Source organism: Lepisosteus platostomus, chromosome 13 (genome assembly GCF_059453375.1).
Source record: "Lepisosteus platostomus isolate fLepPlt1 chromosome 13, fLepPlt1.hap1, whole genome shotgun sequence".
NCBI lineage: Eukaryota > Metazoa > Chordata > Actinopteri > Semionotiformes > Lepisosteidae > Lepisosteus > Lepisosteus platostomus.
In genome coordinates this window covers 20,460,526-20,604,704 of record NC_142623.1, presented here as the reverse complement: position 1 = coordinate 20,604,704, position 144,179 = coordinate 20,460,526, and the positions used below count along the sequence as shown (strand labels likewise).

The following is a 144,179-nucleotide window of genomic DNA, read 5'->3' as shown; positions in this document are numbered from 1 at the left end:
ATTATTTTCAGAGAGCAATCACGCTGTGTTTATGTAGAAAAAGCGCTTAGGTTTATGAGCAATCTAATTACTTATTCATTTAAAACCCTATATAAAATAAAGTTTATTATTCATTTGCTGGACAGAGCGGTGAACATTATTATGGATAAGACAAAGATAACGATCCTGATCAGTTTAGAAATCTGTGTACGCTGTAAGGTTTTTACTTCTTAAACTTTTAAAATACACGTTTCGAATAGAAATAAATCATCTTCCTGGTACAGTAAGTACAGTATAGCAAACCAGCACGTCTTTTTTCTCCAATCAGAGGGGTTAGACGCTCGGTTAAAAGCAAAGGAGATTGTCTGTTATAGTGAACATAAAAACAAGAGTTCGCTGGCATTATATCCTAGAAGACACAGATCGGCGCCAGACCAGGAGAATGCCCGCAGCGTAAAAGAAAATGCCTGATGAACTAGGGATTGGACAGTTTCCAAGTGCTTGTACAATCGATGGAAATGTTCAAATAAATGTGCAAAAGAAATAAAATAATCATTTATTTCTTTATCATATTGGCTAGCTAATGTCCTCTCTTTGCTAGTTAGTGGCTGCGTTTCTGAGTTGGGTAGCAACGGGTGACTGTTCTCAGGCGAAGATGTAAACAGCTTAATTTTCGTGTTAAATAATTTTCCATACAGCAATCACATATTTGGGTACCGTTTCATAAAACTTTCATGCTTAAAATGTTTAGGGAGAAATGGAAGACTGATAATGGAATGGAATGGAATGAATGATAAGTGTCGCAGTTTAAATAATTTTCGTAGTTAGAAATTATGAAACGCTCTGTTAAAAGCAAGGGAGTTTTTATGTCCGTTGCAGTAAAAGAAAATGCCTGACAAAGTAGGGCTTGGACAGATTCCAAGTGCATTTTTGCAATTTATGTTGCATTGTCCATTGTGCTGCTGTAATACAGTTTAAAATAAGTCTAAACTGTATCAGCTTTATTTATGGGTTGCAATTTAGAAAAAGTCAAAAACCGCACTCAAAATGCAATATAGAGCTTTCTGGCAAGAGAAGACACCCAAATTAATAATGTAACATGCCACTGTTTGTGCATGAACAAAGTTATACTGCTATTTCCTTAGATACGTGATTAAAAAAAATAAATTTTTTGAATCCCCGGCTGAACACATTCCATAAGATTCAGCGCTTTTATTTATCGCCTTTAAAGGTGGCTTCTCAAAACGCTTTACAGGATAAAAACAACAATAACAGCAACAACAACAATATTGTATTTCATTGCACTTTGAAAACCAAGTAATAACTTAACTATATGTGCAAACGTTTTATGATATGTCGCTGTTGTGAATGTCTGTGGAGTGTATCTTATTTGCCTGTCTGTCCTGGCTCTCTCGCTCACCCTCCCCCCCTCTCTCCCTCAATTCAATTCAATTCAAGGTGCTTTATTAGCATGACAGATGGGTACAATTGGTGTTGGGTATTTACTTTGCTTTGAGATTCCACTTTTAAAGGTGATATATAAAATCAAGGCTTTAACTTGCTTTAACTCCGCAATGTATTTAAAAAATAAAAATGATTACAATCTAATCTTTCCACGTTTGATCCCAAGATCCCAAGAAAAATAAATCTAAATGAGGAGAAAGCTATACTGAAAGTTTATTAAGATACTTAGAAGACAAAGATATCAATTTATGTTGCATTTGTCTGATTGTGAATAAAAAAACACATATATTTAAACCCGCATTTGCGATTTAAATCAAAACGCGATTTAAATCAATATAAATGTTTATATTGTAACGCCTAGGTGACTATTCATTGTTATTAAAATGACTTTAATTCGATCATGTTGTGATATTTAGAAATATAAATTTGTTTGGTGCGAGTGAGGTTTTATTTAATCTCTGACCAAGGGAAACATTTCATTTTTTCAAAGAAATGTTTGTTAAAAAAGAAGTCATGGTTTCACAGTGGGATTTGATCACAGACCATGTGACATGGGAGTCAGGAACATAACCTACAGTGCCACCGGCAAGGTCACATGCAGAGTGCTGAAAAAGCACTACAGAAACATTATCAACAGACAATGTACAGCGTGTACTATTCTTGTGTTGCGGTACATGAATATAATTATATCGTTATTAATTTCTTTAGATACGCGATTCCATATTATATTCCCTTTTAATCAAATTCTAAAAGTATGCTTGTTGACTCCGGTATCACGTTAGTTAAGGACTTCGATGCTTAAAATGTTTAGGGAGAAATGGAATACTGGTGTGTATGTTTTCTTTAAAGTACCGAGACCAGCCATATACTGTATGTTTAAGTTCCAAAATTAATATCGTTTATGGGCTTCACACGCGTTACAGTATACTCCTATTCTTTTTATGCTCAGGTACTAAGATTTCCCTTCAGTGGTAAAATTCCATATAAATATTCAATACTACAACGGGCACAGTAAAGACGTTTACTGTAAATCTTTCTACGACCACGAGTGCCCCGTCGGTCAACCAATCACGTACCGCAGTACAGCGCGTCATCGTGCGTCACAATGCGCGACGCCGTAGCCAATTACCTCTGGTACGTGTGTGTACCATGCACTTTGAATGGCTGCATCTCTATTTTTGACACAAGGACAATAGAGATACATGGTCAGAAAGACAGGCACCACTATGTTTCAAAAACAGTACTAAAGACTACATCTTTTCATAGCTGTTCCAATCAGTAAAATATTTTATTTGATATAGCTCTCTTCACAAAACTTTGCCAAAGAGCAGATTCCCAAACAGAAGTCCCTGCAAATCCCTGATGCATCTGGTGTTCTAAATGAATTGTGTAATGTTCAATAACCAGCAATTCAGGATATTATCAACTAAATGTTAAATTATAATAACTATTTAAAATCAATAATCTGTGCAATTCATTTTTCAAACAACTACATAACTGCTGTGTCATGATCATGACACTCTTGGGTCTGTCCACCGCAAAGAATATTGGAATATGATTGGCCTGCACATTGTAGTTATTTTAAAAAATCAGTTCCTCTCTGTACGGTACTCTGATCTTAAAGCAGGGATTCCCAATCCTATACAATCCTATCCTATATACTGTAGGCTATAGGCAGGTGTTTCTACAGTTTGCAGTGCAAATGGGCTCTGACCTAAAAGTGCTCATTATTAGCATAATGGGAATAGTTTAACAGTTTCTCTGAGCTCTTCATGTATGGGTACTATAAGGATATTTGGATATTTTAGATTATATGTATGTTTTATGGAGTAACCAAAATATTATGTTGCAAGGTTCTACAGTATGTATACACGTGAGACAGAAGATGGTCAACGTGGGAATCAAGGGGTTGTTTTAAGATTAGAAATTGTTTTTTTTTTTGCTTAAAATATTACTAATACTTTATGTTCTCGGGATACAGATACTGGAGAAGGGGCTTGTGTACCGCAAAAAATGCATTTACAGTATCTATGTGTGACAGGGGATGAATCACTGCTTTGTAATAGCGAAAACCTGCAAAACTTATTGGCCCTTCAGTATCAACCTACGCCAAAGAGAGGCGCGATTGTTGCTGATATGAAGCTGTTAAAGATTGCTAGCCAGCAGAACATTTGTTCTAATCTGATAAATTTAATGTAACAGAGATGTTAGTAAATTAAATTTCGTCGTACCTTACGGGGTTAGGCATGTAACCGGGTCACTGGAACCTGTGTGGTGGCGCTACTTGCACACCGCACTCGCACCCTGCAGTGACCGATTATCATATCAAAGCGCGTTTCACTGCAAACATTTTATCCTCCCATTGTTAAGTATGGTTTTTGGTCTCAGCTACAAAACAAAGAATAGAATTAATGTTGATTCGTTTCAATCCAGAAATGCAAGAAACGCAATGATTTCAAATGTTATTGTATTATTCAAAAGAGGAAAAATAACGCACAAAAACGTATGAATTAATCGTACAATAAAAGAGGTCAATGTTGAATCTATAACAGACCGAAAAGATGAAGAAAGCAGGAAACATCTCTTATTTTCCCCTTTATCCTTCAGAAAATGACACATTCCATCTTTCAGAATGGGTCTTTCTATTCGTTTTTTTATCTCGTTGTAAAAATTCTGCATTGAAATATTTTGTTATTCATGAGTACAACATTATGAATGATAATATGCAGTTTGTTTTAAGGTCTTGCATGTATTTTTTCCATCGTGAAATACATACAGTATAAAGCTTATTATGTAGTAAATCATTTTTCACTTCCCTGACCTGAAAAATTCAGATAATAATATCTCAACTGAACGCACGATTTCATAATTTCGTTGATTACGAAAAAGTACCTACATACAAATAATTAAAATGTAACAGCCTGTGCTACATTCCCGAGTTGTTGTTTTTTTCCACCCTGATGGATGAGAACAGCCACCATTTTCTACAGTGCCCTTTCTCCTGTACTTTCCCGAGCCCAGCTGCTTTGATTTAGATTGTGGAATAATCTGAGAATTCAGAAAATTTTATTTAGCAATTCTACATACTTGACAAACTCATCCAATCGGTTACCAACTTCGCATCGTGAAAAGATGGAAATAAATGCATGTGGCGAAAAGTAAATTAATTAAACAATACAACTGTAGTAATTTAAATTTTGGCCTTTTCTGCTTCGGACAGCATTTTTGCTAGGGCTTTCTTGTATTTACCTTGGCTCCAATTTGGTTTCCACATTGCCCAGCTTGCAGATGAACTATTTCACGCATCTTGATCCCGGAGAGCAGATATTATAAATTCTGGCACTGATATCGTTAAATATTATTATTTTACGCGAACTGTAACACCTGCAGAAGGATGCCACTAGTCTCTTTAGCTCTCACGCCCAGCTCTCCCTGATATGCGCTCATATGTACTGAAATGTACTGGTCCTCTACTGCAGCATGACGTCATCCCCATGGCAACTACGAACCTTAAAGGGAACCGCTAGCCTACATGGAGGTTTAGTTCTTTATTAAAGAACTAAACCTCCCAATGGACTAAACCTCCCAATGGCAAGGGTTCTTTCCAGAGATCCTGTCCAAACAGGTGTTTTCAAATCTGGAAAATTCCTAAAAACTAGAAGAAAGTCAGAAATAAAAAAAAAACACCCCAAGTGTCCTCAAGTAAGTCTAGTTTGTCTACTTGCAAAGTTTCCTTGTTTGTAGACACTCATGTAGTTTTCTTATGCAACCTATCTAGATATTTAGACCCTTACAAGTGACTGAACACTTGGCTGTGTGGCAACTTCAAGTTCAATAGTGATATGTGAACGATGGCCACTATAACTGTTATGTAAGAAATGCAACTGCTTCTTTTTAAACTTTATATTGATTTGTTATAAAAAAAATGATCTTGGTCTGTAGAACTTCTTGGTTTTTATTTCCGAGCAGACTTACTGTAGGATTGTACTAAACCTATTATGTGGACCATATGTGATAGACACTGTCAATTTCTCCTTAAATGGGGAATGAAGGATTCCTTTTTCTACAAAAGTAGTGGGCCGCAGGCTGTGGGCTAAAACAAAATCTCTGCCATATGTATGCATTTCATTGGAGTATAGCAAAAATCCATTTTGTTACACCTGCTTGTTTAATCCCAGTGACAGCTAACGACACAGCTACAGTACCCAGTGACATCTGGGCTGAAAGGCTCCGATTGCTTCCTTAGTGAATGTTGTTATTGGTCAAGCTACACAGGATGTCAGTATCTAAGTCAACTTTTCTTGGGTATTATTACCCAGATCAGATTAGAAGAAAATAATATATTTTCATTAATTTCTAAAAGGTGTGCTCAATTCTGCTGATTGCTGAGTTTTTGTGGGACTGATCTTGAATCACCTGTTTTTTCTCATTTTTTTTAGCTCCTGTAGTTCTGGATCCCAACACAGCAGCCCCTCATCTGTTAATGTCTGAGGATCTAACCAGTGTCAGAGATGGTGGTGAGAGACAGCAGTTCCCTGGGAATCCAGAGAGATTTGATCACTATGCTTTTGTGCTTGGTTCTGGAGGATTCACTGCAGGGAGACACACATGGGACATACTGTAGATGTAAGAGACAAAACATCTTGGGTCTTGGGTATTGCTAAAGAGACAGTCAACAGGAAAGGACTAATTGTTCCAACACCAGGAGAAGGATTCTGTACAATAGGTCTGTGGGATGGGATTTACAGAGCTCTGACTTCACCAGGAACACAACTCACTCTGAAAAGGAAACCCCAGAAGATCAGAGTGCAGCTTGACTATGACAGAGGGGAGATGTCATTCTCTGACCCCAGTGACAAGACGCCCGTCTACACTTTTAAGAACACATTTCATGAAAAGGTTTTACCATTTTTCTGTCCTTGGGTAGGTGACCATATTCCTCTACAAATCTGCCCAGTAAAGATATCGGTAATAGTAGATAGTAGCATACTGTGAGGGTTAGGTTAATCTGTTTAATTTCTTTTTCTTATGGGCTAAAGGATTAACTGCCAATGAGAGGAATGGTTTGGAGTTGGCAGTGATCATCATGGTGCATGTTACACTTACATGTATGTTGTAACCTACTGTTTAAGATAGTTGGTTGGCTTCCCAAAAAGAGAAAAAGTGGCAAGATCATCTTGAATTTAAAGATTATTTATTAGTGTTAAGTCAGCCCTGCTCGTCTCTGTTTATATTTAATATGTGACAAGAAATTTTCAAACAATAAAAAGTCAAATGTTGCGAGAAACTCTGCAAAGAAACGATACACAGAAGCCGTACTGAAAAAGTAGGCCTAAATAATGTTTAAATGTGAAGACGGCACTGACAAACAGCGGTAATTTGCAGACATTGCCTTTGCAAAAACATTCTCATAGATTTCCTTTTTCTTTTACTTTTAACTTTGTTGTTTAAAGTAACATTCCTGACTTGTGTCTAAAATCAGCTGGAAAGGGATAGTGTTTGAATACCATTCACAACTGGCAAAAGATAAAAACATTTTTAAAATAATTTCTGCTCTGTACAATCATAGCTGCATACATACTTACAAGAATGATTAAACTATCTTTGGTACTGCTTTACTCCTTTTGTAAGTTTAGTGGTTTATCCTTCCTACAGATGCAGCCATTCAAAATGGGTGGGCGTGTCGCGGTATCACGCGGTTAATCGCGTCATTTGACGTCATGCCGGAAACTATCCGGCATCACCTTGTAAAACCGCCAGGGGGAGCTTAACCTCTCATGTACAGCATTTGAGCTTTTTAATTTTGAACTGTGTATTACAGCATGTTAATCATCAGTCATTAAAATGTTGGTATATTTTATGAAAGCAAGATTGCTCAGTTGGACAAAAGTACACAACCTACCTTTATCAGAAATATTTATGCATCAAAGCCTTTACCGAAGATATTACTAATAGTATTAATAATGAATGACTTTGGACAAGCTGTATACTCAAAGTATAATTTCTTTAGCACATTTGTACAAGCACTTGGAATCTGTCCAAGCCATACTTTGTCAGGCATTTTGTTTTACTTCAACGGGCATAAAAACTCCCTTGCTTTTAACAGGGCGTTTCATAATTTCTAACTACAAAAATGATTTAAAATGTGACACTTATCATTCAACTAGAGCTCAAAATATCACAAGGATCCGCAAGAGCACAGCAAAGACTGTATTAAAAGATACTTGTATGAGATACACGAGAATGCAGGCTTTTTTATCAACGCTTTCTTTTCCGTATACCAGATTTTATGGAACCACTTCAGAAGGGTGTCAGCCAGTCAGATTCCAGGAATCTGTACTTTAAAGGAAAAATACACACTCCATTCCATTTCCATTTCTCCCTAACGATTTTAAGCATCGAAGTATTTAACTAGCATGTGAAATAGCGTGTGAAAAACTGGTAGTTTTAAGCTTTTCTGCTAATATAATATGGAATCGCGTATCTAAAGAATTTAATAACAATATGATTATATTCGTGTACTGCGACAGGGCTGTGTAGGGCTGTTTCGCCTCACTCTTCATGCGACTTCCCTTGTAGCCTACTGGTCTCCGTGCCTGATTACCGCCTTACGGGTTGTGTGTTCAAATCCAGCTGGTGTTGGACTTTTCTTTTAACAAACATTTCTTCGAAAAAATAGAATAGCGATATTATGGACAATCAATTGACTTTTATATTTCAAAATATCACAACATGATCGATTCTAAGTCATTTTTGATAACAATGAATAGTCACCTTCTTCCCTTCTGACAATGGTCCCTGCTTCTGCTTCCTGCTTCTATTGTGTGTGTGTAATAGAGTACATTTTTATAGAGAAATGGAGGCTGGACAGTATGCGATACAATATAAACATTTATATTGATTTAAATCGCTAACGCGTATTTAATTATATGTGTTTTTTTAATCATAATCAGGCTAATGCAACATAAATTGATACAGTATCTTTATCTTCTAAGTATCTTAATAAACTTTCAGCATCGCTTTCTACCCATTTAGATTTATATTTCTTGGGATTTTGAGATCAAACGTGGAAGGATTAGATTGTAATCATTTTTATTTTTCAAATACGTTTTAGAAAAGTTGTAATCTATACCTTCCCAGACTGTACGCCTTCCTAAACCCCGCCTTTCACTAGTGTCCTGCTCTTCCCCGCGCACCCCAGCCGGGCGCTCTTCGGCCTCTGCCCGGGACGAATGTATATTTTGATATTTACACCCGGCGCGGCACCGAGGGAGCGTCTGCATTTATAACTTAGTTTTTAAAATTAGTCAAGCAATATGAAGCATCTCCTTTTAGTTTTAAGTCCCTTAAATACATTGAGCACAGCTTTCTCACCACTTAAGATTACTTTTTGATACCATCCTTACACAAAGCAGAAATTTTCCAATGACATACAGTACAAGTGGAAAGATTACAGATTTTAATCGTCTTTAATTTTGGTATGTTATACGTTTTAGGAACGTTTCATCTAAACAAACACCACAAAACTATTCTCGATTGTATTTCTGAATGTTATGTTACACCTACAGTAGTTCACTGCTTTAAATACATCGAATTAAGAAAGTTAGGTGTAGCACTTTAGATCTTTTTTTCTGAACCAGGGAAAATCTGATCATGTTTCTCTATAACAATAATAAAAAACTTTATTTTACATATCACCTTTAAAAGTGGCATCTCAAAGCAATACAGTAGATTGAAAAACAGTTAAAGGTTAAACATTAGAGGCTTGCCACACCCGGACTGTTAAACCAACGCATTAGCACGTCAAAGCCCATTGAGGACCCGGGCGCAATAGTTGTTTTGTCCCTTGATTTACTGATCTGCATTAATTATGGAAATCGAGTTCCTGCTGTAGCGGCGAGGCTTATTAATAAGGCAGAATTAAGTGTTTCTGAGCTTTCCCAAATTAGGCCTCATCTCTCTGTTCATCTCTGTGGTGCAGCCACAGAGAAACTATTCATGCAGGCTGATTTAAGGTTTCCTTTGATAAGGTTTCCCAGGACAGCTCCCAAAGGGGGATGCACTTAGCTAAGCCTGGCTATCGTGATCAATGGTCATCCATTGGCGCCTATCTGTCTAGGGAGTGCCAGATGGACATCTGGACTGCATTCCTAAGTGTCAGGAGTAAGTGACTCATATCTCACCCTGATCAACCAATCAGGGGCTGGTAGGGCCGAGTAACCCACGTGGGACTCTGATGCCCATGGAACTTTCAGCCAATGAATGAGCTGAAGTTCCTCCAGGTAAAAACAGGCAACACAGAATTCTGTGGACTTTTCTAAAGGGAATTCAAAGGAGAATTCCAGGGCAGGACGGCCCAGGAGCAGAATGCTCCCAAGGGCAGGACATTCTCGCAGCGCGCCTCCTGACCATCCTGAGACTCAGCCCGGACAACCACGGAACGGCCAGTGTGTCCGAGTGCCAGAACTTTCCTTTGTTCTAAGAGTCTAGAGCGGAGGTTGCCAGAGAGTAACCAGAGGATCCACCCGAGGTTAGCATCAGCAGCAGGCCTCGTGAACAGGTCGGAACTGTGGAAAGCTGAATCACTATTCAGAACTAGCTCTTCATCAGGAATGAACCGGTCCTCTTCCTGACTTGCTGGGACCCACAGTCATCTTTTCTCCTGTGCACAAACTTTGCTAGTTAAAGCCAACACTAACTAGTCAGTGAGCATCAGCAGCGCACCGTCGCAAGCCGCACAGCCTGGCACGGAGCCAGAGAGCGCGGATTGGACAGCAACAAGCCTGCAACTGTTTCTTTGTGCCCGCAGGAGATCTGAATCCCCAGAGATTGGATGAGTATTCAACTTCAATGCATTACAGCTCGAGAATTCAATTGTTATTCAACCAGTTGATATCAATTTAATTCCTAAGAGTTATGTACTTGTTTTAAAGTATCTAATGTAGAAGTTATAACCAAGTTCATTTACGAAACGGTCTTAATGAATGATATACTGAACGTATGTCCTCTTGATATGTGTAACACTTTGTAACTGACTGAATATGTACCTTTTGTATTCTGATAACCCTCTCGATAAGATCTGTTAGGTTTATATGCATATTCTATGTATTAATAAATGTATCCTCGTGTATTAGTACCTGTGTGTGTGCGTTGTTTGAGCTATATCGCATGGTTGGATTCTAAAGCCATCAAAAGAATCAACTTTGTGATTTACTGCTACAATTAATAATTGTCCCAGTAAATGCCCAAACCCTAAAGAACTGGTGCCTTCAGAGAGCACACTACATTACATTTTGGCTATGGCAACGTTACACTGCTCTTTGCAGACGACCTGGTCCCGCTGTCGCCCACAGAACAGAGGCTGCGCCAGAACCTGGCACTGCTGGAGCAGCACTGTCAGACCTGGGCACCGACAGTCAATCTGGACAAGACCAGAGTTATGGTTTTCCAGAAAAAAAGCCAGACCTCAGGGAAACAGGTACAAATTCACACTTAACAACACATTAACACCTAACAACGGGAGCAGGGACGAATTAGGCCAGTACCCACTATTGTTAAACATACAGAAAAGAATATTAAAGTATTGAAGTATTGGCTTTAGTATTAGCCATACAGAACATTAAAGTGCCCCTTTTCCATTCAGCGGGTGCCTGAGCCGCTGTGTCCTATCTTCTGACAGTCGCCGTTGTGAATGTCTGTAGAGTGTATCTTATTTTTAGTACTATATTTTTGCATTATATTCCCTATTAATCAAACTCTAAGAGTATGTATCGGCTTGTCCCATCCTCCCGCCCCTCTCTGTACAGCCTCCTGTCCAGCCAGCACATGTCCACAGACATTCACAACAGCGACATATCATAAAACGTTTGCACATATAGATAAATTATTAGTTGTTTTTCAGGAAGTTAAAAAAACACTTTAATTACTTATCCAGTCTCTCGAAATAAAGTTATTTTTCAAGCAATGCAACAAACGTCGGGCAATGTGTTTTTTTTAATCCAACATTGACAGCCACATCTTAAATCTTGTCAGTCAGCTCTTTTTTCTCTATTTGAATTGTGGCTTACACATCGCACGACATTAAAAGCTAGAAAGACAGGTTTCGATTCACATTAGCTGGCGAGCCTTGTTAACAAAAAAACAGACAATACCCAGGGAGGGGGAGGTCAAGCCAGAGAGAGAGTTTTTTACCCTCTGTCTAAAAACCCAAATAACCCGGAGCAGAGACTCCGGGGGGATCATTGCGTGGTACAGAGCGGAGCTCAGTCAATTCTTATGGAATGTGTTTCTTCTTTTTTTCAGCATGGAATAAACCTGTTACTTGATTCATATGGATGCCCGGTTCCGCCAGGGATTCAAAACATTTTTTATTTTTTTGTAATCGGGTATCAAAGGGAATAGGCAGTATAACCCTGTTCATGCACAAACTGTGGCATGTTACATTGATTTGGGTGTCTCCTCTTGCCAGAAAGCTCTAAATTGCATTTTGAGCGTGGTTTTTGACTTTTTTTAAATTGCATTTTGAGCACGGACAGCACATACAAGGGTTAATTGCACAATGAACTGCGCCAAGAAATTTAAAATAGTCTTCTTTAGGTGTGAGGGTAGGAGTGGACCGCAGCAGGCATAATCAGTAAACCAGGAAAACAAAGAACAGGACAGGTGAGACGTGTATCTAGAAAGCGAGTGATCAGAAAAAGTAAATGCTGGATGTCCCTCTCACTCTCTGCTGAATGAATAAAAGCATTTTATTAAAAACGTGTTTGCGTTTGTCTGGTATTTACTTTGGTCCCTTTTAACTGTTTTTCGATCTACTGTATTGCTTTGAGATGCCACTTTTAAAGGTGATATGTAAAATAAAGTTTTTTATTATTGTTATAGAGAAACATGATCAGATTTTCCCTGGTTCAGAAAAAAAGATCTAAAGTGCTACACCTAACTTTCTTAATTCGATGTATTGAAAGCAGTGAACTACTGTAGGTGTAACATAACATTCAGAAATACAATCGAGAATAGTTTTGTGGTGTTTGTTTAGATGAAACGTTCCTAAAACGTATAACGTAACAAAATTAAAGACGATTAAAATCTGTAATCTTTCCACTTGTACTGTATGTCATCGGAAAGTTTCTGCTTTGTGTAAGGATGGTATCAAAAAGTAATCTTAAGTGGTGAATAAGCTGTGCTCAATGTATTTAAGGGACTTAAAAGTAAAAGGAGATGCTTCATATTGCTTGACTAATTTTAAAAACTAAGTTATAAATGCAGACGCTCCCTCGGTGCCGCGCCGGGTGTAAATATCAAAATATACATTCGTCCCGGGCAGAGGCCGAAGAGCGCCCGGCTGGGGTGCGCGGGGAAGAGCAGGACACTAGTGAAAGGCGGGGTTTAGGAAGGCGTACAGTCTGGGCAGGTATAGATTACACTTTTCTAAAACGTATTTGAAAAATAAAAATGATTACAATCTAATCCTTCCACGTTTGATCCCAAAATCCCAAGAAATATAAATCTAAATGGGTAGAAAGCTATGCTGAAAGTTTATTAAGATACTTAGAAGATAAAGATACTGTATCAATTTATGTTGCATTAGCCTGATTATGATTAAAAAACACATATAATTAAACACGCGTTTGCGATTTAAATCAAAACACTAAATCAATATAAATGTTTATATTGTATCGCATACTGTCCAGCCTCCATTTCTCTATAAAAATTTACTCTATTACACACACATACACACACAATAGAAGCAGGAAACAGAAGCAGGGACCGTTGTCAGAAGGGAAGAAGGTGGCTATTCATTGTTATCAAAAATGACTTAGAATCGATCATGTTGTGATATTTTGAAATATAAAAGTCAATTGATTGTCCATAATATCGCTATTCTATTTTTTCGAAGAAAAGTCCAGCACCAGTTGGATTTGAACACACAACCCGTGAGCTGGTAATGGGGCACGCAGACCAGTAGGCTACAAGGGAAGTTGCATGAAGAGTGAGGCGAAACAGCCCTACACAGCCCTGTCGCAGTACACTAATATAATCATATCGTTATTAAATTCTTTAGATACGCAATTCCATATTATATTCCCTTTTAATCAAATTCTAAAAGTATGCTTGTTGACTCCGGTATCTCTTTAGTTAAAGACTTCGATGCTTAAAATGTTTAGGGAGAAATGGAATACTGGTGTGTATTTTTTCTTTAAAGTACCAAGACCAGCTATATACTGTATGTTTATGTTCCAAAATTAATATCGTTTATGGCCTTCACACGCGTTACAGTATGCTCCTATTCTTTTTATGCTCAGCTACTAAGATTTCCCTTCAGTGGTAAAATTCAATATCTACAACAGGCACAGTAAAGCCGTTTACTGTAAGTCTTTCTACAACAGACCAACGGACCACGAGTGCCCCTGTCAGTCAACCAATCACGTACCGCGGTACCCCGTGTCATCTTGCGATGCCGTAGCCAATTACCTCCGGTACGTGTCTGTACCGCGCACTTTGAATGGCTGCATCTGTATAAAAAGTCTTAGTTATGCTACTGTGACAATTAACTTTACAAATCCATTCTTTTGTTTTTAACCTGTCAAGAAACCAACCTGTACTATAGTTAGAACCTTGAGCAAGAAAATTGACTTGCCACTTTCTCAAATAGTCATGATTCTGGCCTCTTGCATAACTGGGTTTGAAAAAAAAATAGTTCCTCTAATATTCACAGGTTAACAGTAGTATGACTTTTCAGCTTTGAATTCACAATGTACAGGTAGATGTATATACAGTAATCTACCAGAAATAAATTAGAAGTTTAATTCTGAATTAATTTTTTGGGTGTCATTGATCATTCATGACTAATACATTTGAGTGACTAATTAGTAAAAATTAAATCCCCTCAATGGTGCGATTTCAGTGGACACAGGTCATGTTTAATGTCAAGCCTAGACAAAATCAGGTAAGAAAATGCAAGAAGGAACTAAGTTATCCTTCTCACCAAGAAAACAGCAAGTTCATGCTATTGATATGCTGAAAACTGAACTAAATCAGAGCTATATTCCATCCATCAATCCACCTTTTTCCAATTCAGAGTCTTAGGGGACCTGCAGCCTATGCTGGCAATCAATTGGTGTCGTTGGGGGTACACCCTGTATGGTATGCCAGTCCTTCGCAGGGTAGACAGACACAAACACAAACTCACGCTATTCGCCAAATGCCAAATCCCAATAGCCTACCAATATGTTTTGGACTGTGGAAAAAAAAAACAGCACAGGAGGAAACCACACAAAGAAGTGGAAAACATACAAAATTCACACAGGTCCCTTTGTAACCTACGCATGCTGGTGCAGCTACTTGAGCTTCTAGATCAATTGAGTTGAGCAATCAAAAGGTAATTGTCTCTCTAGAAACTACATAACTTTGCTTGTTTGGTGACACAAAATGGCTTCTTGATAACACGGCACGTCATAGCATTACATTGATCAAGTCCTGGAACCTCACTTGTTGTCCTTACAGTGGGCTCATCCTGATGTGAGAATAAGACATTAAATTGATCATGTTCTGGTACCTCACTTTGTTCCACTAACAGTAAGCTCATCCTGATGTGATGTGGTGTTAGGTAGGACAACTTGGACAACTTATGCTGCTCGTGTAACAATAGTTTAGTTGTGAGATAACTTGTGGACTCACTACATAGATACTCTGCTATATCATCAGTTCATTCATACAGTTCGTTCATCAGTTCATTCATACACGGAATATACCCCAAGCAACTTTGTATCTTTTTTGTGGAGCTTTTTTCCTTGACCAAGTATTATTAATGGTACCAGTTTCACAAATACTTGTCAAGCCTGTTTGGAGTAGTACTAGGGACTCAGGATCCCACACGAATGTTTGCTTTACAGTATTACCTGTAGACAGTATGCCTCTTTAAAGTTTAAAGAATTTATGTTTACGAATTATGTGTCCTTCTTAAATGAGTAAAATCAGCAGAATCGAAAGTGCTTTGCTTTCTACATGGTGAAAAATTTGAGCAATGCTGTTGGTTTGAGAAAGAGTAGCTATGAGTTATCTCACTTCAAGTAACCCAAAAATTTTCATGTAAATCCTGGTGGTTAATGTCTGAATCCTTAGTTAATCATGACATCTTACTTTCACAGCTTGAGATTGTTTGAAATTTCTGACATTGCACTTAAATGGTTCAAGTCTTACATATCTGATCACTGTCAGTTTGTCTCTCTTGGAAGTTTCAAATCTGAAATCAGATATGTTAAGTCTAGTGTTCCTCAGACTCCATACTGGGTCCCATCTTTTCTAGCTTTTACACATTCCCACTTGGTCTATTAAGATCACATGGTCTAAATGATCATTTCTATGCTCAAATCTACGTCCATACAAATCCTGACACTGAAGTGAATGTCTCTGCTCTCTAAATCCATCTCTGATATAAAAACATGGATGGCTCAACATTTCCTTCATTTAAACTGCAACAAGACTGATGTCATGCTTTTCAGCATCCACCATCAATTCTGTAAAGCTCAGGAGCTCTATCGCTAAGGATATCAGAAAGCCACCTTTCCTGAGAAATTTCTAATCTAGACTCAAACCCTTCTTTTTCAGAAGGGCTTTAATTTGACTGCTGTTGTGTTTGTCCCTTTGCTTTCCTTCTGTATTCAAAACAGATTAAAAAAATGTTTTTTTTTGTTTCTCTCTCTGTAAAGTACTTTGAGAAGCCTCTTTTAATGGCACTATATAAAATTGTTTCTTATTATTAGTTCAAACACTGGTGGAATTATTAAATTCCATTTTGCCTGGGAAAGCAAAACAGGAGGCAGATGATTAAAAAATTAAGTAAAAAGGCTCTTTGCTTTCAAATTGCATTATTAAACAGAAAAGTGGAACTGTAAAGAAAATCAATAATAGGATTAATGCAATGAAAGATTTGGAGAAAGTGTATTGTGAACAATTCACTATATCTGCAACATCCAATATCTATATCAGAATGATGATTGATCATGTCTTTTTTCTGAACTATAGTATGAGGAGACAAAGAGCTGGTATGTAATCTGTCATAGTAATCTGTACATTTGTCTCAGTTTGTCTTCTTCATCTTCTGAGTTTCTGTCCCATACCAGATAAAATCTCCTTCTGTGGCAATCTGAAGTTCTAGTCAGTCGGATAGTGATTAGGGAATGCAGTTTCTTTAGAACCAAGATCTTTTTTTCTTTAATTTAAAAGGATTAATATTCAGGAGATATTACTAGAATTTTGAGGCCAGGAGTAACACTGGTCGAATTCTAGGTTAAACACTCCATCTACACAGTAAAGACGTTTACAGTAAGTCTTTCTACGACAGACCAACGAACCACGAGTGCCCCTGTCGGTCAACCAATCACGTACCGCGGTACCTAGCATCATCTTGCGTCATGATACACGACACCGCAGCCAATTACCTGCGGTACGTGTCTGTACCGCGCACTTTGAATGGCTGCATCTGTACATCCTATGTTGTCGCTAACTGTAGTTGTAAAGCTGATCAACAATTTTGTCTGGTCTATCTCCTGTAAATCTCCTTAAATTGATTACTGTAATGCTCTACATGCAGGGTTATCTAAATCCACATCGAACAAAATTCAGTATGTCCAGAATTCATCTGACAGAATTTCAAACAAGGCTTGTGCAAGTGATCACTTTACTCCTATCCTTTGAGTACTTGCACTGGTTTCCTTTCAGATTTTGTGTAAACGTCACCTAAAAGGCTCTGCATGGCTTGGCACATCAATACCCATCTGAGTTACTGCCATCCTACTCCCCACCTCGCAACCTTCATTAATCGAATTCTGGTCTCCTGTCTATCCCCCAAGCCCATCTACACTCAATGGGTAACAGGGCCTTCTACGCCATATCACCCTGCAACTCACAACTGGCAACCCACTAAAGCTAAACAAGTGTGAGCCTGGTGAGTACCTGGATGGGAGACCTCCTGGGAAAAACTAAGGTTGCTGCTGGAAGAGGTGTTAGTGGGGCCAGCAGGAGGCACTCACCCTGCAGTCTGTATGGGTCCTTATGCCCCAGTATAGTGACGGGGACACTAAACCATCCCTCAAATGAGACGTAAAACTGAGGTCCTGACTCTCTGTGGTCATTAACAATTCCAGGCTGTTTCTCACAGAGAGTAGGGGCCCAGCATCCTGGCTGTCCTTTACCAATCATGGCCTCCTGATAATCCCCATCTATGAATTGGCTTCATAACTCTGTTCTCATCCCCACTAATAGCTGATGTGTGGTGAGCATTCTGGCGCAATATGGGTGCTGTCACATTATCCAGGTGGATGCTGCACATTGGTGGTGGAGGGGAGTCCCCATTACCTGTAAAGTGCTTTGAGTGGAGTGTCCAGAAAAGTGCTATATACTGTACATGTAAGCAGTTATTATTTTTTATTATTATTATTCTCCTACTATGCTCCTAAGCTCTGCAATTCTAACCCTAAGGATATCAGAGAATCACATTCCCGAGCACCTTCAAATTAAGACTTAAAACCTTCCTCAGAAAGGAATTAATTTAACTAGTTGTTTTCCCCTTTGCTTTCTTACTGTATTCCAAACCCTTATTATAATTGTGCAATTCTACTGTCTCCTCATTGTGTACCTTTTTCTTGTAAAGTGCTTTGAGAAGCCACTTTTAAAGGCTCAATATTGAATAAAGTTTATTAATTAAATACTTTTTATTATCCACTGGCAATTTATCATTTAGAACTGATGCTTATTTTTCCATTATACTTGACTCATATGAATTGCCCCATAATTGATTTTCAGTACTCACCCTGTTTTACCCTCAATGGCAGCCTTCAAGTGAACATGATTTTTTACTGTTTGAGCCACATGAGAAGCAAACACCTTGACAAACATAACTTTTCATTAATGTTGTAGAGCTATGACTAAATTTGCATTTGCTCCACATTAGGCTGCCCTGAACATGTTGACCTGCTGTATGGCCTGGTATAAGAGCTGATCCACCCTGTAGGGGTCAAAACTGACATGGGTGGGAATAATGTAATAGACTTTAACACAATAAATTTAATATGCACAAGCCTAGAGACTAAAGACTAGCAGAACTGTAGATTAACAAAATTGTCTCAATTGTCAATACTAACCACCTATCAAATGTGAATGTTAAACACCTTTAATATCTGTGTTTCATTTCCAAAGGGTTTTATTATAATAGCAAAAAAGAGCTGCCAAAAAGCACTTCTTAAGCAGCAAAATTAAGGCTTAATATATTGCCTTTAATCCTTTATCTTTCATTTCTTCCATCTTCTCCTGCCCCAGTCTCTCTGAAACTTCTGATATCTCCCTCTGTGCCACTCCCCCCACCATACAGTACCTTACCTGACCTGTGCAGTAACAGTGAGATAAGGAGGAATTCAAGCAGAATATTTAACTGGGGTCTTGATGTTTGTGATAGGAAGCTCTTTCATGGATTGAACAGCTAGTTGTGCTTTTGTGTGTCTTTCTCCTTAAAAGTCTGTTTTGTTTGCCTCTCAGAGATACTAAGACTAAGACTAAATAAAAAGGCTACAAACAAAAGGACTTTTAAACCACATCATCTGGTTGGATTTCAGAAGCAGAATATTCAGGAATTTCATATTTCATTGGTGAAAATTCAAGTTTGAGTTTGAATTTTGTATGCCAATAACTCGTGACTGATAAAGCTAATACAGGATCTACACATGCTATTGTCTTGGGAATACTGTGTCTGGTTGTGGCCTGTGTTATCCAGGCACGATGAGCTCAATTCCGAGCTTGCTTTTCCTTATTATCTTACAACTTTACATCTTAAAATGCTAAATGTACTTCCACCTTTGGGTTTGGCCAAACTCTAATAAGCATGCTACAGTATGTACTGTAAGACCTATTTATATTTCTAAATTTATGTTAACTATCTTGTAGAATTCTGTCTGGATACAGAAAAGTCTGTAGTTAATTTATCATGCCCTTAGCCTTACAAGTTTCTGCGATGTACTTTTAGCCCACTTTAAGGCATGGTGTATCTTTTCTGTCATTCAGACTAAATATAAGGTCATAACAGACTAAATTCATTTTTTGTGTGTTTGTGGCATTACTAGGCACCCGTTGATCCTGAAGACAGTGTCAAGGGAATTCTCCAGGTTATATCACCACTCAATGAAGGAGGCAGTGTTTTGTTTTGTTTTTTACTGGAAAGGGAATCAAAATCCCTGGTAAGGACCTTCATTAAGGATCAGAACCAAAACAGCAGACACCTCAGGTATACACTGTATTTCTGGTCCCCTCATCATCAGCACCACTTCCAAGCTGAAACTTTTAGACTTTCTCTTAGGATTCTATGATGAGACTGGAGAGGATCATGGTAATAAAATTAATCATGCACATTGCATTCTTTGTGTCTTTGTTTTCTATATTTTTTTCTTTCTGAAGCATCTTTCTGATTCACAGCCAAAGCTGTGTAAAGGAATAATAATTAAAGTGAGTAGAATGACTTTGATGTAATCAGGAAAATGAATAAACTACAATTTTATTTGCTCAAACATGCAGCTGGAATTTGTGGAGGTTTGCTTAAATTTCGAGCTATGGATTCTCTGCCCTGAATATTAACTGTAAGAGCACTTTTAACTGTACAGTTGCATGATGCAAGTGTGAAACTAAAATTAATACTGTCATTGTAATTTTTTTAATGCAATGTATGAATTCAGTTAGTCAAAAGACACAAACATTTCATAAAACAAAATGTCTTAAAGAAAGAAGGCAAGCACATTACAGTACAAAATATACTGTCAAAACCAGACAAAAAATTGACAACATGGGGAAGTCACCACTAGCTCTATAAGAATATTTAAAAAGTGCTAGAAAACACAGGCAGGAAACTCAGAAATAACATAATTATCCATCCTGCACACTATAGACCTGAAAAGTAGAACCATTTTAGAACCATTAAGGGACACTGAGGACAATGTACTTCCTTACAATGTTACCCAACATGTAATTATCCAAAAGGCAATCAAATCACCATGATTAAAACATTAAATGATGTAAAAGTATAAGGAAGATGTTGAATACTTTTGCATCATTGACTGAAATAATAACAGAAGAAATTGTTACAATTTCCATTAACTACAACAGTCAACACTGCAACATTGTGTATCACACAAGTGGATAAACAACAAAAAAATAAAATATTTGTATAATTCATGACATGCAGAATGATTCTAAATATTATAATACTCAAATTTAGTAAGTAGTTTTCTTTTGTAGTGTCTGGAGGATGTATTCACTTCCTCCCTCCATCCATTTTCCAACTGCTTCTGCTAGTTCAGGGCTGTGGAGGAGCCAGAGCCTATCCTAGCAAACAAAGGGTAACAGGCAGGAATGGGATCACAGTCCATCACAATGCACACACATTGATTGTATAAGTATTCATTCTCTTTACTACTATAAGCTTAAATTAGTTCAGCTGCACCAAATTATTTTGACAATGTCATGCTTGCCCTCTTTGACGTGCAGCAACCTGGACTGCCTGAAGATAATTGACATCCATGCCCACATTAGGTGATCTGAATATTTAAACTCTGATCTGACAAAGCTCAGGGCTATGTCAATGAGTTTTGTCTCTGAGTCCTTTGAGCACATATGTCATTAGCTTTGTTGTAATCCTGATCTCTACTTTGTTTCTAACAAAGAATCTCCCCTGTGCTTTTCATTCTTCTCTGCTTACTCAGCTTGGACCCTGTTTGCTTATCTACAAATTGGGCCTGGATGCTTCCCTCTTGCTTCGCTGCTATCTTCCTGAATTTCACTCTCACATTGATTTCACCCTGACTACTCTCAAGAAATCTCTTCTGTGCTTTAGCTTTGTGTTTCACTTTGGGCTTTGGGACCCTCGCCTGCTGCATCACAATCTCAGGCTGTGTTTATTTCCTGTTTTCCTTTTACAGCTCCACGTCTTTCTGTGTGCACAGCTGCTGCTTCCCTGAGTCACTATCTGGATATAGCACCATGCTGCCATGCATGGTCAGAACAGTTGTCTGTGCAGTTACCCTAAATGCGAGCTGCCTGAAAAATTCCACTGTGTGTGCAGTTTCCCTGTCCACATGCCATCTGCACGTTTTCCTGTCTCATCTTTCTCTCTCGCACCACATTTGTTCATTCAATATCTCAGATCCACTGCTACTTCTTGAGAAACACAAGGTCATATTTTTAAACAATTATACAGGTGTTTTTTCATAAATATCTTAATTCATTGGACAACTAAATAATTGATATCACTTAATATTTCCAAGTACCATTAAACAAAGCAGAAGAAATTACACTGGTGTTGTAGGTAGGTTAGGTCCCCTTTTTAGGCCATAAAGCCCATGGGGGAATGCGCCACCATTTTTCCTCAGTAATCCAACACAGGAAGTGAAAGTGATGTGGTCAGCAAGGAAAGCTGACTGAGTAGACATGGGAGTCATCTGGAAGGAATTAGAGCAAGCTACATGACTTGCCCCTACCTCGGAGTGAACCCAGGACCTTCTGGTTAGGAGCTAGATGCCCTTACCATCTGAGCTACCACAACTCCCATTGCTGTTGTACCTAGTCAAATTATTTATTTAAAGTAGGTGCAATTTTCTTACTCTTAAGACATTAGATAAGATCACTTCATTAGCCATATACAGTACAATTTCTTGCATTAGGAATTTGTCTTTTTGTATACCCCAACTTGCTCTCCATGAGACACACAGCCAGGGAGAGAGAAGCTTGGGGTCAGAGTGCAAGGTCAGCCATTTATATTGCAGCCCTAGAGCAGCTGGGGTTAAGGGCCTTGCTCAGGGGCCCAATGGAGCAGGACTTCTTTGCCAGTCACAGGACTTGAACCAGTAACCCTCCAACCACAGGCTCAGATCCTTAGCCTCAGAGCCACTGCTCCGCCCAGAAAAAGGCTAAACGATAAGAAGAATAAAGGTAAATTAAATCATGTGGTAGTGATATGTTTAATGTTGAACTACCTGCAACCCAAAGTAAATAGTACATTGAGAGGTTCCCATAAACATAAGATATAACCGTAATAAAGCTCACTATGAAGATAGGCTGTCCATTTAAAACCAGTGCAGTTAATTTATCGAAATATAAGTTTTTTGGTTTGCTAGTGCTTTCTGTGGTCTGATGTGTTTGTAAAAACTTTCCAGGGTCATAAATTCATCTTTTACACTGCTATTTTCTTTTCTGAAAGAGAAAGTGTCACAGGCTTATATTTATACCCCATTTAATATTAAATCCTCACACCTGAAGAAGGCTCCATGGCCAAAACATTGTTTTCTTTCTTCTCTTTTCAGCATGGAATAAACGTATTACTTGTTCCTTTGCAGCCTACGCATGCTGACGCAGCTACCCACCTGAACTACTTCAACCCATTTAATATTGTCTTACAGAATATGCAACATTTTTTAGAACAATCAAATCATATTAAACACATTTGGGAAAGTAGGAAAATGTATTTAATATTGTAATAAAGGGTTAAAATAATCCAATAAATATATTTTACTCATGGCTCTAGAAGAAGGTTTGATTGTCTTGTCTAACTTTCTTCCAAGAGTTTGCATGGAGAAGAAACAACTGAACAGATCTTACAGGAGGAATCCTTTCTCTTTTTGTAAGCAAAGAAGCACACTAGCTGTATGTAGTGCTTTAAATAAGATGGGTGGATCCCTCCAGCATTCATTTATTTAGAGAATAAGCCACCACTGTGACAGAAACTTCCACACACTGGCATTAAGACAATCCTGATATTTCCATATCACATGACTAAATACTTGTTGAGAGTACTATGCAGCTTTCTCACAAATCCAGTATTGTTTTGTACTACAAGTATCATCGTTCAGTTTAGAAGCTGTTATCTCCCCACAGTCTTGATTTCCTCGTAGGTCATTCGGTTGTTTGGGATTCCAAAAGCTAAGCAAGAAGAGACAATAAATGTGTTTTTAATACAATTATATTTCTCCATTGTGCACAAAACCCAATTTTTCTTCATGGACATTAATGAGAATTTCTAACTTTTAACCATTTAATTTATGCACGTGGTTGTTTTAATGTAACATGGGAACATCCATTGTGGATCCCGTGCAAACAAGGATATTACTTCCTAGTTATATGCTTTTCCTTGTGTCACTCTGGTATGATGGAATAATCATTCTCCTCAATACTCTAACAACATAGATAAGGGGCTCCAAATCCTGGAAGATCACACACCTGCTTATTTTTTCAAGCTCTTAGTTACACAATTTAACCCTTAATTGTCATAATAATAGGATTAATTTGGACACTGCCTTTTAACTACTACATTTTCATAAGTAAAGGCCCTGCCTTTATATTTTAATGACCTAAAAAAAAGCTAGCGATAAACTACAAATACAAAACCTAATGGGAATAATTGCTGTACCTCTGGTTCACTAAGCTCCCATCCAACCACTTCCATGCTTTTGCTTTCCCAAGATCGATTAACCCAATCCAGTGATGTGCTGAAACTTTGTCACGTAAATAAATCTGTAAACATAAATATTTCTGTGTTACATCCTGTCTCTGCTTGAAAGACAAAGCTACATTATTGTCTTAATTGCTCTCCCTACAGTACATTTAAGGGATGGATGAGTTGAACTAATAGCAAAATTATTTAACGGGTAAAACTTTTTCATGGTGAGATATCAATATACAATTAAAATAAGTTATTTCCGTCGAATACATACTGTGTTTGCATTGAACATGGTTTGAGAAGTTGTCAGGAGCTCAGCACCACAAGAGGAACATAGACATTTTTTTCAAAAAAGGTGAAAAATCCAAGATGGTTTTATACAGTTTTATTAACACTTATCATGTTCGAAGTACTATTATTGCAAAAGCTGTACTTTGCTTTTACCACGTCTTACCTTTGCAGTAAATAGTTAATATACAGATGCAGCCATTCAAAGTGCGCGGTACAGACACGTACCGCAGGTAATTGGCTGCGGTATCACGTATCATGACGCAAGATGACGTGGTACGTGATTGGTTGACCGACAGGGGCACTCGTGGTCCGTTGGTCTGTTGTAGAAAGACTTACTGTAAACGTCTTTACTGTGCCCGTTGTAGATATTGAATTTTACCACTGAAGGGAAATCTTAGTAGCTGAGCATAAAAAGAATAGGAGCATACTGTAACGCGTGTGAAGGCCATAAACGATATTAATTTTGGAACATAAACATACAGTATATAGCTGGTCTTGGTACTTTAAAGGAAAAAATACACACCAGTATTCCATTTCTCCCTAAACATTTTAAGCTTCGAAGTCTTTAACTAACGTGATACCGGAGTCAACAAGCATACTTTTAGAATTTGATTAATAGGGAATATAATATGGAATCGCGTATCTCAAGAATTTAATAACGGTATGATTATATTCGTGTACTGCGACAGGGCTGTGTAAGGCTGTTTCGCCTCCCTGTTCATGCGAGTTCCCCTGTAGCCTACTGGTCTAGTAGGTGTGTGACTAACAACACACAGGTTGTGTGTTTGAATCCAGCTGGTGCTGGACTTTTCTTTTAACAAACATTTCTTCGAAAAAATAGAATAGCGATATTATGGACAATCAATTGACTTTTATATTTCAAAATATCGCAACATGATCGATATTTGCGATATTTTGAATATATCTTCCCTTCTGACAGCGGTTCCTGCTTCTATTGTGTGTGTGTGTGCAACAGAGTAAATTTTTATAGAGAAATGGAGGCTGGACAGTATGCGTTACAATATAAACATTTATAATGATTTAAATCGTGTTCTGATTTAAATCGCAAACGCGTGTTTAATTATGTGTTTTTTAATCATAATCAGGCTAATGCATTTCTACATTTTCTGTATGAACCAGCTTAGAGGTTCATACAGAAAGACAGCTTGTGTTTAAATTGAGTGTAAGGTAATTTATGCTTCTAAAGTCATGGTCAGCATTTATTATTGTACTGTGCTGTAAACTTTTTCTGTGCCTAGTCACATTATTTTATAGCGTTTTTATTGCGTTATTAAATCCGGTGGCGCTGTGTGTTAGTTTCCTGACTCCCATGTCACATGGTCTGTGATTGAATCCCATGGAACTATGACTTTATTTTTTAACAAACATTTCTTTGAAAAAATTAAACGTTTCCCTTGGTCAGAGATTAAATAAAACCTCACTCGCACCAAACAAATTTATATTTCTAAATATCACGACATGATCGAATTTAAGTCTTTTTAATAACAATGAATAGTCACCTATGCGTTACAAAATATACATTTATATTGATTTGAATCGCGTTTTGATTTAAATCGTAAACGCGAGTTTAAATATATGTGTTTAAAGGCGATATACTGTATAAAAGCGCTGAGTCCTATGGAGTGTGTTCCGCCGGGGATTAGAACAAATTATTTTAAATAGGCTGATAAAGCTTAGACTACTGTAACTGTATTCTAGCCTGTATTACAACAGAACATTGGACAATGCAACGTAAATTGCAAAAATGCACTTGGAATCTGTCCAAGCCCTCCTACGAAAATTATTTAAACTGCGACACTGATCATTCATCTCTAAATAAACTTTATTTTATATAGCGTTTTAAGCGAATAGGTAATTAGATTGCTCATAAACCTAATCGCTTTTTCTACATAAACACAGCGTGATTGCTCTCTGAAAATGCTTTTCCTTTATATTTAGGCTCAGATTTCAACTATAGATCATATTATTATAAACTTTCTTGGAAAAATGTATTTTATGTAAACCATGTTTGCTATTAATTCATTTAGGGCTAAAATACGTTCATTGTCTTCCAATCGAGTCGAGTTGACATTGGAAGCTTGCCACACCCGGACATTTGTACAAGCACTTGGAATCTGTCCAAGCCATACTTTGTCAGGCATTTTGTTTTACTTCAACGGGCATAAAAACTTCCTTGCTTTTAACAGGGCGTTTCATAATTTCTAACTACGAAAATGATTTAAAATGCGACACTTATCATTCAACTAGAGCTCAAAATATCACAAGGATCCTCAAGAGCACAGCAAAGAGTGTATTAAAAGACACTTGTATTTATCAACGCTTTCTTTTCCGTATACCAGATTTTATGGAACCACTTCAGAAGGGTGTCAGCCAGTCAGATTCCAGGAATCGGTACTTTAAAGGAAAAATACACACCGGTATTCCATTTCTCCCTAACGATTTTAAGCATAGAAGTATTTAACTAGCATGTGAAATAGCGTGTGAAAAAGTGGTAGTTTTAAGCTTTTCTGCCAATATAATATGGAATCGCGTAGCTAAAGAATTTAATAACGGTATGATTATATTCATGATTTAAAATGCGACACCTATCATGAAAAGAAAAAAATACACACCAGTATTCCATTTCTCCCTAAACATTGTAAGCTTCGAAGTCTTTAACTAACGTGATACCGGAGTCAACAAGCATACTTTTAGAATTTGATTAAAAGGGAATATAATATGGAATCGCGTATCTCAAGAATTTAATAACGGTATGATTATATCCGTGTACTGCGGCAGGGCTGTGTAGGGATGTTTCGCCTGCCTGCTTATGTGAGCTGTCTTGTAGCCTACTGGTCTAGGTGCATGACTACCAACTGGCAGGTTGTGTGTTCGAATCCAGCTGGTGCTGGACCTTTCAGTTTTATTTATTTATTTTTTAATCGCGTAACATAAACATATTACCGTATGCAAACTGTACTGTATACAATATGTATATGTATATTTAATGTCTTAACTGTGCCCGTTTAAGTATTGAATATTCATATCTAATTTTACCACTGAAGGGAAATCTTAACATAAACATACAGTATATGGCCGGTCTCGGTACTTTAAAGAAAAAAATACACACCAGTATTCCATTTCTCCCTAAACATTGTAAGCTTCGAATGAAACCACTAAATAAAGACATAAATATAGAAATTTTAAGATTTGTTTTATTTAATGTTGGTAGCAGGATGAACTGTCAGAGTGTATATTTTGTCGCAAAGTTGCTACAAGATGTTAACAGTGAAAAAGGTATTTAGAAATGAGTTATTTCAAGATGAAAAAGAAAACATACACGAAACATGGTTTCATTACGACCAGAATCGGTCTTGAGATATTTTTAACTTGATTTACAGTATTTGAGAGGTATGTCTTAACACCGATACTACAGTGCTTAAGTACTGCTCACGTATATGTTTCTAGGTTTATATTATGCATTTCATACGGTCAAATTACTTTTGAGCAACTAATAAGAAGCGCTAAACGGTATGCGTTTTAGTTTCGTTTTGTGCTGGAACCCGTGGATTGATTAGAGATATCAAGTACATACAAGTCATTTTTTAAATGTTGTAGTTCGTCTTGAAAAAATGTTACGAGTACATCATCTATCAACAATTAGGTTCTGTTTCCATATTGCGGATTTTGGTTAGGTACAGTATTATCAAATCCAGTGGCGCTGTGTGTTACTTTACTGAGTCCCAATCTGTGATTGAAACCTGTAAAACCGGTTTAATTCGTCACAGCCAGCACTCTTCAGGTGTGAGGGTCTTCTGCTCAGAATGAAACGCTAAAATGTTTGTGTATATTCTAATTGTAGTGGGGGCAGGGTGTGTGGGAACAGGTTTGTTCTTCACACCTGAAACATTTTCTCTGAAAGGATTTTCTTCGCAGTTAACCGATCTTGTAACAGCATGTTACAGTTTACTATTATTAACCATATTAATTTTAAGTGCTTAATGTAAAATCTTGTAAAAATATATTTTCATTGTTCAAATATACATTAATATACATTAAGTCTGACTATCATATAATAAGTTAAATACAAAACTAAAGAAAAAATAGGGTTAAATATAATTCAAAATATTTTGCTAACAATGTTAACTGTTTATGAATAAAATGTATTAACTAAGGAGTAGGATGGCACAGTTGTTAGTATGTTTTTTGTTTTGTTTCTTTTTCATAAATACAACAGTAGTACCTGATGTCTCAGTGGCTTTCAAAATTAAATTATGTATGCAAACCTGTGAAATAGAAAGATAACTAAGATTTTAATACTAATTAAATGACCGCGGGCACTTCCCACCGCCTCTACATTCTCAGAGTAGAACAGACTAACCTTCTAATGAAAGACGGTCCACCCCCCACGGACAGGAAACGGTAAACAGTAACATGGTAAGAAGGAGCACGTACAAACGTTTTCGAAATAACCACATGTAAGACTCTGATCCTAAAAATGGGATTTCTATATGTCTTTATTTAGTGTTTACATTAGTGACAAAGGCTAAACTTTTAGCTTCAGTAACGTGTACATATCTCCCCTTTTTATAAAACGACTTGGTTGAAAACTGTTCCAGAGCCACTGTTGTTTCATCAGTGAAAAGTACATCATGAAATGCCTCTCCCTGTTCAATCCACTGCAAAAAAGAAAAGGAGCATAAAGCTTCTGATGGTCATAAACGATATTCATTTAGGAGCAGCATCAGAGGTATGTTTTTAACTGCACTGCATTGGAGAGAATACCATAGTGTGTTTTTTTTACTCCCTGGCGGAAACTGGCTTCCAGAAGAATCAGTATGGCTCAGAGATTAAATAAAACTTCACAGACATTAACGAAGAGCATAACGCGTGTACTGTATGCACTGCAAGTACAACCCAACTCTCTGCAGGAGTGCTGGCTGTGACGAATTGAACCGGTTTCACGGGTATTTTCAAAGTAGGAGGCGAGATTTCCAGCGAAAGACACCCCCCCCCCCAAAAAAAAAAACCCAGTAAATACAGTACTTACTAGTTAAAGGCTAGGCTCCCAACTACGGCGAAAGGAACCCTTCTTTCATTAGAAGACAATGAACATATTTTAGCCCTGAATGAATTAATAGCAAACATGGTTTACATAAAAGACATTTTTCCAAGAAAGTTTAGCCTTTGTCACTAATGAAACCACTAAATAAAGACATAAATAGAAAAATCTTAAGATTTTTAAAATACATGACTTTGCTAAAATTTATTTGAAATTAAAAAAATTACAACCGCCAGGGGAGAGAGAGAACAGGGGAGGGATGTTGGTTTTGCATAAGGGGCGGGGCTATGTTTGGGTATGTTTGGGAATGTGTAGTTACATGTTCTGGCTGTTTGTGAATTATCGTTGTTGAGTATGGAGTGTTGAGGTATTGATTTTGTGTAATGCTTTATGTTGAAAATTGAGGTGGATTTTGTTTATGATAAACAGGATAAACTGGGATGGGAGGAAGGTTTGGTTTTGCATAAGGGGCGGGATTATGATAATTGGAGGACTTTGCGAGTGTAAAATGGTTTGATTATTTGATTTTGTATTGTGGTTGTTATCTATGTTTTTGGTTGGTATTATGTTTATATGGTTGTTTTTGTTGGTTGGTTGTTATTATGGTTATTAATAATATGATCTATAGTTGAAATCTGAGCCTAAATAAAAAGAAAAAGCAAGTGATTAGGTTTATGAGCAATCTAATTACTTATTCGTTTAAAAAGCTATATAAAATAAAGTTTATTATTAATTTGCTGGACAGAGCGGTGAACATTATTATGCATAAGACAAAGATAACGATCCTGATCAGTTTAGAAATCTGTGTACGCTGTAAGGTTTTTACTTCTTAAACTTTTAAAATACACGTTTAGAATTGAAAGAAATCCTCTTCCTGGTATAGCAAACCAGCACGTCTTTTTTCTCCAATCAGAGGGGTGTCAGATGGTATCAGCCAATCACCATTCTGCGTTGGGTAGCAACGGGTGACTGTTCTCAGGCGGAAGATGTAAACAGCTTAATGTTCGTGTTAAATATTTTTTTTTAATTAAAATTCATTCTATACAGCAATCGCATATTTGGGTACCGTTTCATAAAACTTTCATGCTTAAAATGTTTAGGGAGAAATGGAAGACTGGTGTGTATTTTTTCTTTAAACTACCAAGACCAGCCATACACAGTACAGTTTACATACATACAGTAATGTTTTAAATTAATATCGTTTATGACCTTCAGATGCGTTATGCTCCTCTTCTTTTTATGCTCAGCTACTAAAATTTCCCTTTAGTGGTAAAATCCATATAAATATTCAAAACTAAGCGGATTAAAATGTGCACAGTAAAGACATTAAATGATTAAATCTTTGCACTACCAACCAATGCACCACGAGTGCCCCTGTCGGTCATTTTGGCCAGCCAATCACTTGCCCTGCGGTACCCTCCGGTGCCCCGCGGTGGCTTGTGGGTAGGGTACCGTACCGCGGGTTTTTACCGCGCATTTTGAATGGCTGCATCTGTATAAAGGAAAAGCATTTTCAGAGAGCAATCACGCTGTGTTTATGTAGAAAAAGCGATTAGGTTTATGAGCAATCTAATTACCTATTCGCTTAAAACGCTATATAAAATAAAGTTTATTTAGAGATGAATGATCAGTGTCGCAGTTTAAATAATTTTCGTAGGAGGGCTTGGACAGATTCCATGTGCATTTTTGCAATTTACGTTGCAATTTAGAGCTTTCTGGCAAGTGGAGACACCCAAATTATAATGTAACACGCCACTGTTTGTGCATGAACAAAGTTATACTGCAATTTTCCTTAGATACGCGATTAAAAAACAAATTTTTTTGGAATCCCCCGTGGAACACACTCCATAAGAATCAGCGCTTTTATACAGTATATCGCTTTTAAACACATATATTTAAACACGCGTTTACGATTTAAATCAAAACGCGATTCAAATCAATATAAATGTTTATTTTGTAACACATAGGTGACTATTCATTGTTATTAAAAAGACTTAAATTCGATCATGTTGTGATATTAAGAAATATAAATTTGTTTGGTGCAAGTGAGGTTTTATTTAATCTCTGACCAAGGGAAACGTTTCATTTTTTCAAAGAAATGTTTGTTAAAAAATAAAGTCATAGTTCCATGGGATTCAATCACAGACCATGTGACATGGGAGTCAGGAAACTAACACACAGCGCCACCGGATTTAATAACACAATAAAAACGCTATAAAATAATGTGACTAGGCACAGAAAAAGTTTACAGTACAGTACAATAATAAATGCTGACCATGACTTTAGAAGCATAAATTACCTTACACTCAATTTAAACACAAGCTGTCTTTCTGTATGAACCTCTAAGCTGGTTCATACAGAAAATGTAGAAATGCATTAGCCTGATTATGATTAAAAAACACATCATTAAACACGCGTTTGCGATTTAAATCAGAACACGATTTAAATCAATATAAATGTTTATATTGTAACGCATACTGTCTAGCCTCCATTTCTCTATAAAAATTTACTCTGTTGCACACACACACACAATAGAAGCAGGAACCGATGTCAGAAGGGAAGAAGGTGACTATTCATTGTTATCAAAAATGACTTAGAATCGATCATGTTGTGATGTTTTAAAATATAAAAGTCAATTGATTGTCCATAATATCGCTATTCTATTTTGTCGAAGAAATGTTTGTTAAAAGAAAGGTCCAGCACCAGCTGGATTCGAACACACAACCTGTGCATTGTTAGTCACACACCTAGACCAGTAGGCTACAGGGGAACTCACATGAACAGGGAGGCGAAACAGCCTTACACAGCCCTGTCGCAGTACACGAATATAATCATACCGTTATTAAATTCTTGAGATACGCGATTCCATATTATATTCCCTATTAATCAAATTCTAAAAGTATGCTTGTTGACTCCGGTATCACGTTAGTTAAAGACTTCGAAGCTTAAAATGTTTAGGGAGAAATGGAATACTGGTGTGTATTTTTTTCTTTAAAGTACCAAGACCAGCTATATACTGTATGTTTATGTTCCAAAATTAATATCGTTTATGGCCTTCACACGCGTTGCAGTATGCTCCTATTCTTTTTATGCTCAGCTACTAAGATTTCCCTTCAGTGGTAAAATTAGATATGAATATTCAATACTTAAACGGGCACAGTTAAGACATTAAATATACATATATATACTGTATACAGTACAGTTTGCATACGGTAATATGTTTATGTTCCTAAATCAATCTCTTTTATGAGCATGTGAAAGGCATGGTGAATCACTGTACTTTGCATGATTGGAAACAAATGCGTGATTGCGAAATGCTGTAGTGTTACTTTTACAAAGACGGTCAATGAAAAAAAGAATTTTGACCAGGGCAATACTTTGAGTTTACACTTACAGCTTGTCCAAGGTCATTCATTATTAATACTATTTGTAATATCTTCGTTAAAGACTGATGGCCACAGCTCAAACATGAGAGGTTGAGCTTTATTAGCTCCACCTTGCGGAAATTCCGGATACTATTATTTTGCTTGTCGTATTATAGGAGAATTTACGGTAACTAGCGGTATTTACCGGTAACTCGCGGTATTTACCAGAAGCTTGCGGTAGACTGCTTACAGCGTACCGGAAAATAATGCGGTATCGCCCACGCATTTTGAATGGCTGCATCTGTAGGCAGTTACGACCCTACGTGTCTAGGGGTAAAGGGGTGTAACATTTAGGATAATTCTTTTGGAAGCAGGGGAGTTTTGGTGAGGGACTAGGAAGCGTGATAACAAGGGTAAGGAACTAGAGTGGTGCCAACGGCTGGCTAGGACAGTGAGGGAAAGCTAACCTAACTACAAAAGAAAACCCGAAACACACGGTCTTCGGCATCTTCAACACCCTAGCTAACCTACACTGACTACCCAAAACCATACAAGACAAACAGCACTCACCCGTACTAAACTAGTGTACTAATACAAAATCAACTAAGTGTGTAAAGTGTAACCAACAACCTAAACTAAACTTATATACAAAAGTTCACACAAAAACACAAGTGAACCAGGAATACAAATAAGGAAAAACAAGAGTAATCAACAGGAGCAGGGTACAAAAGAACACAAAATTTGAACATGTAACACTGGGGCAAGGTAATGGCAAAACAAGGATGAACACACAAACAAACAAAAGTACAAAGAAACTAACGTAAAACCAACAAAACAACAAAGCCAAAGCTTTACGAAAATACACACACACAAAGCAAAACAAACCAACAAACGAAGCCGAAGCAATAACCAGAAGCGAAGCGAAGCGAAGCGATAACCAAAACCAAACGGGACCAAAGTCAATCGAAAGGCCTCTCCTTGCTGAAAACCTCCATGTTATATGCTGAATAAGATGTGTTCTGATTGGCTGAAAGCTAATTGATGATGACATCATATTGAAACAGTGGTGTGATGGTTGGCCAATGGGGAAGGGAGAACAATCAAGGGTCAGCAGTGTGGACATAACAGAAAAAACACACACAGAACACACACTGGGACGTAACAGGCATTTTCTCAATTAAAAAAAAAAGAAAATAATTTTTCATCATAGACCTAAGTGCAACATATACATAGTTCTAATGGTAGTGACGAAGGGCCAGTGTTCACTCTTGTCACATGACCTCTTGAGGTCTAAATGAAATCTCTTATTTGGCAACCTGTTGTATTTCTCATCCTAGAACAAGAAGTAATTTTCTTTGTACTTCTGGATGGTTTATATTGTTGTAAATAAGGTAAATTATTGTTACTTTTCTTATTGTTACTGTTCTTAGTTCTCAGTTTCTCTCTCCCCAATGTTCACGTACATAACTTATGATCTACAAACACTTTTAGACATCAGAACAAGATCCGCAAGACTATCACTTAGTCGGAAAGATCTGGACTGCATCAGTTCGCACAGACTTCTCCGACAAGGCCTGGAAGCCACGGTATCACCTGAACAAGGTCACCAAGCCAGGAAGTGTTGCAAGCAATGTGAACGAAAATGGAAACATGGTAAGCAGGCTGGGCTAGAAATTAGACTAAAGACCAAACATCCTTTACCAACCATTTTACTCGCCAATGTATGTTTTCTAGACAACAAACTTGGTGAACTGAGACTCTTTTTTATTTTCACTGATTGTTCATAGCGATGTCATTCATAGCGATGTCACTTTTTGATCCTTCTATGTCGGCTCTTCCTATCATTGTGAAGCAAAATTCACCAAGCGTTGAATTGTTTCCCACTAATAAGGAATGTGAGCTGGGATTAGACCATCGTGAGACAGGTTTGTTAAACCCTACTGATGATGTGTTGTTGCAATAGTTATCCTGCTCACAGTTAATGGCTAACAGACAGTATTACTTATTTGGATATACACCTAGAGGGGTTCTCTGTCGTCCGTATGGACAAGACTACAGAGTCTGGTAAAACGAGAGGTGGAGGAGTATGCATTTTTATCAACAATGCGTGGTGCAACAGTGATCTACCATCACGAAACACTGCTCACCCGATCTAATGATCAAATGTTGTCCTTTCTATCTGCCAAGGGAATTTACAACTGTTATTATCACCGCCGTCTACATCCCCCTGATCCTAATGGCAAAGAAGTGCTAGAGGTACTATGCACCGCAATAAACAAACAGGAATCTGCACATCCCGACGCAACCTTTATCGTCGGAGGTGACTTTAATCATACAAATCTCAACTCCGTTTTCCCAAAATACCATCAGCATGTCTCCTCCCCAACGAAAGAAGAAAACACTCTGGACCATGTTTACACTAAGATTCAGAATGCTTACAAGGCTGTACCCCTCCCCCACTTTGGAAACACACACCACATCACTCTGTTTCTCCTCCTGGAATACAGACAGTTTCACAGGCTAGTGAAACCAGTGGTCAGAACGGTGAAAGTGCGGCCTGAAGGAGCTGAATCAGTACTGACTGGGATGTGTTTAAAGAGGCAGTCACACAGGGATCACACACTGACATACAAGAATATGCATCGTCAGTCACTAACTACATCAGGAAATGTGCTGCTGATGTGACACTCACAAAAGAAATAAGAACCTTTCCTAATCAGAAAGCATGGATGAACAGTGAGGTTCGCATTCTAATCAAAGCAAGGGATGCAGTATTTAAATAGGGCAATAAATCAGAACTAAAGTCAGCCAGGATCAATCTAAAGAATGGTATTAAACATGCAAAAAACACACTCAAACAGGAATTAGAGGAACACTTCCGCACTAATGACCCATGGTGCATGTGGTAACGTATACAGACCCTCACAGACTACAAAAGGAAGAACATCTGTGCATCTGCCCATGATGCCTCCCTGCCTAACATGCTCAACAACTTTTATGCTCAGTTTGAAGCCAGCACCACAGAACCAGTCAACAGAGCTGCACCCTCCATAGCTGACCAGGTGCTCTCACTGTCTACAGACAAGGTGAGGAGATCTCTGCTAAAAGTGAACACACACAAGGCTGCAGGACCTGACGGCATACCCAGTCACGTCCTCAGAGCCTGCGCCAATCAAGTGACAGGTGTATTCACAGACATTTTCAACATGTCCCTGGACCAAGCTGTAGTCCCCACCTGCCTCAAGACAACCACCATCATCCCAATACCGAAGAAAACCAAAGTGACGTGCTTAATGACTACCGACCGGTGGCAGTAACCCCTGTTATCATGAAGTACTTCGAGAGGCTGGTCATGGGGCAAATCCAGACACACTGAACCCATACCAATTCGCCTACTGGCCCAACAGATCCACAGATGACACAATCTCCATTGCCATACACACTGTCCTGTCCCATGAGGATAAAAAGAACACTTACACAAGAGTACTATTCATCGACTTTAGCTCAGCTTTTAACACCATCATTCCAAAGAAACTAGTCAAGAAACTCAGTGCACTGGGTCTCAACACCACACTCTGGCAACTGGATTTGGGACTTTCTGACAAGCAGACCTCATGCTGTCAGGCTTGGAAACCACACCTCCAACACACTAACTCTGAACACTTGGGTGCCCCAGGGGTGTGTGCTTAGTCCATTACTCTACTCCCTCTACACCCACGACTGTAAGGCCAAACACAACACCAACCCCTATCATGGGCAGAGGCACTGAAAAGGAACTGTAAGAAATGAAAGCACTTTGAGTTTCTCTTTCTCGGGTGCAGGCAAGTTGTCTTTCCAAATTCCTTCCAGTACAATAATGACTGAATTGAGCCTTGACTGCATAATTTACAACACTAGTACTGGTAGAGCAGAGCACTTCAATTTTTAACGTTAAGGGCTTTTAAGTAGTTTAAAGCATGACAGCTTCACCCAGTTCCAAATCCAAATATAACTGTCCAAGATGATAACCTAGGGCAAGAGTCTTCAACTAGAGAGTAGGAGGGCCCTAGTGATTTCTGGTTTTCATTCCAGCCATAGGGGAATATCTGAGTTAAATCAATCAATTTCCTTAAACAGAAGCAGTAAACCGGCTTTAAAGGTCTTTGCTAACTGTTCATTTGAGACAGGGGTTTCCTTTCCTGGTCCTGGAGGGCCAGTATGTACAGGCTAATATTCTAGCTCAGTTTGGATATTCATGTTAAATTCTAATTTAACAGCTTCCCCCAATTTTTCATGTGTCACTGCTTTGAACAGACAAAAAAAAACCTGCAGGACCAGGATTGTCCACATTATCCTGATTTAAGAATGTCTAGAAAACCTTCTTGACTGTGCCTCTGCAGGATGTGGGTCCCTGATCTAGGGTTTATTTTCTACACAGATTCAGGTCTCCTTATTGACCATTTTTGTTCATATGAGATGTCTGAGTTCTATCCATCTCTTCTTCGGACTTAATCACAGCAAGACGAAAGCCCTTCTGGCTGCAGAATTCTTTAGCACCATTCCAGTTTTTCTGGTCTTCAGAAAAGTAGTAACATTTCCCCTTGAATCGGCTCCATCGGCAGACATTTCCTAAATGTAAAAGCTATATGGTGTCCTTACTTCATCTTTAATATTTCTGTTTTAGAAAGTCATATTTCAACATGGCAGATGGGATATAACAAGGCTCTAGTTTTATAATGATTTGAAATCATAGCCACTGGAGAACATATAGTATATATACTGTATGTAACACCTAAAATTTATAATTATGCAGTATGTAGCACTAGGCATTAGGTCTGAACCACTTTCACAGGCAGTCCCTTCCAAACATTTTATTCTCAGATCCCAAACTAACACCAGCCCACTGTGCCAACAAACTGGTCCATGAGTTTCAAGTCGTAAGAGAACTTTCCAAAGCTTTGTTATTTCTCTCTAAATGAAGAGATGGACCAGCCTGCATTCTCTTAAACATTTAAAAAAACTAAGCAAAACTTGTCAAAACCACTTATTGGTTATTCAGTGGCATATTACAATATATCTATAACTGAATGTAACTCAATTCTTAAAACTCTGTATAATCTACTCAGCCATGGACACTGACCTGTTTCAATTGAGGACTCTGTTTTCTGTGGTTTGAACAATCTGAAAATCTGAAACAATGAACAAAGAAATAATCAAAAGAAAAGAAAGAATTATCAAAAGTGACACTCTGGCCACATTCCATTGTATAATGGTATAAAGTGCAAATTTAATTTAATGCAAAGTTAAAGAATTTTAGTTAACTTAAGAATCATGGTTATCTGTTATAAAGAACAGCACAACACATTCCAACACACATATATATATATATTAGTTTAAATTGTACACCAAAGCACAATACAGGGGAAAAACCTCTTTAATAGGGCTGATGATACCTGCTTGAGTACTGTACATTAGCAACTAGAGTCAATGTGAATAATGATGTTATCATTAATCATCAATGATGCATCCATTATTGGATAGCTATTTTATATGGGTGAGGGTCGCAGCAACCAGAAGTCAATCCTCTTGATGAAAATGTAACTATTAATCATTGAGCTGGATTAATATATACTGTATATAAAAATTGTATAAAAAAACCTTAAATGCTAAAAAAGTAGTTATGAGTTGGTCTTAAGAATCTGGGCCGGTAATTACAAACTCATACCCCCTGAAAGTGTAGAAAATGTTTTTTTACAGAAACGGTTTACAACATTGGCAAGCAATGGCCTTTTCCACAGCTTTTTAAAATTGGATATGCTGGTTAGGAAAACTCATAACTTTCATGCCTGATGTTAAGGTACCTGAACTAGGTCCAGCTCAGCTCATTTTGTTTCTCATTTATTTATTTATAAATTAAGAGATTGACAAGTGTTCTTCATTTCAGAAACCACGGCAGAAACAGGCCACTGCTATGTATCATAGGATTGGTCTATTCTGTGTGCTGTTCTCTAATAACTAGATAAACTGTTGAAACATGTAAAGCACAATGCCTACCTGCTTTGAGCGTTGACTCTATTGTGTCCAGTCTGGAGAAAATGTGAGAAACTTAAAAATAAATAATAATGATTAAAAAAACAGTAAGAGCAACAAACAAGAATTCTGATAGTTGTGTAAGGGTTCGGTTTCCCATGGCCAAGGAGAAGCTGAAGAAGACTGAAGACTAGAGAATGAATAAATAATAATTGTCATCATTAACATTTATCTTGTTAAAGGAAGATTTTTGATTTGACAAATCAGTTAATACTATTATTCTTACATACAAATGTTGAGAACAAATCTGTATACAGTGTATATGACCATGTTAATTGCAGTCAAAATGAATTTAAACTAATAAAACTTTTCTGACGCCCTGAAATGCTAAGAGAATAAATACATTTAGCTTAAGGATCTGTGTACAGTATATTTTATTTTCCTGTGAAATTTTGGCCAGATCACATGTAATTGCATGGGTGATTGTAGGAAAGCTTGATGCAATGCTACAAGACAATGTGTTAATAGCTGATGAGTTGAAAAACATTCAAAACAACTCATTTGTCTACTTACGCTGCACGCATGCCAGAAAGATGACAAGAGCAAAGATGAGGAACCCAGTTGGCAGTAGAGTGTATAGGACCTTAAGACGTTTATTCTTTCTGTTAAAACGATCTTGTACAACAACCAAGAAGATTGATTCCAGAGTGACAGAGAAAAACAATTTGCTTCTATAATATGACATTTTAAACACACAGCAATCTCTTTATATGAACAGCATTTTGCACAAAAATATATACGAAGTACTAGTATCTGCAAGAACTTCGTTCCAGGCCATTAAGTGTGCTGTATTTGATTTGCAAAGCTTAAATATTTCATGTGATTACTGTGTAGGTTTATTCTCCTATTAATGGTGTTATGGTTTTCTAAGTTTATTTTTGATTATGCTTTTAAGCCTCAAAATTGCTTTGTGAAGACCATCTGTTAAGTTAAAATTAATTGTTAATTCATTTTAAAATTAATTCGTTAAGTGTACTTCAAGGTTATATTGTTATTATTTTCTTAGCAGACTCCCTTGTTCAGGATGACAACTTCATCTTGACTGAACAGCAAATTGCTGTGCCTTATTTAAAAATTGGAAGATAGGATACACAGATGCAATTGGTTTCTCTCCCCAGACATGGTTAACTTGTGGATCCTGCATAATTAAAAAAGAACTCCATAATTTATCTTCATAAATTCTCTGCTCCCAGTATAAGGTCTCTTCTTTAGTTCCATCTGTTTTCTGTACTAAGCAACAATACAACCACCATCTCTAATGCCTTTAGAAATAATGCCTTTTGCTGGATTTTCCTTTGTTTATTAAATGTCTTTCTTCTCATTGATAAACTCCCAAAATTGAAACCTTACTTATAAAATGTAGTGACATCGGCATTGTTTTCGTAAAACCTTGGTTAACACACATAAAAGTATTTCTCTTAAGAAAGCCTTAACTGGCTGGGAAATAGGCTCCTTCTCCTTTTTTCCTCTTTTCTCTGCATTAACATTACTTTTTTGTTTTTCTGTTTGAAGCTTCTCATAAATATGATCATTGTTGTCATCAGCATCTTGATCTGTAGGTGCATATGATAAGAAAACAAGCCTTGTTTATTACTCTACCCACACATCTGGAAGAAGTTAGTAAATATTAATAATGTGGCTAAAATACTGAGTTTTAAGACAATCTTCATCTAGTGTTTTTTAAAACATGTATTTAAAGCATATTAGCCTGTGAAACAAATTAAAGCAGCAGTTACAGACTGATGAGCATTTGTCAATTTAATTCTAGACTGAGTGTTTCTATTATACATATTTTTGACAAATTAAGAATTCTTTTGACAGCCATATGAGAGAAGCAGTTTATTAAATCATTTAAAGGTTAGGGTTAGGGTTAGGGTTAGGACAAGAAGGGTATGTTAAAAAAAAGACCAATGTGGCACCTATTCAGATGGAATTTTTTTTTGTTTTCATGAAATGTAAAATATATTTTTTGTCATGTGAAATGAAAATGAAATGCATTATAGTATACTTTCTTAACCATGAATTGTTGCTTAAATATATTTACAATATATTACAAAATGCATTTTACAAACCAAGGTATACACATTTTATTTATTTTTTTTATTTATTCAAAATATATTGTCATTTTTTTAAAATAAAAATACATACAGTATAAATAAATACATTTCAAAGCAAGAAATAAATACCAATAAATATAAATAAAACAAATTTTCTTTTGGCTCTTCTTTTGCATGTTGTAATATTGACACAGTATACTGTAATACAGTGGTACAGACTCTTATGAAATTAATTGTGTTTACCTAATTTTTTAAAACATTTGTGTAATTATGCACAACAATATTTGTAAGCAACATAATGTATAAATACAATATTTGCAATATGCTTATTAAACACTATATTCACAACCAAAACTTAGCATACTGCTGATTATGTAATGCAGTGTAAGACAAAGTAAATTAATTAAATATGCTCAGCATTTTGTTATGGAAATTATCTTAATTTAATTTAATTTTAAGTTATTTATAATATATTGTCCTTATGATGAAGACAGTCCAAACATAATATTTAAACAACTTTTATTAAAGTTACATTCTTTCAATGTTATTACATTTTCATCAGTAAAATGTCAACAACACTGCAATGAAGAATCACTTTTGGTTGAATCTTTGCTTTAATTTCTAAAAGACACAAAGCAAAAGATTATTACTGAACACAAACAGATGCCATTCAACTAATTGTGTGAATTGACTTAGTAATTTTGTGCACCTGAACTAATTTACGGAGTGAACATGCAATCAGTATACTTTAGTTTTTGATTTTTTACGTTTTTTGCTGAGATTTTTTCCCATAAAAGGGCTCAGTTGGAGTATTCTTTTTTTTATTTTAATACTGTAATGAAAAATACTTTAATAATATGTATATACCTGTATCATTTGTAATGTAACAAAAAAGAAAATCACTGGAAGAAGGCGAATATTTTAGCAAGCCATTTTATATTTATTTACTATTGGTAAAGCAAAATGTTCCTGAAACCAATGTACAAAGTACAGTTATATATATAAAGTCATATAAATGTCATATTTTTATACTTACGTAAGACAAGAGATGAATATACAAAAAAACTAAGAATCTTCCAGCTGCAGGACTGTGAAGTTTGTTTTGTGGGGCAGACCAAATTGAAGTTTAAACTTTTCTCCTAGGAACTTTGGAGGATTTTCTTAATAGTCTTCCTACAGTATATTATTGCTTCAACTGTTTACCTGAAATTATCAATGAATTTAAGGCAATATCCCACCAAATACCATTAATGTTTATGATTTGAAATAGAGGATTATTTTATGTTCTGTTACTTCCTTACCTCTGTATTGTTTCCTGGAAATTGCCTGGACGTTTCGAGACACTTCACAACCTGCCATTCTGTGTGAAGAGAACTCTGTACCTTATAACTTTCTGCAATTACCTCCCCTCAGGCTAAGGAACATATTTTCTCAGTGGTTTCTGAGTAGAATATTATACATTTTATACATCACAATATCACAATATCTCTCTTAAAATCATTTACACCCTCGATAAGGATGTGGTTTTGTACAAATTTGCAATTGGTTTCGTGACAGACTACTTTTGCATATGAAAAATGATGATTGTGTAAGACCTGTTTAACTAGGATACAGTACATTCTATGATTTTAATGGTTTATGTATGAGTTAATAGGACACCATCCCATCATTCATGGACAAGAGTGGGTCTAAATGCTGGACATCAGCAATATGCTCAAATCTCCTTTGCCCCATTGCTCTACAGTTATATTTCCCAATCCTGGTCCTGGGGACCACAAACCCTCTGGATTGTTCCACTTAAGCACATAATAAAATAACTTAATCGACCTAATAATAATCAAAATGAACACTTTTAAGAGTGAAAATTTTAATTCAGTTTTAACAATTTGAAAATGCAAACAAAAATCAGAAATTAAAATATGTTGATTACTTTGATTTTAATCAATAAGCAGTATACTGTATAACAACAACAAACCTAAATGAGTTTAGGTGCACAAAAGTACTTTGACAGGTCTCACAATAAGCTCAATTACATCTGTCTGTGTACAATAATAGTGCATGGAATGACCTCAGAATTAATACACCTGACTCAGGGTAGTCTTTCATAACAGCCCAGGTATATGAATTTGGGTAGCTGCTCTTATTTCGCCTGAGCATTTGATGTAAGTTTCTCTTCTGACTAAGCAGAAAGGGCTCCTGGATGGGTATGAATGAGGGACAGTTCTGGAAAAATGTACGTGTTAGGGAAAAATTGCCTGGGCATTAAAAGGAGGCTATAAAAGCACAGCAAGAACTAGTTTTACTCTGTACCAGCATTTCATCCATAATCAGGGTTTAAATGTTTCCTGATTGTTACAAGTGTGGTGTACAATTAAGAGCCAAGTCCCTTAAATAACAAATTGAAGAGGAAAACAAATTTGTCATTATGTTTATGTTGTAGGAATGGATTACATATAAAAACCCAAAAATAATAAATACAATCATAATGTCAGATGTGAAAGGAGCTTTTGTTGTTGATTGTAAGTGCTGTTGTCATGCTGACTGAGAGAATAAAGAAATCACTTTTCATAAGCACATAAGACAACTAATATTTTATGAGGATACTGGCAGTAGGATAGTGTCTGTAATCAGTGAGCACAGTGGGGCAAATCCAATGATGTGCGTCAACAGGCAATTATTAAGTCGAAATCCTCCTGAAGTGTAGTCAACCTGTAGTTTGGAAACAGTGGTATCTGTGTAGTCATGAGCGTACATTCCTTTGCACAGATTTGTACAGTATATTTGTCAGGTAGACAAATAACCAATGTGCAGCTGAAAAGGAGCTAGAAGAACAATAACCTGGAACTCTACAGGAAACATAATGACTAAATAGTCAATGAATAAATGTTGCTTTTTGTTACTGTCGATGCGTACTGTACATTTTTCTTCATCTGGTGGATAAGTCAAAATCTAGCATGACACATACAGTAGATATAAACTAAATGCAAACTGAATATCTGTTGAAGTCTTACTACTTGAAGTTGAATCTATGAAGAATAGTATATCTTTTCAAATGGAAGTTGTGTGAACCACTTTGAAATCTTCTTTTTTGTAATGATGACACTACACTTTATCAGTACAGTTACCAAAAAGTAAACTAATTCATGTAAACTTAACTTACACTAAAATAAGCCTATTTTCTGCAATTGACTGAACTGCAGTTTTGAAGTGCAAAATGTTCCAACTGTGATGTTTGAAGCAATAAGTAATATGATAGTAACCTCTTCAATAAAAAGTAATAATTTTATATATTTATTCTCATTTAATATCTCTGAAGGTACGCAATATTTTTTTCCATAATGTAATATTACTGGAATTTTACCTTTCTGAATTGAAATGTATCAGTCTAACAATTTTACTTTTTATTACTAGTATTAAAACCATGTTATATAATGTCATTAAGAGAGATTCATAACTGCATTTTCTTTGCCTACTTAGGCATTTTGTATTTTAACAGTTTTGACATAGATAAAGATTAAAATCATAACATCTCTGTAAGTTACACTAGTTTGAAGCAGATTTTTAATATTTTGCAAATAAAGTGTGAAAGATTGTATTACTGATTCCATGCAAACTTGCTTATTTCAGCTAAACCAGTTCTAAAACTATAAAACGCTGCATTTATGCGAGCCAGAATGCAAAAAAAGTACTACCCCTGTTGGTTAATTTCTGCTATTTTACATAGATTTATCTGGACCAATTTGCACAGGAGCAGATGCCATGGGATATCACCTACACAATTACAACCCATGGGAGAAAAGGCCACAACTTAAAATCATACAACTGTAAATAATATAAACATGTATTCTTTTGCACAAACCAGTGATCCTAATGTTTTAAATCAAAATGTGTTTTTATGATTACTTAAGGAAAACACATTTCTTATCTTCTCTTACAGTACATCACTTTTCATGTCTTTAATTTATTAAAATTGCAGTACTGCAATATAGATTTATACATCTGAACATACTCAAAAATAATTTAGCATTGTAGGATGGGTGCCAATTAGCCTGACTTGTCACAGTTTAGATTAAGCAAATTTTGAGTCATCCATGTTTTTATGTTGGAGATGCAATTAGAAAGAAAAGATACACCCACATCAGTGTTAAGTTGGTATGGATGTAGATTTGAGTATCATTATCATAGAAGTGATAGGTCAGGACATGTGATCTTAAAAGCTGACTAAGCGGAAACATGAAAATGCTGACAAGTAGGGGTCCCAGTTTCAAGCCCTGAGGAATATCAGACTTGATTAATCCAATTTCAGACCTAAATCTGCCAAGAGAGACAAAGTGACAGTGATCAGTGAAGTACTGAACCAAGAGCAGTGTCAGAAACTCCAAACACAGAGATGAGAAAGTTCAGTAAGATATCATAGTTAACAGTGTCGAAAGCAGCACTGAGATCACGAAGAATAAAAATAAAAAGAGAACCACAATCAGAAGCTACAGTATTAGATGATCATTAGTGATTTTAACCAGAGCAGTTTCTGTGCTGTGAAGTTGTCAGAAGCCAGACTGGAGGGGTTTTGTAAAGGTTTTTTGCAATGAGGTGGTTATTTAACTGAATTGTAACAGCACGTTCTAAATTTTTGCAAGAAAGGGTAAGTTGGAGATGGGGCAAAAATTGTTTAGATTGTGCAGAGACATGTTTGGCTTTTTTGACAAGGGGGTAATGGCAGCAGTTTTGACGACCTTTGGTACAATACCTATGCTCAAGGACTCATTTATTATACTGAGGACAATGGGACAGAAATAAATGAAACAGGATTGAAATAAAGTGGTGGGAATGGGATCTAATAGGCAGGTGGACATGTGGTGGATGTGAAGCAGAAAAAAAACAATAAGTAAGAATCGTTATGTGAAATAAGTACTTTAAATCCCTAACTTACTTGTGTAAAACACAATTAAGGGGTGATTAGAATCCAGTAATCAAATAATAGGGTAACAAAGGACAGAATTTAGGTACAGTAGCTCTGACTTGCATAATCAGAAAGAAAGAAACACAGTTTGGTCTACACCAAGCAATTAGTGGACATGTCATGCCCTGATCAAGAGACATTTCAGAGCACCTCAAAATAAGAGTACTCAATTCTAATCATTCTAGAGGAGTATACAAAACATCAATTCTAAACATCAATTCATCCACTATCATACAAACAGCCTATTAAAAATATTTAAGACAACGATGTCTTCAAGATAGATAGATAAGACTATTGATCCTGAAGAGAAATTGAGGTGTTACAGCAGCCCAGCACAAGACAAGTAAAAACAGACAACAGAATATTAAAATACGTACTGTAATACAAAATAAATATAAAATAAATACATAGTTAGATGTTTGCAAAATATGATCATAGTCACTTTAAATAAATAAAATATGTGCAAAATGTGCATAGGTATATACAGATTGAGTGTCCAAAAAGTACAACATGCTGTCCATAGACAAGCAGATGAAGGGCTAACAGTCCTAGCCTAGGGCAGTGTTATACACCCTGACAGCCGCCGGGAGGAAGGACCTGCGGAAACATTCCCTTGAACAACAGGACTGGTCACCCTTCCATGATCTCCGCTACAGCATCCCAAAAATCATCTAAGAATTTGATTACTGGAAGAATGTTCTGTGAACAAATGAGTCAAAAGTGAACTTCTTGCCAGAAGTAGAATTGTTTTCTGGTAAAATTTAAAAAGTGCCTTTTATTGAAAAGATGGTAATTGTGGTAGTGTTTGGCCTGCTGAAATTCTGTCAGTACTCCAATGATGGTGGTGATAAACATGAAAATTTGTTTATTTTTTTCTAAGTCCTAAAATAATCAGTAGAATAATGTTTCTGATATGTTCAGGTTGTCATAGTGTATTTTTGGAACCATTAGTCTTTGACATTTTGTAGGATTTTCCGCAGATTTGGGAAGTGCTCTGTTTTGTTGATTTGTAACTGTAAATATCATAAACCCAGTTCACTGCACTCATGTGTGAATATTCTCTGTCCCTCCCCTGCTGTTCGCAATTTTGTTTGCTCTTTTTTGCTTTTACTTCCATACTGGCTCTGTGGCTAAGGATCAGTGCCTGTGGCTAGAAGGTTGCTGGTTCAAATCCCACAGCTGGCAGAGGAATCCTACTCCGTTGGGCTCCTGAGCAAGGCCCTTAACCCCAACTGCTCCAGGGGTGCTGTACAATGGCAGACCCTGCGCTCTGACCCCAAGCTCTCTTCCTGTCTGTGTGTCTCATGGAGAGCAAGCTGGGGTATGCATTCATCACCTTGAATTGGAAATGTGTATAACTGTAAAAAACTGCGAAAGCTCCAAATAATTTATTCACATGAGCAGTGTTGCACGTTGTTATAGATACCTTGACTGGACAGATTCACAGAGGTGTAGGATCAAAGCCAGGAAAAAAGGGAAAACCCTTCTTATAAATGAGTTTTTAAAAGTGTTAATATGTATCTTGTCTTTGGGGTCAGAGAATGACATCCCCCCTGTCATAGTCCAGCTGCACTCTGATCTTCTGGGGTTTCCTCTTCAGAATGAGTTGTGTCTCTGGTGAGGTTAGAACTCTATAATCTCCATCACGTAGACCTATAAGCTAGACACCTCCTCCTGCGATTTCAGTGATTGATCCTTTTCTGTTGATGGATTCTTTGGCCACACCCAACCACCAGCAGGTGTTCTCTCCCACCTCAACATCCCAACAGTGTCTCCCTAAGGTGAATCATTCAGAGCCCAGAACATACATATAGGGATCAAACCTCTCTGAGTTGTCAGGAAGTTGCTTCATCCATTTACCACTATTTCTCACACTGGTCAGATCCTGGGATAAAAAGAGCCGGGCCTGTGCTGTGTTAGGGTCTAGAATGACAGGAACTTAAATAAAAAAAAAACAATTAAACAATTAAGTTTTCTTCTAATTCAGGGCCCTGGGGAAGGTGGTGCCTATCCCAGCAAACAACGACTGCAAGGCAGGATACACCCTGGACAGGATACCAGTCATCACACAGCACACACAGACACACAGACACAAAAACACTTACACCAATGCCAGTTTTCCCAGAAGGCAATTAACCTACCAATATCTCTTTTAACTGTGGGAGGACATCAAAGAGAATATATAAGTTACCCAAAACATGTTGCATTCACTTCCATGGATTAATGAGAAAAGATTCAGGCTTACCTAGGAATTGTATCAAATGCTTTCTTTAGGTATGAGATGAGTGAACATCAATCCAGTTTTATATTAACTTTTATAAACACTCATTGACTGCCAGTATATTTACTACAGGTGACTCATATTTCAGTGGCTATTTTCTTTTCTGAAATCCTGCCATTTTGGACTTTGCGCTTAAAATCTATCAAACATTGCCCTTTTTTAATCAACTACAGAGATCCAAGTGCACAGGAAGAAAGAAATGCAGAGTGACTGAAGAAACAGAACAAGGATGCTGGTGTACTGGGTGCAGTATCAGAGACACCCAATGTTTTTAATTTGGATGAATAGTATATAGGTAGTCAATGTAATAGAAATACAGCACTATTGCACCAAAGGCACTGACAGAGATACAGTGATAAAGCATGGGTCATAAACCACTGAGTACAGCAGTGCACTGAAGCAAACCTTGCCAGATCCAAAGGTGTACTATGTTATGGAATGACTGAACCTAAGGTTATGGGAACAGAAGGTTATAAGAAAAAGCACAGCACTAGAATGGTAAATGTCCAGGAGCTGAGGACACTAATGTGCAGAGCTATTGAGTTATTTAACTAGGTGTAATGGAAGATAACCACAGAGTGTAGGCACAGTAGTCTAGCACTATAAGGAAGGTCCAGAGTATGTGAACCAGTGTAAATGAGAACCTGTAGAAGCTGGAGCATAGAATCCACAGCAGCAGGTATATCTGATCCTGAAAGACAAACAAATACTGTCTAATCCAAAATAAGATAATTTAATATTTCATGTATATTCTTACAATAGAATATATCACTGATATAGAATAGCTGCATGAATCCTGGGTAAGTTGAAGTATTAGTTACTGTAGTTTAAGTTACATTGATGTTCTGTGGGTGCTAGGTCATATTTGAAGCTACTTGGGTCACAGAGGATCTTACTTGAGTAGAGTTGGGCTGGCCAAGGTAAGATCTGAACAAGTGGATCACACAAGTAGCTTGTTTGCCAGGTCCAATGCTGTATAAGTGCCCTGCTAAGAAACAGGAGTGTCTTGCTGGGCTGAGACAAATTGAGTGGAATGCTTTTGCACCTGGAGAGTAGGGCTTTGCCTGACAAGTAAATAGTGTACTTTCTTGCCCTAAAGAGGGAAGCCGGAATATAGACTGTAGAAGGACAGGTAGCTGAGGATCTGGAAGAGGAATGTAATGGCAAACTGGGTGTTACTGTGTCAAGGATGTTATGATTTGGCCTGGAGAAACATCCCTGGTCAAACCTGGCTTAGTGAGGAACTCTTCTGATCTCAATGTCTTTGGGCTAATTAAGATGGTAAGCAAAAGAGCAAGGAGGAAAGGGTCGTTCAGTCTAAATCCAGGCTCTTACTTCCATGTGAGTTGAGATGGGAGTTTTCACTAACACTGAGTCCTATGCATGTACTGAGGGGCATTACAGGTGCCGGAGAGGTGGGCTGCTTGGTACTTCATTTACCAGGATCAATAGGGTAGAATTATGCTGTCAAAGACTATTGGAAGTGTTTTTATGAACATATTGAAGGTTATTGAAGTGGTTTCAGTAAAAATACTGTAGCATTTGGACGTTACAGAATGAGTCTAATTGAATAGTGCCTGGTTGTGTCAGAGTGAATACTGATTAGTGAAGAGAAGAAATGGGTGACAAGGAGTTAATCAGGTTGATGATTCTAGTGCTTGGTGATTAATGAAGAGTAAAGAGCTAATGAGAAGATCTAAATCCTGGACAATGATGGACGTGAGGAGTCATGGGTTACAGCAGTTGTCGTACTCACATGTGGAGGTGTTAAATGTCTTGTGTGCATGTATTGAGAGTAGCAAAAAGATAATTGTAAAAAAGCTGGGAAGAAGCCTGATTAGTATTCTCGGGACACAAAATAATCAAGGCCCTGGAGGGGTCCAAATCCAACAGTAGAGCAGACTCGCTACAATTATCATACAGTATAACACAACTAGCAAGTAGCTCAGGCTAGAGGAGTTGCACCTGATTGACTACAGAATTCTCAATATTCTCTCTGTACTTTGAAAACCTCCCTCTTATGATCTTTGTCCCCCCCCCAGTACTCACAGTACTGAACAATTCCCAACATCTTCTTCCAGACTCTGTACTTTAGTGAGCCTGGGTGCTTGGCAACATCTGTCAGTGCTCCTGAAACCCCGTCTAGATCCTGTAGCTTACACAGAGTTCTGCAATAATATTCAGGAGTCAGTGCTGCACCTGGATTGTCTTAAAAACCTAATAAAAAGATAAACGGGCTTATGGCTACATACTGTACCTTCTCTTTTTGGTCTTGTACATCTGGAAAACAACATTATATGTAATTCATATTATTTTTGAAAAAGAAAAATGTATGTTTTGTTCACACAGCACAGATACACATAATATCTGTTACATATAAACATAGATGCATTTATTTTATTTAATGGAAATTGAAAATTTTCATACTGATAAAATCTAAAGCACACACAAGAGGAAACAGTATAATATGCTGTCATAGCTAATTTTCTGCCCTTTTAACATAGAAATTTGAATTTTGAACCTAACAATGATACAGTCATAAAAGTTGCATAAATATTAAATCCCATTATTAAATACTAAACATTTTGTATGTTTTCTGGGACTTGAGGAAGGACTCCTGGCTTTAATCAGATCTTTTTCATGTAGTTCTACAGTTTCTATTAATCTAAAGGAGATCGTTTTCAACCATCTATTTAGTGGTGAAATATGTGGGATACACTTTCACCTAAGGTACCATGCCTGAAGGCCTTCTTTCCTCCCATCATGTCAGCCCATTGCATTGGACAGCAGCATGCACTGCCCACTATTACCTCTTATACGAACTTTGGAATGGATCACCAATCAACAAGCATGTAGACATTCTAAAGTGATTTTGTACTTTCGTCACATACAGGCAGTGGTGATGCACGTGGGCTGTGCCTGGTATGTCACTATTTGGACGGGACTTGTCCCATCTGTCTGTCAGATCAACTATTTGGCTGCTGTAGAGCACAAGTGCACAAAGAAGCTCAGACTAAATACTGTGCCACTCATTATATCACATGTAACATCAAGATGATCCAATGATTGAATGGATGTTTGTCAGCTGAGGTCATCAAGACACTCTGTGAGGGTGCAGACAGACATCTGGAATTATTCTAAGAAGAATCAGCAAATGAACTTTACACTGCAACCACTGGGCTCACCACACAACCTACAGGATTATAGAAACTCAATGTTGTTGGCTTGACATGACCCTCTTTATTTTGCAGAGCATATCAGCTCTGGCTCCCAAATCAGCTTGGCTTTTGCCTTATTCTGGAGCCTGTGGCTTAGCTACTGTACCTTACACAACTGTATTGTAGAATACTATCAGAGGATTAATGGTACACAACAGAGTCCTGTTTTTTTATACTTATGCTCAAAATCAAGACCAGGACATCAGTTTGGTAATGTCTACATTTCTCATGTTTTTATGAAATTTACATTGACTATCAAGAACAATCTAATTTGTAAGAAACGTCAATATACTCTATATACTAAGAAAAACCCTTTCTGTCTGTATTAAGAAGACTATTTTTTTTCCTGCAGGAGAAAGACATTGTCAGCTGAAAACTGTTGTGATGATATCTCTCTTGTAAGGCTCACAATCCTCTCCATCATCATTTCACTTTTCTGCTCCTCTTCCTCTCTCAGCGCAGCTATCTTGGCTGCCTCTTCATCTCGTAGAAACTGGTGAAGTTTCTCAAACTCCTCCTGTATCTACTTTTCTGTTTCCTGGGCCTTTGTCTTGGAAATAAGATACCATATAGTATTTTAAATTCAGGGGTCAGGACCATTTCAAGATTCTGAAACTTAAAATATCAATTGAACAAAACACACCATTGCACTTCTAAAAACATATCCCTCATGTGATGTGAAATGATAATGTGATATGCCCATGTAAGTTACCACCCCCAAATTAAATTTCACTAGTTTGGTCAAATAAACGCCTTGGGGCAACCTTGTTGTGAAAAGCGCTATACAAAAATAAATTGAAATTCTTATTACAATGAGACAGGACAATGAATGTAAAGGGACAGTGTAGTTAATATTGAAGTGCTGAGGAAATAGTCAGGTATTCCTAAACCCTCACACTTGTGAAGAATACACCAAGGAGACATCTGCAAGGGAGAATATGTGGTGAAGGTAGGGGTGTAGAATAAGATGTGCGCAAATGGGGCTCAGCGGGCAGTATTCATATGCAAAATTAGTATTTGACCTTGTCCAGAACTTCTGTTTAACGATTCCATTTTGAATAGCTGATTAGGATTTTTTTCCAAAAGTTTTGTTTACCTTATTGTATTCATGTGTTTTTTCACGTTGATTTTAAGATATTTACAGTTTTTAGCATTGTTTTCAGTAGCTCCAGAGCAGTTTTGAGTTTCTCCTGAAATGAAATGGCAGTTAACACATTGCACTATACAGTCTTAAGTTTAATTACAACAGGCCACATGCAACACTATGTACAGGAAGAAAAGAAATCGGAATGAAAATTCACTTCACTAGATCACAGCAAGGATTTGTATTTTACTTACAGTAGGTGAAAGAGCTTTAAAAAACTTTGGGACCTGTATATTCTTTTTTGCAAATCAGACAAATTTCTTTAAAATTCATTATCAAAAGGCTGAGTAGATCATTGTTAATGGCAAAACAAAATTAAAATAAATACAATTTTAATCACAGGTAAAAATTAAATAGGTAAAAAAATTGTCATTAAATATTGGCGTTTTTCTTCAATTATGAAATTGTGCATTCATACCTTATATTTCTGTCCTACTTCCTCAACAGGGCGAAATATATGGTTTGCATGTTGTTCTGAAGTTTGACAAACACAAAGAGCCTTGTTATCATCCAAACATAAGAGCTTGAGTTTCTCACTGTGTAGACTGCAGAGCACTTCATTAACGGCTGGTGTCTGGCTTAAGAAGGACTCACAAAGATTCTTTAAGGACAAATTTGATGCTAGGCGGGCCTCTAGGCGTCTGTCTTCCAATGTAGAACCCTGAGCTTCCGCAGCACTGGGTTTAAATAATGAACAGAACAAGGGGCAGGTGAACGTAATAATGAAACTAAAATACAAAAGGGTTGGAGCGACCTTAGAGGAGGAATGAAGATCGTGACAGGAAACACCTCAGTTCCATAGGTAATAATAATAATAATTGCTTACACTTATATAGCGCTTTTCTGGACACTCCATTCAAAGCACTTAACAGGTAATGTGGACTCCCCTCCACCACCATCTATGTGCAGCATCCACTTAGATGATGCGATGGCAGCCATAGTGCGCCAGAACGCTCACCACGCTATCAGTGGGAAGGAGGTTACACTCCTACTCTGCCTTTGGTATAAATTCCAGGTTACTCTTCCCTTCCCAAGAATAAGCAGATGGATTTTTACTTTCTGTTTTTTTGTCTTCTATTGTAAACGTTGCGTTTTCTTACAAACTGTTTACCTCAACTTCTACATTTTTTTTCACTGTTTAGTGTTGAAAAAAAAATGTTTTGAGTTATTTATGTTGCTATTTTATTTTTGGGTATTCAGATTTTCTTTCACCGCCAGCACCCATGTCACCCTGCAACTTACAATTAGCAGACTACTGAAGCTGAGCAGGTATGAGCCTGGTCAGTACCTGGATGGGAGACCTCCTGGGAAAAACTAAGGTTGCTGCTGGAAGAGGTGTTAGTGAGGCCAGCAGGGGCTGCTCACCCTGCAGTCCATGTGGGTCCTAATGCCCCAGTATAGTGACGGGGACACTATACTGTAAACAAGCGCCGTCTTTCGGATGAGACGTAAAACCGAGGTCCTGACTCTCTCTGGTCATTAAAAATCCCGTGGTGTTTCTCGAAAAGAGTAGGGGTGTAACCCTGGCATCCTGGCCAAATTTCCTATGCTTCCTAATAATCCCCCTCTATGAATTGGTAACATTACTTTGTTCTCCTCCCCCCCACTCCGACGGCAGGTTGAGCGACGCGCCGGTTGGAGTATTCTCTGTCGCATTTAACGGCAACGTCAGCTCAAAGATTTGGTTCAAACCACCAAATGGTGACGGCGTGCCAACAAGCAGACCCTGCTGATGAAGGGATTAGTCCTAGGATGAGAGAGAGATTTTCTTTAACCATAAAAAAGCCAGCTGTATAACTTAGCACCCTTGAATTGTACCACTACTATGGTAGTGTTGAAAAAAATGGTTATTTTTGCTGTTGCTAAATCAACTAGGAAAATACCATCTGTCCCCTTCAATGTATTAATCCCAAGTCATCCTAGCTCCTGTAGCACCTCAATGTTAGTTACAGTGCCTTGCAAACATTTTCTGGCCCTTGCACAGTTTTCATTTTCTTGTTTAAAGCCTACAGTGAAGGTATTTTAAGAAACAAATAATCACAACAAATGCAAACAAACTGTGGAAAAACAAGGTAAGGTAAAACAAACGTTCATTGTGAGGTTGATGTTTTCTTCCTTCTCTAACATGTAGCTGCACTGAAGAGTTACCTTTGGAAAACCTGAATGACATTCAATATGGAGGAAGTATGCAAACTTTACACAAAAGGTACTGCAGGTTGAATTGGAAGGCAGGATCAAAATGCTGGGAATCAGAAGTGTCTTCCCTTACTGTTAAGCACAGTATACTTTTTAATTCTAAGAAAATTATATTTTATTAAACTTATTATTTTTTAACTTCAGTATTACAACAAAGACTCAAACAGCCTGCTCTATTTTAGAGTACATAGTGGCTTCATACTCTTTCTTATACACATCTACTTATAAACATCTACTGGGGTCTTAACACCATCTTAATACCCATTCTCTCTTAGTAAATATCAATAAAACTCCATTCAGGAGGATTTATATACCAGCTCTGTCACCCTCAACACATTGTTTTATAGTCCACTGTTATTGACACCTTCACAGGGCAAATTCTCAAAGGAACAGGTTCACTTCCTGGCCTGAAGACTGGGAACACTCTTTCAGCAAATGTGTCTGTAAAAGTGTAGATGGGAGTCCCATCACTGGGGTCAGAGAATGACACCTTTCCCCTTTCATAGTCCAGCTGCACTCTGATCTTCTGGGGCTTCCTGTTCAGTGTGAATCGTGTTCCTGATGAGGTCAGTGCAGTGTAATCACCTCCACAGAGTCGTAGAGCCCAAATTCCTTCCTCTGGACACAGACTGATTGATCCTTTTCTATTCATGGACTCTTTGACTAAACCTAAGATCCAAAACATTTTTCTTTCACCTCAACATCCCAGCAGTGTCTACCTGAGGTACTGTAAATCCCTCAGAGCCCAGCACACCGAAACGAGAATTAAATCTCTCTGGGTTGTCAGGAAGTTGCTGTCCTCCAGCTTTGTATGTCATACTGGTTAGATTGTTGGACACAGGAGTCACAGGAGCTGACAGGAAAATCAAATAACAGAAATCAACCCAGACCGACTCAAAGAAAAATATAATAAAGACAAGATATATTGTTACACTTTGTGAATTTTGGAATTTAACTGTAACTGAAACATTAAACGTTTTATTGAAATGAATAAATTGTGATTTTAGGAAAAATTAGTGAAGGAAGGAACCATACAAACAGAAGCACAAACAACATCTGAAAGGGTAACCTTATTTGAGCATAAAATCTAAAATAAAAATGTGGATTAAGATGAAACTGCTAATTTGAATTTTGAATTATCAAGTTTATTAGTGTGGCTGCTGCAATGAAGTGCAGGGAGCAATTTTAAACCCAGGGCTCCAACACTGTGAGGTAGCAATGCTAACCACTGTGCTACCATGTGGTCTTCCCAAACTGGTCATGGGAAATATGAACAAGTTCTTCCTTATTTTGTAAGTCAAGTTCTCATCTAGGGCCATGTCTCAAGCATGTGATACAAAGTAGGAGGAGGGAGACTACAGAGAGAAGAGCAGTTAGTATTCTATTAACTGTACTGCATAGGAGAATAATGGGATGTGGTTAGCGGCCTCATATCAATTTGACTTGATCTCAACAAAGAGAAAATAAATGAAATCATAGCAGAATAAAGACAAATCAATAAAGAGTAAGGAAACTTTACACAGACAGCCACAATCTCATTTTTCTACTTGATTTTTCTACTCGATTTTCATAACTCTCAATATACAGCACCTCCTCATGGCAGACCATCTTAAGATAAGGTTGCAATTACAACTAGCTTGCCAGTAGTGGAAACTGTATGGCCTCCAATCTTTGTAAATAGCCACAGAAGTTGGTAAATATATTCATTATTGTATGATTTATTCCTCAACTATGGTCATGAGGTTTGGGTACTAACCAAAAGAATGTGATTGTGGATACAAGCACCAGTAATTAGATTTCTCCATAGGGCTGCTTAATCTCCATGTGCCACGATCGTAAACCCCTCTGCTTAAGGACGCTCCAGCCCTTCCTAGTTTACTCTTGATCACCTGCACCTGCCTCCAGTTCCTGCCCCTGTCCTGTAAAAGCCAGACGTTCCTGCCAATCTGGGCTCAGCTTTGGAACATGGAAACCCGGAAGCCCGCCTATCAACGAGTCCAGGATGGGCTCGACGGCATAGGCTTCACAACGGTGTCCTGACCATCTGGGTCCGGGACTTGGAGCGCCTGACCCCCTAACCCCCTTTTCTTCCCCCGACCCTTCGCCAGATCCCGCTCCGGCTTTTTAACTTTGTTCGTCTGTGTCAGGATAGATCACCTTGCTTTGAACATTGGCTTTCTCTGGATACGCTCACGGACTCCTTTGGACTAGTTTACCTAGGACCACTCCCCCCCGAAGACCAGCACACCTTGGACACGGCCCCTGTTCTTCTTCCAGCCCCAATTCTAGTCTTTTTCCCCATGTTTTCTCACTCCTCTCCGGATTGTGCTGTCTGCATAGGGTCCTAAAAAATGCTTCGTGACACCATGACAGGGTGAGGAGCTTGGAAATCCAGGACTTTGGAGCAGAGTTGCTGCTCCTCAGGATGCAGAGGGTCCAGTAAAGGTGTTTCTGGCATCTGATAAGTATGCCTTCCTGTAGGTGTTCCAAGTAGGGCCCAATGGGAAGAGAACTCAGAACACAGAACACACTGGACAGATTATATCTCTTCAGTGGCCTGGGAGCACCTGAGAATTCCCCAGGAGGACCCGGAGACTGTTGCTGGGGAAAGTCTGATCGACTATCACCAGGAGTAAGCAATTAGAAAATGGATGGATATACAGATGCAGCCATTCAAAGTGCGCGGTACAGACACGTACCGGAGGTAATTGGCTACTGCGTCGTGCAATTTGACGCAAGATAACGCGGGGTACCGCGGTACGTGATTGGTTGACCGACAGGGGCACTCGTGGTCCGTTGGTCTGTCGTAGAAAGATTTACAGTAAACGTCTTTACTGTGCCCGTTGTAGTATTGAATATTCATATGGAATTTTACCACTGAAGGGAAATCTTAGTGCCTGAGCACAAAAAGAATAGAAGCATACTGCAACGCGTGTGAAGGCAATAAACGATATTAATTTTGGAACATAAACATACAGTATATGGCTGGTCTCGGTACTTTAAAGAAAACATACACGAAACATGGTTTCATTATGACCAGAATCGGTCTTAAGATATTTTTTACTTGATTTACAGTGTTTGAGAGGTATGTCTTGACACCGATACTACGTAAATACTGCTCACGTATATGTTTCTAGGTTTATATTATGCATTTCATACGACCATATCATTCAACCAGAGCTCGAAATATCACAAGGATCCTCTAGAGCACAGCAAAGACTGTATTAAAAGAATCGCGTATCTCAAGAAATTAATAAGATATAATTATATTCGTGTAATTCGTATAATTATATAATGCCAGTGAACTCTTGTTTTTATGTCCGCTATAACAGACAATCTCCTTTGCTTTTAACCGAGTGTTTAATAATTTCCTAAAATGAAAATGATTTACTTTATTTCACTCACGGGATCAATAAAAGTATCTATCATCTGTCTAAACTATGGGACAGAATTCTGGGGTCTCCCCATACCAGAGATTATGGTAGGGCTTCAGAATGGTGATTGGCCAACCAACAAAAACAACCATATAAACATAATACCAACCAAAAACATAGATAACGACCACAATACAAAATCAAATATATCAAACCATTATACTCTCACAAATTCCTCTGATTATCATAATCCCGCCCCTTATGCATAACCAAACCCTCCTCCCATCCCAGTTTATCCTCTTTATCATCCTCAAAATCTACCTCGATTTTCAACTTAAATCATTACTGCTTACTGGTTTTTGAGGGGGGGGGAGGTGTCTTTCGCTGAAAAACCTCGCCTGCTTCCACTACTCAACCCCCTCTCTGCCGGAGTGCTGGCTGTGACGAATTAAACCGGTTTCACAGGTATTCAAAGTAGGAAGTACAGTGTTAAGTGGTAGCTGGGCTACTCCCTCAATAGAATCGCTTTAACATGCTAATGCGTTGGTTTAACAGTCCGGGAGTGGCAAGCTTCCAATGTCAACTCGATTCGATTGGAAGACAATGAACGTATTTTAGCCCTAAATGAATTAATAGCAAACATGGTTTACATAAAATACATTTTTCCAAGAAAGTTTATAATAATACGATCTATAGTTGAAATCTGAGCCTAAATATAAAGGAAAAGCATTTTCAGAGAGCAATCACGCTGTGTTTATGTAGAAAAAGCGATTAGGTTTATGAGCAATCTAATTACCTATTCGCTTAAAACGCTATATAAAATAAAGTTTATTTAGAGATGAATGATCAGTGTCGCAGTTTAAATAATTTTCGTAGGAGGGCTTGGACAGATTCCAAGTGCATTTTTGCAATTTACGTTGCAATTTAGAGCTTTCTGGCAAGTGGAGACACCCAAATTATAATGTAACACGCCACTGTTTGTGCATGAACAAAGTTATACTGCAATTTTCCTTAGATACGCGATTAAAAAAAAATTTTTTTGGAATCCCCCGTGGAACACACTCCATAAGAATCAGCGCTTTTATACAGTATATCGCTTTTAAACACATATATTTAAACACGCGTTTACGATTTAAATCAAAACGCGATTCAAATCAATATAAATGTTTATTTTGTAACACATAGGTGACTATTCATTGTTATTAAAAAGACTTAAATTCGATCATGTTGTGATATTAAGAAATATAAATTTGTTTGGTGCGAGTGAGGTTTTATTTAATCTCTGACCAAGGGAAACGTTTCATTTTTTCAAAGAAATGTTTGTTAAAAAATAAAGTCATAGTTCCATGGGATTCAATCACATTTATACATTTTAGAAACGTTTCATCCATACAAACACCACAAAACTATTCTCGATTGTATTTCTGAATGGTATGTTACACTTAGTTCACTGTTTTAAATACATCTAATTAAGAAAGTTAGGTGTTAGCATAAACTATTAGCAATAATATTAAATTTAGCACTGTAATAATTGTTGCACTTTCCCCCGCATCTTGTAAAAATATATTTTCATTTTTCAAATATACATTAAATCTGACTATCATATAATAAGTTAAATACAAAACTAAAGAAAAAATAGGGTTAAATATAATTCAAAATATTTTGCTAACAATGTTAACTGTTTATAAATAATAAATTGTATTAACTAAAGAGTAGGATGGCACAGTTGTTAGTATGCTTTTTGTTTTGTTTTGTTTTTCATAAATACAACAGTAGTACCTGATGTCTCAGTGGCTTTCAAAATTAAATTATGCATGCAAACCTGTGAACTAGAAAGATAACTAAGATATCCATCCATTTATAATGGTGGCAAAGTGGTTAGCATTGCTATCTTGGAGCACTGGGGTCCTAGGTTCAATTCCTGCCATCCTGTGTGTGTGGGGTTTGCATGTTCTCTCTGGGTTACATGGTTTTTCTCCATATGTGTGATATGACTCCCTCTCGCACTCCAAAACATACTGGTAAGTTAATTGGTTTATGGGAAAACTGGCCCTGGTGTGTGTGTGTGTGTTTGTGTCTGTCTGTCCTGTGATGGACTGGCGCTATGTCCAGGGTGTATTCTGCCTTGTGTCCGTTGCTTACTGGTATAGGCTCCAAATCCTCTGTACTGGATAAAGAGATTAGAAATGGATGGAAGTAAAGGCACTGTGTGGATGGAACTATACACATTGTTAGAAACCCACTATGAAATGGCAGCATCTCACTGAGAATAAAATATTTTATAGTGCTGGCTTAAGGAAACAGCCTTTCCACCTCTCTTGCACATCAGTATCCATACCTAGTTATTTAAACAAATTGCCTCTAATTATAAACATCTTAATATGTTGGCTCTGTGGATCCGCATCAGCTATGTTTGCCCATTCCTTCAATTCATGTGCATCCAACACACAGTTCAACGCTAGCAACTACACAAAATCTAAAATACAATCCTCATTTCAGTATCTATGTAAACATACAGTCTGTTAACTTCATCATCTTCATCAAAGTATGCCTAACCCCATTAGGAAGTGTTCTTGTTATCAGTGTATTCCTCAGCTATCCCAAAATTATCTTCTTCTTACCAACATCTCTAGTCTTTTATCCTGCAATAACTCAGCCAACACTTAAATCTCCAAAAGCTGCTTGTGTTAATTTCTTGAAATCACAAATATCATGTGTAAATACTGGCCATGTAATACTCTGCATTGTGGAATAATAGTTTATTTTAAAGGGAACTAGAGAAACTAAGAACTAGAGAAATCAAGAAAGGCTTTTTTTTTCTAGAATTAATAAATGCACATCCTGTTCACTGGGGAAATTAAATCCACACTGAGCAATCTTCAATATGTTCAGAATATGACAGCGAGAATCCTATCAGGGATGCATTACACCTGTTTTCAAGTCCTTGCATTGGTTATCTATCAGGTTTCGAGTCAACTTCAAAATCCTCATCCTCATTCAGTACCTACAGTATATGGCTTATTATCTGTCTACTCCCCACCTTTGTCCGTCTGACTCTGGTCTTCTAGCTGTCCTCAAGAACATCTACATTCTGTGGGTGACAGGGTCTTCTCTAGCTGCACCCCAGAGCTCTCAATTTGTATTCCCAGTGATATCAGTCACGTACCCTGAGTGCATTTAAATCTAACCTCAGAACCTTTCTTTTCAGAAGACTTAGTGTCTGTATCTGCTTCATTTTCTAATTTTGGTAGCACCTCTAACTGCTTGTCTTTCTTATATGTATTTACTTTGTAATCTGTGGTCCTTTCATCTGTTTTTATATCTCCTGTATTGCTTTGAGATGCCACTTTTAAAGGTGATATATAAAATAAAGTTTTTTATTATTGTTATAGAGAAACATGATCAGTTTTCCCTGGTTCAGATAAAACGATCTAAAGCATACTAGTTTGTCACTCTTCTCATTCCCTTTGCTAAATAACTTTTCATACTAATCTGATCAATCTAACTGCCTGTTTTCTGTGCTTTCTCTATCCTGCTAGATTTGCAATTATTCTGAAAATTTTCTTCTTGAAATAACTCGTTTCTAAATACCTTTTTTCACTGTTAACATCTTGCAGCAACTCTGCGACAAAATATACACTTAGCACAGTTCATCCTGCTACCAACATTGAATAAAAAAAATCTTAAGATTTCTATATTTATGTCTTTATTTAGTGGTTTCATTAGTGACAAAGGCTAAACTTTCTTGGAAAAATGTATTTTATCTGTTGCGGAAAAAACTGACTTGCTTTAACAAAGTATGTTTACAAATCCCTTCACCTGGCAATCTACCTGAATGCACAACTATCTGAGAAGCCCTCCATGAAACCATGGTTGCTATTAATTCATTTAGGGCTCATTGACATAATTGCTTTTTTTATGCATGCTAATTTTCTGATTCCTCACTCTGTTTCATGTTTATAGATAAGACTTTATTGATCGCGAAGGGAAATTGATGTACATGTTCATGTACATGATGAACTTGTTTGCATGTTCTTTTGTAACATACACCTTTTTGTGATTTTTTTGTATATCTAAGCAAGTGTTCCTGCATCCCTCTTCTGCACTATAGTCATGGCTTTTTTTGTTTGTTTATTTCAAAGCAACACCTGCTCCATTTCTAAAACTTTTTGCCCATGTGCATTTTTGTGCACTTTAACGTCCTGAATTTTCATTTGCATTAATTTGTAGAATGAATTTGAGTTTTAGCCTTAAGTTTTCACTATCTTTTGTTTCTTGTCCTACAACTGTTATTATTGATCACCGAATTATTGTACTTGACATGACTTCACTCAGCCTTTCCTGGACGTCTATGACAGGCAGAGAGAGTGCTGTTTCTGGTGCGATCTTTTGCAGCTGACATTTCACTGTTTTAAACGAACAAGAAATTAGATTATAAATCAGTTATTCTATATAAACACAGCGTAATTGCCCTCCGAAAATCCTCTTTTTCTTGTTCGTTTTAGAGACCTTGATCGAAACTGATTTCTGATGTCAGAAAGGATTTATTTTCTCTGTATTTCCTACATTGCTTTGTCGAGATTTTAACTTTATATCTAGGCTCAGATTTCAACTATAAATCGTACAGTAATTAATAGCAGTAAATACTGATGTTTTGCGCCCTCTTACCACAAAAATATGTTGGGATTAACTTTATTTCGTACGCGTATCTACTCCGGTTCGGACACCGAACAGTTAAAGATTGCGGCAAATCAGACACCCAGAGAGGGGGGGGGGGCGTCTTCTCGCCTCCATAACTTAAATGCCAAATAGGAGTGGCTTAAGCGACATACACAGTCGTGTAACTGACAGTTTGAGGTAGCCTATCGTGGAAATTTCGCTTTGTTGCTGATAGGTTAAGCTTTCGAAACTCTGCCCCAAATTCATGTGACTGATTTTTCGCCCTGTTTCGTTGGTTAAACGCAATGATCACAAGCACCACCATGGTAACTGGGATGTGTAGTTTTTAATTCCGTTTGAATTATAACTGTACGTACTGTCTTCATATTTGACCAGGGCTTTAAAGAGAAGGCGCGCCAAAAAATTTCGGTGCCGTCGTCTCCGCTTTAAAGGTACCCCGTGCTGGAAGAATATGACCTCGGAACGTTTGCCCAGCGTAATGTTAAACCAACGCATTAGCATGTTAAAGCGATTCTTTTGAGGGAGTAGCCCAGCTACCACTTAACACTGTACTTCCTACTTTGAATACCTGTGAAACCGGTTTAATTCGTCACAGCCAGCACTCCGGGAGAGAGGGAGTTGAGTAGTGGAAGCAGGCGAGATTTCCAGCGAAAGACACCTCCCCCTCAAAAACCCAGTAAGCAGTAATGCTTTAAGTTGAAAATCGAGGTAGATTTTGAGGATGATAAAGAGGGTAAACTGGGATGGGAGGAGGGTTTGGTTTTGCATAAGGGGCAGAAGATTTCCCTTGTAAGGATGGTATCAAAAGCAATCTTAAGTGGTGAGAAAGCTGTGCTCAATGTATTTAAGGGACTTAAAAGTAAAAGGAGATGCTTCATATTGCTTGACTAATTTTAAAGTTATAAATGCAGACGCTCCCTCTGGTACGCCGGCTCTTACACAGTGCCTGTCGGCCGTAGGCGTTACAATATACATACCCAACACTGCTTGTACCCATCTGTCATGCAAATAAAACACCTTGAATTGAATTGAATTGAGGGGAGAGGGGGGGAATACTAAAGCCATACTGGCTCAATACCCTCAATGACGTGCTAATGCGTTGGTTTAACAGTCCGGGTGTGGCAAGCTTCCAATGTCAACTCGACTCGATTGGAAGACAATGAACGTACTTTAGCCCTAAATGAATTAATAGCAAACATGGTTTACATAAAATACATTTTTCCAAGAAAGTTTATAATAATACGATCTATAGTTGAAATCTGAGCCTACCGGAAATATAAAGGAAAAGCATTTTCAGAGAGCAATCACGCTGTGTTTATGTAGAAAAAGCGATTAGGTTTATGAGCAATCTAATTACCTATTCGCTTAAAACGCTATATAAAATAAAGTTTATTTAGAGATGAATGATCAGTGTCGCAGTTTAAATAATTTTCGTAGGAGGGCTTGGACAGATTCCAAGTGCATTTTTGCAATTTACGTTGCATTGTCCAATGTTCTGTTGTAATACAGGCTAGAATACAGTTACAGTAGTCTAAGCTTTATCAGCCTATTTAAAATAATTTGTTCGAATCTCCGGCGGAACACACTCCATAGGAATCAGCGCTTTTATACAGTATATCGCCTTTAAACACATATATTTAAACACGCGTTTACGATTTAAATCAAAACGCGATTCAAATCAATATAAATGTATATTTTGTAACGCATAGGTGACTATTCATTGTTATTACTATTAGTAATATCTTCGTTAAAGACTGATGGCCACAGCTCAAACATGAGAGGTTGAGCTTTATTAGCTCCACCTTGCGGAAATTCCGGAAACTATTATTTTGCTTGTCGTATTATAGGAGAATTTACGGTAACTAGCGGTATTTACCAGTAATTCGCAGTATTTACCGGTAGCTTGCGGTAGACTGCGTACAGCGTACCGGAAAATAATGCGGTATCGCCCGCGCATTTTGAATGGCTGCATCTGTATGACTTTATTTTTTAACAAACATTTCTTTGAAAAAATGAAACGTTTCCCTTGGTCAGAGATTAAATAAAACCTCACTCGCACCAAACAAATTTATATTTCTAAATGTCACAACATGATCGAATTTAAGTCTTTTTAATAACAATGAATAGTCACCTATGCGTAACAAAATAAACATTTCTATTGATTTAAATCGCGTTTTGATTTAAATCATAAACGCGTGTTTAAATATATGTGTTTAAAGGCGATATACTGTATAAAAGCGCTGATTCTTATGGAATGTGTTCCGCCGGGGATTCAAAAAATTTATTTTTTTAATCGCGTATCTAAGGAAATCTCAGTATAACTTTGTTCATGCACAAACAGTGGCATGTAACATTATTAATACTGCTATTCCCTTTGATACCCGACTAAAAAATAAAAAATGTTTTGAATCCCCGGCGGAACCGGGCATCCATATGAATCAAGTAACAGGTTTAGTCCATGCTGAAAAAAAGAAGAAAGAAAACACATTCCATAAGAATTGACTGAGCTCCGCTCTGTACCACGCAATGATCCTCCCGGAGTCTCTGCTCCGGGTTATTTGGGTTTTTAGACAGAGGGTAAAAAACTCTCTCTCTGGCTTTACCTCCCCCTCACTGGGTATTGTCTGTTTTTTTGTAAACAAGGCTCACCAGCTAATGTGAATCGAAACCTGTCTTTTTAGCTTTTAAAGTCGTGCGATGTGTAAGCCACAATTCAAATAGAGAAAAAAGAGCTGACTGACAAGATTTAAGATGTGGCTGTCAATGTTGGATTAAAAAAAAAACACATTGCCCGACGTTTTTTGCATTGCTTGAAAAATAACTTTATTTCGAGAGACTGGATAAGTAATTCAAGTGTTTTTTTTAACTTCCTGAAAAACAACTAATAATTTAACTATATGTGCAAACGTTTTATGATATGTCGCTGTTGTGAATGTCTGTGGACATGTGCTGGCTGGACAGAAGGCTCTACTGTACACAGAGAGGGGCGGGAGGAGGGGACAAGCTGATACATACTCTTAGAGTTTGATTAATAGGGAATATAATACAAAAATATAGTACTAAAAATATAGTATAAAAATAAGATCTCTCTAAGAACACTCTACAGACATTCACAACGGCGACTGTCAGAAGATAGGACACAGCGGCTCAGGCACCTGCTGAATGGAAAAGGGGCATCTGTATGGCTAATACTAAAGTCAATACTTCAATACTTTAATATTCTTTTCTGTATGTTTAACAATAGTGGGTACTGGCCTAATTCATCCCTACTCCCGTTGTTAGGTGTTAATGTGTTGTTAAGTGTGAATTTGTACCTGTTTCCATGAGGTCTGGCTTTTTTTCTGGAAAACCATAACTCTGGTCTTGTCCAGATTGACTGTCGGCGCCCAGGTCTGACAGTGCTGCTCCAGCAGTGCCAGGTTCTGGCGCAGCCTCTGTTCTGTGGGCGACAGCGGGACCAGGTCGTCTGCAAAGAGCAGGAACTCGATTTCCATAATTAATGCAGATCAGTAAATAAAGGGACAAAACAACTATTGTGCCCGGGTCCTCAATGGGCTTTGACGAGCTAATGCGTTGGTTTAACAGTCCGGGTGTGGCAAGCCTCTAATGTCTCCCGACTTCGGCAAAAGGCACCCGCCTTTCATTGGAAGACAATGAACATTCTAGCCGTACATGTGAATATAGCATAAATACACCAAAGGATTGGGTGAGCTCCCATCACAAAAAAACTGCGAACCTGCACTACAGCGACCACAGTACAGTATGGAGACCAAGACCTTTTACGGGAAGAGACGGGGTGCTTCTGCCGCCCCAGCTTCCAAAGAGCGAAGGGTAAGCAAATACAGCAGACTTCATCTGAAATACGCGATTACAGCGCATATTACAAGGTATTACTGCCGTTTTGAATTTTAAATTTAATCATAATTATTTCTTCGTAGCCTGTTCTTCAAGAAAACACCGCGCGGGCAAAACGATCTTCGAAATCTACCATCAGGACAGTAAAAAAGAAAGCGGTAAGACGGAAAAAAAGAAAAGTTTATTTTGACGTCTGTTCCGCGACTGATGAATACTACTGTGTGACTTTATTTCTTACATGAATTATGTTATTTTGCCACAGGCTGTGGGTCTCTGCTCTCAGCCACTGGCCAGGGTGCCAACATGTAGAAGCAGCACCTGTGTGGAGACTTTTCGGCAGCAGCGGGAGCAGTACGACGCATTACTGGGGAGGATTGGGAGGCTAGAGACACTCCTGAAAATGCAGAGGAAGGAGACAGTATGTTCCAGCAGTCAAACAGTTGAGCAGCTGTCTCCCGAAAAGTGCCTCTCCCCGCCGCGCAGGTTGCAATGCCTGGCGGAAGCTCTGCCCCCCGCAGAGCACACACCACCTCAGGACACTCCATCCCGGCCTCTCCGCTCACCACCGTGCAGGAATTTGTTGATGCTGTCCCCGCCGTCTATCTCCCCCCAGGAAGCACCGTTTAAAGAGCGAAATTCACAGACGCCAGTGGGACGAATAATCCTCCCAGATATCCAACTGTTACCCATCACTCAGGAGATGGAGGGGGGTTGTACTTGCAGTGCATCGGCATAGACGGGAAAGCAAGAGCCGACCGCTACGCCGCCCTCGTGTTTCGAAATCTTGTGACTTTTGAAATTTACTGGGGGTGGACCACGTCTGTAAATTTCGATGGGTCCAGAGGCAAAAGTGCCTTGCCTTGCAATCTCCGGGAAACCATTAGTAGCTTGGTGAATTGGAGATTCTCAACCCTTACTTCGTGCGACTGGAAAAAAATTCGTGATCAGATCAACGAAATGCTTCGTAGAAGGAGGCGCTCTTTTCCTCTAGTCTAACAGTCTGTCCACAAACAAAACATTCCTGTTAGACAAGAGGACTTGAAAAAAAACAATTACTTTTGTCAATGGAAACCGGTGTGTGTGTCTCTCACTCTCTGCTGAATGAATAAAAGCATTTTATTAAAAACGCGTTTGCGTTTGTCTGGTATTTACTTTGGTCCCTTTTAACTGTTTTTCCATCTACTGTATTGCTTTGAGATACCACTTGTAACTTGACCAGGGGAAGGGTCATTCATAACAGGTATTTTCGGAATTACCTACTTAAAATACTAGATATGGACCTTAGCAAAATGGCTGCCAAAAAGAATCAGCTGACCGGTAAATGGAAAGGGTCTACCCTGAGAAACAATGAGACACAGCTGAGCCGCATCAGGAATCGAAATATAAGTGCCCCGGAGGCAGTGAACAGGGCAGAAGCCGATAAGGTGAATGCGGTTTGGAGGAAAAGAGAGGAAAGAGGTGTATGTTAAAGATCGGGCTAAAGAATAACGGACTACTGAAAGGAGAACAGGTTTATGGTTTTTGGATTACGGACACTGGATAAGGATACATCGCGGATTGGCTTTATTACGGACTTTTGGAACTCGGATCGGATCAGGATTAAGGGAACGGATTACAGACTGTGTTTGGAAGATAGTTGAAGGAAGAAACGCCACGAAACTCAGTCAAGAAAAGTGTGGTGTGAGTACTACTTTCATTTACATAAACTTTCCCCCGGAGACACCACAAATGGTGGAGGATGCGGGCAGCTCCCGCTCGGGTTTGAGAATTGAAGAAAGTAAGTTTTTTTTTGTGTGTGTGGGTGTGGAAGTGGGTTTCGCTTTGTGTGTGTGAAAAAAAAAACAATGGAACAATTAATACAGCAATTGTCCCAGGCCACCCTCGCCTTTTCAGGCTTTAAAAGGACAGCAAGAAGCTATCCAGGCGCAGCAGGAGGCGAATCAAATTCAAAGCGAAACTAACGAACGAATTATAGAGGAGCAAAAATTAGTACGGGAAGAATTGCACCGAATGAGGGAAGAAATCCTGCAGGTTCCAGTAGCGGGGAGAGACACCATTCAGGCTGAACAAATTGCGCTACAAAAGATGACAGAGCTTGATGATGTGGAAGCGTATTTAACCACCTTTGAAAGAACTGCCTCTCGAAATGCATGGCCCAAGGAGCGATGGGCCAGGAGAGTAGCCCCTTATTTAATTGGAGAAGCTCAAAAGGCCTATTATGACTTAAAAGAAGAAGATGCAGAGAATTATGAGATTCTGAAAAGGGAGATTTTGGCAAGACAGGGGGTAACATTGGTAATACGAGCGGTCCGGTTTCACAATTGGAGATACCAAACGGACAAGCCCACGAGGTCTCAGATGTTTGACCTGGTACATCTGGCAAAGAAATGGCTCCAGCCAGAAGAATTAAACCCAGGACAGGTGGTAGAAAGAATGGTGTTGGATCACTTTGTGAGGAGTCTGCCTGTTCATCTGAAAAGGAAAGTGAGTGAGGGGGATCCCCAGACACTGGACCAGGCAATTGACTTAGTGGACAGACAGCATGCCACTGCGGCCGTGATGGGGGAAGAAAAAGGAGTTCAAAAGTTCAAAAGTTCAAAAGGAGGAGAGAAGAAGCCCCAAGAGTTCAGAAACTGAAATAAAGTATCGGTTACTACAGTACAGTAATTATCGGGGCCTGCCCCAATTTAAGAAATCCCTTCAAGAAAGGTCAAAACCGAGGCCACCGCAAGGGAGAGCAACCTGTCATTGTCATGAAGAGGGGCATGTAGCCAGCCACAGTCCTAGCTGGTGTGAACCCAGGCAAGAGGACACCAGAAAGAAAGCAAGGTGTGACTACCTCACGGCGAACATTCCGACCTGTGAGGAACCCCACGTTACTAAAATTAAGATAGGGGAAGGATCTGTTGAGGCCTTGCTAGACTCGGGAAGTATGGTGACCCTGGTGATCCCTACAGTGCTACCGGAAGAAACGGAAATCAGGGGCATGGAGGGGATCCCTATTACTTGCATTCACGGGGACACAAAGAGGTATCCCTCTGCAGAAATTAACATGACTACGGAAAGGGGAACATATAAACCAACAGTCGGGGTGGTGGACCAATTACCTTACCCGGTGGTTTTGGGAAGAGACTGTCCCTACTTCCTCCAAATTTGGAGTAATGGTCAGTCAGCTAGGCCAAGTCCCCTCCCGGGTACTGGAGACCCTGTCAACAATGCTGTAGACACCCCAGGAGAAGCGGACCCGCAGGAAGAAGGCCCCGAACTAGGAGATGAATTCCTGGGTATGGATATACCAGACTGGGAGACACCAGAACATCAAGGTAGGTTCGGGACGGCCCAGTTGGAAGATGGAAATTTGAAACATGCATGGGGACATGTGAAGAAAATCGAGGGGAGGCTGTGTAATACTAAGGGTGCCCTGAGTTACCTATATTTCATGGTGAAGAACAACCTCCTATATCAGGTGCAGAGGAGAGATCAAGAAGAAGTAGAACAACTTCTGATTCCACGGGCCTACCAGTCGAAACTCCTCAACTTGGCCCATAGCCACCTCCTGGGAGGACATCTGGGGGTGAAAAAGACAACCGAGAGACTGCTCGCTCGCTTCTTTTGGCCAGGTATATATAAAGCCATCGAGAAATATTGTCGGGAATGCCTGGAATGTCAGAAAACTGCCCCGCAACCTTATTATAGGAATCCTTTGATTCCTCTCCCAATTATTGAAACTCCATTTGAACGGATTGGGATGGATTTGGTGGGACCCCTGATCAGAGCCGCCAAAGGACATCAGTATATACTGGTAATAGTGGACTACGCCACGAGGTACCCTGAAGCCATTCCCTTGAGAGCCGCCACCGCCAAAAATATAGCTAGGGAGCTAGTACAGGTTTTTTCTAGGGTGGGAATCCCCAAGGAGATCTTAACAGATCAGGGAACTCCTTTTATGTCCAAAGTCATGCGAGACTTAAGTAAACTATTGGGAATTCATCAGATCAGAACCTCGGTATATCACCTACAAACGGATGGACTGGTGGAACATTTTAATAAGACCCTCAAAGGCATGCTGAGGAAGGCCATGCAGAAAGATGGTAAAAATTGGGATCAACTGCTCCCTTATCTAATGTTCAGGATTCGAGAAGTACCACAGGCCTCGACCGGGTTTTCTCCATTTGAGTTACTATATGCCTGGAGACCACGAGGCCTATTAGAAGGAGGCCCGGGGAAGACACCGGTGTATGTAAGGGGTTGTTTGCTGTAAGTCCAGAATTTGGTCTGGCAGGCGGTCTGCGGTATTGTGTACAGGCGTTCGAAGCTGGTGTATGCCTTAATTGCGCGTGGAGTTTTTGAATGGGTTTTGGACCTTTACCGCGAAGTTCAGGACTGGTGTGGGCCTTAATTGCGCCCGGAGTTCTAAAGGTCAGAACTGGTTTGGGCCTTAATTGCGCCCGGAGTTCTGAGGCTCAGGATCGGTGTGGGCCTTAATTGCGCCCAGGGTTCTGGAGCTGAGTGGTGCATTAAATGCACATATAATCCAGGATTGGTGTGGGCCTTAATTGCGCCCGGGGTCCTGAGATTAGCTACGCCTTGATCATGCACGGATTGGCGTGGCGTGGTTTTTTGTTTTAAAGGAAACAGAAGTAGAAGAGATATATGTACAGATGCAGCCATTCAAAATGGGTGAGGTATTTCGCGGCATACCGCGACACGCCCACCGGGGTATCACGCGGTTCACGTGTGTCACGTGACTAACTATCCGGCGTCGCCTTGTACAACCGCCAGGGGGAGCTTAACCTCTCATGTACAGCATTTGAGCCTTTAATTTTGACCTGTGTATTAATAATAATAATAATAATTGCTTACACTTATATAGCGCTTTTCTGGACACTCCACTCAAAGCGCCTTACAGGTAATGGGGTCTCCCCTCCACCACCACCAATGTGCAGCATCCACCTGGATGATGCGACGGCAGCCATAGTGCGCCAGAACGCTCACCACACATCAGCTATCAGTGGGGAGGAGAGCAGAGTAATGTAGCCAATTCATAGAGGGGGATTATTAGGAGGCCATGATGGGGTAAAGGCCAGGGGGGAAATTTGGCCAGGACACCGGGGTTACACCCCTACTCTTTTCGAGAAGCGCCCTGGGATTTTTAATGACCACAGAGAGTCAGGACCTCGGTTTTACGTCTCATCCGAAGGACGGCGCCTGTTTACAGTATAGTGTCCCCGTCATTATACTGGGGCATTAGGACCCACATGGACCGCAGGGTGAGCGCCCCCTGCTGGCCCCACTAACACCTCTTCCAGGTGCAACCTTAGTTTTTCCTAGGAGGTCTCCCATCCAGGTACTGACCAGGCTCACACCTGCTTAGCTTCAGTGGGTTGCCAGTTGTGAGTTGCAGGGTGATATGGCTGCTGGATCGTACATATTACAGCATGTTAATCATCAGTCATTAAAATGTTGGTATATTTTATGAAAGCAAGATTGCTCAGTTGGACAAAAGTACACAACCTACCTTTATCAGAAATATTTATGCATCAAAGCCTTTACTGAAGATATTACTAATAGTATTAATAATGGATGACTTTGGACAAGCTGTATACTCAAAGTATAATTTCTTTAGCACATTTGTACAAGCACTTGGAATCTGTCCAAGCCATACTTTGTCAAGCATTTTGTTTTACTTCAACGGGCATAAAAACTTCCTTGCTTTTAACAGGGCGTTTCATAATTTCTAACTACGAAAATGATTTAAAATGCGACACCTATCATGAAAAGAAAAAAATACACACCAGTATTCCATTTCTCCCTAAACATTGTAAGCTTCGAAGTCTTTAACTAACGTGATACCGGAGTCAACAAGCATACTTTTAGAATTTGATTAAAAGGGAATATAATATGGAATCGCGTATCTCAAGAATTTAATAATGGTATGATTATATCCGTGTACTGCGGCAGGGCTGTGTAGGGCTGTTTCGCCTGCCTGCTTATGCGAGCTGTCTTGTAGCCTACTGGTCTAGGTGCGTGACTACCAACTGGCAGGTTGTGTGTTCGAATCCAGCTGGTGCTGGACCTTTCAGTTTTATTTATTTATTTATTTTTTAATCGCGTAACATAAACATATTACCGTATGCAAACTGTACTGTATACAATATGTATATGTATATTTAATGTCTTAACTGTGCCCGTTTAAGTATTGAATATTCATATCTAATTTTACCACTGAAGGTAAATCTTAACATAAACATACAGTATATGGCTGGTCTCGGTACTTTAAAGAAAAAATACACACCAGTATTCCATTTCTCCCTAAACATTGTAAGCTTCGAATGAAACCACTAAATAAAGACATAAATATAGAAATCTTAAGATTTGTTTTATTTAATGTTGGTAGCAGGATGAACTGTCAGAGTGTATATTTTGTCGCAAAGTTGCTACAAGATGTTAACAGTGAAAAAGGTATTTAGAAATGAGTTATTTCAAGATGAAAAAGAAAACATACACGAAACATGGTTTCATTACGACCAGAATCGGTCTTGAGATATTTTTAACTTGATTTACAGTATTTGAGAGGTATGTCTTAACACCGATACTACAGTGCTTAAGTACTGCTCACATATATGTTTCTAGGTTTATATTATGCATTTCATACGGTCAAATTACTTTTGAGCAACTAATAAGAAGCGCGAAACGGTATGCGTTTTAGTTTCGTTTTGTGCTGGAACCCGTGGATTGATTAGAGATATCAAGTACATACAAGTCATTTTTTAAATGTTGTAGTTCGTCTTGAAAAAATGTTACGAGTACATCATCTATCAACAATTACACAGGCTCTGTTTCCATATTGCGGATTTTGGTTAGGTACAGTATTATCAAATCCAGTGGCGCTGTGTGTTACTTTACTGAGTCCCATGTCACATGGTCTGTGATTGAAACCTGTAAAACCGGTTTAATTCGTCACAGCCAGCACTCTTCAGGTGTGAGGGTCTTCTGCTCAGAATGAAACGCTAAAATGTTTGTGTATATTCTAATGGTAGTGGGGGCAGGGTGTGTGGGAACAGGTTTGGTTGAAATTGCATTGGAGATCTATGTTCTTCACACCTGAAACATTTTCTCTGAAAGGATTTTCTTCGCAGTTTAACCGATCTTGTTACAGCATGTTACAGTTTACTATTATTAACCATATTAATTTTAAGTGCTTAATGTAAAATCTTGTAAAAATATATTTTCATTGTTCAAATATACATTAATATACATTAAGTCTGACTATCATATAATAAGTTAAATACAAAACTAAAGAAAAAATAGGGTTAAATATAATTCAAAATATTTTGCTAACAATGTTAACTGTTTATGAATAATAAAATGTATTAACTAAGGAGTAGGATGGCACAGTTGTTAGTATGTTTTTTGTTTTGTTTCTTTTTCATAAATACAACAGTAGTACCTGATGTCTCAGTGGCTTTCAAAATTAAATTATGCATGCAAACCTGTGAACTAGAAAGATAACTAAGATTTTAATACTAATTAAATGACCGCGGGCACTTTCCACCCCCTCTACATTCTCAGAGTAGAACAGACTAACCTTCTAATGAAAGACGGTCCACCCCCCACGGACAGGAAAAGTGCCCACAGGCACTTAAACTTAATATGGTCAGTAACAGTAAACAGTAACATGGTAAGAAGGAGCACGTACAAACGTTTTCGAAATAACCACATGTAAGACTCTGATGCTTAAAATGTTTAGGGAGAAAGTGGAATACTGGTGTGTATTTTTTCTTTAAACTACCAATACCAGCCATATACAGTCTGTAATGTAGGGATTTCTATATGTCTTTATTTAGTGTTTACATTAGTGACAAAGGCTAAACCTTTAGCTTCAGTAACGTGTACATATCTCCCCTTTTTATTAAATGACTTGGTTGAAAACTGTTCCAGAGCCACTGTTGTTTCATCAGTGAAAAGTACATCATGAAATGCCTCTCCCTGTTCAATCCACTGGAAAAAAGAAAAGGAGCATAAAGCTTCTGATGGTCATAAACGATATTCATTTAGGAGCAGCATCAGAGGTATGTTTTTAACTGCACTGCATTGGAGAGAATACCATAGTGTGTTTTTTTTTTTACTCCCTGGCGGAAACTGGCTTCCAGAAGAATCAGTATGGCTCAGAGATTAAATAAAACTTCACAGACATTAACGAAGAGCATAACGCGTGTACTGTATACACTGCAAGTACAACCCAACTCTCTGCAGGAGTGCTGGCTGTGACGAATTGAACCGGTTTCACGGGTATTTTCAAAGTAGGAGGCGAGATTTCCAGCGAAAGACACCCCCCCTCAAAAACCCAGTAAATACAGTACTTACTAGTTAAAGGCTAGGCTCCCGACTACGGCGAAAGGAACCCTTCTTTCATTAGAAGACAATGAACATATTTTAGCCCTGAATGAATTAATAGCAAACATGGTTTACATAAAAGACATTTTTCCAAGAAAGTTTAGCCTTTGTCACTAATGAAACCACTAAAGACATAAATATAAAAATCTTAAGATTTTTAAAATACATGACTTTGCTTAAATTTATTTGAAAATAAAAACAATTACAACCGCCAGGGGAGAGAGAGAACAGGGGAGGGATGTTGGTTTTGCATAAGGGGCGGGGTTATGGAAATTAGGTATGTTTGGGAATGTGTAGTTACATGTTCTGGCTGTTTGTGAATTATCGTTATTGAGTATGGAGTGTTGAGGTATTGATTTTGTGTAATGCTTTATGTTGAAAATTGAGGTGGATTTTGTTTATGATAAACAGGATAAACTGGGATGGGAGGAAGGTTTGGTTTTGCATAAGGGGCGGGATTATGTTAATTGGAGGACTTTGCGAGAGTAAAATGGTTTGATTATTTGATTTTGTATTGTGGTTGTTATCTATGTTTTTGGTTGGTATTATGTTTATATGGTTGTTTTTGTTGGTTGGTTGTTATTATGGTTATTAATAATACGATCTATAGTTGAAATCTGAGCCTAAATAAAAAGAAAAAGCAAGTGATTAGGTTTATGAGCAATCTAATTACTTATTCGTTTAAAAAGCTACATAAAATAAAGTTTATTATTAATTTGCTGGACAGAGCGGTGAACATTATTATGCATAAGACAAAGATAACGATCCTGATCAGTTTAGAAATCTGTGTACGCTGTAAGGTTTTTACTTCTTAAACTTTTAAAATACACGTTTTGAATAGAAAGAAATCCTCTTCCTGGTACAGTATGTATAGCAAACCAGCACGTCTTTTTTCTCCAATCAGAGGGGTGTCAGATGGTGTCAGCCAATCACCATTCTGCGTTGGGTAGCAACGGGTGACTGTTCTCAGGCGGAAGATGTAAACAGCTTAATGTTCGTGTTAAATAATTTTTTTTAATTAAAATTCATTCTATACAGCAATCGCATATTTGGGTACCGTTTCATAAAACTTTCATGCTTAAAATGTTTAGGGAGAAATGGAAGACTGGTATGTATTTTTTCTTTAAACTACCAAGACCAGCCATACACAGTACAGTTTACATACATACAGTAATGTTTATGTTCCTAAATTAATATCGTTTATGACCTTCAGATGCGTTATGCTCCTCTTCTTTTTATGCTCAGCTACTAAAATTTCCCTTTAGTGGTAAAATCCATATAAATATTCAAAACTAAGCGGATTAAAATGTGCACAGTAAAGACATTAAATGATTAAATCTTTGCACTACCAACCAATGCACCACGAGTGCCCCTGTCGGTCATTTTGGCCAGCCAATCACTTGCCCCGCGGTACCCTCCGGTGCCCCGCGGTGGCTTGTGGGTAGGTTACTGTACCGCGGGTTTTTACCGCGCATTTTGAATGGCTGCATCTGTATGTATGTTTTTTTGGTGTTTTCCTTGTTTGTGAAATACATATACACACGCCCGACACTAACATAAACACACCTCATAATAAAAGAGCAAAGCATTAAGTAGCAGGATTTAAAGGACGTTGAGACCAGAGAATCGCCCTGCTTGAGCTCAGTGTGTAAGTCCACCCCGGGGCAAAAGCAGCGATGCTGGCGTTCTGGGGATGGTGAATTACTGATCAAGAAAGAGGGTTTTCAAGGTCTCGTTCCTTACCTGTGAACAGTGTGGTGTAAGTCCTCTCTAAAGTCTCTGAGAGGCATTTAGATCTGGAGGTAACAGACGCCCTTAGCTGAATGAGTGCAGTAATGCACAGGTTTTTCCAAGTGAAAACATCCCCTTACTGAATGAGCTGTTACCTCACACACGACAAAAGTAAATCTTAAAGAAACCAAACATGTGTGCTAATTGGGGGTTTGAGAAAGTGGTGGAAGTACAGATTACATATCGGAAAAGTGTAAGTTAACTGAAAGGGAAGAAAAATATAGGAAGAAGCTGAGTCTGTCAGAAGGAGTTTGGGGCAAAGATGCCTGTAAAAAAGCATATGAACATTGGAACAAAAACAAAGATTTAGCTGCAGCCCTGGTGATCGTCCGACACCTGAGGTGGCAGATTAGCATGAAGGAGAAATCAGAATGGGATAAAAAAGAAAAGGAGTTCACAGAAAAAATAAAAGTGTTAAATGAGAGGAAAGATAATTTATTCGCGGCAAAAGAGGAACTAGAAAAAAAGCTAAAAGAGGCAGTACAGGAGAAAGAGAAACTAAAGAAGGAATTAGTTCCTGGTCACGCTGCACTGGTTAATTAATAATAATAATAATAATAATTGCTTACACTTATATAGCGCTTTTTCTGGACACTCCACTCAAAGCGCTTTACAGGTAATGGGGACTCCCCTCCACCACCAACAATGTGCAGCATCCACCTGGATGATGCGACGGCAGCCATAGTGCACCAGAACGCTCACCACACATCAGCTATCAGTGGGGAGGAGAGCAGAGTAATGAAGCCAATTCACAGAGGGGGATTGTTAGGAGGCCATGATTGATAACAGCCGATGGGGAAATTTTGCCAGGATGCCGGGGTTACACCCCTACTCTTTTCAAGAAACACCCTGGGATTTTTAATGACCACAGAGAGTCAGGACCTCGGTTTTATGTCTCATCCGAAGGACGGCACCTGTTTACAGTATAGTGTCCCCGTCACTACACTGGGGCATTAGGACCCACATGAGCCGCAGGGTGAGCGCCCCCTGCTGGCCCCACTAACGCCTCTTCCAGCAGCAACCTTAGTTTTTCCCAGGAGGTCTCCCATCCAGGTACTGACCAGGCTCACACCTGCTTAGCTTCAGTGGGTTGCCAGTTGTGAGTTGCAGGGTGATATGGCTGCTGGCATTGTTAATGTGTTACAGCCGGCGACTAAGTTATATCCTGTTCTCCCACAGGAGAACAAACAGGCAGGAAACGAAAATAATTGGGATCAGGGTCATTGGGATCAAAGACGGATTAGGGTCTCCCCTGTTAGAGGGAGGGCGCCCGCAGATCTGTACTCTCACTCGAAGTGGGAAAGGACTTGATGTAGCAGGGGCTGGCGCCGTTGATGACAGCGCTACTCTAACTCCGTCTCGCACCCCGCCGAGGGGGTCCGTTCTCGCACCTACCTTCCCTGAACCCCCAATACGATCAAATCCAAAACCGGAGGATATTAACCGGAGGGCTAGAGAAGTACCGCACCCAAAATCAGGGATGCAGGGAACCTCCCCCCTGACTGCCGCTATGATCGGAGAACTTAAACAATTGTGTGAGGATAACGGCAGGGGAGGGCGATGGGAATGGGTTTGGCGATGGCTTAAACAAAATTATCCACCAAAGACAGATTGGAAAAAGATATCTGCGTGTCAGCAAAAAGAAAGAGAGGATGTGGCCGACTTCACTGACCGCTTCGTCACACTCTGGCTGGAATGCTCAGGACTAAGTGACGAAGATGATGTGAATAGCGACGCCTCTGCTGTGATTAAACAAATTTATTTGGGTGGTCTTAAGCCTGATATAGCCAAAGTCCTTCAGTTAAAAGAGCCCGAAATAGGGCAAGATACGAACAAACAGTTTGACGAAATAGTTAAAATGGCACGGCAAATCGAAAGAAATATGTATGCTAAGGTGCGGGCAGTACAAACAGGGTGGACACCCCCCATACTGAAGGGTGGAGCTGGTCCTGACACCCGACTAAGTCCAAAAGGTGAAATTACATATCGGTGGCATTATTGTAAAAATTTCGGACATTGGCAAAAGAATTGCAAAAAGCGATTAGCCAGTGAAGGCAGGATTGGAAGATACCGCGATCCCCCTTTCAATCCCTCGAATCGAGAGGGGCAAAAAAGCCTGTTGTCACAATTACAGGATTTGAACGAAGCAGACAAACGCTCTATCAGGGATCTTTTAAACTAGGACTCCCCCTAGTGGCCTCCCTACGCCTATCTCAGGAGCTGAGTGAAAAAGAACTCAAATTACAATGCACGATTAATGGGATTCAAATGTCACTTTTATGGGACACTGGGGCTCAATTATCTTGTTTATCTGAACAGTCAGCCAAATGGTGTGGTGTCATGTTCACAGGGAGGGAGCTGGAGGCCACTGGTGTAGGGGGCAATCGAATAACACTCAGAGAAACTAAAAAACTCAAGATTACACTAGGAGATGGGGAGGTAACATTTAACGCTGTCATGTGGGTAGGACCTACCCCAGATCTGTTGGGATGGGATGCTCTGAAATACCTACAAGGGGTTACATTAACCGTACCTGAGGAGAGGGTGGAGGTAAACATCTGGTCCCTCCAAAATGACGAACTAAAAGGGCATTCAATTTGGACTATGGATAAGGACGAATGCGGGCTTCTGGATATGGAACCCGCCACATTTACTGGGAAATCCCCGCCATACACAAAACCATATAAAATCAACAAAGAGGCGGAGGAAGGGGTTCGACCAGTAATACAAAAACTATTGGCTCAAGGCATTGTACGAAAAACACATAGTACAAGCAACAGTCCAATATGACCCGTAAAGAAAGCGAGCGGAGCATGGCGATTCACAGTTGAGTACTCAAAAGCTAATCAACACATCAACCGTCTCACCCCCTTGGTAGCAGACCCCTCTGCTATTTTTCAACTACTGACCCCTGAGCACCAGGTGTTTTCAGTAATTGACATGGCTAATGGGTTCTGGTCTGTTCCTCTACACCCAGAGGTACAAGATTGGTTCGCTTTTGTTGTAGATGGAGAACAATATACTTGGACCAGGTTACCACAGGGGTTTCATAACAGCCCCACCGTGTATCACATGGAACTTCGGAGGCATCTCCGGGAGTTGCCTCCAGTGTCCTCCGTCATTATCCAATATGTGGATGATATTTTAATCGCGTCTCCTGACGAGGAAACAAGCTCTGTTACAGGCTCCTGCATTGGGGTTTCCTCAGACAGATCAACCATTCTACCTCTATGTAAGTGAAAAGAATGGATTTTGGACAGCTGTACTAATACAGGAACATGGGGGTAGGTACCGCCCGGTAGGGTATTACTCTGGATCCTTGGACGAGGTAGCCAGGGGCTGGGGACCATGTCTACGAGCCGTTCAGGCCATCTGTCTAGCAGTACAGGCAGTCAATAACATAGTGCTAGATCAACAACTGATTGTTTGATGCCCACATGCGGTACACACCCTCATGTCCCTGAATCGGGTCATTCAGGTTAATGCGATACGATGGAGCAAGTGGCAGGTCTTGTTAGAGGCTCCAAATATTACCATTGAACGTGAAGGAGCTCTAAATCCAGCCACATTGTTACCTGACCCATCAGAAGCCTATATGTTAGAACACAGCTGTGATGTTTGGGCAATGGGAGAAGATGAGTGCATCAAAATAGCCGAGCAACCACTAAGGAATGAAGACCTCATCCTCTTCACTGATGGAACTTCATTCATAAATTCTAGTGGGGAGAGGAAAGCGGGTTGGGCTGTGACTACAGAACATGATATCCAATGTGGGGGAAGATTTGAGGTACCCACGTCATCACAACGAGCTGAACTGAAAGCTTTGGTGGAAGCCTGTAAATTAGCAAAGACCAAGACCACCACAATATACACAGACTCACGATACGCATTTGGAGTATGCCATGACTTTGGAAGGTTATGGAGTAATAGGGATTTTTTAACCTCTGCTGGCACTCCGGTAAAGAATGCGGATCTGGTGTCTGAGCTGCTTGCGGCTCTTCAACTCCCAAAGCAGGTAGCTGTAGTCAAATGTAAGGGCCACAGCAGAGAGGACACTCCCGAAGCCAGGGGCAATAAACTGGCAGACTGGACAGCACATCAAGCTGCCCTGGGGCAATGGGAGGAGTGGTCTATAGAAAAACCTCTTCAGATTATTTCAGTTTGCACAGTGAACAAACAGGCACTCCATACGGAACAGCTCAGCGAGCTCCAAGCCCAGGCACCAAGGACTGAGAAATGGACCTGGATGGAACGCAATGTGGGGCTGCAGAAGGATGGGACGTGGAGGTGCCAGCGTACAGGCAGACCCGCCTGCCCCAAGCAACTAATGCCCTACCTCGCACAGCAAATACACTCCACAGGGCACCCAGGTGTTAGCCAAATGACTCGACGCTTTGCTCAGAGCTGGGTGGGCACAGGCTTCACACCCTTCGCAGCTGATGTGGTACAACTCTGTGGAGAGTGCCAAAAAGTACCACCTGGGAGGGATCCCCTGGGTGGATGCATTGCCCGCCGTACTGTGCAGCATCCGGGCTGGGACAAATCGAATTGTGGGGCTGAGCCCGTTTGAGGTGATCACGGGGCGTCCCATGAGACTGAGTGACTCTCCAGGACATGACAGAGTAGACTTGAGTATACTAACTGATTCTCTGTTACAGTATTGCAAGTTGCTGACAGAGGCCACCCAAGGAGCCCGCGAGCAGGTCCTGGAGGCATGGGGACCACCACCTGAAGGAGGGCACGACCTCATCCCAGGAGAGTGGGTGTGGATCAGGAAATTTCCCGCACAGGTTCTCCAGCCCAGGTGGGACAGACCCTACCAGATCCTGTTGACAACCGAGTCTGCGGTTCGAGTGGAAGGAAAAGATCGCTGGATCCACGCTTCACACTGCCGACGAGCCTCATCCCCCAGTTGCAGACTCAGAATGAAATCATTTCTGTTAATAACGATAATTGTTGCTGTAGGACTATGTTCCACAGGGATTAATGATCATCACTCCCACAAAGGAGAACATGGAATTAATTCCTTTTTAGGCCTCTCCTATCTGACAGCTAAGAAAACCAACCAAAGTGCCTGCTGGGTGTGTGCCGCATTACCCAAATATGTACAGGGAGGACTCCTATGGGGGCCATTCCTTGGCGTCTCGAGGAAGTCAGTCATAGGCATGATCATTTGGAGGGATAATTTAGGAGATTTTAATATGACAAACTATGGGGGTTGCCATAACACGACTTTAACCTGCACAACATTACAATATCTACAGGAGCGAGGCTTAGAGCCCACGAGTTTCACAGGCTCTTACGCTCCTAAATATAACAGAAGCCATACACCACCATACCTGACGCTAAATAAGGAACGTGAGGGAAACATATGTTTTCAGCACACTAATGGTCTGCACTTGGTTGGATGGAGTCGTTGCAACCTTACCATCGCTGCAGATATATCCACCTCTACCTTCCAAATTCCAGGATGGGATCAGCACACCCCACAATTCGGTATAAGCTTCTTATTTTCAGAGGCATGGGGAGCGCCAAACGGAACATATTTCATTTGTGGAAAACGAGCCTACCCATGGTTGCCAGCCCAGTGGTCTGGCTCATGTTATTTAGGATATGTGGTTCCTCATATCCGTGTTCAAACCCACAGTCCCTTTGGACCTAACCACAGACCACAAAGAAAACTGGCTGATTGGGAATATTATTTAGGTATAATATTTCCACAAGCCGGCATGAACTTTCTGAGTCGAGAGTTCAAATGGCCTCGACTTTAGAGGAATTAGCAAATTCTACCTCATCTAGTCTGAAGGCTGTTAATGATGAGATGGTAGCCCTCAGAACAGTGGCCATGCAGAACCGACTAGCTTTAGATTATGTACTGGCGGCCAAAGGAGGAACTTGTGCAGTAATTGGCACTGAATGCTGCACATATATTCCTGATAATTCTGAGCACATCTCAGATCTGGCCCAACACATTTACAATGAGGGACAGAAATATCAGGACTATTATACTGAAAATTGGGGAATTGGGTCTTGGGTAAAGTCTGTGTTTGGGGCCTGGGGTGGAACCTTTTTACAGTGTTAATTTGTAGGAATAGTATTGCTTATATGTGTAATTGTAATCATCACGTGCACAAAAACATGTATCACATCTTGCTATAACCGTGGAACGTACAATGTCATGGCAATACATACCTGTTCGCCAAGAAAGGAAAGATCTGCCCTGACATTGTATGTATAAAAATAGGCTACACTGACGTATGCCGTATTTTATAAGGGGGGAATGAAGAAAGGTGTGAAGACGGGGGTTTGAATTTAATCCTTTCTGTATGAGGTTTAGACTTCTAAGCTGGGGTTTAGGCAGGAAAGGGGGTTAACTGATAAGGATTGCAGATGCAACCTAGGAACCCTCCTGGGTGTAATCCTAAACTGACCATTTGGCCAGGACATCGTAAACTGGCCAAATACCATGAACCCCCCTCTTTACCATCAGACTGAGTGACGTCAGAAACGGAGAAGAAGACACTATATAACCCAAAAGTTTGTACCAGTACGGGGAACAATACTTCGGTTTTGTTGTTTCTTGCGGGAAACAAGACTTCGGCTTTATTGTTCCTTGCATGCAATAAACTCATCTGTTTTACTTCATCTCGGGATCAAGAACCTTATTCCTTCTGTTACAACAGGGTCTACCTTGAGAAACAATGAGACACAGCTGAGCCGCATCAGGAATCGAAATATAAGTGCCCCGGAGGCAGTGAACAGGGCGGAAGCTGATAAGGTGAATGCGGTTTGGAGGAAAAGAGAGAAAAGAGGTGTATGTTAAAGATCGGGCTAAAGAATAATGGACTACTGAAAGGAGAACAGGTTTATGGTTTTTGGATTACGGACACTGGATAAGGATACATCGCGGATTGGCTTTATTACGGACTTTTGGAACTCGGATCGGATCAGGATTAAGGGAACGGATTACGGACTGTGTTTGGAAGATAGTTGGAGGAAGAAACGCCACGAAACTCAGGAAAGAAAAGTGTGGTGTGAGTACTACTTTCATTTACATAAACTTTCCCCCGGAGACACCACACACTTTTAAAGGTGATATGTAAAATAAAGTTTTTTATTATTGTTATAGAGAAACATGATCAGATTTTCCCTGGTTCAGAAAAAAAGATCTAAAGTGCTACACCTAACTTTCTTAATTCGATGTATTTAAAGCAGTGAACTACTGTAGGTTTGTTTAGATGAAACGTTCCTTAAAACGTATAACGTAACAAAATTAAAGACGATTAAAATCTGTAATCTTTCCACTTGTACTGTATGTCATCGGAAAGTTTCTGCTTTGTGTAAGGATGGTATCAAAAAGTAATCTTAAGTGGTGAGAAAGCTGTGATAAGGGACTTAAAAGTAAAAGGAGATGCTTCATATTGCTTGACTAATTTTAAAAACCAATTTATAAATGCAGACGCTCCCTCGGTGCCGCGCCGGGTGTAAATATCAAAATATACATTCGTCCCGGGCAGAGGCCGAAGAGCGCCCGGCTGGGGTGCGCGGGGAAGAGCAGGACACTAGTGAAAGGCGGGGATTAGGAAGGCGTACAGTCTGGGCAGGTATAGATTACACTTTTCTAAAACATATTTGAAAAATAAAAATGATTACAATCTAATCCTTCCACGCTTGATCCCAAAATCCCAAGAAAAATAAATCTAAACGGGTAGAAAGCGATGCTGAAAGTTTATTAAGATACTTAGAAGACAAAGCTACTGTATCAATTTATGTTGCATTAGTCTGATTATGATTAAAAAAACACATATAATTAAACACGCGTTTGCGATTTAAATCAAAACACGATTTAAATCAATATAAATGTTTATATTGTAACGCATACTGTCCAGCCTCCATTTCTCTATAAAAATGTACTCTATTACACACACACAATAGAAGCAGGAAGCAGAAGCAGGGACCATTGTCAGAAGGGAAGAAGGTGACTATTCATTGTTATCAAAAATGACTTAGAATCGATCATGTTGTGATATTTTGAAATATAAAAGTCAATTGATTGTCCATAATATTGCACTAGCTGGATTTGAACACACAACCCGTGAGTTGGTAATCAGGCATGTAGACCAGTGGGCTACAAGGGAAGTCGCGTAAAGAAAGAGGCGAAACAGCCCTACACAGCCCTGTCGCAGTACACGAATATAATCATATCGTTATTAATTTCTTGAGATACGCGATTCCATATTATATTCCCTTTTAATCAAATTCTAAAAGTATGCTTGTTGACTCTGGTATCACGTTAGTTAAAGACTTCGAGGCTTAAAATGTTTAGGGAGAAATGGAATACTGGTGTGTATGTTGTCTTTAAAGTACCGAGACCAGCCATATACTGTATGTTTATGTACCAAAATGAATATCGTTTATGGCCTTCACACGCGTTGCAGTATGCTCCTATTCTTTTTATGCTCAGGCACTAAGATTTCCCTTCAGTGGCAAAATTCCATATAAATATTCAATACTTAAACGGGCACAGTTAAGACATTAAATATACATATACATACTGTATACAGTACAGTTTGCATACGGTAATATGTTTATGTTCCTAAATCAATCTCTTTTATGAGCATGTGAAAGGCATGGTGAATCGATTCTCAAAAATTACTGTACTTTGCATGATTGGAAACAAATGCGTGATTGCGAAATGCTGTGGTGTTACTTTTAAGGGTCAATGAAAAAAAGAATGTGGACCAGGGCAATACTTTGAGTTTACACTTACAGCTTGTCCAAGGTCATTCATTATTAATACTATTAGTAATATCTTCGTTAAAGACTTTGATGGCGACAGCTCAAACATGAGAGGTTGAGCTTTATTAGCTCCACCTTGCGGAAATTCTGGATACTATTATTTTGCTTGCCGTATTATAGGAGAATTTACGGTAACTAGCGGTATTTACCGGTAACTCGTGGTATTTACCGGTAACTCGTGGTAGACTCCGTACAGCGTACCGGAAAATAATGCGGTATCACCCGCGCATTTTGAATGGCTGCATCTGTATAACTGATAAATGGCTAAGAATTTCACATTTACAAATGGGTATCACTGGGCTTTTAGTATTTCTTTAGTATTTTAAAGTTTACAGTGCTGTTCATAGAGCTTGAAAAGATAAAGTGTCCTGGACTTCATCACCCTCACTAGTTGAGGGTCATGCTTCTGTACTGTGAAAAAAGCAAACTGGGGGGACAAGAGCCCTCCCCTTTGGCTCTTGTCCCCCCAGTACTCACTGTACTGAACAATCCCCAGCATCTTCTCCCAGACTCTGTACTTCAGAGAGCCAAGGTGCTTGGCAACATCCATCAGTGCTCCTGAATCCTGCAGTGTGCACTGGGCTCTGCAATAATATTCAGGAGTCAGTGTTGGTGTGCATTTGGATTCAGAACAGAAAAAAGGAAGACAGGATGGAGTTCACATACCTCCTCTTTGTGTCCTTGTAGTCCTGTAAAACAACACGACCAATAGGAATTAGTTTCTTCCAGAAACAAACATACTTAGTAAACAAAATACTAAGTTTGAGGGGCACACCACTTGAAAATATAGTTCTGTCAAGTGAACCTGGGAATTAGACTTTTACAGATAAAGCAAGTACAGATTAGTCATTTTAGTAATTTTGAAAGATATAAACATTTTTTACTTATGTACAGAACATTTAATTTCTATGTAACTTAATGCATACCACTGCAGTATTAATCTCACTGAAAATTTAACATTCTGGGAAATTCTATGAGAATCACTAGTTGTCACTATCAGACTCACAGTATTGACTCCTCTATACAGTATTATAGCATGTTACAGTGCACATTCTGGTGTGTGAAGATAACAATATATTAAAGTCAGTCTGCAGAAAGACCTACAGTATCTCTACCTGCAGGAATGAAGTGTTTTCAGCTCCCATCTCCTGTTCTATGGCACTGATTGTGTCCGAAAGGCATGAAATCTCTCTTGTAATGCTCTCATTCTTCTCCTTCATCATCTAACTTTTCTGCTCCTCTTCCCCTCTCAGTGTAGCTATCCTGGCTGACTCTTCTTCTCGTAGAAACTGGTGAAGTTTCTCAAACTCCAACTTTATCTGCCTTTGTATTTGCTGGGACTGACACTGAAATGGAAAATGTTGATAACTGGCTGACTTATTTGTGTGACCAGTCTGAGGCTCTTTTTGTGCCATGTGTTCTCTCTCGTACTTGAACGGCATTCAGCAGTTTCTTTTAATATATCTTTTAACATAAGATAAGATCACTTTATTAGCCCTATACAATTTCTTGCATTAGGAATTCGTTTTTTTGCATACCCCAGCTTGCGCTCCATGAGACACAGACACACAAACAGGGAGAGAAGCTTGGGGTCAGAGCGCAGGGTCAGCCATTGTACAGTGCCCCTGGAGCAGTTGGGGTTAAGGGCCTTGCTCATGGGCCCCAACAGAGTAGGATTTCTCTGCCGCCCATTGGATATGTACAGGCAACCTTCCAGCCACAGGCGCAGATCTTTAGCCACAGAGCCACCGCTCCAACCCTAATGAGCGGGTCTCCTCACAAATTACATTTTATTCAGTCTGTTTTATTTCGGCAACTGTGAAAACGTTTTTCTGGACTATTTTTGATTGGTAACAAGACTAATGTTTTTTTCTTTCTGAAATTATCTTGAAAATTTCAAATACAATTACCTTAATGTGCTCTGATGAGTTTGATCATGTGTCAATTTAACTTGATTAAAAGTTTCCAGTCTCCTCTGCAGTATCTTCAGATCACATGTTATCTCCTCCTGGAATGAGAAGATTCTTCATTGCAAAACCAGAGTGACACCAACAAAGAGAAATTTCCTGCTGATGGAGGATTCTCACCAAAGAGAGAATTCCTCAAGTTCAAGACGTCCTGATAATCAGACAACTAAGGGGCAGGATAAACTAAAATACATCAATTTTGATAATTCATAGGACCATGGGTTATACTGGACTACTACATCAACATAAAAGATGATGTTTTACCAAAACATAAAACATATGCATCAAAAACCAGTGTCTCTGTCTCCAAATACCAATTTATTATTTTATTTTTTTATTTTTTTGACAGCAACCTTTATGAAAAGTAACCAAAACACTACAGATACAGTACTTACCTGTAGGAAACAGAACCCATTTTCTTTTCAAGACCTGCATTAGAAACAAACCCTGCTATTCACCAGCTTTCCAAAGAACCTGCAGCTATTGAGCCGGAGTAGGTACAGTGTTTTCATCATTAAAACCCAGCAGAAATTAGATACATACAATAATCATGTTCAGCATTTTACATTATATTTTACAAATATTTTACATTTCTTCATCTTAAGTCTGTGCTCAATGTCAGGGCAGACCAGGATTTCTGTTATTGGAGGACTCGTATGAATGGAATCTCATTACTCTGAATGTTAACAAATATTCACATAAAACTAGATTTGGATTTTATTAGTTGAATAATATGTGATCTTTATTTGGATTAATTATTTGAATTCCTTACCTTAAAATACTGTCCAGCATCCTCCACTGCACATAGCTCATGGTTTTTGTGTTTTCTTGAAGTCTGACAAATAACACAGACAGGTTCTTTATCAAACAAACAGAAGAGCTTCAGTTTTACCCTGAGGAGACTGCAAAGCTCTTGAGACCCTGCTGGAGTTCTCTCTCTCCTCTCCTGTAAGAAGGCCTTACACAGATTCTTTATAGCCTGGTTGAGGGGAGGCCGAGTAGGTATAGTCCTGCAGACTGGACATTCGTGAGAGTCTTTATGTATCCAGTACTGTTCGAGACAGAATTTACAGAAGCTGTGGTTACATGTCAGGGCAATAGGATCCAAGAAGACTCCTTGGCACACAGAACAAGAGATCTCTTCCAGAACAGGATGTTCTGCCATTTCTTCACAGCCTGACTTTCTTTTCTTCCAACTTGCCTTTACAACAGTATCTTCATGATTCTGCTTCACAAGTTCATTTATATCCACTTCAGTTTCTGTTGTTATAAGAGGTTAAACTGCCTTGTTTGAAAAGACTTTTGTCTCTGAAACTTAGAAATACTTTCCAAAAAGAACACAAATATATCCACAAGATTGTTGATTTACAAAAAATGATGACTTAAACATTTCTGCAACACTTTTATTACAAAAAAATTCTTTCAACAAGGAATCATCCAGTCTTACAACATTTCTGAATTTTCCAAACAAGGTATCATGTTCCTGGAAAGTCATAAAAGTGTTGTCAGTCATTTCAGCAATGAAAAATGAATAGCAGGGTGACATCTATTTTTTCTTTTTTCTTTTAGTTCCCTTCTTAACTGCTGTGCACTAAAGCGATTTGTCTTTACACTATCTCAATCTTCAGAAAGATGTAAGAAACAACAGAACTTTTATTTTACTTCTTGTATTAAGTGGTGTATTTGGACAACTCGTTTGTGTTTTAGACTCACATCATGTAACAGTCAGCCTTAATCACCCTATGGATGTGAATGAAGGTTGAGGAGTTTTTTTCTTGTTTACACTACACTGTCAGTATTATCAATTTTCTTGCAGGTGTAGGTATTATTATTATTGTAGGTATTAAAATTATTAATTGTAGCACCAAGTCACAAAAATGATTCTTCTGATGGCTATTAGAATCCAACCTTGCAGGATAACCCAAACAACGCGCACACACACAGGTACTAATACACCAAATACATTTATTAATACATAAAATGTGCATATAAACATAACAGATCTTATTGTGAGGGTTAGCAGAATACAACAGGTATACTGTATATTAAGTCATGAAGAGTTACAAATACCAAGAGGGACATACGTTAAGTATATCATTCATTTATACCGTTTCGTAAATGAACTTGGATTACAACTTCTACACTAGATACTCAAAAGCAAGTACATCACTCATAGGAATTAAATTGATATCAACTGGTTGGGATAACAATTGAATTCTCGAGCAGTAATGCAGAATGTTGAATACTCATCCAATCTGTGGGGATTCAGATCTCCTGCACGCACAAAGAAGCAGTGGCAAGCTTGTTGCTGTCCTATCAGCGCTCTCTGGCTCGGTCCCAGGCAGTGCTCGGTGCGGCTTGCGACATGGTGGAGATTCTTCCGGCTATTCGCTGCTGATGCTCTCTGAAAACCAGCTAGTTAGTGTTGGCTGAAACTACTGTAGCAAAGTTTGTGCACAGGAGAAAAGTGACTGTGGATCCCAGCAGGCCAGGAAGAAGACCGGTTTGTTCCTGATGAAGCGCTAGTCTGCTCTTGGGAACAGTTCTGCCCTTGGGAACTGTTCTGCAGGCGCTCTGTGTTGCCTGTTTTTCCTGGAAGAAATGCAGGTCGTTCATTGGTTGAAAGTTTCATGGGCATCAGAGACCCACGTGGGGTTAACCTGCCCTACCAGTTCCTGATTGGCTGATGATGAGTAACCATGCACTCTGACCTTAGGGTTGTAAACCAACTTTGAATAACACTTTCCCTTGGAATCTCAGACTTTAAGGCGCCAGAGATGAACATTTATTAAGGTTGCTGGAGAATCTCAGCATCTGGGGAGCTGGTCCTTATCAGGACACTCTATCAGCTAGAAAAACACCTTAATTGTGAACCAAATGGAATGGCCTCTCTGTATCAAGCACCACTGAGATGAAAGAGAGAGGGACTGCCAAGGGTACAGTAAACTTAATTCCTGTATTTTAATAAGCCTCGCCGCTACACAAGCTTTCTGTGTCTTTCAGATTGATTTAACTTTACTTAGTAATTACAGTAAGTGTCCTCATAACCATGGTCACATTGTACGTCTTGTTCATCCTTGTAGTGTGACAAGACCTTAGCTGTATGTACTTCGTCTGAATGTATCGAATCATCACTTAATGAAGCCTTTTTAGGTGAGTTTGCCGATTTACTTTCATTTTTATGCTCCAGATTTAAGAGGAGCCTAATTATTGGGGACTTCAATATACATATTGATTCAAGGTCTTTCAGTTTAGCTAAGGATTTTCTAGCTCTGTTGGTATGCTTTGATCGAACCCAGTTTGTTCATAGCTCAATACATACTGTAACAAAGGACACATCCTTGATTTATTTGATTGCAAATGACTCTTGGTTCTCACTTCTCTTCCCTTGAACTAAACTTTTCTGATCTCTTAGCTGTTCTTTTCAATCTGGAATTACCTGTTTCTAACACTTCCTCCTCATGCTCTGCACGTTTTTGCAACTGACGAACAGTTGATCAGCCTAGATTCACATATTTTGTTCTATTCTCCTTATCTTTTTTCTCTAACTCTGATCCTCTAGAGCAGTGGTTCTCAAAGTTCTATGGTCCACAGACCACTTATACCAAGTCTCAGATGCGGTGGACCACCTATGCCTACGTCCACTTCTTACCCTGTACAAATCTTCACCTATTAATGTACTAAAAATAACTAATATTGAATTACATTTTATGAAAAGTACTATTATTTTTACAAACAAAGCTGCATATTTTGCAAATGTTTTTCTTACTTAAAAAGTTCATGTGAAAAATGGAGCTGCTTTTGTTGAGCAATGAGAGAAGTGATATCTGGATCCAAGCTGGACAACTTTAGTCTCATGTTCAGCTCCACGTTCAGCCGATTTCTCTTGATTTCAGTCCAAAAAGTGTCGAAAATCCAAGCTCACAAGTGTAGGTTGTTGGGAACGGTAATAGATTCTTCAGGGCTATGTCACTAAGTCCAGCATACTCGGATCGTACATGGAGCAGAAAACTGATGATTTTTATATTTAAGCACGAACTGTTTGTTTCATAAGGCAAAGCGGGAGAAAATGTAACCAAACAGACAACAGTGTATTACAAAGCAAAAAACATAATGCCAATCTCATTAGAGCAGATCAGGACACAACTCCAGTACAGTGAGATAAAAAACTTCATATTTAACACACAACATTATAGCCAACTGTTACAGATGTCTTCACTGGGCAGATTTTTAGGAAACTAAAAACTTCCTTGTCAGGAAGCTGATGTCTCTCACTAATGTATCTCACACTGGTTAGATCCTCAGACAGTGAGAGGTTGGGATCCAGAATCACAGGAGCTGTTGAAAAAAAAAACTAGGAATAAAAAATAACCTGTCCAAAGAGATTATTATACAAAATATATTTAAGTGATTTTTTGTGCAGCATATGCAACTGAGGAACAAGTTACAGAAAAATATAAAACTAATAAAAGTTATACTAGCAGCTGCTGTAAGCAGCAATGACTTTAGCAATTACACCAGCAGTCTTTTCACCCTGCAACACACATCTGGCAACCCACTGAAGCTAAGTAGGTGTGAGCCTGGCCAGTACCTAGATGGGAGACTTCCTGAGAAAAACTAAGGTTGCTGCTGGAAGAGGTGATAGTGGGGGCAGTAGGAATACAGGAAGTGAGATGGAAAAAAATACATGGACACTCACGGTGGCGTAAAAAAAGTATATCCCATTTCTTGATGCAATAGGAGAGCAACTAAACAGTCAGCTCACTACAGATACTGCAACCAATCCAGGGATGTGTCAAAAGGGAAACCCAAACAGGGCAAAAAGTCCAAGGCCGGGCGGTCCATCTTAGACAGGCGATAAAAAAATCAGAACAGGGTCGGGACCGGCAGGGGAAACGGAAACAGAAACAGGGCCAGGGCCAGGCGTATCCAGGTCCCTGGCTCGCATGATGCGGGAACCAATGCAGACCCCGGAATAGCGTCAGTGTCTGGCTTTTAAGGGGGAACTGAAAAGGGGCTGGAACAGAGAGCAGGTGCAGGAGATAAAACAAACAAGGAAGGCCTGAAGCGCCCTTAAGAGGAGGGGTTGCGATCGTGACATTTAGGAAGAGAGGCTGGAGTTCACACACCTGCTTCTTGTGTATTTATACATGTAGTTCTGAAAAATAATAGTGTGATAGTTTTTCTTAAATAGAAACTCACAACAAGTTCTGGAGGAGTTCTGAAGAGCACAATCAATAACCATACAGGTCTGTCATTACAATTGCATAGTGACAGTGACATAAGAAATAACAATGGAATGGAGAGCAGAATTTATACTGATGGAAAAAAGTATTGCAACATTTTCAGGAATGAGAATACTATAGTTATAGCTAATGTATATATAGCTTAGATGTAAATACGGCTTTAAAAGTACTTCAATTCAGATATACAGAAAGCATTAGATTTATAAAATCGAAATAAGTTAAATATTAAAAAAAAACATCAAATGGCAAATTCAAAGATACGCAAAGGCTTGATTTAATTGTTACGACCCCAGGTGCCTAGGGTGTCTAAGTGTAACATTAAGGTTGGGTTTGGAAGTGACATCAAAATTTTGGTGCAAAATGTATTTATTATTTATAAACAAAAGTATATACTGTATGTGACTGGTATGTATTTACAGAACTCAAAGAACACAGGGAAAAGGAACTTGAGCAGTGCCAAAAAAAAGAAAATAATAAAACAAAACGATACTAGCTAATACAGTGAGGTCTAACCTAACTAACCCAAACACTGTACTTTCACAAAAAGTTGTCAATTTGTTTCAAGCTCTCTGACCAGCAATATAGCTTGTGCAGTGAGGTATTGACACTTGCCAATCACATGAAAGCTCGTTAGGTGCACTTTTACCCAATAAGATCCAGGTGGAATAATGCCTGATCAGGTCACCTTTCAAAAGGCCTTAATTCAAAGCTTAGGTCACTGCATGAAAAGGGCCACACTTAATTTTCTGTGCATTGCATAATGCTTCAAATGTCACCAGAAGCAAGAAGAGGGCAATTGCCATGTTGGAGCCAGGCATGTCATGTGCCAGCATTGCCAAATAATATGGAGTAAGCCACTCCACTGTGTCCCAACTGCAGAGAAGGTTTCAGCAGACCAGCAGGACAGATGACCATCCAAGATCCGGTGGCCCTTGAGTGACCACACCAGAGCAGCACTGACACATGAGACTGGTCCATCTGAGAGATTGTTTCAGATCTGCCACCTGTACTGCTGCTGAAACTGCTGGCAGACACAATGTCTGCATCAGTGACAGGACAGTGAGGTTCCATGATGCTGGCCTTATAGCAAAACGACCTGTCAGAGGTCCTCTGCTAACACCTCCTCAACATTACACCCAACTGGCCTGGGCCAGACAAAGGCTGCAATGGACTTGTCAGCAGTGGCATCAGGTCCTCTTCATGGATGAGTCACTCTTCAGCCTGTTCCACATAGACAGGAGGGCCAGAGTGTGCATTTCTTTTTTCCATCATTATATAATTTAAAGTGAGTGTTATAGCACAGCCAAGTGCAAACTGCAGCTGTCAATGAGTGAATGTGACCATTCAGTACTGTCAGTCTGCATACAGAGGAATGTTGTCCCCGAGAGTCAACTCTACCTGCAGGAATGAAATGTCCTCAGCTCCCTGAGAGTCATCTCTACCTGCAGGAATGAAATGTCCTCAGCTCCCATTTCTTGTTCTATGGCTAAGATTGTATCTGAAAGGGATGAACTCTCTCTGGTAAGATTCTCAATCAATCTTTATCATCTGACTCTGCTGTTCCTCTTCCTCTCTCAATGTATCTATTATGGCTGCCTCTTCATCTTGCAGAAATTGGTAAAGTTTTTTTAAGCTCTTCCTTTTTCTGCCTTCCAGTGTGCTGGGTCTCTAGCTATAATGGAAAATATTTATTACTGGCTAAATTTGTTTGGTTTGCATCCTGTGTGAAATGTGGGCTTTTATATAGGGGATATTCCCCTTAATTGTAGAAGGGGATTATCATGAGTTTCAGCAGTTGCCATTAATAAAAAAAGGGTCTGTTACCTCTCCTTTGTGTGAAGAAAAGTCTTAAAGTCTACGGTGGGATGGTAATCAGGGAGGCTGCACAATGATTAAACATGAATACATGAATTGAAAACTCTGCTTTTCTGAAAATGAGGTTAGGTTTGGAGTTAGGGTTAGGAGAGGCATTAATTAAAATAGTGAACAAGTTTCCTCATAAGTTACTTTTTATTAAGTGTGAATTTTATTCCTAGCACTGCAGAAACAAAACATTGAACACACTTGCTATTGAAATGTATTCATCAATCCATTTTTTAACCTCTGTTTCCAATTTGGGGTTACATTGGGGCCAGAGCATTATTACAGCAAGCAATGCAATCAAGGTAGGGCAAGATGCAATTTATTTGTATAATTAATTATTTTTGGACATAATGTATTTTTTGATTGATCTAGAGCTGTTTTTGTGATACTCTGTGTATTGTTTCTCAAAACAAAATAATTTGTTTGTATTGTAAAAAAATGTACTTAGTTTTGTATTTTTGAAATATTTTCAAATCAGCTTTACCTTAATGAGTCTTAATGAGTCTCACCAAGGAATGCAGACTATCAGGAAGCAGTGTAGTCCTGATGGGCAGTTTGCACTAAAGTAGAGTTTTTTTGTGGATTCATAGGACCCCATTGTGAAATTCCTTACTGTAATGTATCAGGTCAGTACTAAGGAAGAAATTTATATTTCTTCTATTTTATGGATCTTGCTCTTCTTATTGACTGCATCTCACAAACATGAGACCCTCCACCTCCTTTCATTCTCTATCAAATCCTACTTCTCTGGAGTCCAGTTAAACATTGGGGCTACAATGTATTGGCTGTCCTAATCTGTTCTCTATTCCTGCATTCCAACTAACACTTCATTGAATCCAGGAATCATTGCCTGCAACAATCCCCTCTATAAAACATATCTCCAGTGCATCCTCTATATCCTGGTTCCTGTCCTTTGACAAGGCTGTTTAAAACACACTCATTGAGTGTAAGCCCAAGCTGCCTTTTTTGGTTTATTAAGATTTTGCATAATTTACCTCCTCTTCCACCTCCATTTTTCCCACAATGGGTTTTCATATATGTGCCCTGTCACACACCACAAACTCCCATTTCACTCTTTTCTCTATGCCCCTCAAAAACAGACCCTCTTAGTTGATTACACTTCATCTATCTTTCCAGTATTTGCTCACTTTACACCCTTATTCCACTCTCTTCAATATCTCCCTCTTAGAACATTTATAGGACCGGTTCCACCTTGGAACTCTACACTCTCTACTCCTTCAAAATTGGAGCCACCATGCTAAATTGAAATTCCATCTAACCAAAGTCTTAGGACACTGTCTTAGTCCACTCCTTGGATATTTCAGCAGTCCATTTGTCCCTTGCTAGCATGCCTGGAGTAGGAATGTCTGTTCCACCGGGTCCACCAAAGTTTTTTCCCTAAATTGGCGCACAAAGTATTTTTTCATCTCCACTGAGCAGTCAAACCGTCACATAAACTTTCCTTTTCCTCCCATCCTCAGCTCCTGTTTGTCTGTCTCTCTTTTTGTTTGTTGCTTTTATATGTCCTGCATTGGCACACTCTTTTGTTTGTCTTCACGGTTGCTGTGTGAAAGAATTGGGCTCAGGGTCCATCCTTTGGGGTGTACGTGGCAACCTGACATGAAAGGTTGTCTACTCAAGCTTGACTTCTTGAGGGGGGTTCTCACTACGTTACGCTAGAGGAGACCCTTGGCTATACTATCTGTAGTGGCTTATGTGCTTTCTAACCCATTTGATCTACCCTCTAATTCTCCTCCTATTTCAGTCCCCTGAGATCTCTGCTCCCAGTCATGAGGCTGCATCTCTCAAAGCAACTCACAAAGTTAGCGGATGCTTAAAGTCCTTCCTTCAGCTCTGTGCAGCACTCTGATCATCCAGTTTCAGGTAATAGTCCTCCAATTACTCTGAATCAAACACTTATAGGAATATCTTGTAGCATGGAACCTTTCTTCATTCTCTATTTCTGAGGGCTTGGCTCCCATTTATGAGGCAGTGCTTCACAAAGTGATTCTCAGTGAGTTAAGGGTATTCATCTTTTTGGGCCCCAAGGGAGCTGCTGAGCAAGCCAACCCAAAAGGATCACAATCATGCATTTCCATCTTAGTCTGGGAGCCCCTTACCTGTATTCTACAAACCCAGGCTTCTTCCAATGAACTACAGTATATACTGTATAAACCACAACTTAACCAAGTGTATCTTTTTATTTTTGAAGCTAAAATGTAAAATCTGACTTTCCATTATAGCGTTCTTAATTGGACAGAGCTCACGCATTTTGTGTTTTCTCGAAGTATAACCAACAACACAGACAGGCTCTTCATCAGTCAAACATAAAAGCTTCAGTTTCTCCCTGTGCAGACTGTAGAGCACTTCACATCCTGCTGGAGGTCTCTGACTCCTCTCCCTGTAAGAAGGTCTCACACAGATTCTTTAGAGCCAGGTTTAGGGGAGGCATATCCTTTGAAGACCTTTTTGTGAAAACTGGACATTCATGAGAGCCCTTCCCAATGCTGTTCTAGACAGGATTTACAGATGCTGTGGCTGCACGTGAGGAGAATAGGATCCTTGAAGATTTCACAGCACACAGGACATGAGAGCTTGTCTTCCAGAAAAGAAGAATTTGCTGCCATTTCCTTACTTCTCATCTTGCTCTCAATAATGGATTCTGATTGCAGTCAGAGTTTTGATTTGCCTTTCGTTTTTGTGGTAAGTTCAGTATACGGAGGATGTGATTATATATTATCTTATTAAGTTTGAGAAGTTCAAAATCATCAGCCCAAACCTCTTCTTCCTAATGGACTTTCAGGCTTACACAGCCACAACTTCCTCTACGGGCCAGCATAATTCTGACAGTTTGTAAAGACATACAATACAGTTGCATATGCCACATTCAGTGTTTTATTTTTTCAATCTCTTAAAAAATAATAAAGCAAATAAAAAGTAATTGTGCATTAAAAGTGCAGAAATATGTTATGTTTAAGATTTTACCCTGCAGAGGTCTTGTTAACTTCCTTTCACTTAGAGATTCTGTGAAACATGTAATTTTGAGCAGGGATAACCAAAGTTTTGCATACAGTACAGCTTATCGTATAGAATGTCTGTTTCTGTGTCTCTTCTATTTCTATATATCTGTATTGCTGAATTGTTTGTGCTGCAGGACACCTGCACCTCAAACAATCAATTATTTCCACCTCACACAATCAGAACAGAAACAACTACTATTTGTTTTTGCATTTCTGAAGAATTCATCATTTAGGCATTATACACATCTGTATTAATGAGGATACTATAGAAGTCAGCTTTTCTGCCTAATATAAATGAATGATCTAGGTCAGTGGTTCTCAAACCTTTTGGACCAAGTACCACCCCTAATCCAGCCAAAGCATCCAAGTACCACCTACAAGTCATCATCTCAGAGGAACCCCAGAAATTCTCAATGACCAACATGAGCGCGCTTGCACACACACCACACATACACATTCATATAATAAATATTATAATAATCAACTTTATTTGATATAGCACCTTTAAAGGTGGCTTCTCAAACAGTTTTACAGAAAAAAAACAGTAACAACAACAAATAAAAATAATAAAAAATCACCATTTCATTGAGAGAGGTGAGCCTATTTAGTCGAGCAAAGCAGATGTGAATTAATTTTTCGAGCCTTGATACAATTCACAACAGAGTCTAACAGATTTTAAATCGTCAGGCATTTTCTTGACGGCAAAGGTCTCGAGGTGAATGTTGCAATGCATCCATTAATTTCTGGAGCAACCTCTCTAATTTGTGCAACTACACCGTTATGTCAGCGTGTCATTGCTCTAGCATCGTCTGTACAAACTCCGACACATTTTATCCAGTCGATGCCATTCTCTTCGATAAATTCATTCAGAAGCTGAAATATGTGCTCTCCTGTAGTTCCTGTTGGTAGCAGCTTACAGAACAGAAGTCCTCATGGAACGTACCCTCAAACTCGTATCTAACGTAAACGTGTAAATTGGCCAAATCGACAAAAAACTCATCTAATTGCAGTGAAAAACATCTGCTCATCTTAACGCGCTCTATCAATGTACTTTTAATATTATCCGCCATTTCAATAATTCTATAAGTGACCGTGTCATTCGGGGGGGGGCGGCAGGTCGAGCTGTTTAGCAGCTTTTTCTCCACACATAATAGTGTGGGGCTTACTTGCTTTAGCAATCTGCAAGCTTGCATTTTTCTGCATTTCCGTTTTTATTTCATGCGCATGGGAGCGAAACACAGAGACGCTCTGTGTATTTTTCTCAAATTAACTTAGAACAGTTCTTAAATATTTTTCTGTTATCGATCACGCTTTCTTGTGCTCACAAGATTACCAGCGTTCGTAGAATGTATTTCTATGCATTCCTGTGTTTACAACATTGGCATTGTTCCAAAATCACGCACATTCTCCTACCTCCCTATTTGTTTTAAATACAATTGGTCACTTGCGTCCATAGCACGCATTCCTATAGAGTGGTATAGAATTACATAGTAGCTCTGTGTCCACTGAAGTATTAGCGCGCACTGTATCGTAGTAGGTAGGCTGCGTATTCGACACGTATTAAAATTGAAAATATGAAAACCCGTCCTGATTTTTCAGCACACACAACAAAGTTCCAGGGTCATATGGCGTACCAGCTGGCGGAGCTCCGCGTACCACTGCTGGTACCGTGTACCACAGTTTGAGAACCACTGATCTAGGTTCATGCCCAGGCAGCTGGTAGCTGGCAAGATCTTGACAAGTGTCCCCTCCCGATCACAATATGCTCCCAACACAACCTTATTTTACTATTAAAAAAATAAAATAAGTTATATAACTAGAAAATGTATTAATCTTTGAAGAAATAAATAATGTAAAAAACAAGAGAAAGATGCACAAGAATAACGTATTTTGACATTGAAATTAATAACAATGATGATAAACATAATCTCTTTTACTTCAAAAACTTAGCAAAAAATAACATACAAATTACTGCATGGAAACCTGTGTTGAAAGGAAATAAATATGTAAATAAGAAATAGGTGCACTCAGTAAAAAGGAAGGTGAGATCAGTAAAGCTGAGCAGATGGGAACGTTTTATAAAAACAAATTGTATAAATCAATTTGCCTAAATTTATGGGAGGCAAAATCATGAATTACATCTTCATATGATAGCAGTCGACCCACTGCATGATTGATGCTCATGATGCCAGTCCAGACATGTGCCATGGATGACTTCAGGTATGTTTTAATCATATCATGAAACCATACCATAATCATATCATGAAAAGCTCCTCTCTGCCACTGGGTCACTGGCTGAGTGATTGAAATCCGAAAGGCTACAAGTTGGGTTTACATTTAATACAGGTAATAATTGCAGGGAATGTTAATTGGTTAACTTCTGGTAAAACACCTTGTTACACCGCAGAAGACCAGGGACTGAGGGGTACAGATTTCAGAGACATCTGCTCTTTATTGTGCATAACTCATTACTGACACAGAATGTCAAAAACCCGCCAAGGCACGTAAGTACCGCAAAGTGGTAACCGCCAAACCCAAAGCGCAACAGTATCGTAAACCCCAAACGGATGCTGTGCGCCATACAACACACCTCAAGTAGGCTACACGTCTAGCTTGAAAATGTGGCTGTCTATCTAATTGTTTTCGCTAGTAACATTAATCCGACAGACTCAAAATCAAGTGAAATACAAGTATATTATGACAGAGACTTCATTTGGCTTACCTCTGTTTTGAGATAACTTATTCCTCTTTTCTTTTCTGCCCTTCAGAAACATATTGTATGATTATGATTATGATTATTATTATGATTGGTCATTTTTGGGTTGGGCTTGCATTAGTATAATTCACAGCAGCAACAGAAATGTTTACATTTGAAAATGCCATTTAAAAATATTGTAGCATTTACAGGTTCTTCACAACAAAGGACCAGTGGAGACACAATTAACAAACCAAGCGATAGCTTTATTCATTAACAACCACAAAACCAAACACAGGATATACATGCACATGAGGAGACTGATGGAACACATACACATCTTTAGGGTGGTAATTACCTAACAACACGCTATACACTTATAAGACTACACAGGGCACTAGAACTACTAGGACATTATTTACACAGGTAGGGTCAGCCGCTGGTCATCATGCTGACCCTCAGACTCTCCCCGGCTACAACTCCCAGCCTGCCCAGCGGTACTATGAGTGCCTAGGTGGCGCTTCCTCCTCACCACCAGGTGAGGGCGTTACAATATGTTATGTTGTGCATTGATGGGGGCACCCTGACAGCGTCAGGGCCCTAGGCAGTTGCCTAGTTTGCCTTTGCCTAGAGCTGGCCCTGCTCACAGTCCTCAGTTGCCCCTGGACATGGTAACATTCTCAAATTCAAACACACTGTGGTCTTCTGTGAGTACATCCTCCACCCTATCAATCGTTAAAACAGTTCACCTGATCAACAAATGAATGCCCTCTATTTAATACTTTTTACACCACTTGATCAGTGCTCTATTTCTTTCAGCTTTTTCAGGAAATGCTACAATTCATCTCTGTCAAATGCATCAACAGATCCACAGACGACGCAATCTCCATTGCCACACACACGGCCCTATCCCATCTGGACAAAAAGAACACATACACAAGACTACTATTCATCGACTTCAGCTCAGCTGTTAACACTATCATCCCAGAGAAACTAGTCAAGAAACTCAGTGCACTGGGTCTCAACACCACCCTCTGCAACTGGATTCGGGACTTTCTGACAGGCAGACCTGGTCCCCCAGGGGTGTGTGCTTAGTCCATTGCTCTACTCCCTCTATACCCACGACTGTTAGGCCAAACACAACACCAACTCCATCATCAAGTTTGCCGATGACACCACAGTTGTAGGTCTGATCACAGACAATGATGAGAGGGCCTACAGGGAGGAGGTCAATCTCCTTACAACACGGTGTGATGACAACAACCTCACCCTCAACATCAGCAAAACCAAGGAGCTGATCATTGATTTCAGGAAACTGCAAACCGGACATGCCCCTATCCACATTAACGGGACTGAAGTGGAAAGGGTCAGTAACTTTAAATTCCTTGGTGTCAATATCACCGAGGACCTCACATGGTCTCTCAACAACACCTGTCTGATCAAGAAAGCGCAACAGTGCCTGTACGTCCTAAGACGGTTTAAGAAGGCTAAGATATGTCCCCAGATCCTCACTTACTTTTACAGATGCACTACAGAAAGCACACTGACAGGCTGCATCACAGTGTGGTATGGCAACTGCAGTGCTGCTGACCGCAAAGCCCTACAGCGGGTGGTGAAAACTGCCCAGTCCATCACTGGGGTTACCCTCCCATCTCTCCAGGACATTTATGACAGACGGTGCTTGAGGAAAGCTCTAAGCATAATCAAAGACCCCACACACCCCAGCTACAGACTTTATGATCTGCTACCATCTGGAAAACGGTACCGGAGCATTCGGGCCTGGACTACCAGACTCAGAGACAGTTTTTACCCCCGCACTATCAAACTGTTAAATTCCCAGCCTCTCTCACTCTCACTCTCACCTCACCTCTCACCTATGATCTGAACCTCACAGTGTCTTCTTCCTTTCTTTCTTTCTTACCAAAAACCCAAACACACATTGAAAATCTACCTCTACCATACATGTCAAAATAATAATAATAATAATAAACTTTATTTTATATAGCGCCTTTAAAGGTGGCTTCTCAAAGCGCTTTACAGGATGACAATAACAATAAATAAGAAGACTACAACAATAAATAAGAAAATTTCACAAGACAGGACACAATTATAATTACAACAATACAACAATAACAATAGAGGAGACCGTGGAAGATGGTATTAAGAAGAGCAGAGGGGTGAAGAATGGAACCAGTTAAGTAAAGGCTTTTCTGAAAAGGAGGGTTTTGAGTCTGGATTTGAAGGAGTTTAGAGAAGGTGACTCTCTAATATCCTTGGGCAAGGAGTTCCAGAGCTTGGGGGCATAGCAGGAGAAGGCCCAGTCGCCCATACAATGTAGACGGGCTTGGGGGACAGTAAGGAGGGCAGAATTTGAAGAGCGGAGGTTGCGAGGTGGGGAGTAGGGCGATAAAAGTTCAGACAGGTATTGAGGTGCCAAGCCATGTAAAGCCTTGTAGGTGAGCATGAGGATTTTAAAGTCTACGTGGAATTTGACCGGAAGCCAGTGCAAGGACTCCAGGATAGGAGTAATGTGAACACTTGCACTAGATCTGGTCAGGATTCTGGCTGCTGAATTTTGGACATACTGCAGCTTGTTCAGAGTAGATTTAGATACCCCAGGGAGCAGAGCATTGCAGTAGTCAATTCGAGAGAATACAAATATGTTGATCAGCTTTACAGCCACAGTTAATGATAGCATAGGGCGTAGTCTTGCGATATTTCTAAGGTGAAAAAAAGATGTTTTGACAGTATGCTGTACATGTGGGTCGAATGTTAAGCCAGAATCGAATATAACCCCAAGGTTTTTCAATTTTGATTGGAGCTCAAGTACAGAGCCATCTACAGACAGGGTTACAGGACTGGCTTTACGAAGTTGATGGGGGGTACCAATAAGCATGACTTCAGTCTTGTCACAGTTAAGATGAAGGAAGTTTTGAGTCATCCAAATTTTTATGTCAGAGATGCAATTAGATAGAATAGAGACAGCCACATCAGTGTCGGGTTTGGTATGGATGTATATTTGAGTATCGTCAGCGTAAAAATGAAAGCTGAGGCCATGTGATCTTAAAAGCTGACCAAGTGGGAACATGTAAATGCTGAAGAGCAAGGGGCCCAGTATTGAGCCCTGAGGGACACCAGACTTGACAAGACCAATTTCAGACCTGTACCCATTGAGAGAGACAAAGTGACAGCGATCAGTGAGGTAAGACTTAAACCATTTGAGGGCAGTGTCAGAGACTCCAAACACAGTCTCGAGACGAGAAAGCAAGATGTTATGGTCAACAGTGTCAAAGGCAGCACTGAGATCAAGAAGGATGAGTATGGAAAGAGAACCAGAATCAGAAGCTATTAGGAGATCGTTGGTGACTTTGACTAGGGCGGTTTCTGTGCTGTGAAGTTGACGGAAGCCAGATTGGAGGGGTTCGAAAAGGTTGTTTGTCATGAGGTGGTTATGTAACTGAAGTGTGACAGCACGTTCTAGAATTTTAGAGAGAAAGGGTAAGTTGGAAGCTCACTCCCCATAATTTCTATCTCTTTTTTTATTTTATTCTGTTGATGCATATTTTTGCACATAACCACATGTCTCTCTCTCTCTGCTGAATGAATAAAAGCATTTTATTAAAAATGCGTTTGTGTTTGTCTGGGTAATCTTTGTAATCTGTGGTTTACATCTACTGTATTGCTTTGAGATACCACTTTTAAAGGTGATATGTAAAATAAAGTTTTTTTATTACTGTTATAGAGAAACATGATCAGATTTTCCCTGGTTCAGAAAAAAAGATCTAAAGTGCTACACCTAACTTTCTTAATTCGATGTATTTAAAGCTGTGAACTACTGTAGGTGTAACATAACATGAAATACAATCTAGAATAGTTTTGTGGTGTTTGTATAGATGAAACGTTCCTAAAACGTATAACGTAACAAAATTAAAGACGATTAAAATCTGTAATCTTTCCACTTGTACTGTATGTCATCGGAAAATACAAGAAGTTTCTGCTTTGTGTAAGGATGGTATCAAAAAGTAATCTAAGTGGTGAGAAAGCTGAGCTCAATGTATTTAAGGGACTTAAAAGTAAAAGGAGATGCTTCATATTGCTTGACTAAGTTTAAAAACTAAGTTATAAATGCAGACGCTCCCTCGGTGCTGCGCCGGGTGTAAATATCTAAATATACATTCGTCCCGGGCAGAGGCCGAAGAGCGCCCGCCTGGGGTGCGCAGGGAAGAGCAGGACAGGAGTGAAAGTGGTCAGGGCAGGGTTTAGGAAGGCCACCGACCAGTGCGGCTGTCCCACAGTGAAGCGGGCGTACAGTCTGGGCAGGTATAGATTACACTTTTCTAAAACGTATTTGAAAAATAAAAATGATTACAATCTAATCCTTCCACGTTTGATCCCAAAATCCCAAGAAAAATCAATCTAAACGGGGAGAAAGCTATGCTGAAAGTTTATTAAGATACTTAGAAGACAAAGATACTGTATCAATTTATGTTGCATTTGTCTGATTATGATTAAAAAAAACACATATAATTAAACATGCGTTTGCGATTTAAATCAAAACGCGATTTAAATCAATATAAATGTTTATATTGTAACGCATACTGTCCATCCTCAATTTCTCTATAAAAATTTACTCTATTACAAATTTACAATTTGTTGATAATAGAAATGTTAGGTTCTCTAAAGCTTTGTGATAGTTGACCCACCCAGGCAGCATATCTTATTAATTTCTTTAGATACGCAATTCTTTTAATACAGTCTTTGCTGTGCTCTTGGGGATCCTTGCGATATTTCGAGCTCTGGTTGAATGATGATGATGAAGTGTCGCAGTTTAAATAATTTTCGTAGTTAGAAATTATGGAACGCTCTGTTAAAAGCAAGGGAGTTTTTATGTCCGTTGCAGTTTTTTTGCAACATGAATATAATTAACTCGTTATTCATTTCTTTAGATATGCGATTCCATATTATATTCCCTTTTAATCAAATTCTAAAAGTATGCTTGTTGACTCCGGTATCACATTAGTTAAAGACTTTGATGCTTAAAATGTTTAGGGAGAAATGGAATACTGGTGTGTATGTTGTCTTTAAAGTACCGAGACCAGCCATATACTGTATGTTTATGTTCCAAAATTAATATCATTTATGGCCTTCACACGCGTTACAGTATGCTCCTATTCTTTTTATGCTCAGGTACTAAGATTTCCCTTCAGTGTTAAAATTCCATATAAATATTCAATACTTAAATGGGCACAGTTAAGACATTAAATATACATATACATACTGTATACAGTACAGTTTGCATACGGTAATATGTTTATTTTCCTAAATCAATCTCTTTTATGAGCATGTGAAAGGCATGGTGAATCGATTCTCAAAAATTACTGTACTTTGCATGATTGGAAACAAATGCGTGATTGCGAAATGCTGTGGTGTTACTTTTACAAAGACGGTCAATGAAAAAAATAATGTGGACCAGGGCAATACTTTGAGTTACAGCTTGTCCAAGGTCATTCATTATTAATACTATTAGTAATATCTTCGTTAAAGACTTTGATGGCGACAGCTCAAACATGAGAGGTTGAGCTTTATTAGCTCCACCTTGTGGAAATTCCGGATACTATTATTTTGCTTGCGGTATTATAGGAGAATTTACGGTAACTAGCGGTATTTACCGGTAACTCGCGGTAGACTGCGTAAAGCGCACCGCAAAATAATGCGGTATCGCCCGCGCATTTTGAATGGCTGCATCTTTTACATATCAGCAAAATTACTTTTATTTGACATTGAAGATGTATTTTTTCCATTTAATTTCTTTTTGTTTACATTTCTAAATGTGTTATATAATAAGCACACAGTATACATTACATGACAATGCTAAATTCTCGCAGTATTAAATTACCCACTGAAGCTAAACAGGTGTGAGCCTGGTCAGTACTTGGATGGGAGACCTCCAGGGAAAAACTAAGGTTTCTGCTGATTAGATAGATAGATACTTTATTGATCCCGTGAGGGAAATTGCAGTGCAACAGCAGCTTAACACAGACAACACAGTCACAGTGTAACAAATGATACAATAATAATAATAGTACAATACATACAATACAATCAGTACAGTGAGGGGTGCACTAAAAGAGTTACTCACAGTCCGGACACACAAAGAACAAACTAGAACAGAACAGTACACAGAAAAATCGTATCACACATATGAATATAAAGATAGATGTAAATATAGATATAGATATAAATATAGATATAAATGTATTGCACAGGTCCCTGGCATATATTGCACAAAAAAACATTGTAGACGGGAAAAGAAAAAGAAAGAGAACAGATGTAGCAGTAGATGTGTAGATGCTTACAGTCCAGAAACAGGTCACTGTCAATGTCGCCTCTGCCCAGATGCAAGGTGGATGCATTGTACAGTCTTATGGCAGAAGGCAAGAATGACCTCCTGTAGCGCTCCCTGTCGCACCGTGGATGAATCAGTCTATTGCTGAATGTGCTCTTCATTTCTGCAAGCCTGTCATAGAGGGGATGGGAGATGTTGTCCATGATGGCCTCTAGTTTGGACACCATTCTCCTCTCAGCCACTACCTCCAAGGGGTCCAGGTCAGACCCAATGACAGAGCTTGCTCTCGTGATGAGCTTGTTCAGTCTTTTAGAATCCACTGCTCTAATCCCAGGGCCCCAGGTGCTAGCGGGGCCAGCAGGGGGCACTCACCCTGCAGTCTATGTTGGTCCTAATGCCTCAGTATAGTAACGGGGACACTGTACTGTAAAAAGGTGCTGTTCATCTGATGAGACGTTAAACCGAGGTCCTGACTCTCTGTGGTCATTTAAAAAATCATGGTGATTTTCAAAAAGAGTAAGTGTAATCAATTTCCCATTGGCCCTTACCCATCATGGCCTTCTAATAATCCCCATCTATAAATTGGCTTCATTACTCTGTTCTTCTCCCCACTGATAGCTGTTGTGTGGTGAGCGTTCTGGCGCACTATGGCTGCCGTTGCATCATCCAGGTGGATGCTGCACATTGGTGGTGGTGGAGGGGAGTCCCCATTACCTGTAAAGAGCTTTGAGTGGAGTGTCCAGAAAAGCGCTATGTAAGTGTAAGGAATGATTATAATAATTATTATTAGTAGTGTCAATGCGCCTTTCAGCTTCCTGCTGGACAGGAGGATCAAAAAGTCAGCTTTCTCTAGGGGGCACCAATCCCTTCCTGAGGTGTCATTGAGAAAACAGATTTGATAAGCCTTTGTTTAACCCTTTAATTCAATTGATAACAATATACAATGAGATATCCACATAGAATGACAACCTATTTTTACAGCATACTTAAAATAATGTATATATCTAAAATGATTTATACAATAAAATGTCACTGACACCTTCTGAAACCATCAATTATTTTGGTCCTTGAAAATTTCCAAAGTCCCAGTCCTATCAACTCCCTCAAAATAATAGCACAGAACAGCTGCCCCATTACAGTCATTTAGTTACTAAAACCCAGAAAAATAATGTGCAGAAAAGTATAAAAAAGTATACTGTATATCATAATCAGACATTTATCTGTCCAAACGTATACTTTGGTGATCAAGTGAAGTGTCCACATTGGCGTTGGCTAGCAAATTATGTATGGAATGGGCCGATACTTTGCTGAAACAAAGTGGCTGTCTCAGGGTGTGAGAATTGGCCGGGGAAGCAAAGTTTCAGAGCTGTGCAGTGTCTTTTAAACCAGAATCAAGACAGGTGATGATTGGTCGAAAGTTTAGTGGGCATTTCAGACCCATGTGGGGTTACCATGCCCTGCAGGTTCCCGATTGGTTAGTCAAGGGGAGAAATGAGTAACAATGACCTCTGACATCTAGGACCCCAATCCAGATGGTCCCAAGAATCTCACAAACAGATAGCCGCCAGGAATGGCCATTGATCATGATAGCCAGGCATGGCTGGACGCATCCCCATTTGGGAGCTGTTCCTTATCTGAGAGAAAACACTTTAAATCAGAACTGCATGAATAGCTTCTCCGTGGCTGCACCACAGAGATGAGGAAGAGAGTTGGAGCCTCATTTAGGAAAGCACAGCAACACTTAATTCTGTCTTATTAATAAGCATTGCCACCACATGCTAAAACTGTGACTATTTATTTGGTTTGTTTTAGTTTTAATGTCCTTATTGCCTATTACAGAAACACAACAAAAAATAAAATGAGTCTGTTCTGGTTAATAGCTGTTCTAAATGTTCTTTATGTAAATGCAGATTAATTTTTACATTTAAGTTACTTGAATTTTGGATTATATTGTGATACATATTTTGTTGCATCACTCAGAGTTTAAGATTCAGAGTGATCCTCAAACTCAGGCCACAGTTAGCACACTTCTATATTTTGGTTTTAGGCCCACAGAACACTTCTATTGCTGGCAACATATGACCAACAACTATTCCCAACAAACGTTTTGCGTTTACAATTACAAAATTCCCAAGTTTACAATTATATACAAAGTAACATGTTAATGATATTGGCTGTTAACTTAAGTATAATGAGTTATGATATTTTAAGTTGATGACTTTTAGATTTTTGTAATTGCAATACCATACATCAAAAATGAATTATTCTGTAGTTTATAATATATACTGTAATTACGTTGCCATGTACTGTACAGTAGCTTGGCAGTTAATAGACTTTTAGCAGTACCACACCAAATGGGGGAGTTTTCCTCTTGTATTATATTTAATCACAATATATTAGCTATTAGGGATAACAGACATGTAACCTTTTATTTTCATAAACTGCTCAGTTCAATACATGGTTTGAACTTAACTTCCACAGAATACACCCTGGCCAGGCCATCACACCAGGGTGCACACCTACACAAACAGGGGGCAATTTACCAATGTCCATTAATCATGACAGAAATCTTTTGGAGACACCTTCTCAGTAAATGTGTACGTGAAGGTGTAAAAAAAAACAAGTCAGTATTTATTTCAGGTGAATAGACTGTGGGAGACACGCAGGGTCTGGAGTTCACAAGAAGAGCAGCATTTAACTTTATATTTAGTTTTTGAACAAAATTATGCCAATATGCTAGGAAATCCGAGCAAAAAAAGCCAAGCAATATCCAATTTCCCCTTTTCTGCTTTGAAAGGCAAAACAAACTCTCTCCCATTGTAGCTATAATGAATAATCTGCATGTAAATATAAAACTACATTTACCATTAGAAATCAAACAGAAGGTGCCCCAGACTGAATCTGAACGCATGACCAAACAGCTGTGAGGCAACAGTGCTATTTCTTCTTGTGTATAATTTATCAATGTTAATTAATTTAGAAAATCCAATAACTTGGTATTTCCAGCAGAGACAGCAGTACAACATATGTTATAGTAGCTCATAATCAATGGAATTCTTCCAATAAATGGTAAACATAAGACTGCTTTACCATATGAAAACAAGCGTTCAAACAGTTTTCACTTGTTTTCATTCTTTTATGTGTATAGTTACAGTACAGGTATGTGCATAAGAAAAACGTCTACAGCTGTAGTAACCATCACATGTAATAAACATCAGCTCTGCCCTGATCTTCACCCTCAACACACTGTGTTATTATCAAATGTTACAGACACCTTCACTGGACAGATTTGCAGAGGAGGAGAAATAGTGCCTGGACAGAAGAGTGGAAACACCTTCTAGGTAAAAGTGTAGACTGAAGTCCCATTACTGAGGCCAAAGAATGATAACTCCCCTGTGCCATAGTCCAGCTGCACTCTGATCTTCAGGTGTTTCCTCTTCAGTGTCAGTCATTTCTCTGATGAACTCAGTGCACTGTAAACACTTCTCCACAGTCTTAGAGACCCAATTCCTCCTTCTGGAGCCCCAGTGATTGATTCTTTCCTGTTGATGGACTCATTGACTGCACCCAAGATCCAGTAAGTGCTGTCTCCCACCTCCACATTCCAGCAGTGTCTCCCTGAGGTGAATCCCTCAGATCCCAGCACACAGAAACAATAGTCAAACCTCTCTGCGCTGTCAGGAAGCTGCTGTCTTTCATCACTGTGTCTCACACTCATCAGGTCTTCAGATAGTACGAGGTCAGGGGCTGCTGTGTTGGGGACCAGACCAGAATTTTTTCATTGAAAAAGAAAAAAAATCTTAAAAAAGACTCACTTGATCAATGATATTTAATTATTGTTATTATTTCAAGCAATTAAAGTAGTTGAAGTACAGTAACATAAAGCTCTTGAAAATTCATAATGTAAATGTAATATTTTTAAAAGTGCTCTTAATAATAAATGCATAAGTAATAAAAATAGTGCCATATTAAAAGTAAGGAACAAAATAAATACTAATAAAGTTTTAGAACACTTAGAATCACCAGGACAAACTGGCCTTGTAGTGACACCTGTAGACCAAACTAGAGATCAGTCACTTTACTCCAGAGTCAGTCAAACTTACAGCTTTTAACTGATTGGTGCCACAATTCTATATGTTCCCCCTTGTACTGCGAAAACCTGTAAATCCCCAACCCTACCTGTCATGACCACCAGTCAGCGGAGATCATCTCACAAAAAAGCTAACCAGTACCAGCAGCGGGTTAATAATAATAACAAGCGCCGCCGCACGTTTAAATCCATCAGCATACGCTCTACCGCGCGGCAAGCAGCACTATTTAAACCATCCTAACCTGCTTCCCGCTGGTCGGTATTGAGTTAACTCCCTGAGAGCTCTACCTGGCGATTCCTAAACCTTGTGTCACTCTGGATTTTAGACTACTCCTTTTGCCTTTTGACTTCGTACATCGCCTCTCGATTCGGATTGTTTGCCACCTGTGTCTGTCCTGGATTTCAACCTACCTTCCTCTCATTGACCACGATCTCGTCTCTCAATTCGGATTGTCTGTTGCCGTGACTACCGGCTACTCCTGCGGCAGCACCGGATCCATACCTCCTCATTAGTGAATCCTTACACTACCGTCACAATTCCTGTCCCCCAGTACTCACTGTACTGATCAATCCCTAGCATCTTCTCCCAGACTCTGTACTTCAGAGAGCCCAGGTGCTTGGCAACATCTATCAGTGCTCCTAAAACCCCCTCTGGATCCTGCAGTGTGCACTAGGCTCTGCAATAATATCCAGGAGTCAGTGCTGCTGTGGGTTTGAACATAGAACAGTAGAAAAGAGGAAGACAGGAGGACAAGCTGGTTAGGACACACTGGACACACTCCATCAGGACACACTGATTACCTGAGGAAGAGTAACTCCCTCTCAAGTCCTGCGTAGTGCAGACAACAGACAGACAGCCGAGAAGCCGATAAGCCTTGCAGCTCAGACAGCGCTGTTCCACTAGCACACCTCACCACACAGACTGACTCAATTGCCAGCTTCACAGCTGCACACCTGCAAACACCTACCTGCTCTTTTTCAGTTTTAGCCAGGTCACTGATGAGGCACTGTATAAATCGAATGGACACATTAACACACAAAGCTCACACAGAGCTCTCTTTCAGCCAGAGGTACTGCCTCACCCACCACATGCCTCGTGAACTACTTTTCAGGGAAGTAAGCAGTCTGTTTTTGTAATGACGCCCATTGCTGTAACTCAACCAATTATTAATCCCCTACAGCTGTGGTCTCTTAAAGATGCATGCTTGTCAGGGAGAAGCCCTGCCCCTCGGTGTTTCTGCCTCGGGCTGCATTACACCATACATAAAAAGGCTGAAAATTTCGATAAAAAGGTTTAGAAAATTGACCATTAATGCATTAGGAAGGTCTCATTTCAAAGACCACATTCTTTCACTGCATTATAGAAAAGAAAAGAGCTGGTGCTCAAAGGGTATCTCGATGCAAGGCAGCATACACCCACAGTGGGATGCCAGTCCATTTCAGGGCAGCTACCAGATGCAATCTGGAGTAATAACCTGCACTAAATAAATGAAGAAACTGAAACCTTTATATTGAAAAGAGAAGACTATGAGGGTACCTCATAGGAGTATTCAAAATCCTCAAAGGACAGGCATTTACAACTGAGAAAAGAGACACTCCTTCATCCAAAGTGTTATAGCCCAGATGGCTTAGAACATTTGACTGAATTTTCTGCATTTAAAATAGGATTTTCAATCTCATGTAATCATTCAAACAATGTGATTATTCATTAAAGTAGGTCTGTTTTCAGATGACTGTTGTCACAAAGACTCATTTCTACCTGCAGGAATGAAATGTCTTCAGCTCCCATCTCCTGTTCTATGGCTAGGATTGTCTCTGAAAGAGATGTCATCTCTCTTGTAAGGCTCACAATCTTCACCTTCATCATCTCTTCTGCTCTTCTGCTCCTCTTCATCCCTCAGTGCAGATATCCTTGCTGCCTCTTCATCTTGTAGAAACTGGTGAAGTTTCTCAAACTCCTCCTTTATCTGTCTCTCAGTCTGCTGGGTCTGAGACTGGAATGGAAAATTGTGATTATTGTGAAAATCATAAGATATGAACTGTTTATTTGTGTGGTATTCTCCAGGAGAACAGTATTAGTATAATTTGCCCTTTAGTATTAATGCACATAATATGACAGTTTCCTTATAAATTACATTTTAATAAGTGTTTTGTTCTTGCAGCTCTAGGAACAACATTAAACACACTTGCCAATACAATTTATTTTAAGGGAGCTCCATTAAGATGCACCACCTACAAACAATGAAACCCAACACATTTGTTTGTGCAACATTTGTGTTGGCCTGTAAAAAGAAGGCGCTACAGTATGACTTGGGAATGAAAGCAGCTCAAACTTTTCTTTCAGTAACACAAACAAGCACAAATGTTAAATAAACAGATGCCCTAGGTTTCATTCTTTTGAATAAAATGAATTATTTTTTAATGCTGAATGATCAAAAGCTGTTTTGTATTTTACTTCTACTATAGCTGTTATAATAGGACAATTGGAATATTTGAATTTGCAGTTCTGAAATATATTCATGTGCTCTAAAGTTTGATTACATGTCTGTTTGACTTGATAAAAGGCTTCAAGCATCTTTTTTTATGGACTCCAGTGCAGTGTTGAGCTCCCCCTGGAGCAACACAGAAAATATATTTCCTTTTGACTAAATAATCTACATTAGTGTCATGGTATTCATTCCTCCTCTAGAGGGCGCTCCTAAATTTTTTGTTGTGTTCCCAGCTTTATTTGTCCCAGCTGTTTCCTATCCCTGTTTCCCTATTTAAGCCCAGCGTCTCCGTAGTTCTGGACTCAGCTTTGGAAGATGGATGCCCAGAAGCCCACCTACCACCGGTACAGTGGTGGCCCGAGGGCATAGGCTTCACCACAGCGTCCTGACCTCTGAATCCAGGTCTTGGAGCGCCTTGCCTCGTTTTGATTTTAATCTTCCATGTTCCACATTCCCGTTCCCTGTGTTAACTGACTTTGTCTTGGATGAACCACCCAGCTTTTGGGTTACGGACCGCGCCCCAATTTTCCCTTCTGGACTTCCTTGGACTCGTTAGCCTACTCCATGCCCCCCAAGAACTGGATCACTCAAGTCACCATCTCCTGTCTGTTATCCCGACCATACCTTGCTGTGTCTTCCTTGATGTCCTTCTCAAAACTCTTCTAGATTATACCGTCACGCATTGGGTCTTAAACTAGGCATTTCATGGGAGTCAGAAAATGCTCCCATGACAATTGGGGCTTCTCAAAATGTGGCCCCTCCAATTCAGTACTGCAATTAAACCATCACCTCATTTGTTACTGTATATTAGTCCTGATAATCAGACCACTTAGGGGGATGTTGTCCTGAAGAATCATGTGATTCCAGTGTGGGAAGCCCTGCTGTACTGTTTCATATTAGCACTCAATTAATTATTCCAGTTTCATCAAGCTCTCCATTGCTTGATGAAGCCCAAACTCAAATTAGCTGAACCAGTTTCTGAAATACTTTTAGTAGGTAAAAATTGGTTGAGATTATTTTGAAAGGAATTTGTGAAAACTACAGTACAGTATGAGTATCTCAGAATAAAAAGCTGATAAAAAATTGCCTCCTCAAGTCCTGAATTAAAAACAAAACAATCCACTGACTTCATTAAGAAATCTCTAAAATTAATTAATACTTAAATGGGACTTTGTCAAGGTAAATTTACTCTTTTCCCTACATTATACATTTAGTTACCTTCCTAGCACTGGTATCTTTACATTTTAATGATAATACAATTGTACATCCCTGATTTCCCCTGTGCTTTAAGAATATACTCCATTTTACCCATACCAGAAAAAAGTGGCTTTCTCAATGGATTAAACTTAAGTTACTAAGTTTACTGATGTTGATTTATTAGCTGGTATAAACTTGGTTGGTATTAACTTCATGCCAGCTTTTATGTACTGTATCTGAACACCCTGCAGTAATGTGGTCTATCTTATTTACTATTTTAATAGTTCAGGTGGGTAGTTGCATCAGCATGCATAGGCTACAAAGGAACAAGTAATACAGTAGGTTTATTCCATGCTGAAAAGAGAAGAAACCACAACATTTTGGCCGTGGAGCCAAAACTCCATGGCTGAAACGTTGTGTGCTGTCATCAATTACCAAAAATAAAATCATGATGTAGAATGCTCTCATAAAATACTGTATAAACCAAAATGTGTTTACACATGTAATGATGTTTACATGTTATGTAAAATTTTATGTGGAATGTAATGATTCCTATATTTACATACACAAACGTTTCTCACCTTGCATTCCAGTATAGCTTCCTCTATTAAGCAGAGCTCATGTGCTTAATGTTTTCTTGAAGTCTGACTAACAACACAGATAAGCTCCTCATCACCCAAACAGAATACTTTTTTCTCATTGTGCAGACTGCAGAGCACTTCAGATCTCGCAGCATGTCTCTGAATCCTCTCCTGTAAGAAGGCCTCACATAGATTCTTTAGAGCCAGGTTAAGGGGAGGCAGATCTCTTGGAGATCTTCTCCTGCAGATTGGACATTTCTGAGATCCCTCTGTTCCCAGTGCTGCTCCAGACAGATTTTACAGAAACTGTGGCTACATGTCAGGAGAACAGGAGAGCCCTTGAAGATTTCACAGCACACAGGAGAGCTCTTCTTCCAGGACAGATGATCTTATTGCCATATTCTTACAGAATCACTGCCCATTTTGTCCTCAATAATAACATGTGATCACTCTTAGATTTGTTTGCACTTTGACTTTCACTCATATGGTATTCAGTACAGAAGAAATATGATTAATGCATGTATATATTATTTTATATTATTTTAATATTATAACTATCTTCTTGATTCTGAGGTGCAAAAATGATTATGTTGAGAGAAAGGGTGTTCAGCTTTTATAAATATAACTTTTATAGAATGTGTCTCTTCTATCTATAATCGTTAGTGGTTTGTGCTGGAAGACAGATGTTTTCTCCAGCACACATAATCAGAATGTGTAAACATTCTGTTTTTAATGTGCTGCTAAATGGAGGAATACTACTGTACATCATTTTTGTATTCAGGAAGAAAAATGTTTTAAGGTGAAAACAAACTATTTTTTATTTAAATTTCATAAAAACAAATGCAGGAAAGTTGCACAATAGAGAATCCTAGCACAAATCACAGTTTTTGTACCCACAGCCTTTCATTAGGAAAACTGAAATCCATATCATATGAACATTAAAATTACATACTTTAAATTCTGCAAATTAAAAAAATAAAACCTCTGTCAAATAACATATATCTCTAATGAATTATCTTGTTTTGCCATTAAATCTAAAATCTAGCACAGTACAGGAATACTTTGTTATTTTGACTCTAAATTACCCACTGATTTGGAAATTACGAATCTATTACTATTATCTATTAATAAAAATGAGGTGTGAAACTGAGCAAAATAAATACAAACTGATCAGTCTTAGCTAAATTAGATATACACCAAAAGAAACAGAACTAAAAGCTTAAAAAGAAGAGTCTAAATGAAAACTACATAAAAATAAGAGTTTAGTGTTGATTTAATAGAGATTTTCCTTAACTAAATTATTGCACTTTTTCAACACATATTAACTACAGTAAGTAAACCTAAGATTTACAGCATGATACTGTTATCAGCAAAAACAGTTTGCAGCTTGCAGTTCACATTGTATTACACATTGTATTTCACTATTCAAGGCCTTACTCAGAAAATCTAGAATAATGAATATGGCCTGAGTATTTACCTACTGTAGCTGTAAGTGGCCTAAGACACAGGTAACCAACTCATACTGTATGATCAAGGAGGTTTCCTGATTATTTGCTCTGTTTAATTAACTTCATATTGTACTAAACTGTTACAAACTACAGCAGTCTTAGAACATACTGTAGCATAAACATATACTGTATAAGAAGAAGACAAATTATTTATAAAACACTTTTCCAAATCCAAGGATTCTGATCTATGTGTTATTATTTAATGTTTTCAGTGGTACCAATTGTACAGTTGCGTTATTGTGTTATTAATGTTTTTCTGGGTGGCACAGAGACACAGTGGAAAATATTAGTGTAAGCATTGTTGCCTTACAGCACTGTGGCCCTTGGTTCAATTCCTGATTCCTCAATTCAATTCTGGTATTCTTTCTGTGTGGAGTTTGTATGAATTTTTGTCCCATTTTTAAATCTTTAGCAGATTGAAACAGGTTTTCCACTATGATTTACCAGTACTTTGCTCTGTCCATTTTCCCTCAGTCTTGACATTCGATTATTGCCGTTTTACTGGGATTTTACGACCGAGTCGTTACATCCATCACAGCACAGGATGCCGTTCCTTTAATTCGTCTGCCAGCAGAGTCTCTATCCCTGCCTTTCGGTGCACGACTGTAAGTCCATCCCGTACCGGCGCCGACTTAAAAAATCTCCTCTTACTGCCGCACCTGGAACGCACTCTGCTTCCCCCTGCATACCTGAGACTTGCCAGATCAGTGCTACTCAATACCCGCTCCATAAACAACAAGGCTCTTCTTTTATGTGACAATTCTAGGGGACTTTAATATACTCATTGATTCAAGGTCTTCCAGTTTGGCTAAAGACTTCCTTTCTCTATTGGGATGCTTTGATCTTACTCAGTTTGTTTGTATCCCTACACATAACAAAGGACACACCTTAGATTTAATTATTGCAAATGACTCTTTTGTCTCCCACTGCTCTCCCCTTGAGCTAGGCCTCTCTGACCACTTAGTCATTTTTCAATCTGGAATTACCTGTTTCTAACACTTCACCCCCATGCTCTGTAAATTTCCGCAACTGGCGGTCAATTGATCACCCAAGGTTTGCAAATTCTGCTCTGTCCTATCTGTCCTTATCCTGTTTCTCTTCCTCTGACCCTCTAGAGGACAAAATACAGTTACTTGACAGTGCTGTTTTATCTACCCTCGACACCTTTGCTCCTTTCAAAACTCGAACCATCTCCTTCTCTCGCCCTGCCCCCTGGTACAATGACCATCTGTGATCCATGAAGGCAGCCTCTCGCAAAACTGAGTTCTGGCCTTATTGTACATTATCATTCTTGGAGAGATTACTTATGTGAATATAAGGTTACTATAGAGTCTGCTAGATCCATCTACTTCTCTCACATCATTGAAAATCACCAAAACAACCCAAGACATCTTTTCTCCACCATCAACAGACTGCTCAAGCCAAACTGCCCCACCACATTACCTGCCTCATTTGCAACTTTGCAACACATTCTTAGATTTCTTTAGTTCTAAGATTGACAACATCCAACATCACATTCTTTCCACTACACATATCATTTCCATACTTCCTCCCTCCTCATCCAACTTCTCTGGTTCCCTTCTCTCCAGCTTCTCTCTTCTTGACTCAGCATCCCTCAATAAACTAGTTACACGCATGAAACCCACCACTTCTATTTTAGATCCCATTCCCACCACTTTATTTCAGTCCTGTTTCTCTTCTCTCTGTCCCATTGTCCTCAATATTATATATGAATCCATTAGCACTGACATTGTACCCATGGTCCTCAAAACTGCTGCCATTACCCCCGTGCCAAAAAAAGCCTAACATGGCTCTAGACAATCTTAACAATTTTCGCCCCATCTCAAACTTACCCTTTCTCGCTAAAATTCTGGAACGTGCTGTCACACTTCAGTTACATAATCACCTCATGACAAACAACATTTTCGAACCCCTCCAGTCTGGCTTCCGTCAACTTCACAGCACAGAAACTGCCCTGGTCAAAGTCACTAACAATCTTCAAATAGCTTCTGATTCTGGTTCTCTTTCTATACTCATCCTTCTTGATCTCAGTGCTGCTTTTGACACTGTTGACCATAACATCTTACTTTCTCGTCTTGAGACTGTGTTTGGAGTTTCTGACACTGCTTTCAAATGGTTCAAATCTTACCTCACTGATCGCTGTCACTTTGTCTCTCTTAATGGGTACAGGTTTGAAATTGGTCTTGTTAAGTCTGGTGTTCCTCAGGGCTCAATTCTGGGCCCCTTGCTCTTCAGCATTTACATGTTCCCACTTGATCAGCTTTTAAGGCCTCAGCTTTCATTTTTACACTGACAATACTCACATATACATCCATACCTGTTATACCCCAAGCTCTAGAACTCTCTTTCCAAGGATATCAGAGAGTCACCTTCTCTAAACTCCTTCAAATCCAGACTCAAAACCCTCTTCTTCAGAAAAGCCTTTACTTAACTGGTTCCATTCTTCACCCCCCTGCTTTTCTTAGTACCACCATCCATGGTCTCCTCTATATATTGTAATTGTGTTTTATCTTGTGTATTCTTTTTATTTATTGTAGTTGTCATCCTGTAAAGCACTTTGAGAAGCCACCTTTAAAGGCGTTATATAAAATAAAGTTTGTTATTATTATTATTGACAACCTTCTCATTCCCATTTTCAATGAGAAGCAGCCTTATAATATATTGCCACTAACAGTAGTGTAGTATTTATAGGTTAATATGCTGTTCTGTTTGCACTGGATGTACTATTTTGCATTAAGACTAAAACATTTCAGTTTTATTTAATCTTTTATCTGATTAAAAATATGTTTTATCACAGGTTTGCATTATCACTTAAATGCACTGTTGCAAACCCCATGCAGAATTTGAGATGTTTTCTTCAGTAATGGTATCTACCTCACCATTCTGCCATACTGGCCAACGTTCTTAGATATTTTCTTCCATCCCAGCCATTGAACTTCCTAGCTCTTTCAAGGTTGCAGTTGGCCTCACAGTGGCATCCCTTGCAAGTCTTCTCTTTCTCAAGCTGTTCAGTTTGGAGGAAAAGCCTGATCTAAGCTGTGTTTTTTGCTTTCCATTCCTTAATGATCATCTTCAACATGCTTAAAGGGTGTTTTTCATACTTTTCAATCTGTCTGTGCCTGTTATTTTGAAAGTTCACTTTCAAAAGGTTTAGTCTTAATTCACTAACTGAGGCCACTAAACTGATTATGTGGCTCAATAAGTTACTTATGAGCAAATTTGGGTTTGATATATCAAATGGTTAGAATAATTATAGAACCATGAACTTTTTATTGATTTCAATTCAACTTTATTGTCATTAAACTTACACAGGTGCATAGTATAATGAAAGTGTTTCTCATTAGTCACTCAGGTGCAGTATATAAATAGGACAGAAGATAAGACAATAGACAGTAACACAATAGCAATAACAGTAACATGTAATCACATAACATAAATAACATGTAATCAAGTAATCAAAACTGTGCAAAATTCCACAAACAGAGAAAATATAACAGGACAAAAACAGTGCAAGGTAATTCTTGGAACAGTGCAAAAATAGTATGGTTAAAAATAGTATGGTTAATTAATATTAAATATTATTACAACCCGTACAGTTTTACTGGGCTATCGAGGGGACAGTACAATTTCGGCTTACGTGTGTGTAGTGGTGTAGGAGTACAGTCATTGTGGGTACAGGAAGACGTTAGGAGAGATCATAATATGGTGGGAGGGAGTGGGGGCGTCACCAACCTGACAGCTCTGGGGAAGAAGCTATTTTGGAGTCTAGTTGTGTGTGACTGGAGTGACCGGAACCTTCTGCCAGATGGTAGGGGAACAAACAAGTTATGACTGGGGTGAGTGGAGTCAGACATAATTTTGGTGGCTTTTTTCAGACTCCTGGTGATGTGTATTTCCTGGCTGGATGGTGAGGCACTGTCGTTGATGTGTTGGGCAGTTTTGACCACCCGCTGTAGTGCCTTACGGTTGGATGCGGTGCAGTTGCCGTACCAGACTGTGATGCAGCTGGTCGGTATGCTCTCCACCGTACATCTGTAGAAGTTGGTGAGGATCTGCGGATGTACTGTAGGTGTATTTTCTTCAGCCTTCTGTTTTTTGCTTTGAATGTGTGAAGTAGACTGTATATACTATAAATCATATTTGTAATTTCTTAGCTTGACTCCAAGCTTTAAAGCAAATGTGAAAATTGTATTAGGGTATGAATACTTCTGCAATGAAATCAAAGATTAAGTTTTAATAGCCAACTGTGACCATTATTGTTGAGTTGTTGCCTGGCAGTCATATGATTGGGCCAATGCTTTCTCGGTGAAATAGAAATGCCTGAAATGTTTCAAATGTGTGCAGGATTAAAGTTTCATCAGTGAGAGATGTGCCTCTCCTCAATTTGACAATAGTTCTCCTGTAAAACACTATGGAGCTGACTCAAAAAATGCGGTGACACCACACAAGATAGGTATAAAATGGAGGAGCCCTAACCAAACAGTATGATTCCTGATATTCAGATAATTTATTCTTCTTTGATACAGTTTTGTGTCATTTGAACAAAGATTCACATTAAGTACTTGACACACTAACATCCCTTCCCCCACTCTGCTTCTGCACAAGGCAAACATTAACTAAACACCAAAAAATGGAATAAGAATATTAATTTGCTTTGAAACAGTTTTCTGACCTTTTGTAGTCCTCAATTTTTTTATAGAACTGTTTCAGTTCACTAAAAAGACATTTACCAGTTAGGTAAACTGGAAAGAGTTTCACAAATGATACAAAGATGCCTTTATATTAAAACACTGTTTTTTTAGCAGATGAGATATTATAGAATATTTTCTTATGTGAACTAAAAAAAATAAAATGTATACACAAATGGTGTTTCATTAATTGCAAATGTATTTTTATAAAAATATATAACAAAATGGTTTAAATATTAACCACATATCTTAAAACAATTATTGTGATTAAGGTTTGTGAGTGGTGTCCTCTGATTGGGTGCTCTCTGCATCAACCCAGGAGGCAGTGAACTTAAATGTCTATGACTTCAGCCTGAAACTTGGCCTCTCACATCCTATTAGCTTGCTGTGGCCAGCACAGTCATAACATCATTTAGGAGGATATTTCTGAGCTCACCACACTATTGTATTATAACAGTGCTATTCCACTGTTATAAAGACCTTCCTTGGGCAGATTCTCAGAAGGTCCCCTTTATTGCCTGGACATAAAACTGGGAACACCCTTTCGTCAAATGTTTCTTTGAAAATGTAGAGAGGTGTTTTTTCATAGAGAATAAGATAATAATAGAGAATAATACCTCTCTTCAGTCACAGTCCAGTTCCACTCTGATCTTTTGGGGTTTCCTTTTCAGAGTGAGCTTTATCTCTGAGGAGGTCAGTGCTGTGTAAATCCCATCCTTCAAACATATAGTCCAGAATACCCCTCAGGGCTCAGATTGATTTTGCCTTTCCTGTTGACAGACTCTTTGGCCACACCTAAAAACCATAAGGTGTTCTTCATCACCTCGAAATCCCAACAGTGTCTCCCTGAGGTTAATCCCTCAGATCCCAACACACAGAGACGGGGGTCAAACTTCCCTGGGTTGTCAGGGAGCGGCTGACTCTCACTGTATCTCACACTGGTTAGGTCCTCAGACAGTGAGAGCTTAGGGGCTGCTGTGTTTGGGTCCAGGGTCACCGGAGCTAGAAAGAAAAGATAAAAAGAGTTAAAAAGAAATCAAAGACTGACTTCCACAAGACATTTTACATTTAATATTTTAAATTGTCTTTTAGAGGACAGCATGGTAGTTAGTGTTGAGGTCTTGGGATTGATTATGGAGTGAAGCACCTGTATTTTCATTGTATTCTTTTTTTGAGGGTTTTCCCTGAGAACTGTAGTTTCCTATCACCTTTCTAAACCATACCGGCTAGATTCATAGCTGTCTCTAAAGGGTAAATGGTTATGCTTTTAGTAGAAACTTCGGAATGCCTTGTCCCTTGCCAGAAAGAAATCCCAACGAAGATTTAAAAAGCTATAGCTGGAAAAAAATCATCTGAGAAATAAAGGTTGGATGGAAGCTTGTAAATGAAGGAAGATCACTCATAAATCTTCTGAAAATGTTGAAAATCTTTAGTATGGTGCAGTAGTCACCAGTTGATAGACAGACTGTTTGATAATAATTTGCTCAAGGGTACAACAGCAGTGTCTCATCTGGGATTTAAACCCACAACTTTCTAGCTGCATGGTCCACAACGCTACTCTTCAGTGTACTGCATGCAGTTTTGGTCACCATGTCAAGACAATTACAAATCTAGCGACTTTAGAGCAAAACAATTATTTTTGGTCTCAGGGAACAGATAATTAGAATTTTAATTCTAAAGCAAAAGAGACACTAGTAAGAAAAATTGAGTCATAACTGGAATTTAACAGGAAATTGATTTAGGACAAATAATAGAGAATGCTTCATTATACAAATAATCAGCAATAATGATCAACTAATACACAAAAAATAGTGTGTATCTAGAGCAGCCAGATAATTAAGGTCCATATATTGGGCACTTTTTCAGAAACATCCATACATTTCAGAGTTACTAAGCTACTAAACAATCAAAAAAGCAATATGGTTAAACAGCCTTGTCTTGCTTGCATCCTTTTGCATAGTGTTATGTGTACCAGAATTGAGAAGAATTAAAGTGCAGCATAGTGCTGTTTTTTTTTATTGAAACATCAACTCACCTGTGCTGATAACACATTTGTTATGTTAAATCATGTGACCAAATTAAATAATATGAGGTCTTACTTTATTCACCCTGAGTCCTCATAGTACTTATTGTACTGAACAATCCCCAGCATCTTTTGCAGACTCTGTACTTCAGAGAGCCCAGGTGCTTGGCACTCAGTTTCGTACAAGTCAGTTTTATTCGGGTCTAGTTAAAGGATAATTGGATATGATGGTACAGTTGGTTGTTTATACTAAATGTCTCTCTGAGTGGGAATGGCTCTCTAAGTGGGAGGTACAAATAGGCAGAAACTTGTCTGCAAGATGACCTGATACAGTAATTAAATCACTGACATTGTTTTCAAATGAAAGACATTGCTTTTGTTTTATCCATCTGGCAAGAGAAATTTCCCTTGGTTGTACTTTGATGTATTATTCAGTGTAGGGAGAAAGTTTCAGGTTATTATTCATTTCAGATTATTATTAATTTAGAGAATAGTCATGTGTAAGGCACTTTATTTTACAACAACACCTTTACCTTCTATTGAATTTGAATATAATATTCTATTTCTATTGAATTTGTGTCTCATTGGGAAAGAGAATTTGCCACTGAGAGACCCTTGTAACTATGAATCTATACAAGTCTGAGCCTAGATAATCAGAACTATTGCATTTTTTGCAAATAATAATCATGTGTAATTCATTAGTCTTATAAATGAAGAAATACTTACTTCTTCTGTCTACATGGTTTCTGAAACCATGTTGTGCTGTTATGCCCTCAATAATAGTGTGTATTTTCTAGAAATTCGCTTCCTACACAAACTGGGGTCAAAGCCTAATTTCTAAATTTAATTCACAATAAATCCTTCCCTATTACAGCATATCCTAAGAAGTACCTTATTCTTGATTTCTTTTTCAATCAGATGATCTACAGAAGTTCCACAGATTTAACATGATTTTTATGTCTCTTTTACAACAAATACTGTAAACAGCTATGGATGAGTAGCTGTTTTCCTTTGAAATAATGCAGAGGTTCACATTTTTCATTCTTAGTATTTTAGTTTATTTATCTTATAAACAGTTTAAAATTTCCATACTATAGCCTTAATGTGCTTTGTAGTTTTAGCCCATGTTTGTTTTACTTCATTATAGGCTTGTAGTTTATTCTGCAGGTGCATCAGTGAAATGTTGAGTTCCTCCTGGAATGAAATAATAGAATCTTACTCCAGCTTTATGGTGGAGAAAAAGACTGACACCCAGCTCTATTACCTACAGTATCTCTCTTCTGACGAACATTCATAGAACCATAGCTTTCCTTGGTTTCTAGTTAGGAAGCAATCAGAGAGCACATGACTTCAGTTTACTGCATCTAAAAAATCCAAAATAAAAACAAATAAAAGTATGATATATTTAGCCATGTAGTAAATTGTCACGCCCTCTGCAGCCAGAGGGCGCTTCTTCTTTGTCCTGTCTCTCATTTCTGGTTCTTTGCTGTCCTTCCGGTGTTTCTCTCTCTGTGGGGCTATATATTTCCGGGTCTTTCAGTCTGCCTTCGCTCAGAGTTGACGTTTGGATGTCCTGAAACCTGCCCAGCACCAGGTTGCCCCACGTCTGCTACCTGAGGGCATAGGTTTCTATACGGCATTCCCTGAACAGCTGAGCCCGGGCTAACCCCCGTCTCACCGCTACTCATAGGGTCTTTTTCGCTCTCCTGCCTATCCATCAATCCATTATCACAGAACATCTCCCGATGGGCTATAACTTAACTTCAATTTGAATTACATATTCAGTTTTAATGAATAACTATATTGCTTTTAACATGGTAACTCAGATCAAAAACTGACGTGAAAATTAATATTCATATTTATGTTCCTGGGTTTCTGTCTATTAAATAGGTCTCACAGAGATTCTTTAGAGCTATCTTGGGTGGCAGAAAATCCTGCAGACTGGACATTCACAAAAGCACTTCTGTTCCCAGCACTGATTCAGAAAGGCTTTACAGAATCTGGCCGCATGTCAGGAGAACAGGATCAGTGAAGATTTCATAGCACACAGGACATGAGAGCTCTTCTTTCAGGACAGAAGATCTTGCTGCCATTTCTTCACCGAGTTTCAGCTTATCTTGTTCTCTATAATAGCTTCTGACCAAAGTACAAGACAGATTTAATTTCACCTTAAACAGTGCTTTTATATTCCAGAAGTTATGATATCTTACTTATGATTTTCCCATATTTGATTTTAAATTAATTGTTTTATTTAAAGTGTATTGTATGTATGCAATTTCAGTTCGCAGTAGACAAGCTCACAGTAATAAGAGCCGTGGCAAATGAAATCATAGGCACACGTAAAGTTCAGTCACGGCTCAAAGTCTGACATACTTTCTCTTAATTGTGTGCTTTAAAACACACAGAATAATGGCCATAAAGATCTGTTTAGGAGAAAGAAGGATACCTTTAAAAATATTAATTTTATCTTTAAATCAAGTTACACAGGATATTTTTGACCTAAGCTTTCAAACAAGTTTCAAGTAATTAGCATATGTCAGATGTTCACATCATAACATGATTTTCTGTTCTTATTTGTGTTTTAGATGTACTTATTTTAAAAAATAATGAAAGGAAAGTTCTTTCTGTCTTTTATCATTAGATCTTTGTGAAGCCAATAATTCATCATCAGTAGGCATTTGATTCTGGCAACTTCCACAGTAAATCAGAGAATAATCAGGAGTTGTACATGATTTAAAGCTCATGACTGCTCTGCTCCTGGCTGGGACACCAGTCTATTGCACAACCACAGAGAAATAGGGACACCTGTGTCTGTTGGTTTTCATTTAATTTCAACAGTGCCTTTATCACTGGTGTTAAGGCCTAATAACTGTACTGCTTGCATGATAAAGATTTTTTCTGCACTCAGGTACATTATTTCTAATACCTTTGGTACACTGAACTATATGCATACTCTGTTACCCTCATTCTGGGAGCAGCTTTCGCACTGGAATTCTACCAGCCCCTCTGCTTGCTCCGTTGCCTGTACCTTCCAGGTAGAGTCTCTCCAGCAACCTAGCTGACTGAATCCCTCGGCAACCACTAACACAACATAACATAACATAACTTCACTTTATTAGCCCTATACAATTTCTTGCATTAGGAATTTGTCTTTTCGCATACTCCAGCTTGCACTCCATGAGACACAGAGACACAGAGAGAAGCTTGGGTCAGAGTACAGGGTCAGCCATTGTACAGCGCCCCTGGAGCAGCTGGGGTTAAGTGCCTTGCTCAGGGGCCCAACGGAGTAGGATTGCTCTGCAGGCTGCAGGATTTGAACCGGCAACCTAACAGCCACAGGCGCAGATCCAGAGCCACAGAGCCACCGCTCCCCCTCCCCAACTAATCTGCTGGTCTCCCTACCTCCTTATCTCCAGACAGCCTTACCTAGTGTTATTACAGCCTTTGTTCACTCCTTAACGTCCAGAGTCAGCGCTTTTCTCTCTCTTTTCCCTACTCGCTGCCTCACTACCATTTCGTCTTTCAGGGACCTTCCTCCCATGACCTTCAAAGTTCAAAATGAACTGATAGATTACCAAACCACACTGAAATACCATATCTTATAATGCTCTCGATTACAGCATGGTAAAAGAGTAGCATTGCTTCCTGTCGAACCGCAAACACTCTTAGTCTTCGCAGGAAATATAAGCACTGCTGAACTTTGGAGCAAACACTCTCAACATGAGTAGACCAGCACAGGTTACTGTCTATGTGTACACCTAAATACTTATATAAATCAACCTGAGTGATAAGTTTGTTGTAGATTACTACCTGTGAGTGTGTGAGTGATTAAAGGTAAAACTGTGGACAGGCTTAGAATGTCTGCACAGTTTACTTTTTTCATATTGTCCATTAAGCAGTAAACATAACCAAACAGTTGAACTAATTTTTAGCCAAGTCTTAACCAGTTCTCTGGTCACCTGTGAACCTTTATTTTATAATGCAGTTGAAGGATGGATGGTGGATGGATGAGTAGAACGTATGTGCTTTATGTAACCAGACAAAATGTAAAACCGCTGTTTGTTGCAGCATCCACATTATTGCACCCATTGCACCAACCTGCTGGCCAAACTCACAATTCCCTCTACCATTACTCATGAATCAGATTCCAAGATTAAATTCCCTCCACTTGAGACAGCAGTTCTCCCCTCACATGAAGAGAACAATCCACTCTTCTCAATAGAGCAAAATCTAAATCTTAACAGTAACAAACTAATTAAGAAACAGTTTTTTAGCCTTGTTTTTCCATGCTAGATAAGAAAACATAAGAAAACATAACTCATCCAAACCAGCAATGAGGCGGCACCCATATACTGCCACAACATTTTTGTGTCTCAGGAAAACCTTAAAACATGCCCACTTCATACTGTATACTCATAATGTAAAATTGCTAGTAGCCATATCAGCCTGCAGCTCACAACTGATAACCCTGATAGGAAACCTCCTAGGAAAGCTAATGTTTCCTGACAAGCTGATAGCTGTTCTCCTCCAAACTAATAGCTGAGGTGTGGTGAGTGTACTGGTGCACTGCAGCTGCTGTCGCATCTTCCAGGTGGGTGCTGCACAGTGGTGGTGGTGGAAGGGAGTCCCCATTAGCTGTAAAGCGCTTTGAGTGGAGTATTCAGAAAAGTGCTATATATTGTAAGTGTATGGAATTATTATTACTAAATCCAATATTACTTGTTGCATTTTAATACCTATCTGCATATATGGATATATACAGTAATATAATTATAAAGTAATACTTGTTCCTTTGCTGACACAGCTACCAAAACTGGAATTTTCAACCCAAGGCCCCATAATGATGACCAGGAACCAGGCTGCTGTAGAAGGCTATTCTTCAGTACTGTGATTGAACAGAATATTCTATGGGGGTGGCACAGTGGTGTATTGTTTAGCATTCCCTGCAGCGCTGGGGACCTGGACTCAATTCCAGACCTAGGATCCTATCTGCATGGAGATTGTATGTTCTTCCCATATTTGTGTGGGTTTCCTCCAGATGATTCAGTTTCCTCCCACAGTTCAAAGATATTCTGATATAGGTTTATTGATTACTGGGAAAATGTCCCTTTTTTGTGAGTGTCTGCATGTTTGTGTCCGTGTGTGCCCTGCAATGTACTGGCATCTTGTGCCTGTTGCTTGCTGGAATAGGCTGTGGCTCCTCTGTGACCCTGAATTGGAAGAAGTCATTGTCTTCCTTCCATATATTCGGTCTCACAAGATTCTTTAGATCCATGTTGGGTGGATAAAAATCATTTTCTCCTGCAGAGTGGACATTCTTAAGAGCCCTTTTGTTCCCAGTCCTGCTGCAGCCAGGATTTACAGAAGTGGACACAAGTCAGGAGAACAAGATCCTTGCAGATCTCACAGCACACAGGACAGAAGAGCTCCTCTTCCAGGACAGGAGATCTTGCTGCCATTTCTTCGGTTACAGCCTGACTTTTATTTTCTTTCAACTTGCTTTTCAGAACAATATTTTCTTGTCACATTTTCACAAGTACATTTACATGCACTTCTGTTTCTCCAGTTATAAGAAACAAATAACTAGGAATAATGTGTAATAACAATAACAATAGCAATAACAATAATGCAATGATTAATTTAGAGATATTTTTAATTACAAAAAATAATTAATAAAAACCTGAACTGCCTGCAACATTTGCTGACTCAGGGATCCTCTCATTGCAGAATGTCCAGTTTGACTACATTTTTGAGTTTTTTTTAACCAAGGATGGGAAATGTTTCTAATAAGGAAAGGGGTAAAATGTTATCAAAATGCTTCTTTGCTGCCATGCAATGCTTGGGTGAGTCAGGCAGTGCAAATGTAATAACAGGTTGAGATTTCAAATGATTCATTTAGCTTTCTTTATAAATTTATTTAATAAATATTGTGCATTTACTATTTAAGTGAATTAATAAATAAAATAATTAATAAAGAAATTTGCCTCACACTTTCCTTCCTGTCTTTATCTTCAGATAAGATAAGATATAACAATACAGTGAAATACTTATATTTGTTGTATTAGATGGTATGTTCAATTTGAAGGTTTTAGACATCCAACATGTAACAGTCAGCCTACTATATCACCCTTTATAAAAAGGGCTCCAGAGTGTTTACTAGTAATAGTGTCCTAACAGAATGCAGGGTGATCAGTATAGCTGTCAGTATGAATCCAGACTGGGCCATTAAGATAAGCACTTTATTGGCCATATAGAATTTCTTGTATTAGGAATTTGTCTTTTTTCACATACCCCAACTTAATCTCCATGAGGCACACAGACAGAGAAGTTTGGGGTCAGCCATTTATACAGCATCCCTGGAGCAGTTGGGGTTAAGGACGTTACACAGGGGCCCAACAGAGTAGGATTCCTCTGGCAGCCACGGGATACAAACCGCCAACCTTCCAGCTCTCTGTGGGTCTCCCCAAAATATTGAAACAGAAGGGGCTGAGCAGCTGGTACTGCAGAGAGTGGAGCTGGACTGCAGACCCTTACCTGTGAGACACCAGTGACCTGGACCTGAAGGTTATATTACAGTTACAAATATGGAAATACCACATAATGGAAACCATTATAAAATAGTGTAAAAATAAGAGGAAAGCCATTTTAAAACTGTTAAACTGTGATGCAAATTTTCTATGGCAATTTGTTATCATAACATACTGTAACTTGATTCCAAAAGAAATTCAAAATTATTCATGATTAATTTTGATGATGGTTATTGTGTTGGAGCCTATAGTATTAAGTTGTGAAGATTTCGGGGGGGCTAATCTCCCTTGATAAAACTCAAACACAAATTCATGTAAAATAAGATAGCTATTCACTTTCATTTTTAATCACTTTATTGTAAGACACATTAGTCATCCATATGTTCACAAACTTTCAGGTTTTTTCAGATTGATTTTACTTCACTCATTATGTTAATGTCCTTCCAAGAAGGGCTACATTGTACATCTTGTTTATCCTAGTAGTATGACAAGGCCTCAGCTGAAAGTCCTTGAGCTGGTTATATCTGATCACATGGTCATTCTGTTTAATTTTTGTGGTCTATTCCCTTATCCATTTCAAACATTGAGCATATCTGGACTTTGTCAGGTCCTTTAACTGCTATATTTCTGAGGCTGCTGCTGCCTCATCTTTCCATGGTCTTATTGTTCTTTGCAGTTAGGCAGTCTACACAATAATCTGATGTCTTGAAAAGCTCTGTTATTTAACTTTGTTTAAAAAGGCAAACAAAGTGTCATTGTAGACACTAGGACACAGGTTTGAGGTCTTGTGGAGAAGGACTGGGATTGCAGTTCATTTGTAACAGTAGGGTAATTATTGTAACTATATTGTATGCAAGAAGGACATAGGGACTTGAAGTTACCTGAGGATACAGAATATTTAAATGTGAATTTTAGGTCATTGTTATTATTATTGTTGTCTCCCATCCTATTGCTGGCCAGACTCACATCTGCTTATCTCCAATGGGTTTCTAGTAAGTTGCAGGGTGATATACAGTGGCTGCTTGCTTATAAAGGTTAACAATATTTTCAAAATAATTATTACATTCAGAGAATAATACTATTGCTCATTGATCATTCGCTATGACCCCCCCGTATTCATGTTTCTGAAACAGCATGGTTCGCCTGATGTTGAACATGATGAGGTAGATGTAAAAAGATAAAGAGGGACACAGAGGTGAATGTCAAGTAAGCTGGACAACAATATTGTTGGAGTTTTATTTTTAAGTAATAGTAATGCTTAATATTATTTTAAAATATTTAAAATAAAATAATGAAAATTAAATTCAAATATGTGACAAAGAGAGTATCTTTGAAAGTTTATTGATATACACTAATACAACATTTGCAAGTATAAACAGCAACAAAGACAAAATCCCCATGAATCCATCAATAACACCATACTGTATGATGTACAGTGGTGTGAAAAAGTGTTTGCCCCCTTCCTGGTTTCTTATTTTTTTGGCATGTTTGTCACACTGAAATGTTTCAGATCATCAAAGAAATTGAAATATTATACAAAGATAACACAAGTAAACACAAAATACAGTTTTTAAATGAAGGTTTTTATTATTAAGGGAAAAAAAATCCAAACCTACATGGCCCTGTGTGAAAAAGTGATTGCCTCCTAAACCTAAAAACTGGTTGGGCCACCCTTAGCAGCAACAACTGCAATCAAGCATTTGCGATAACTGGCAATGAGTCTTTTACAGCGCTGTGGAGGAATTTTGGCCCACTCATCTTTGCAGAATTGTTGTTATTCAGCCACATTGGAGGGTTTTCGAGCCTTAACCACTTTTTTAAGGTCATGCCACAACATCTTAATCGGATTCAGGTCAGGACTTTGACTAGGCCACTCCAAAGTCTTCATTTTGTTTTTCTTAAGCCATTCAGAGGTGGACTTGCTGGTGTGTTTTGGATCATTGTCCTGCTGCAGAACCCAAGTGCGCTTCAGCTTGAGGTCACGAACAGATGGCCAGACATTCTCCTTCAGGATTTTTTGGTAAACAGCAGAATTCATGGTTCCATTTACCACAGCAAGTCTTCCAGGTCCTGAAGCAGCAAAACAGCCCCAGACCATCACACTATCACCACCGTATTTTACTGTTGGTATGATGTTCCTTTTCTGAAATGCTGTGTTACTTTTACGCCAGATGTAATGGGACACACACCTTCCAAAAAGTCCAACTTTTGTCTCGTCAGTCCACAGAGTATTTTCCCAAAAGTCTTGGGGATCATCAAGATGTTTTTTGGCATAAAGGTAGAGCCTTTATGTTCTTTTTGCTCAGCAGTGGTTTTCGTCTTGGAACTCCATGAAGGCCATTTTTGCCCAGTCTCTTTCTTATGGTGGAGTCATGAACACTGACCTTAACTGAGGAAAGTGAAGCCTGCAGTTCTTTGGATTGTGGTGTCTCCGGGGGAGAGTTTATGTAACGAAGGTAGTACTTACACCACACTTTTCTTTCCTCAGATCCGTGGCGTTTCTTCCAATTACTGTCTTCCTAATACAGTCCGTAATCCGTTCCCTTAGTCCTGATCCGTTCCGAGTTCCAAAAGTCCGTAATAAAGCCAATCCGCGATGTATCCTTAACCAGTGTCCGTAATCCAAAACCATAAACCTTTTCTCCTTGTAGTAGTCCGTTATTCCTTAGCCAGATCCTTAACATGCACCTCTTTCCACTCTTTTCCTCCAAAACGCATTCACCTTACCGGCTTCCGCCCTGTTTACTGCCTCCGGGGCACTTATATTTCGGTTCCTGATGTGTCTCAGCTGTGTCTCATTGTTTCTTAAGGTAGACCCTTTCCATCTACTGGTCAGCTGATTCTTTTTGTCCCCCATCTTGCTAAGGTCCATCTCTAGTATTTTCAGTGTTTCGTTTCGGAAATACCTGTTAGAGATGACCCTTCCTCTTACATTCCCTCCCCCTGAGATCAGCCCCGACCTCGGGCGATCTAGAAAAAAATAAACAGGGCGTCTACATTTCCTTGTTTCCTTCCGGGTCTATATACCGTCTGAAATTGAAATCTTTGCAGACCCCATCGCGTAATTCGATCGTTTTTATCCATATTTTGTAACATCCATGTTAATGGCGCATGATCTGTGTATAATATAAATCGTCTTCCCAATAAATAATACTTCAAATAGTCTAGGGCCCATTTGATTGCTAGACATTCTTTCTCTATCGTGGAATAGTGTTTTTCGGCCGGATTCAACTTACGGCTGATATACAGAATAGGATGCTCCAGTCCTTCAATTTCTTGCGACAGTATGGCTCCAATCCCAGTGTCTGAAGCATCAGTTTGTACCATGAAAGGCTTACTGAAGTCTGGTACCTGTAAGACGGGTTGAGAAGCGAGAGTTGTCTTGGAAAGCCCTCTCTTCCAAGTCGGTCCATTTTATTTTCTCCGGACAGCTCATCTTCGTCAGGGGTAGCCATGGCTGCAAACGCTGGGATGAAACGTCGATAGTAACTTGCCAGTCCCAAAAACATTCGAATTTGCTTCTTGGTAGCTGGTTTGGGCCAGTTCTTGATTAATTGTACCTTCTGATCTTGGGGCATGATCAATCCTCTCCCGATCATATAACCCAGGTAATTGGCTTCCCTAGCCCCCAGACAACATTTATTTGGGTTGGCTGTTAATCCTGCTGCTCGCAACGCTCCAGTTACTACTTCCAGGTGTTGTAGATGTTGTTCCCAGGTCGTGCTGTGGATTACAACGTCATCCAAGTAGGCGGCTACAAAATCCCGATACGGTCTCAGAATTCGGTCCATCAATCTTTGAAATGTTGCGGGAGCGCCATGCACCCTATACTGATATAGTCCCTCAGGTGTGGCAAAAGCGGTTTTGGCTTTATCTTCTTTGGCCAGCGGCACTTGCCAATATCCTTTCATAAGATCAAGGGTGCTGATGTATCGAGCGTTACCTAATCGCTCGATTAGTTCATCTATACGGGCATGGGGTATGCATCAAACCGCGAGATCTCATTTAACCTCTTGAAATTGTTGCAAAATCGAATAGTTCCATCCGGCTTGGGGATCAGAACTACCGGGCTAGCCCACTCACTATGGGATTCCTCGATTATTCCCATCTCCAGCATTTTTCCCACCTCTTCTTTAATCAATTTCCTTTTGGCTTCTGGTACTCGATACGGGGGTAGCCTTACCTTTCTCCCCGGTTCCGTGACAATCTTATGTTGTATAAGGTGGGTTCGACCAGGTGTCCGGGAAAAAACATCTTTGTTTTGGGTTAGGAATTCTTGTAGTTCCTGTTTCTGTGCCAGAGCCAGGTCTCCCACGGCTACTGCACCCGTTTCTTCTTCCAGAGGGTCTGGGGAAAAGTGGGTGAGCAGAACTTCGGAGCCATGCCATTTTTTCAGCAAATTGATGTGGTAGATTTGATGCTGCCATCTTCTGTCATGTTGCTTGACCTTATAGTTGACTGGCCCCACCTTTTCCACCACTTCATAAGGTCCCTGCCAGGATGCCAAGAATTTACACTCTGGGGTTGGAACTAGAACCAGTATTCCCTCGCAACTGCTCCCCTATTATAAATTTGTTGTTGTTGAGCCTGGGCTTTCTCCAGGTTTTCTTTCACTAAGGGCACAATAACATTTATTCTTTCTCTCATCTGTTCCACATGCTCAATGATAGTTTGTAAAGGGGAAGGTTGATGTTCCCACGATTCTTTGACCACGTCCAATAGGCCCCCTGGTTTTCGAGAGTATAATAATTCAAAGGGGGAAAATCCAGTCGAAGCCTGCGGTACTTCTCGAACCGCAAACATGAAATACGGGAGCAGCTGATCCCAATTTTTTCCATCCTTTTGTATCGTCTTCCTAAGCATGCTTTTCAGGGTCTTATTAAAACGTTCTACTAGACCATCGGTTTGAGGGTGATAAACAGAGGTTCGGATCTGCTGTATACCCAGTAGCTTACATAAGTCTCGCATGACTTTAGACATAAAAGGTGTTCCTTGATCAGTTAGGATCTCTTTAGGAATTCCGACTCGAGCGAACAGTTGTACTAGCTCCCTAGCTATGTTTTTGGCGGTGGCAGCTCTCAACGGAATGGCTTCGGGGTACCTGGTAGCATAGTCCACTATTACTAAAATATACTGGTGACCTTTGGTGGTTCTGATCAGGGGCCCCACCAAATCCATCCCAATCCATTCGAAGGGGGTTTCAATAATTGGGAGGGGAATCAAAGGGTTTCTATAATAAGGTTGTGGCGCACTTTTCTGACACTCGGGGCATTCCCGACAGTACTTCTCAATGGCCTTATAGATCCCTGGCCAAAAGAACCTAGAGAGGAGTCTCTCGGATGTCTTCTTTACCCCGAGGTGTCCGCCCAGGAGGTGGCTATGGGCCAAGTTGAGGAGCTTCATCTGGTAGGCCCGGGGAATAAGGAGTTGTTCCACTTCTTCCTGTCCCTTCTGCTGCACCTGATAGAGGAGGTTATTCTTTGTCATAAAATATGGGTAACTCACTGTATTAGGATCAGTACACCACTCCCCATCAATTTTCTTGACATGCCCCCATGCATGTCTCAAGTTCCCATCTTCTAGTTGGGCCGTCCCAAACACCACGACGTTCAGGGGGTTCCCAGTTCGGTAGTTCCATATTTTCAAACTCAACTCCTAGTTCAGTTCCGCCTTCTTGTGGGTCCGTCTCATCAGGGTCGCCGGTAGGGGCGTCACCACGGTCTTCCGGGCAGGGGATTGGTCTTAGCCTAGCTGATTGGACCGTGTTCCAAATCTGGAGGAAATGGGGACAGTCTCGTCCCAGTATGACAGGGTATGGCAACTGCTCAACCACTCCTACCGTTGAGCGGTAGGTCCCCTGTTCTGTAGAGATGCTCAATTCGACCGTCGGATAGTCCTTGGTGTCCTCGTGAATGCAAGTAATAGGTATTCCCTCTGTTCTCGGAATCTCTAGTTCTCCCGGAAGTATTGTAGGGGTCACCAGGGTCACAGCACTGCCAGAGTCCAATAAGGCCTTGATGGGTTCTCCCCCTATGTCAATTTTCGTAAGATGGGGATCCTCGCGGGTCGGGACCCGTGCTGTAAGGTAGTTGCATTGGGTTTCACCTCTGGGGTCTACCTGCATGGGTTCGGACCAGCCGGGGCAATAGCTGGCTAAATGCCCTTCTTCCTGACAATTAAAACATCGCCGGGTTTCTTTCCATGGCCGGGGCCTTGAGTCAGACCTCCCTCGAAGGTTTTTTTTAAATTGTATAAGTTCTGGGTAAACACTATACTTCATTGGCCGATACTTCATTCCGGTTTCCAGACTCTTGGGGCTGCTTCTCTCCTCCTTCTGAAAATCCCCCTTTTCCTCCCTAATCAGGCCTCTGTGGCATGGTGTCTGTCCACCAAGTCCACGGCCTGATCTAGTGTCTGGGGATCCCCTTCACTTACTTTCCTTTTCAGGTGAACAGGCAGAATCCTCACAAAATGATCCAACACCACCCTTTCTACCACCTGTCCTGGGTTTAATTCTTCTGGCTGGAGCCATTTCTTTGCCAGATGTACCAGGTCAAACATCTGAGACCTCGTAGGCTTGTTCACCTGGTAGCTCCAATTGTGAAACCGGACTGCTCGTATCGCCATGGTTACCCCTAGTCTTGCCAATATCTCCTTTTTCAGAGTCTGATAATTCTCTGCATCTTCCTCTTTTAAATCATAATATGCTTTTTGGGCTTCTCCAATTAAATAAGGGGATACTCTCCCAGCCCATTGCTCTTTGGGCCATGCGTTTCGAGATGCAGTTCTTTCAAAGGTGGTTAAATACGCTTCCACATCATCAAGCTCAGTCATCTTTTGTAGCGTAATTTGTTCCGCCTGAGCTTCCCGCTACCGGGGCCTGCCGGATTTCTTCCCTTAATCTGTACAATTCTGCGCGTACTAATTTTTGCTCCTCTATAATTCGTTCGTTAGTTTCGCTTTGGATTTGGTTCGCCTCCCGTTGCGCTTCGATAGCTTCTTGTTGTCCTTTTAATGCCTGGAATTGGGCGAGGGTGGCCTGGGACAACTGCTGTATTAATTGTTCCATAGTTTTTCTTTACACGCGCAAAGCGAAACCCACACACACAACAAAAAAAAACTTGCTTCCTTTGATTCTCAAACCCAAGCGGGAGTTGCCCGCATCCTCCACCAATTGTGGTGTCTCCGGGGGAGAGTTTATGTAACGAAGGTAATACTTACACCACACTTTTCTTTCCTCAGATCCGTGGCGTTTCTTCCAATAACTGTCTTCCTAATACAGTTCGTAATCCGTTCCGAGTTCCAAAAGTCCGTAATAAAGCCAATCCGCGATGTATCCTTAACCAGTGTCCGTAATCCAAAACCATAAACCTTTTCTCCTTGCAGTAGTCCCTTATTCCTTAGCCCGATCCTTAACATGCACCTCTTTCCACTCTTTTCCTCCAAAACGCATTCACCTTACCGGCTTCCGCCCTGTTCACTGCCTCCGGGGCACTTATATTTCGGTTCCTGATGTGTCTCAGCTGTGTCTCATTGTTTCTTAAGGTAGACCCTTTCCATCTACTGGTCAGCTGATTCTTTTTGTCCGCCATCTTGCTAAGGTCCATCTCTAGTATTTTCAGTGTTTCGTTTCGGAAATACCTGTTAGAGATGACCCTTCCCAGGGTCCTCTTACAGGATGTTGTTGTGGGGTTTTTTGTGACCTCTTGGATGAGTCGTCGCTGCGCTCTTGGGGTAATTTTGGTCGACTGGGCACTCCTGGGAAGGTTCGCCAGTGTTCCATGTTTTCGCCATTTGTGGATAATGGCTCTCACTGTGGTTCGCTGGAGTCCCAAAGCTTTAGAAATGGCTTTATAACCTTTTCCAGACTGATAAATCTCAATTACTCTGTTTCTCATTTGTTCCTGAATTTCTTTGGATCGCAACATGATGTCTAGCTTTTGAGGATCTTTTGGTCTACTTCACTTTGTCAGGCAGGTCCTATTTAAGTGATTTCTTGATTGAGAACAGGTGTGGCAGTAATCAGGCCTGGGTGTGACTACAGAAATTGAACTCAGCTTTCCAAAGATGTGATAAACCACAGTTGATTTATGGTTTAACAGGGGGGGCAATCACTTTTTCACACAGGGCCATGTAGGTTTGGATTTTGTTTTTCCCTTAATAATAAAAACCTTCGTTTAAAAACTGCATTTTGTGTTTACTTTTGTTATCTTTGTCTAATGTTTCAATTTGTTTGATGATCTGAAACATTTCAGTGTGACAAACATGCAAAAAAAAATAAGAAATCAGGAAGGGGGCAAACACCTTTTAACACCACTGTATATGTGGGGATATTTATCCTTTTGATGAGATTGTAACACATTTTGCTAATTTCCAAGGATATAGCTCATTAAGATACAACCCATTGTGGACATCTTCATTTCAGGTGACAAGATAAAAGGATTGAGCAGGTGCAGCTAATAAGATCACTTTATTAGCCATATACAATTTCTTGTATTAGGAATTTGACATTCCACATACCCCAACTTGCTCTCCATGAAACACACAGACAGGGAGAGAAGCTTGGGGTCAGAGCACAGGGTCAGCCATTTATACAGCACCCCTGGAGCAGTTGGGGTTAAGGGCCTTGTTCAGGGCCAAACGGAGTAGGATTCCTCTGCCAGCTGCGAGATACAAACCGACAACCTTCCAGGCACAGGCGCAGATTCTTCGCCACAGAGCCACTACACCACCCCTGTTTTTTTTTTAGGTTTTAGTAGAAATAATATTGCACTCGATGACTGAAATGAAAGATGTCATTTAATGCGCTCAGCAGCTTGATCATATTTCTGGTGAAGGTTACTTAAGACTTCTAGTTTGTTTTGTAGGGGCTACAGTGCAGCCTTAATCTCCTCCTGGAAAAAAGTGACAAAGTTTATTGCAGAAACACACTGACAACAAGGTGGTAGTGCACCTATATAAAGTAATGAGTATGAAAATTAAATTCACTACTCCTATTTCCATAATCAAGTCACAGCCTGAGACTATGTTCATTTACACTACAGGGATTAGATTTTTTGGTTGGTTTAGTATCTAACCAATGCATGCAATACAGGGTCGTGAAAGAATTGGGACCCATCACAACAAGCAATGACCACAAGGGAGTATACGCCCTGGATGGGATGCCAGTCCATCACAGGTAACACATGCGAACAATCATGCCAGGGCCAATTTTCCTATAAGCACATTGAAATTCACTCCAGAACAATTAAAAAATTATCTCAATTAAAATTTGTCTGGGACCACAAGAAAAAAAAACTCTGCATTAACTGCATTCTTTAAATTTCAATTAACCTGAAACCTGTCATCTGAATAGCAGGAACTGACATCTCTGAAATGAAGAACCCTGAACATAACACTGAAGATCTTCCTATCAGTACAGTTCAGCACTGCTCACTGACACTGATCCAAACTAGCAACATGAGCAGTAAAACTAAAGCACAATCATTCTACTGAAAATGTTTTTTTTTATTATTTTCTTTGCTGTAAATATACAGAATAACACAATTACAGCCTGATGTAAAAAAATTCAAATAACAAATGAAGGTACAAAATGGTTCACAAAAACAATATTTATTTTAATAGTTCAGGTGGGTAGCTGCGTCAGCATGCGTAGGCTGCAAAGGAACAAGTAATAGGTTTATTCCATGCTGAAAAAAAGAAGAAAGAGAACACAACGTTTCGGCCGTGGAGCCTTCTTCAGGTGTGAAGAAGGCTCCACGGCCGAAACGTTGTGTTCTCTTTCTTCTTTTTTTCAGCATGGAATAAACCTATTACTTGTTCATTTATTTTAATATATAGTATGTCAGTCTGTTGAGGTTTTAGAAATGCAAACAACATATTTATTAGTCTGTAAAACTAATTTTAATATATGGTGAAAAAAGTGATTTAACCTAAAAAAACTCAAATTTATTATTCTCTTTCTTAGGAAAATGATTTTCCTATGTTATGCTTCTGTGCTGTCTTCTGCACAGGGTGCAGTTTGTGGTTTTCATGTTTTACTGAAGTTTGAAAGAAGAAAGAGAACACAACGTTTCGGCCGTGGAGCCTTCTTCACACCTGAAGAAGGCTCCACGGCCGAAACGTTGTGTTCTCTTTCTTCTTTTTTTCAGCATGGAATAAACCTATTACTTGTTCATTTATTTTAATATATAGTATGTCAGTCTGTTGAGGTTTTAGAAATGCAAACAACATATTTATTAGTCTGTAAAACTAATTTTAATATATGGTGAAAAAAGTGATTTAACCTAAAAAAACTCAAATTTATTATTCTCTTTCTTAGGAAAATGATTTTCCTATGTTATGCTTCTGTGCTGTCTTCTGCACAGGGTGCAGTTTGTGGTTTTCATGTTTTACTGAAGTTTGACAAGCACCACAAACAGGCTCTTCATCCAAACAAAAGAGTTTGAGTTTCTCACTGTGCAGACTGCAGAGCACTTTAGACTCTGCAGCATGTCTCTGACTCCTCTTCCATAAGAAGGCCTCACAGATTCTATTTAGAGCCAAGCTGAGAGGAGGCTGGTAGATCTATTCCAGCAGACTAGACAATCCCACGATTTCTTCTGTTCCCAGTGCTGCTCCAGACAGAATTTACAGACACTATGGCTACTGTACATGTTAGAACAACTGGATGCTTGAAGACTTCACGGTACACTGAACAGTAGAGCTCCTCTTCCAGGGCTGAAGGTTGTGCTGAAGTCTTAGAATTTATTATCACTTTCACTTAATTGTTCTGGTTATTTCACCTTCCTGTCAAATTATAGTCTAATTCATGTTTAGTATGTATGCTTTATATTTTACAATTTTTAAAGAGATGCCCATTTCAGTACATAGAGAGCATGACTTGTTTAAATTCCTCTTCAATCTGTGGAAATAAAAACTAGTACCACACATGTTTTTTTTTGTCTTCCTGCTGTACTGTCCACAGTCAGAGGTTCCTCTAGGGGGCATAATGTTTCTAACATACTTTCACAATTATGAGAATATTCTTTGAATGGCTGTTTTACAGAATGTATTTTGATGTTTTCTCTTACAATCTTTGTATCCTTTCACTTTGTACTAGTCTGGAAGTGACCACTCTCTATTGGTAAGGAACTAGCCAAATAATGATTTAATTATTATTATTTAAATATTAATTATGTAAATAGCATTATTTAAAACAAACTTATTAAAACGAAAGTTTAATATGAATGTGCACAAAACAGGGCACATAACATTAATAACAGATCTATTAATCAATATTCATAAAAATGTTGTTTGTTCTAATGAGTCATAACAGCCAAGACCTATTTATTGATGTGATCTATGAATTTACTAGCGCAGTTAAAAATTGTAGCAGTAAACAGCAAGAGTGCTATAAGCTAGGAATCAGTAAAACAAAATTGTAAGCAGGCTCTGCACACGGATTCACCACATTCAAAATACAATTTATAAATCCAATAACTGAAGATGCATAGTAAATCAACAAAAATATTGATACACTGTATATATTGTACATTGAAAAGCATTAGTATTGGTACATTAAAGTGAAATTTGTGCTCTGTAATATTTTTACCGTGTACTATTAAAATTTGTATTTCAGATCAAAAGATGAATATGAGTCAAAGTGTCTCCCATTGACACAGAGTGTCAGTTTTTATTTCTGGATGTTTCAATCCACACCCAATTCCAGGTCAGTTTACAGAAATTATTGCAATAAATGAACTTAATATAAACTAATGTAACAATAGAACAGTATTTGCCATACTTCTTGCATGCAATGACTGTCGGAGCCATTAACAGTACATCACTAGATATGTTCCTCCAAGATGCTTTACCAAGCCTAAACTGCAGGCATTTGTACTTTAAGCTTTTTGCTGGAATTTCTGACTTTAGTTTCCTTTTCAACAGGTAAAATGTATGTTTAATAGGATTCAAATCAGAAGATTGAGGTGACCAGTTCAAAATTTTTCTTTTTTTTCCCGATGGATTCTTTGGAGTACAGTATGTTTTGGGTGAATGTCTTACTGCACATTGAATTACCACTCAATGAGTATGGAGGCATTTTGTTGAAAATCCATTACTTCAGAATTAATTCTGCTGCTGCCATCATCAGTTATATCATTGGTAAAGACCAGTGGCCCAGTTCCAGTGCCAGTCATATATGCCCAAGCCATGACACTACCTCCACCATGCTGCTCAGCTGAGTTGGTGTGTTAAGGATCTTTGTTTGCTCTTTTCCTTCTCACACTTTTGCCTTTCTGTCATTTTGATAAAGGTTTATCTTAATCTTTTCTGCCATAACATTGGTCCAGAATTGTTGTTATTAATCTGTGAAATCTACACATTCTATTCTGGCCTTTCTCTTTCTGTTCTATACAAAGAAAAAATAAAAGTAATGGATTACAAACATAGGAATAATATCATTAAAACATTATATGTTAAAACACCATTATGACATTTATTTTTTAACTTGTAACTCTCATGTTCTGAAATATCAGTAAACTGTAAAGTATTACTGTTCGAATGGGTAGCATGAGGATGCATTGGCTGCAAAGGAACATGTAAAGGTTAATACCATGCCAAAAAATAGAAAGGTGTTACACCAGAACACGGCTTTACAGCTGAAATATATTTTTTTTACGTTTCAGAGTTAAATTAACCTTTACCTGAACATTTGTTTACTTTTGGGAACAGACTTTGTCAGAAGTGTTTGGAATGGTAGTTTAACTCTTGAAATTTTAATATGAACATTTAGCTTTTACTCTTCCAATTGACAGACTGATCAGGATGGATTTGTCTTAGTGATGTCCAATCCTCTTCTACTGGCTTGGCCCAGGGATGTTTCATCATACAAAGAGAAAAAATAATGTTTAATTCTCAAGATTTCTCTTTAATGGAAATCCTGGCTAGAATAGTGAGCAGAACTTCCCAACAGTGTGATTCAGATATAGTTGTATCACAATGGGTGAAGAGAGCATGGTTCACCCCAGGGTGTAGGACTACTACTGAATATGCTCTGATATGCAGGCTGTAGACAAAAGGGTCCAGCTGTATTTATTTGATTAAAATCCATAACAATTGGCTCACAGTCAGAATTCTTTTTACGTATGGACTCACTTTTGGCCTGATATCTTGAATGAATTTTAAAGTCCTGACTAGGACAACAGTGTTGAGTTGTGCTGCAGTATCTTTAAACCAGGAAATTACTGTTGTTGATTGGTATTGATGTCAGGTGTAGTCTTTTAGATGATTGACCATGATCTGATCTCTGTTCCAGGATCTTTTTCAAGATTTTCTCAATTGCATTAGAAAACTGAGAGGAACGTTGTTCGACTATTCATAATTAGGAAGGTTGAGAACAGACCCTGTTTATGCAGACTAGGGATATGCTGCTGTACAGAGAGTCTCCTTTCTGGTGCTTTACACAGACAGCTGAACTGTAGGCCTATTCTCTGGAAAAAGAAAGCACATTAAAAACTTTTAATAAAACATACAGTAATTCCTAGTGTAATATACCTTATAGTACCTTGCCTCTTCAGGAGGGTTTTTTTCTGCACCAATCTTCACCTTCATCACCCTATGTTACTCACCACCATTAAAGACACCTTCACTGGGCAGATTCGCAAAGGGATAAAGCCAACACCAGGTGAGAAGACTGGAAACACTCTCTCAGTAAATGTATCTTTAAAAGTATGTATGGGAGTCCCATCACTAGGATCAGAGAATGACACCTCCCCTCTTTCATAGTCCAGCTGCACTCTGATTTTCTGGGGTTTCCTCTTCAAAGTGAGTCTCATCCCTGGTGAGGTAAGTGTACTGTAAGAACCTTCCCAATGCCATATAGCCCAAAATCCTCTTTCTGGGCTCAGAGTCATTAACCCTTTCCTATCGATGGACTCTTTGCTCACACCTAAGAGCCAGTAAGCGGTGTCTCCCACTTCAACATCCCAGCAGTGTCTTCCTGAGGTGAATCCCTCAAATCCAAGCACACAGTAATGCTCATCAAACCTCTCTAGGTTCATAGGAAGCTGCTGTTTCTCAGCACTGTATCTCACACTGGTTAGATCCTCAGACAACGAGAGATGAGGATTTGCTGTGATAGGATCCAGAGTCACAGGAGCTGACAAGAAATTCAAGAGAAATTAACCATACTCAAAGAAATATATAATAACATTTTTTTACATATTATGTTATGTGTAATTTAATACTGTGTGTAATGACCTCAAGAATAGCAACATGAAAAATTAACAAACAGGAACAATATGTTCAAGACAGGAGCCATACACCCAGGAGCATAGATTAATTTGTAAAGCTAATAATCGCACCATAGTGTAAAACAATAAGAATATGAAATGACAAATGTGAAATTAAATTTTAAATCTTTTAAGTGTATCTGTTTTCCTTCCATCTCTGAAAAATTCCAAACAACACTATATTGATGAGAA

General features: G+C 39.1%; 2 protein-coding genes and 2 pseudogenes across 3 annotated transcripts in view; all 4 read right to left on the bottom strand.

Annotated features, from left to right (window-relative positions):
* LOC148650209 (tubulin beta-4B chain-like) overlaps nt 1-4,908 on the bottom strand; it is a 13,624-nt gene extending 8,716 nt beyond the window's left edge. The window contains exon 1 of the mRNA XM_088603779.1: nt 4,693-4,908. Coding sequence (XP_088459905.1) covers nt 4,693-4,749 — 57 coding nt within the window. The 5' untranslated portion in view covers nt 4,750-4,908. The remainder of the gene's footprint in view (nt 1-4,692) is intronic.
* A 42,226-nt stretch (nt 4,909-47,134) lies between these two features.
* LOC148650208 (E3 ubiquitin-protein ligase TRIM35-like) lies at nt 47,135-95,542 on the bottom strand (annotated as a pseudogene).
* Nucleotides 95,543-108,768: 13,226 nt separating this feature from the next.
* Nucleotides 108,769-125,280, bottom strand: LOC148650207 (zinc-binding protein A33-like; annotated as a pseudogene).
* A 16,079-nt stretch (nt 125,281-141,359) lies between these two features.
* The window catches only part of LOC148650206 (zinc-binding protein A33-like), a 6,570-nt gene continuing 3,750 nt past the window's right edge, over nt 141,360-144,179 (bottom strand). The window contains exons 6-7 of one of the 2 annotated variants that reach the window (XR_015926052.1): nt 142,401-143,854; nt 141,360-142,105 (exon numbers count right to left, since the gene is read on the bottom strand). Coding sequence is in view for 1 of the 2 variants with exons in the window: in XM_088603773.1 (XP_088459899.1) it covers nt 143,307-143,854 (548 nt within the window). In the remaining variant the exon portion in view is untranslated. Of the gene's footprint in view, nt 143,855-144,179 lie in introns of both variants that reach the window. The other variant, XM_088603773.1, reaches the window with a different exon arrangement.